The sequence below is a fragment of the Elgaria multicarinata genome, chromosome 8 (genome assembly GCF_023053635.1).
Source record: "Elgaria multicarinata webbii isolate HBS135686 ecotype San Diego chromosome 8, rElgMul1.1.pri, whole genome shotgun sequence".
NCBI lineage: Eukaryota > Metazoa > Chordata > Lepidosauria > Squamata > Anguidae > Elgaria > Elgaria multicarinata.
In genome coordinates, this window is record NC_086178.1 from 31,040,530 (window position 1) to 31,184,708 (window position 144,179).

At 41.2% G+C, this 144,179-nt stretch overlaps 3 protein-coding genes across 3 annotated transcripts in view; 2 read left to right on the plus strand and 1 right to left on the minus strand.

Annotated features, from left to right (window-relative positions):
• Positions 1 to 2,138: 2,138 nt before the first annotated feature.
• On the plus strand, positions 2,139 to 40,852 carry GPR149 (G protein-coupled receptor 149). Its single transcript, XM_063131473.1, has 4 exons — positions 2,139 to 3,207; positions 6,217 to 6,409; positions 13,311 to 13,765; positions 40,280 to 40,852. The coding sequence occupies exons 1-4, from the start codon at positions 2,245 to 2,247 to the stop codon at positions 40,850 to 40,852; spliced, it is 2,184 nt and encodes a 727-aa protein (XP_062987543.1). The 5' UTR covers positions 2,139 to 2,244.
• A 19,359-nt stretch (positions 40,853 to 60,211) lies between these two features.
• On the plus strand, positions 60,212 to 91,689 carry DHX36 (DEAH-box helicase 36). The gene is made up of 25 exons (XM_063132067.1): positions 60,212 to 60,474; positions 62,709 to 62,827; positions 64,022 to 64,244; positions 65,112 to 65,150; positions 66,728 to 66,898; positions 67,008 to 67,087; positions 69,764 to 69,838; positions 70,030 to 70,196; positions 71,305 to 71,386; positions 71,559 to 71,699; positions 71,959 to 72,061; positions 72,888 to 72,975; positions 74,604 to 74,659; positions 75,464 to 75,528; positions 77,204 to 77,347; positions 79,415 to 79,532; positions 81,558 to 81,656; positions 83,513 to 83,686; positions 83,910 to 83,996; positions 85,688 to 85,771; positions 85,867 to 85,966; positions 86,049 to 86,139; positions 88,330 to 88,450; positions 89,650 to 89,802; positions 91,016 to 91,689. Exons 1-25 carry the CDS (start codon positions 60,250 to 60,252, stop codon positions 91,199 to 91,201), a joined length of 2,991 nt encoding a protein of 996 aa, XP_062988137.1. The 5' UTR covers positions 60,212 to 60,249; the 3' UTR covers positions 91,202 to 91,689.
• Positions 91,690 to 100,758: 9,069 nt separating this feature from the next.
• The window catches only part of ARHGEF26 (Rho guanine nucleotide exchange factor 26), a 78,790-nt gene continuing 35,369 nt past the window's right edge, over positions 100,759 to 144,179 (minus strand). The window contains exons 7-15 of the mRNA XM_063132086.1: positions 131,837 to 131,989; positions 128,848 to 128,977; positions 126,519 to 126,593; positions 120,063 to 120,152; positions 117,636 to 117,790; positions 108,644 to 108,853; positions 102,606 to 102,673; positions 101,800 to 101,904; positions 100,759 to 101,253 (exon numbers count right to left, since the gene is read on the minus strand). Of these exons, the coding sequence (XP_062988156.1) occupies positions 101,111 to 101,253; positions 101,800 to 101,904; positions 102,606 to 102,673; positions 108,644 to 108,853; positions 117,636 to 117,790; positions 120,063 to 120,152; positions 126,519 to 126,593; positions 128,848 to 128,977; positions 131,837 to 131,989 (1,129 nt within the window). The 3' untranslated portion in view covers positions 100,759 to 101,110. The remainder of the gene's footprint in view (positions 101,254 to 101,799; positions 101,905 to 102,605; positions 102,674 to 108,643; positions 108,854 to 117,635; positions 117,791 to 120,062; positions 120,153 to 126,518; positions 126,594 to 128,847; positions 128,978 to 131,836; positions 131,990 to 144,179) is intronic.

Sequence of the window (144,179 nt, forward strand, 5' to 3'; positions counted from 1 at the left end):
CCTTTGTTCACTACTTTGAGTTCCATGATGGCCAAGAGTATTTCTTTTTAAAAATAATAATAATCAGGGTTGTCAAGCAGTTTTGGGCTTTTTTGCTCTAACGTATCGGAAATGTAGAAATGGTTGTAAAGGTGGTGGCAGAGAAATGTCTCTTGTGTGCTTCACAACTGAACATGTGGCTTTTCAAAAGAGAGGGTCCCATGAGAATGTTTGGTCCAGGTCCTCCCTGCATCACTGGGTATCTACGGAGCTCCTAGCTCAGCAGGGGAGCTCCCAGACCCTCTTGATTCTGTTCCTCCTCCTCTTTGTTTTTGCTGCCTGTTCACCTGCCCTCTCCAAGTGAATGAGCTCTCACAGGTGCAAAGGGAAAGACCAGCACCTCTACTTGCCTTGTCTTCCTTTTCCGGGCTGTGGTGCAGGTTAAGCCCCAGGGTGTGAAAATGGGATGAGAAGCAGTGATGAGAAAAAAGTGGGCACTAACTGACCAAAACACTACCCCTAGCCAGGAGCCAGCATTAAGAGGAAGGGCAGTACAGAAATATTTTAACCAAATTAATATTCTGGGGCTCATTGCTGAGTAAACATGTCTAGGGAGGAACGGACTGTAAGTATGCTGAGTGTTACAGCTTAAGGGAAAATGGAAGCAAACAGCTCAGATGTTGAGTAACAAGCTGAAGTGGGATTGTTTTATGGCAGGACTGGGGAATAGGCAACTCCCATCATCCCTTGCCATTGGCTATGTTGGTGGCTAGAGTTGTTGGGAGCTGCAGACCAAAAACATCTAGAAGGCCCTACATTGCCCTCCCCAAATACACAGGCCTTCGTATGTTGTTGGATTGCAACTTCCATCATGCCTTGCCATTGGCTAGGCTGACTAGGGCTGATGGGAGTTGTGGCCCATCAAGACCCACACATTCCCCACCCTACTTTATGGCCTGATTCTAGAAATTGTTACATGAACGTTATGGGCAATAGCATAAGAACAGCCACGCTGGATCAGACCATCTAGCCCAGCATTCTGTTTGCACTGACCAGCTGTTGCTGGGAAACTCACAAGCAGGGCATGAGTGCAGCAGCACCCTCCTGCCCATGTTCCCCAGCAATTGGTATACATAGGCATATACTGCTCCTGATACTGGGGTAGCGAAAAGGCGTCTGGACTAGTAGCCATTGATAGCCTTCTCCTTGAGGAATTTATCCAACCCCCTTTTAAAGTCATCCAAATTGCTGCTCGTCACTACATTTGAAGCCCCCATTTCCCAGCAATATACATAAAGCAACATGCCTATCTGGGCAGATCAATTTGGGAGTGTCAATTTGGGAATTTCGCTACCCCACATGTTCCCCAAACTAACGACTTTGGTGTTGTAAAGGCACATCAGAAGCTGCCCTGAGGGCGGTGGCAGGAACACTCTTCTTTTCCCTCTGTCCTGTTTGCCCAAAGGCCCATGTGGCTGCTCTCCTCTCTGTGGTCAGAGTTGCACTGATAGGAATGAGCATGCTTCAGCTGGCCATAGGCAGCCCCGGAGCAGCCCCGGGCTCAGAAGGGAGGACATTCGTGGCTTGCATCAGGTCTCCCTGTTTGCATTGGATGTAAGTGTCAGCATCAGAGGTGTGGTTTAGCAAGGACACTCGTTCTGTCTTCTGATCTGAGAGCAGCTCTGTCGAGAAAGACGCACACTCCCCCTCCCCTCCCTCCTTCTCTCTCTCTCTCTCTTCTGCTATCCTGCTTCCATCTGACTCCTCCCTCCTGCAGCTCTGATTAGAGCAGACCGAACCAAAGAGCTTCTGATTTCCTCCCCCACCCTTCTGCTATAGTTCCTCTTCAACCGCCAGCGTGAGCCCGGTATTCTGCTTTCTTTCCACTATGGCACACGTTTTCTGGCATCTGCTGAAAGCATCGGACTTTAAGAGCCAAACTTGATCACCTCAGCAGGATTATAAAAGATCAGGGTAAACAAAAACGAGACAAGAAAAGGAGAAATTACCCTGTTTTCTTGGTTGGCATCTTTTGCTCTCTGGGACTTGATGTTCATGCTTCTTTTTTCACGTGAGAGCTTCGGTGGGCAGACTCGAGGGCATCCTAAGCAGGTATCCAGGAAGGGAACATCTGATGCAGTCCAAGAATGAACTTGGTCAAGAAGATCAGGAATCTGCTGTGGAGTTAACAATTTTGTCATCAGATGAGAACTCACTGAAGCAGTGAGAAGGTAAAATAATACCCACCCTCCCATCCCAACGACGATGTCGGTCACTCATAGCAATGCATCATTAAATGGGACAAGCCACCCGAACCAGGGAATTATGGATATACCCAAAGATCAGAAGTCTTTGAACCTTTTTCTCTTTTGTTTGACTTTCGTCATTACGTTCACAGCCCTTCTGGGCGGCATTTATTCGCTGGTGTCTCTGCTGAGGATGCAGAGCAAAAGTACTATTTCCATGCTCGTGACTTCCTTGACGGTGGATGACCTGATCAGTGTGGTGCCAGTGACGGTCTTCATGCTCAAGCTCTGGACAAACGAGATGCTTCCCCCGACCTTGTGCACAGCTTCGGCATTGCTGTACTTATTTCAGGGTTTCTCGAGCAATCTAATGGGGTCTCTTATAGTTTCTTATAACTTCTACAGCCTCAGCAAAGCGGGTAGCAGCCAAGGGACCAACAAGAGGCCGGTCAGCATGATTTGGGCTGTTCTCACTGTTTGGATGGTCAGTTTGCTGACCTGCATTTTGCCTCTGTGTGGCTGGGGGACCTACACCTCCACCTCCTGGGGATGCCTTACGGACTGCAGCAGCTCTTACATCTTATTCCTCTTTATAATCTACTCGTTGTGTTTCTGCCTCCTCCTTGTGCTCTCCATTCCTCTAATTTATCAGTTATTGTGCTCGGACGAGCATCATCATCTGTATGATGACTACCATCAAATCACCCGAGGATATTTCTCTCCAGGGTCTCCACCCACTGGTCGTCACACACTGTCCCTTTCTCCAGAAGACACTGTGAATAAAACCTCGAAGCATTTCCATGACACTTGTCAGAACTCTGTCCCGATAAGCCGGCAAAGTCCAGTTGACCATGGTGGACCGGACCGCTACGGCACACAAAGCGAGCCGTGCAACAGCCGAAACTTCACCGTGGAATTTGCTCAGAAGCGTTTCTCGCTGATTCTGGCTCTGACAAAAGTCATTCTTTGGCTCCCGATGATGGTAAAAACAAACCCAATTTCTTTCTCTGTCTGTAAAAGTCCAGTTAGGAAGTGCCTGATGCGATTTAGCATTTTGGCCACCGAACACAGAGCAAACGAGGCAGTGTTTTCCATGTAACTTGAAAACTTGCATGCTGCATTTAAGATCCTGATTAGTCCACAGAAAAGTTACTGCCTCATTTGCGTTGTATGTTTTTTTATTCTGTTAGACCATCAACTTGACTACTAAGAGTTAAATGGATTCCTCACCAATGAATAATTGCAGATGTTATTGTAACGTCTGTATTTGGTATACTGGCAAATCCAGTGATCTGGAACTCCTAGTTATCCAAGCTCGCTGTGTTAACAAGACCCTAGATCAGTGTATTCTTACGGAAATTGCTAGGCTTTTAATTTTGCATTCAGATTATTCAGATCTGGGTGAGCTCACTTGTATTACTACATATGTTTTCGTGATCATTGAGTGACATCACCACACATAATCAAGGCTCTGGTTAATTACGTTGTGGCTCTGGTTTTATGCTGTTATAAGCATTCTACAGGTATGTATTGCCGATTCAAAGTATGAAACCAGCTGGAAGGGTGGGCCAAGGGCTTATGTTCCAAGGAACTGCACAGGCACCACATTGACTGTGTGAGATTATTCAGAGCATCTGCTAAAGGTTCCTTTTCCCAGCTGCAAGGTATGCCCTTTGTCAGTGAGTTGTCTGTGGCTGCAAAACTGAAATGTGTCGCAAAAGTGAACGGGCATGTTTGCTTATGAATTTGTAAAGAATGAGGATTACTGGGAACTGCCTTAATGCATTTCCAGGGGCAGAGGGCAGATCAGGCAAAGTTTGCTTGAGACCTTTGGACATGCACATGTCTTGCCATGCATGCAATACCCTACAGCACTTCTCAGTCCCACTCTTGCCTTGGTCTAAGGGTCCACTGGTTGGAGATCTCCCTTTTCTTCTTCAGATCCCTTCCTCAAACTCACCTTTTCTAGGAAGTCTTTGCATTGAACCTTAAACCTTATCCTCAGCTGTGATTATTGCTGCAATACACCCCATTTAATTCTGAGTAGATGCACACAGGATGGCAATTGCAGAGAGCTTCGAATATTGAGCGGTATATAAAAATGCAGTAAATGAATGAATGGATGAATAAAAGTACATATAACTGCACTTACCCACACACATTTCATGTTGCCGTCCACTCGCCAGTCCCTCCTTTTCTCTCCTCGTGATCTCCACATTGGTGAAATTTACATTGCAAGCTCCATGGGGGCAGGGAATTCATTCTTTATTTATGAAACTCTGTACATTGAGGGCACTGCAGAAACCATCAGTCCTCATTCTCAGCCTCTCAGGAGTGCGTCTCCATCTCCCAGCGTTACCTCAAATGGACTTTTATTAATAGCTGAGGGTCAAAGCTCCTTCTCTGCTTAGAGCTGAGGCATCGATGTTCGTTGTTTCACATGAATCAGCTGGCACTCTGAGAAACACAGATGGGAGTTGTATTAGTACACCTGCTTTTCGGCATCTGTCAGAATTCAAAGTCACAAAGCTCAGCTGAGACGGATTCCAGAAGAACAGGAATGTTCACAAAACACTTTAGAGAGTAAATGGCTTATTTGCTCATGCACTTCCATTGGCAGCCATCTAAATCTCTCTCTGTGTGTGTACATATGTACGCACACACAAACACACACACATTTCCATGCCCCATTTTTATGCCATGGATTATATTAATATGCTTATAAATATCCAGATATCTATATCATGTGTATGTGTGTAGAAAGTTACTATGAAATAAAGGCTATAGCAATGCTCAGGCATGTTCTATATACCCACGTATGAATGTAATACATAGTGAAATGAGCGATTATAAAAGGAAATCATGAAATAGTCCATCACATCTATATTAAAGCCCTGAAAGACATGAGCAAATGTGTTGATAAATTCCATTTTCAGGCCTCATAGTTCAATTGTCCTTTTAAATTTTAAAACATTTTAATACAGGGTGACTTGACATGTTCCATGTTTAGGTGTACACTTGTACAGTGCAGTTTATTTTAAAGTGTGCAGGCAACGTATGTACCGGCAAACTCACATCAGGAAGCTGTAATCTGATGCATCTCCCTGTTAAATGTACAGTTGGGGGCAAAGCTGGGTTTGCTTCTGTTTAACATGTGAAGTAAGTCAAAGTTGCCATGCGGTCAGAGAATAAATGGACATCAAAGGTCATTCAACGTAGAAACATGGAGAGCAAATGGGGAGCATTTGAGATTCCCCAAGACTCTGTAAATAGAATTCCTCTAATGAAAATGCCATAATAATAATAATAATAATAATAATAATAATAATAATAATAATACCACCTTTTTCCCCTCCAAGGTACCCAACGCATCTTACATGGTCCTCCTCTTCCTTTCCATTTTATCCTCACAACAACCTTGTGAGGTAGGTTAGGCTGAGAGTAAGTGACTGATCCAAAGTCACCCAGTGAGATTTATGGCCAAGTGGAAACTAGAACCTGGATTTCCTGAGTTCCAGTCCAACACCCTAACCAGTACACTACACTGGTTCTCACACCAGTGTGTGTGCACATTCTCTTACCACACCAGTTATAACAATTATGATTAGAGTGGACAATGTGATATATTAGATGAAAAACATAAACCAAATATCAAAAGTCCTGTTCAGATGATGTATTAGATTGTAGCCTATGCATGAGTAGACATGTCCTATACCTACTTAACTGGGAGACAGGCCCATTGACATCAATAGGATTTACTTCTGAGTAGACATGTGTAGGATTGTGTTGCATATTTAGCTGTTTCATGCCATTATTTGCTAAGGTATGTTAAAGTTTTGCCAAAGTTCAGAGTAGGAAAAGGCTATGGAAGTAGTTACAGGAGGGGGAATAACATTTCCGTTAGCCTCCTTTTGTGCAAGATTTATTGTGAATGCTTTATTCAAGGCAACTGACTACTACTCAATTCCTTTGCAATCCCTCTGTCTTTCAGATTCAAATGGTTGTCCAACACACTGTTGGGTTTCAAAGTCTTTCCTTTGAGATATTCAGCTTTCTGCTAACTTTGCTCGCAGTGACGGTCACCCCAGTATTTGTCTTGTCAGAACACTGGAGCCACTTGCCTTGTGGCTGTATCATCAACTGCAGAAGGAATGTCTACACTGTATCCTCAGAAGAAAGCAAGAGTAAGTACCGAAAAGCAGTGGGGAAAGAGGTCAAACACCCTGTACGGAATGGCCTTGAACAAGTCTCTTGTTCTCACTGGTCAGATTGTGTAGATCAGTGGTGAAAAACTTGGGGGGAGGTTTGCAGGGCCCATTTTCCAATCCCCTGGACCCCCCTAATGGGCCTTACTCTGTGGTGCCAGAATTGTCCCCTTCAAAACAATGGCCGTGTTAGCTCTCCATTTAGCTAAATGGGCCCAATTTAGTTTGGATTGAAGCTAAATTTGACCCATACAGCACTCTGTAGTGGCTTCAGAGGGCTATATATTTCTCTTTAAATCAAGTGAACTTGGGCCCATCTAGCACTCTGTAGTGCTAGCACAGCCATGTTTTTGTTAAAACATTTTTATTTTATTTTTGTCTGACGGGATGGTAGGAGCAGTGAGGTCTTCTGGCCACTTGTTTATCGCCTCTGGTGTTAGCCAACCTTCTCCAACCTGGTGTTGTCTAGATGTTTTGAACTTCAGTTGCAATAAGCCTCAGCAAGCATGGCCAAAGCTCAGGAATCCTGGGAGTTGCAGTCTAAACCATCTGGAGGAGTCCAGCCTGGGGAAGCCCAGTATAGCATATGCCCAAGCTTAAAATGCTGTGTGCTGTGGTGGTGTTTTGCAGTCTTTTTCAACAAAGTCTAAAGGTGCTTTTCTCCCCTTATGTGAGTGGTGTGTTCACAGGAGCACCACAATGTAGAAGCCAGGAATGTGCGAGTTTCACCCACGCCAACATCCTTGATCTCTCAGTTAGATTTTGGGCCTGTGGTGTTGTTGCCAGGACTGATACTTGTTTTCACCTTCCCTGAACTACTTCTGTGGACAACCAAATCAAACACAGCCTGTCAGCCATGTAGGATGGCTGACAGACTAGTCATAAATAGTGGTTCTACTGCCTGGCAAGTATATGGGAGGTGAACGAAAGAGGTCACTAACCAAAACAAAAGAATCAAAAGGTGCCAATGATAAATAAAATAACAATTGTGACAAATAACAAATATTTATGACGCAATGGTGTGAACATATAAATACAGTGATAAATGGTGTAGCTTTACCATTTGACATTCATCATTGCATTTTTATGTTCCCACTATTGTGTCATAAATATGTGTTACTTGTCACAATAGTTATTTTATATCATTGGCACCTTTTGATTATTTTGTTCTGGTTAGTGACCTCTTTCATTTTACAGTATTGAGTGGAACTCTTCTCTCTTTTTTCCCTCGGTTTTAAGTATATGGGAGGCTAAAATATATGGCATTCAGCTTGGTGAAACATGGGTTATGCAGGCCTGTTTTATACTGTTCACATGAACAGAAAACTCCCATTGGAGGCAGAAAAGAGGAAAGTAACTTGTAAAGCAGTGCAAGCCTTCTTCAACGTGATGAAGAGTAAGTTCTGATTTGAGTATAACCCTGCTCTTTCTTCAAGGAACTCTGGGAAGCATAGCTGCTTCCCCTGTTTCTTTTAACCGACAACAAAACTGTAAGGTAAGTTAGACTGAGAGATGGTGACTTGCCACCAAGGTCACGCAGTGAGCTTCATGACTGAATAGGGATTAAAACTTGGCCTTGTGGTCTGAGTGAGTCTATCACTTCATGCTTAGCAGCTAGCTGTTCCCAACCTCCCCTGCCCCCACTCCCCATGTGTTGGACTACAACTCCCATAATTCCCAGCTGGCACTGCCATAGGCAAGGTAGACTGAGAGTAATGGGAATTTTAGCCCAATGCATCTGGAGGGCACCAGGTTGGCAAAAACTGCTTTATGTGCTACACTGGCTTTCTCCCAAGAAATGCTTAGGCAAAGATGAGATTAATGACTGTGGTGCATTGTGAATAATAAGCAGAAATTTTCACAGCTCGGTGTGTGGTCTTCCTGCCTCCTGCCAAACACTGGGCTTCTCTTCCAGACATTTATGACTAGGTGCCTAGATTTATAGACCAGTTTCTGAAGCAAATTTCCACGTGCATTTTTTTCCAATCCCATATGCGTATTTCCTCAGAAACATGTCCCTCGGTGTTTAATGGGGCTAACATCTGTCTAAATATGCACCAGGTGACATTCTTTGGGTTTGGTCGCTGCTTATAGGGGCTTTTCTTTTGACATGATTTTTTTATATATAAACTTAGGATCAAGTCCTCATGTCTAATGTACATTGCCATTGATTTATTTGAAAAGTATTTTCATCCCACCATTCATCCTTCAATTTCCAAGGTGACATACAACATCATAGGAAAAAAACTTCAAAAACTCAGACAATTAGCAGCAAAATAATGAATAAATAGAATGAAAGCAACACCAGCAGCAGATGAAAAGCTAAAAAGCAGCAGCAGTGCTAAAAGCCAATAAAAATCATTAAAAGCCTGAGACAGTAAAATCATTTTTCCTTGGTGCCTAAAGACGGCTGAGTTTGGCACTAGGTGAATAGATAAGCTAAGGAACTCCCATAGTTGAGGCACTAACACTAAAATGGGCCGACGCTGAATAACCTTTCATCTCACTTCTGAAGAACAAGGCTATCGATAAAGATTTCAGCAGCTGGCCAAGCTCATATGGGAGCAAGCAGTCCTTCATTAATTCATTTTATTAAATTTACATTCCACCTATCCACCAAAAATGCCACTTAAGGCAGTGAGAGACTACAAAAAACCAGACTCAATTAAAATGTAAACATGGATCAATTGAAAACACAATTAAAAATACAGTGATCAAAATAATTAGACATCAGTCATATACACTGAGCCAAGGTGTTTAAAGTTAGCTCAAGATTAGTTCCAAACTGACCTTCAAATTGGGCTCAGAACAAGTAGTGGAGGCTAGTGACTCTGATGTCAGTGGGACGGTGAATCCACTCTAGGATTTGTTCCAAACCAGTCGGAACTCAAAAGGAACTATCTAAGGTGCTTTGTTATCCAAAATAACTCCTTTAGACCTTGTTCCGATGACACACTAAGCCACAGTGGTTAAGCACTTTGAGTTAAACATGATGGCTTAGCGTGTCATGTGAGCCATGACTTAGCATGTCATGTAAACCATTCTAACTATGGTGGCTCTATAACCATGGTTTAAATATGCTCAGTAACCACTTGCTACAAAAGGGTTAATGGCCTAACCATGGCTTAGTGGGTCATGTGAATAGGCCCGTAGTTTTGTTGCACGGTTATATAGCCACCATGGTTATGCACGCACCTTTCACATGACACACTAAGCCCTCAGGGTTAGCCCAAATTAGTTGACCAGCATGGTTTAGCGTGTCATCTGAACAATCTTTCATTTGCTAACGTTAGTGAACAGTTATTCAGTAAATAGCCCTGTTGCCTTATTCTAAACAAGCTGAAATTTCCAAACAGCCTACACAGGCAGCACTCTCCCACCCCAGCCAAAGAACAAGTTTTAGCCATCATGGTTGTTATGAAAAACCCTTCCAAATCAACCTGCTCTATACTCGGAGAGGCTTTTCTTTCTGAACCAATACTGCCTCTCGATCCTTTGGAACCTGTTATCCCAACTTGCGGTCTTTGCTGTGTGTCAAGAAACAAGTTGCTACAGACACTGCGTGGCTCCGGCTCTGATACAATATTTGCAGAGTGAAATGTATGACAGATGGCAAGGCAAATATGATGTAACCATTTCAACCTGAACTCTCTTTCTTTTGTTTTGTTTCTGCTCAAGGCTATTCTGCTTCTCCACCCCTCAAACCGGATATTTACTCTGAGTACACGGTTCCGTACAGAATTCAGTCACTTAAAATAGGGGTTGTGTGTCAGTACTAAGGTGGCATTAGAAATTCAGCCCCAACGTCAGCTTGAAAGCTTCTATTTCTTTGAGTGAACTTGTTGGAAGTAATAACTCCATCTTCTTACATTTCTAGCTGGCTCGATTCCAGAAGTTAGAAGGGGCGAGCGATGGTCCAAAGCAGGAGTGGAAGGCCTCAGGCCTAAAGTCCCAATCTGGACCTTTGAGGTCCCAATCCAGCCTTCTGGAAATCCCAAGGCCTTTCCCCAAACCACTGATCATTTGCTGGTTTCCAGCTTGTGTGCCATTTTCCCCCAGTTCTAAAGGTTGAAATGCTTGTTGGGCGTAGGGCCTTTGAGCTAAACTGGGCTACTATTTGGGGAATTTCTGCCCTCACCTGTTTTCCCTTGGGCTCGTCCCATTTTGCTTCCAGCCCAGCCCACCTCTGAAATGTGGTCTCCCAAGAGCGTTTCTGGAGTAGAATTTGGCACAGAGAAGTTCTGCATCCCTGGTTTAAAACCTGGACTCAGAGATCCTCTGCATTCAATATAGGGCTGCTCATGCACTCCTATATGTCTGGATTTTGTGAAATCCATCTCACATGCTTCATGGATTGCGCAGTGTTGTTCACTCTGGCATCTGTTCACAGACGGATTTGAATCCCCCCCCCCCATTATGTGAAAAAAATGCAAATAATTCCACAAGAAAGTTTACAGCAATTTACATAGTTTACGTTAGTGTGTAACATTTAGCATATTGTCCCCATTCCATTCGACTTTTCCACATGTATATTTTCCAGCATGGCACATGTCTCAGCAGGAAAGTTTGTTTTCCTGTGAATTAATTGGCATAAATTTCAGGAAAGTTTAAAAACAAACCCAAAAATCCACAGACTCCGTATGGCCTGGAGAGACCGGTCTGCAGCAGATTCAGCAGATCAGATTCTTAGAAATCCAAATTCAAACCACCTTGAATTTCTCCAGCATCCTTAACTACCAGCCTTTCAAAATGTGGATGGTGCTGTCGGCCTTGAGAGCACCACTTGGTTGGAAGGGCTAGGATCTAGTCCTTTCATTTCTCTTTTCCTCTAAGAGGGAGGTAAGGGAGAGGGTGAAGGACTAGCATTATCCAAAGTGATGTCACTAAGGCCTTAGCTAGACCTAAGGTTTATCCCAGGATCATCCCAGGGTCATCCATGTTCATGTAAATGACACACAGGATATCCCGGGAGCAGGCAGGGACGACTCCGGGATGATCCTGGGATAAACCTTAGGTCTAGCTAAGGCCAAAGTCATAATTGCACAGTTGCCAATCTCATACCAGAAGCTACTCATAGGAGAGTAGGATGCTAACAAGCTGGACCATGTTTGGAGGAGGGCAATGAGGATGATCTGGAAATCTGGAAACAAAGCCCTATGAGGAGAGCCTGAAAGAATGGGCATGTTTAGCCTGGAGAAGAGAAGACTGAGGAGAGACATGATAGCACTCTTCAAATACTTAAAAGGTTGTCACACAGAGGAGGGCCAGGATCTCTTCTCGATCCTCCCAGAGTGCAGGACACAGAATAACGGGCTCAAGTTAAAGGAAGCCAGATTCCAGCTGGACATCAGGAAAAACTTCCTGACTGTTAGAGCAGTACGACAATGGAACCAATTTACCTAGGGAGGCTCTCCCACACTAGATGCCTTCAAGAGGCAGCTGAACAACCATCTCTTAGGTATGCTTTGAGGTGGATTCCTGCATTGAGCAGGGGGCTGGACTCAATGGCCTTGTGGGCCCCTTCCGACTCTACTATTCTATGATTCTATGAGAGCTCTCGATCGAGCTCTGGGAACCAAGCAGATATGCTGCCACTCCATTTTGGTGCATGCTGTTCTTAATTCTGCAGGGATAGTGCCACATGCTCATTGCCCTTTCTAGATCGACCCGCAATGCAAAAATAAAGTACTCAATTAAAATTAGATTAAAACATTTCAAGCAGATGCTAACCCCCAAGCCATCTGCTGATTTAAGCCACACACAAAAGAACACCAACCAAAATAAGACACAAATTGGAAACATTAGGTTGGATCTAAACTAAGGCCAGATCTGCACCTTGTCTACTGAAATCAATGGGGCCTATTAGTTGATTTATCCTGCAAGCCTGTACACACTTACCTTGGAGTGAGCCTCATTGAACCCAGTGGGGCTTACTTCTGAGTAGACATACACAGAATTGCAAAGTTAGTTCCCATTGATTCCAATCAATGGGAGTTATGTTAAGCCATGATTAACTTTGTCCCATTGGGAGATAGGAACATTCATGCCATGGAAACCTATTGAAGGGTGAAGTATAAATAAAATAGATCAGAATAAAGTAAATAAAGGCATATGTAGGGGGACCTAAGAAAGGAACACTTCTATAGGAGTAATTCTATTTCAGAACATCATTTTTCTTATACCAAGTCATCAAGTTCAAGCCACTTTCTTCTGACACCTATCATGATGAGGTCAAAATATTTATTTGCCGTGTTGAATGCTTCAGACTTTCACATGCTGTACTCTCTAGAAAAGGCTGATCAACACTCTTCCGAATATCTGGAAAGTCGCTATGTTCTTTTCCTAAGAAAATACGTAGACTAATATTGGGTGATGCCACACATACAAAGTATGGTGGAAGTGGCATGAAAACCCATTCAACCCATTCCGAGTGCAGAAAAAGTGTGTACAGAACCACTTCAACCATGTTTAGGCTGCAATTCTAAATCTACTTCTCTGGGAGTGAGCAGCATTAAACTTAGTGGAACTTATTTCTGAGTAAACATGCTGAGAATTCACTCTTAGAATTTATATCTGTTTTCACTCTTCTGCCTTTATCTTGGTGTTTAATCAGCAATAGGTGTTTTATCTTTTGGGACATTGGTGTTTCATCTTTTCGTATTTCATCTTTCGGGACATTAGTTGCTTTTTTAAAAAAATATGTTGTGATAAAGTGCATTAAGAGAGCTTTGGCTATTGAGTGGAATAGAAATGTAATTAATTAATTAAGCTAAATCTGATTTTTATGTATTTTTAATTTAAAATGCTAGTATCTGTCATTTATGCTCTCCTTACTGCTTCTAGCTAATTTTTAATGCAAATATTGGTTTCCTCTCTTTAGCCAAAAGAAAAGGCTTTGAATTCAATCTGTCATTTCAACAAGGTTATGGAATCTATAAGATATCCCATGACAACCGCCATAGTGATGATGGCAACTCGATCTCATACCACAGTTTGCTCAACTACGATGGTGAGAATACAAAAGAGACTCGAAAGGAGAGCAGCAAAATTGAGTTCAGCACCATCTCCCTAGAGGACAGCTCCGTGCTTAAAGATCCAGCCAAGTGCAAAAAAACAGTGGGCACAGACACTAAACAAGACCTTGCCAAGGAGAAATTCATGGACTGCCTGCTTTCCAACAAAACAGGCACATATAAAAATGAAGAGGTCAGGAACATTGAGAAGTGCACTTATTTTGAAGGACAGGAAAGAAGGCTTTCTCATGAGGAAGGCCGAAAGCCGGAACTCTCAGACTGGGAGTGGTGCAGAAGTAAGTCGGAAAGGACCCCTCGACAGGTAGAGTGTTATTTATGAAATCTTCTGAAATGGTTTGTTTAGATCAGTGGTTCTCAACCTTCCTAATGCCGTGACCCTTTAATACAGTTCCTCATGTTGTGGTGACCCCCAACCATAAAATTATTTTCGTTCTTCTCTACACGATCCATTGTCATGGGATGGTTTGCTAATGAAAATAATACATAACAATAGCTTTAATAATACAAAAGATGATACATGACATAGTTCAGTCAATACAGTTTCCTAAAACCATCGGAAATATGTGTTTTCCGATGGTCTTAGGCGACCCCTGTGAAAGGGTCATTCGACCCCCAAAGGGGTCCCGACCCACAGGTTGAGAACCGCTGGTTTAGATGGTGTTGAATACCTTGCAGTCTTGCTGATTTGTACCTTAATTCTAAGGCCTCCATGTCAAATCTAGAACCAATCCAGTTCATCTCTATCGCTAAGATTTATACGAATTACAGTCATGGCAGGGAGGGGAGGAGACTGGGAAGGCCAGGATATGATCTATCCTGGGGTCTCTCCAACCTCCTTCCCTTCCCCTACAAAACACCCAGCTAGATGGGTTTGCACCTTTAACCGCTTTCTGTTCCTGATGCTTGTACACAGCATCATCTCTCTTGGTCACCGTCTAATGGTAATATTTCCTCCATGTTTGTCCTGCGTGTGCATTTTTGTTCGAGGAGATAAGGGTAGCATATATACTAATAGCGATCACAATGCTCTGAGTGCCTATCTTTGTGTAGCCCAAACTGTACCACCCATGCACAAGGGGAAGGTATCAACAGCTCAGGGGATCCCCACGCTTTGCAGAATTACAAGACACCTTGGGGGATGGGACCCTATTTAGGGGAAAACCCAAAAGAGTCCAGTTAAGTCTGAGCATGCCTAAAAGCCATGGAATGCTAACTGGGTGTTGAGGGAAGGGAAGAGAATGGAGGTGGGGTTGGAATGAAGTGTTCGGAGCAGCAGCATTCCATACTGCAACATTTTGTTGCATGTTACCCATTTCTTTAAAATGTATTGTGCAATGCTGAAGGATACAGCTGTGGGTGCTGCATAGCTTGCCCTGCACCCCCTCAGCTGCCCCCTGCCCTCAGGTGTGATGGGGGACAGTAACCTGTGACAGGATTAAAGTAAGATTCACATGCTGCTCTGGTTGGCTTCTGCACATGGAAACAGGAGGCGGGCACCATCTTGCCTGTGTATTGCCTTCAGGAAGCAAAACAACTTGGGGCTCAGTTTCTTCCGTTGTTCAGACTGACCTTTATTTGATTTACATGATGATATACTTAAATGCAGTTCTGAGTGAATGGCGAGGTATTTTGTTTCACCAGTGTAGCCGTTCATACACTGTGGCAGTCCTTTAAACATAGAAAGAAATGTATTAGGCAGCCATCTTTCAGGTTTCTGTCTATAGTGGGCTGACCCGGTAGTGCTCCAGATTCGGGCCAAGCCAGCCTGCCTCATCTCAAATCTGAGGATTCGGCCCGAGGCAGTGCACAGCCATAATTTAAAGTGATGTCCGTATTGGTCGTAAGGCTTAGTTACTGACAGTAAGAGCTTTAAGCTAAAGTAAGCTGGCATTTTGTCCCCACCACTTTTGTCTTTGGTCCCACTCAATGCTGGAATACAGCCCCGGAGAGCTTCTCCAAAATGGAATCCGGCCCCTGGGCTGACAGAGCTCCAACACCCCCACAATAGATGGGCCAATGGTCTGGCTCAGTATGGGGCAGTTTCCTTTGAATAAAGGGAAAGGTTGGCCTCAACTCTAATTTAGTTTGCTGTGTAAAATCTAGATGACAGGTCATGGTGTTGTGGTTTTAATATCTCACCCATACATGTATGGATTTTGTAAAATCCATTCCATCCACATTTCATAGTTTGTCAAGTACTTTTCATTCCATCATCAGCTCATTGACAGAAACAGATTTTTTTCCAGTTTTCCAAATTTGTGCAAATTTGCACTTGCAATAATGCACACATCCCCCCCCCCCCACACACACATTGTTATACTTTAGCATATGGGGGAAATGTGCATCTTGGACCAGTGGTGCTTTTTTAAAAAATGTATTTTTCTGCAACTAAATTTGTGTAGAATCCTGGAAAGTTTTTTAAAAAATGCTTCACAAATCCACAGAATCCGTGTGACTCAGGAAAAAACAGTCTGCTGTGGAATCTGCAAGTGAGATTCATAAATATCCAAACTCATTTGATTCCATTGCAGATTTCTCCCTACCAACACCATATGCAATGAGAATTCTCACCTTCACACCCTGAACTTGTCTTCTCAAAATGGCGGACCCTTGGCTTCCACAAGCAGCTCCCACCTGCTGAGCATGCAGGCAGCTGCTTTTCCCCTAGAGGCAGAAGTCATAATTTCCCAGTTAAACTTTTCCCTATCTAGCTGACAGTACTTGTATTTTTCCCTGACTTGCTTTCTATCATTTTATTTTGGTACGACTTTTTTTTTAACTTTGACATTTTCCAAATTGTAGCTCAGGGCACTGTTGTCATGCCCTCATGCTCTGCTGGATCTAAAGTTCAAGGCTTCTGTCCACAAGGTCCATTTGCTTCCTGAATCACATAGTAGCTGCCAGCCTGCCACAAATCTGACATTTGTTCTTTTGAACAAATGTTGAGGAGTGGGGAGGAGAAGCAAAAAAACAAAAAATCTTGCCATGTGCCAAAAGCAGAACTGACTGCTGTAGCCTAGGGCTATGGCAAGATGGATGAACTGAGTACTTTGGGATTGATTAAACACTGTTTTATTGCTCCAGTAAATTCCAAATTAGGTGGAGTTTCCCTTATTGCCAGTGCATAACAGTTCTCCGTTTTTAACTTTTCAGTAAGTGCTTATTAGTGACACCTGGAAAGGGAAATGAGAAACTCAACTTTTAGTTACAAATACTATTCTGTTGTCATTGTTGTTTTGCTGCTGCTGTTGCTGTTGTTCTTAAAACATCACTCAAATCAAAAGCACACTGATAGCAAGCTTTATGGAAAATTTATATAATTATCTTCCATTCAAGACAGAAATTAAGAACACACTACAGTGTCTAAAGAATATTTGCTTTTCTAATCTCCATTTTAAAAAAGGAGCAATTCACTAATTTCATCATGATCATCATCACCATCTGCTAAGTGTTTAAAGTGCATAACATGGTAATCCAGTGGAGGCTGGTGGCTCTGATGTCAGTGGGATACTGAATCCGCTCTGGGTTTCAGCCAGAACCAGTCACAACTCTAAAGGAGCTACTCAATGTGCAAAGCACGGTTACATGTGGCATTTTCCTCTGATGGGTGACTGACCTTTGTTGTCTGTTTCTTCGGAGTACCTGTCTTCCACTCTGATTCTCATTCTTCAGTTCATTAGTGTTATGGAAGCACAAAGGCTGGGTCAGAGTTGCTGCTATTCGTTGTTGGGGGGCAGGCAGTTAGCCTGCCTTTCACCATCTGTGAGATCTTTCATGTTCATTTTTATAACACTTAATCTTCTATATATTCCTATTTAATCGCAGGGCACTCTGATTAGCAGAACCATGCACAGCTACCTCTGATTTTCATATGGAGTTCACACACACACACACACACACACACAAAGCAATCATGGAGGGTACAACTATGCACACAATTTGATACATTTCATTTCTGCTTGTAATGTATCCAGTTTACTCCTAGCTTTGAAATGGTACACTTGCCTCTCTATGACATTTTGCTCAGTGTCATGGGTAACAAGGTTTTTTAAAAGCAAATTTTCCAACTGCACAAATGCCCTATCACACACACACACACCAGCCAAACACATTTTTCTTTTTCATGACTGAACAGATTATCACCAGCACTACTACCACCTTAAACTTAAAGACAGATTGACAGGGCCATACAGATTCCCAGGAAGGCCAACAGACCAAGAGAAGTACACCACTGGTTGTCACCGACAGCCCCCAATTGAAACCACCGCAACGGATCACCAGTGAACTCCAACCCATCATCAGCACAGACACTTCTCTCACACAAGCCTTGGGAAGCAGACCAGTCCTGGCCTACAGACAACCTCACAACCTGAAGCAGATGCGAACCAGCAATAGTACACAAGACAGAGACACAGACAGAGGGACCAGACCATGCAATAGATCCAAGTGCGAACTCTGCCCCCACATCTATTCAGGAAACACTGACACAGGACCCAATAACATCAGTCACAACATCCAGGGCTCTTTCACCTGCATCCTTATATAATTTGTGTTACATGCCATCCCTGGCTTTGTCTGTTGTTAAGTTCTTAATAAACACATACATATAATACGTGTCTTATTTTTGACCAGTTTTTTTCAACTGCACATTATCAGATTTCCAACTGCACATTCCCCCCCCCCACCTGCACATTTTGTGTCCAACTGCACACAAAAAACCCCAAATCTGATGGTAAGGGTAAGGAAAGTATGATCTTATTTATATATCTGTTTGCTTGTTTTACAGCACTTTGTAGCTTGTCCCAAGGGAATTCTAAGACAGTGAATCAAAAATTATTAAAAACAAAAATGGTTAAAACTAATAATACAATATAAATAATAATAATAATAATAATAATAATAATAATACAAACAAAGCAAATGACCTTTTTGCACTTTTATAGATTTAAAAAAAAACAATTTGTAAAAAATGTAAACACCATTTTCAAACCTCATTCACGTTTTGTCGGTTCCTGATTGGTTCTGGCTCAGCGTAGAAGTGGTATTGTAGCATACTCTTATTTGTAACTGCAGCTGGTGTTTTATACGAAAATGTTTCACATTTTAAAATCTGTATCTGTTTTTTAAAAAATAATGCTATACAAATTTCAAATTTCATTTTTTTTTTTAGAATTTTAAAGCTATAAAAAAAATTATAAACTGGATGATCTACTAGTGGTCATTTGTTTTGTTTGGAGTGCTGTACCGTGCACATCACAGCACCTGCATATCTGTTGCTGTTATAACAATAACTGTTGCTGTTATAACAATAACAGCAGCAGAAACAGAAAACACAATAGACGAGTATCATTGTAGCACAAAAATATTTTTAAAATAGGGTGACCATATGAAAAGAAGGAGAAGGGCTCCTGTATCTTTAACAGTTGTATTGAAAAGGGAATTTCTGCAGGTGTCATTTGTATATATGGAGAACCTGGTGAAATTTCCTCTTCATCACAACAGTTAAAGCTGCAGGTGCCCTGCCCTCTTTTTAAATGGTCACTCTAGTATAGCTCCTGCAGCTTTAACTGTGAGGGAATTTCACCAGGTTCTCATATATACAAATGACACCTGCTGAAATTCCCCTTTTTATGCTACTGTTAAAGATACAGGAGCCCTGTCCTCCTTTCATATGGTCACCCTAAATTTTAAAATATTAATACAGGAGACAAGATGAATCCTTGAAGTACCCCATAGTCCATAGTTGGAACAGCAATCTCACAGCACCATTTTCTGGGATCTCACATCTAGGAACAGCTGGAGCTACTTAAGTACAATGCCTCCAGCTCAACTTGGTGAGGTTTCAGACAAGAATACTAAGGCCAATGGTATCAAAAACTGCTGAGAGGTCCTGGAGAATTAACAGGGGCATTCTGGATAAAACACGCATTTCCACGAATGCAGGAGAATCCTTTGATTCACAGCTCTGGCATTGCTGATATAGGCTGCCCACAGCGTAAAGATTACAATAACAAAACACGGGTCTTAGAATTCCCTTTCACTCTAGGATGTCTTCTTAAAATGATACAGAGCTCTCCATCCTTGAATCCTGAAAATTAATGAGACTCCCTGTCTCAGTTTTCAAAGCCTTAATGACTTCACGGTGAGAACCAGTGATTTGTTCCACTTCTGCAAAACATACACAGAGATATACTGATGGAGATGCAAAGGAAAACAGAGGACAAATCTTAAGCACATGTAAGTTACAGAACTGATTTTCTCTGAAATGAAAATTCAGGTGTCTGAGCAGGATAGGAGGAAATGATCTCTGGTGAAAAGGGAGAGGGAATTTTCTCCACCAGGCTACAAATACAGGTCAGTTGTGGTTGGGAGTATTAAACAGGCCTCTCCATGGTGGGGATAGCTGTACCTATAAAATTTCACCACATGCAGACGATTTACATTTTGTTCAGCTTGTTTATTAATAAGAACCTACCTACATTCAGAAGTGTCTTCATAAACTAGATTGAAAGAACAAAAAATTGAATGTGGCATAAAGCAAAACTGACAGATGACATGCCTTGTTGAATAGGGTGACCATATGGAAAGGAAGACAGGGCTCCTGCATCTTTGACAGTTGCATAGAAAAGGGAATTTCAGTAGGTGTCATTTGTATGCATGCAGCACCTGGTGAAATTCAGTCTTCATCACAACAGTTAAAGCAGCAGGAGCCCTGCCCTCTTTTGTATCTGGTCACTCTAGCTATACTAGAGTATGAGGGAATTTCACCAGGTGCTGCATGCTGAAATTCCCTTTTCTATACAACTGTTAAAAATATAGGAGCCCTGACCTGCTTTTCATATGGTCACCTTAAAAGTTTACAGCTTACCTTCATGCACCAACACTTTTCCTTGGTTAGCAAAGATGGCCCACATCGTATCGCTTCCTGAGAAGCGATACTGTCAACAGTTTACATCAGCTGCAAGCAACCTTTTGGAGCCCATTGGTACACTTGACAATTTAAGAAACTGTCCTGGGCACCACCATATCAGTCTGCAGCCACCTGCCATCTTCATTTCCTAAGAATGTCTCTGATCCCCACCTGTGGCCCAGAGGCATTCATGGGAAAAGAAAATGGAAGCAGCTAGAGCTCCTTACTTTGCTTTGAAGTGTTGTTGTTGTTGTTGTTGTTGTTGTTGTTGTTAGGAGAGGTAAGTAGTGATGTACAGATTGCCAGGTCCCTTTTGTTTCATCATCCACTCATTGATGGCATCAGATTTTTTTAGAATTCCTTGAATTTGTGCAAATTTGCACCTGTGCAAAAATGCACAAATCCCCACCCATCTACCATGTGCATTTTCATGCTTCAGCCTATGGTCGAAATGCATTTTTTTCAGCTGCTGGTTAAATTTTATATATGTAAAAAACAAAAAACAGTCCACAAGTCTGTGGAATCTGTGCCACTCAGGAACAGCCAGTATGATGCAGAATCTGTGGGTTGGACTCAAAGAATTCTGAGCTCATTTGATTTCATTATGGATTTCTCTGACATCCCAAGAGGTGAGGCACCTCAGCAGGCACCAAGAAAGGTGCCCGATGGCTCCCTACAGTGCAATTCTAAACATGTCTACTCATAGTAAATCCTCTTGAATTCAATGGGACTAGTTCCAAAGTTTGTTGTATTGGCATGCAGCTCTGGAATCATTTCCTTCTCCAAGCCAGTTACAGAAAAAATCCAATTCCTTCTCCCCAATATTCACTTGCTATATGACAACCAGGTGCATTAGCCAGGCAGTTTTGCAGTGCCTGTTACCCATTTTCCTTTGTGGTGCAATTCATAACAAAGCACTCATCATAATCACCCTTTTGAATTTCTTATGTCATATAATTCTGAAGGCTAAAAGTAATGGCCTATTGTCTGTGCTTATCCTCAGTACAGAAAACACAAGTATTGTAAAAGCAAAACTGGGGTGGAGGGAGAAACTACTCATGAATATTGCTTAGGAACAATAACAGAAGAGCAATGTGTGCTCCAGACAGCCAAGGTAGTATTCCATTAACTCGGTAAGTATAGAATGAGGAGGCATTGAAGTTCTGAAGTTCATTGCGGCACATTAAATGATGGGGGCCTTAATGGTTCAAGCCAGGATTTCAAGGATAAAAAAATGGCTTTGCAGAGTAAACAGGTGAAAAAATGCACAATCCAGTAGAGGCTAGTGGCTCCAATTTCGGTGGGGCTGGGCATCCACTTTGGGTTTCAGACAGAAACAGTCAGAACCCTAAGGAGCTATCCAATGTGTTGAACCTGTTTTGGATAGCTCCTTTAGAGTTCTAGCTGGTTCTGAATGAAACCCAGAAGGGATTTCCTGCCCCACCAAAATCGGAGCCACCACCCTCCACTGATATTATTTATTTATTTATTTATTTATTACATTTCTATACTGCCCAATAGCTGAAGCTCTCTGGGTGGTTCACAAACATCAAAAACATTCAAAGTATAAAACAACAAAATAAAATGAGATAACCTCTCGTTTGGATTACTGCAATGCGTTATACGTGGGGCTGCCTTTGAAAATGGTCCGGAAGCTTCAGCTGGTACAAAACAGGGCAGCCTGTTTACTAACAGGGACTGGCTGGCGAGATCACATTACGCCAGTCCTTTTACAACTTCATTGGCTGCCAGTCCAGGTCCGGGCCCGATTCAAAGTGCTGGTATTGACATTTAAAGCCCTAAACGGTTTGGGGCCAGGTTATTTGAAGGAACGCCTCCTCCCGTATGTACCTGCCCGGACCTTAAGATAATCTACAGGGGCCCTTCTCCGTGAGCCCCTGCCAAAGGAAGTGAGGCAGGTGGCTACTAGAAGGAGGGCTTTCTCTGCTGTGGCACACCGGTTGTCGAATGAGCTCCCCAGAGAGGTCTGCCTGGCACCTACACTGTACTCCTTTCGTCGCCAGCTGAAGACCTTTTTATTCTCTCAGTATTTTAACACTTAATTTTAACTTAAATTTAAATTTTACTGTTCTAACTCTGTATTTTAATCTTATATCAATTTTGCTGCATGGTTTTATCCTGGTTGTGCTTTTTTATACTATATTTTGTAATTGTGCTTTTAACCTGTTGGTTGTTTTATTATGGTTTTAATTTTTGTGAACCGCCCAGAGAGCTTTGGCTATTGGGTGGTATAAAAATGTAATAAATAAAATAAATAAATAATAAAATAATAAAACCATAATATAAAATACAATATAAAAGCTCAACCAGATAAAAACAGCAGCACTGCAAAATTACAAATTTAAAACACCAAGTTAAAATTTATTTATAGACTGTTAAAATGCTGGGAGAATAAAAAGGTCTTCACCTGGCATCTAAAAGCATATAATGTAGGTGCCAAGCGAACCTCCTTAGGGAGCTCATTCCACAGCCGGGGTGCCACAGCAGAGAAGGCCCTCCTCCTGGTAGCCACCTGCCTCACTTCCTTTGGCAGGGGCTCACAGAGAAGGACTCCTGAGGATGACCTTAGGGTCTGGGCAGGTACATATGGGAGGACACGTTCCTTCAGGTAGCCTGGCCCCAAGCCGTTTAGGGCTTTAAATGTTAATACAAGCCATACCCAGAAGATATTCAGAGACAAAGCTCCATTTTAATTTTAAAAAATCTCTAAGAAAGCATTTAGCACAAAGATTTTACTGAGCTAAAATGGTAGCCAGCAGTGCCCAAATCTGTTTAATTTATCAAGAACTCATATGAGTCCAAATATTTTTCCAGATAGAAGATAACTCAACACAAAGGGAACTTGTGGCATTCTCACATGAAGTATTTGCTCATTTGCAGTGTGCTGGTGGTGAGCTCAATCTCTTGTTTTCCCACTCAGGGATTCCATGATACTTTGGCACACCTCCCTACTCACACCAGGAGAGTAATGCTTACATTAAGTTCACATGGGATGCGGCTTGGGAGAAAGTTGTTTGTCTCCCAGATCATTTGATACAGTGGCTACAATGGCCATTCTATAATCGACTTTCTATTCATTTTTCTCTGTGGTTGTCTGTCAAAGTACGGGTATGAAGGGAGAGAGTCATTAGGCAGAGGGTTCATATTGGTTAAGGGCATATACCATAGAAACAAAAGGCAAACCTTCAATTTCAACATCACTTATGTCTGATGTTTCCACAATGTAGTAAACACACACACACACACACCATTTTACTTGCTTGGGGGTTAGGATATGACAAGAATTATAAAAAACACAAACATTATACATCAGTGGAACATTGCACTTTGCTTCCAAAACCAACACCTAATGATATGGTAGCATTTAGATGTGGCTCACCTCTCATTGAACTGAGTAGAAACATTCCAAAGGTGTTGCTTAAAAGCATTCTCACATAGACTAGCTTAATCAAGTACAGCTATCTTATTTTTGCCTCTCCATGTGTCTACCACTGAGTATCTTCTCTTAATTTGGAGAGGAGCTATAGCCCAATATTTGAGCACCTGCTTTGAACCTACCAAGTTGGTAAATTCAATCCCAAGCATCTCCTGACAGGGCTGGAAAACTTCTTGTACGAAACGCATGCAATTCTGGAGAGACACTGGCAGTCACAGTAAATCTGTCTTCCCCTATCAGGTGCCATGCAGATGTGTTAGGCCCTTAGCTTAGGATGCTGGTAATTGTAGTCCAACACAACTGGAGTGCACACCAGGTTGGGGAAAGCTGCTGTAGACAGTACTGAGGTGGATGGACCAACAGTCTGAATTGATATAACTCTTCCTGTGCTCCTAATTTTGTAGGTGGTCCTTTTAGTTCTTTTTCTAACTATTTCAGTCTGCTAAAGTTACTGTGCTGACCATCACAGCATTTCCTTGCCTAATGGCATTTATATTGACCATTTACATATGCCATTTAAATTGACCAACCCTTTTCCAATCCCAGTTCTCAGAGACTTTGAACTGTTGTATTCTAAGGCTGTAAGTCCATGCCATTGTCCTTAGCTAGTGATCTCATGTGAAAGTGGCACCCCATTGAGCTTATGGGAGCCTCTAATGTGGACATTTCTATTTTCCACTTGTAGCCTGGATTGTGTTGGCTGGAGTGCTGGGCTCTGGCCCAAGGACTTACTCCTGGTTACCAGGAGGTTTTAAATGTTTAAAATCAAAAGCAAGCAACTCAAATGGGGTTCCTGCACCTAAATCACTCCTTTTTAGCATGCATGAGTTGAATACTGACCCAAAGACTGATTACCCTATTTCTATTCCCCCACTAGCCATTTCCTCGCAAAACCATACCCACCTTTTAGGTAGCCATATCTGAGCACGGTGGGAGGCCATATCTTCTAGTGAGAGGACCAAATATCACAAATGTCCTTTGAAGATGAGAAGAGCACTGATGGATCAGAACAAAGGCCTATCTAGTCCAGCATTCTGTTTGCACAGTCGCCAACCAGATGTCTGTGGGAAGTCCACAACAGGACATGGATGCAATAGCAAACCTCCTGCACATGTTCCCCAGCAACTGGCATTGAGAAATTTATTTATTTATTTATTACATTTTTATACCGCCCAATAGCCGAAGCTCTCTGGGCGGTTCACAAAAATTAAAACCATCATAAAACAACCAACGAGTTAAAAACACAAATACAAAATACAATATAAAAAGCAAAACCAGGATAAAACCACGCAGCAAAATTGATATAAGGTTAAAATACAGAGTTAAAACAGTATAATTTAAATTTAAGTTAAAATTAAGTGTTAAAATACTGAGTGAATAAAAAGGTCTTCAGCTGGCGATGAAAGGAGTACAGTGTAGGCGCCAGGCGGACCTCTCTGGGGAGCTCATTCCACAACCGGGGTGCCACAGCGGAGAAAGCCCTCCTCCTAGTAGCCACCTGCCTCACTTCCTTTGGCAAGGGCTCACGGAGAAGGGCCTCTGTAGATGATCTTAATACGCTGCCTTTGGAACTGGGGGTAATATATACTGTAGCTATCATGACTAGTAGCCATTGATAGTCTTGCCGGAGTTTCTTATTGCCCACAGAACCAATCACGCAGATGTCAAGGTTGGGAAACACCATGAATAGTTTTCACTTGAGGACTAAGAATTTGTCTCTTGAAGTAAAGGCCCAAGTCAAGAGAAAAACGTGCAGATAGATGTAAAAAGAAGCAGCAGCTCAACATCATGGATTTTGAAGAATTGTATTTCTTACTGAGTAACTTTTTCTCGCCTTTTATGTAAGAGAAATGTTTCCAGAATTCAAAGAAATGATAATTGCTTATCAACTAGGGCTTTTGCTGAACAGAACAGGTATTTGTGTGTATGTATTAGACTCCGTCTCAGCTCCCCTATTCTATTAGGACCACTAAGAATTCTACACATTGCTTTTGGAAGCTGTGCCCATTTTTCTCTTAACTTACAACCTCATCTTCTGACTGCTGCAGGTTGACTTATTTCGAGAGGTTCCGTTCTGCACATAGATCCCATTTAGGCCCACAACAAATGGAAGGAAACAAGATGGACGGAATGTTTTATCTCCTTCACTGAGTTTTCCTGCTGGTGCTGGAGAGTCATTGTGATAAATACAGATTGGGGTAAATAAGCTACGGCATCAGCACAACACACCAGATTGTCAATAAAGGTGTCAGAAAATGACACTTGCTCAACTGATGTATAGACCTGGAAGCTAAAGTAGCTCACTTCCCCCACTACATCTGCAGGCGATGTTCATTTGTTCAATCAATGCAGTATTTGCTGTGAATACGCTTCCAGTCTGGGCCTTGCCTCCTATAATAAGTTCCTACATTTCCCAGGAGGGCAGGACCCTGAGGCAACTGCTGCATTGAGAGGAAAATTCCATTACACACAGCTTCTCCCATAAGAAACCACTTCATTCCACTGTAAAACCATCTGCATTCATTTCCTAAAATGCTTGGAGGGTTTATCTTCCAGGATCACCCCCCCCACACACACACACACACACACAGACACGCACACACTTTTGAATGGGGAGTGGTATATAAATATTGTAAATAAAATAAATAAATAAATTCTTAGTAGTCCTTTAAAATTGGACACAGGATCAGAAGCATTTGAGGGGCAAGATAGGCTAGAAGTGGGTTTCAGTCAGCACTCTAAAGCAGGCGTCCAAGGTGTGAAGCAACTTGGATAGCTTCCTTAGAGTTCTGACTGGTTCTGATTGTAAAGTGGCTTTGAATAGCTCCTTTAGAGTTGACCGACACCCAAAGCAGTTCCACTGCCCCACTGACATCAGAGCCACCAGCCTCCACTGGCTAATAACTCTGAAAGCAAAGAATTCATTTGCACAGCAGACAAACCCATGGAAATGTCACAGGAGGTAAATTTAGCTTTTATGGCTTGTCTTTTGGAATGCCTCCAAATTTGTTTTCAGATGGACATGTGGACAGCTTGCCATTGTTCTGCTTGATCACAGCTTGCCATACCAGTTTGGGTGGCCTTTTATCTTCCTGTCGCTCCACAAGCAGCTCCAGATTTATTGCAGGCTTTTGAGAGAAGACAGGGCTTATGGTGTGTGTGCGCACATACACATACATACACACACTCACTTTTAGTCATTTGGAAGACTGACTTTATTGCGAGGGAGGCAGGAAACAGGAAACATTTGACAGGCATTCTAAAAATAAAGTTATACTTCCCAGTCGTTTGACATTATTGGAAGGTCAAAATCATGTAGCTCAGCCTTCCCCAACCTGGTGCCCTCTGGATGTGTTGGACTACAACTCCCATCTCTTCCAGCCAATGGCTATGCCAGCTGGGAATAATAGGAGTTTTAGTTCAGGACATCTAGAGGTTGGGGAAGACTGATTGCTGGATTTGTCTTATGTTTTCCAGTGTGGTCACGTTTGTGACTAGATCTCTTTATGAGCCCATTTTTATCCATCAATGGGTAAGCACCCCTTATATGCATAGATTTGTAACAATATTTATATCTTGTTAGTCCTCTTCAGTTGCTGCTTCTACTCCCATCTCAGCAGCCTCCGCTTCATTTATCATGTTGCCTTCCTCCATTCCTTCAAGACTTTTCTCAAGGGCCAATTTCAATTGCTTTAACTGGCCATTTCTGCTCCCAAGGCAGGTACCCAAGTCTATACCCCATTCTCCAAAAGAAAAGAAAAGAAAAGAAAAGAAAAGAAAAGAAAAATAGACTACAAAACATTCAGAAGGAGATAAATAAACTCAACGGATTCTCTTGTAGGAGATACTATTAATACTGGGGACAAGTGAATAATGTCCATGATCTTAACGGGTACCGCTGATAAAATCCAAAGTTCTCAATGGTCGTATAGGGCCTTCTACAAGAGGCTTTTAACTTGCCACTTCACCGAAGCTTCTGGGTCTGGATTCTTCGTGGCATAAAGATCTGATCTTGCCATGATTCCAAGCCCTCCTGCTGAGGTGTGAGACAATAAAGAGGTCAGCCATGTAATCCACAAAGCTTTACTCAGCCAATAGACATCTCTTCTCACCTGAAGGCTGTGAGAATTCCAGGAGCTTTCCTCTAAGCTTAATTAGGCTAACTAAGCTAGGCAGCTGCCCTTTCAACTAAAAGGGAGTTTGCTGTGCAGTCCAAGAGCCACTTTAGCTCAGGGAAGTTTTTTCTCAAGAAGTCTTTGGTGAGCGGCTAGCCTGGTAGACTGCCTCTGGGATCTGTCAAGTCCAAAGTCCCCTCCCCCTCTGACAGTGGCTGTTCCCAGGGACCAGGGGAGGATAGGCTCTGAGTCGTTGACATTCTTCCTGATAAGCTCCTGGGAAGACTCCCCCTTGCCTCCTGAGAAGTTTTGGAGGATCTCCTCCCTCACTTCCTTTCTTGGCTTGTAAATTTCTCCTCCTCTTCCTTATTCTTCAGTTTCTGAGTCCAATTGATCTCCTGAAACTCTTTTCCCCACACTAGGGGCAAGAGGCCTGATCCTGACAGATCCTCTACACATATTTATTCCTGGGTTTTTTTTCCTTCTCTGCCTTTCTATATGTTCCATTACATAACTTCTGGATGACACTGTGGTATAGCAGAATTACACAATTACACAAAGGTTTCATTCCATCTTTCCTAGATATACCACAATTTCCCCAATTTGTTTTTTTTAAAAAAAATTAAAAGGGAGGGAAAGAATGGGAGAGGCTCTGGAGGAGGAGGATGTCATGTAAAGCACCTGCAAACTTCTGTGAGTGAAGAATCACACACTCACAATAAATGCCTCATGTAGAAAATCTCATAGACTGTTCTGTAACACACATTCTCTCCCCTGGTGGCTGCTGTTGTACAGTCAGCAGTATCTGGCCAGTTCACATGCCTCCAATTTCCTCCTCCGCCTTCATCACTATGAGAGGCCATATGGAGTGGTCTGTGTTAGGCTGGAGCAGGAGAATGAAGAGGCAGAGCCTGGTGCGCATGAGGACAATGGGGGTGGGGCACGTGTGCATGGCCCCATTTCCACTTTCCGACCTCATGCATTTCAAATAACTTATGAATATGGTTTAGATATGCTTAAGAACTGAGGCAGATGCCATTCCACCTTCGTAGGTTTCCAGATCCGGGGTCTTAGTAACCACGGGCCAGCTAAAATGGCAATAATATTTTTTAAAAAAACAACTGACTTTCAGATTCTAGACCAGCATGACTAACATTAGATATAATAACTACAGCCAATTTATGCACCACGGATTATAATTCAAATTCTAACATTGGCAGATGAGACTGCTGTGATATATTAAACTAGACTGGCCAAACCTTGAAAAGGATGAGAAAGAGTGACTAAAAAGAGACCTTTCATTAGAAAAGAATTTCCCATTTAGAAAATCACTTCCTTTTCCCCTAAGAATCATTTTTCTGATGCATTTGAAGGCATACATATAATCCAAAGTATTTTGCTCTGATCAAGAGCTAAATAAGCAGGTTCTCCATTACTTTCTTTCCTCCTCCTTTTTTCTATTTCTTTTAAAGAATCTTTCCAATTGTGCTTTTAAAGAAATAAATGTGAGGTATAATGTGCGGAAGAAGAAATATGTGAGTAATTGATTTATGGGGACTTAATGCATCTTGAATTATTCTTACAAATATGTTTTGCAGTATAATGTACAAAGAGTAGAACACGCTAAAGGGAAAAGAATGACACTTCAGAGTATTTCAAATTAAGATGTGATGGGTGTGTATGTTCCATTTTCTATTTTTACCAAAAAGAAGAAAGAAGTTACTTTATCTCTTACCTTTGGGTATTTTCTTTTTGAATTATATCATATCCTCCTTAGAACCAAGATTTTTCTTCTACATTTATAGTAAAATAAAACCCTGTTCAGGTGGCTAGAAGCATTGGGTACTGCATATGGAAAGGGGCTTCCAATAACAGTCCATTTAACTGCTCTTTTAGATGCTGATGTACACACTGGCCATGCCTCTCTAGGAAACGCACAAACATTACCAAGCTGAAGGGGGTGTACATACATATGAACAAATATAGTGTCCCCTTCATGGGGAGATGAACTGTGGTTGATCAAGGTTCACGCCCTCATGGAGGAAGCCCTACATGTATATATTAGGAGTGTGCACCAACCACAAGATTCAGTTTGGGCTCCAATTTGGCAAGTCAGGAAAACAACCCAATTCAGCTCAGACTGCTTCAAAGACTTCCTACTTTGGCTCAGCTTCAAATCCGAATCTCAGTTCAGAAACCCAAATCCAAAGATAGTGAATGTGGAGCATACAGTGGCAGATACAGAAGGACTCGAACATCCAGAATTTTCCAAGCTAACACCCAAAGATATGCCCTCCCAGGTCCCAGAGATTCCACAAAAACTGTTCTTGGCAAAGCATGCCAAACGCTGGAAACTGCTGATATACAGATAAGCACTGTTTTGAAAACAATATTCAGCAAGTCTTCAGGGCTGGAAGAACTCCTTCTTCCTCTGTCAACACATAGCCTACATTGAAGGAACTAGGGGGAGCATCTGCTTTGCTGGCTTTTGGAGTCAGGAGGGACAGAAGAGGCAAAAAATAATCAAGAATAAAGCCACAGATACTCTCAAATGGTTCATCTGGACAATGGTGCCATGTGCATTTTTAACATCTTCATCAAATCAGTATAGTACCTCAGGCTTCAAACTGGAGAAGTCACTCAAATATCTGATAAAGTCTCTCTCTCTCTCTCTCTTCTCAGACATTTGATCTCAGATTGTTGTGGTGGTGGTTCTTCATTGGGAAGAACTCTGTATACCAGTTATGTAAATATGTGTGCCTCTTCCTGGTGACCCAATTTCTAGGCATGAGAGCAGGCTTTTCATTTCTAATCAAGTTGCTGAGTTTACTTAGACCCAGAGAGCTAGACTCAGAACATGGTAAGCTAATTTTATATATATATGGGCTGCCTCCAGCAGCACAACGTGGGACAAGGTGGGAGCACAAGGTGGGAGGTAGTATAGCTGTGAAGGAAGGCTCAGCAGCCCGGGGGGGGGGGGGGGAGAGAGAAAGCATGGCTGAGTCCTGCTACCCAGCTGCCCATGGAGGAAGAGATCCCTCCTTCTCTCCATAGTCAAGACTGCTGCATTTCTCTGCTGCATAACGAGAAAGGGCATCCTTGTAAAACTGCCTTAAACCGAGTGCCACAGTTCAGTAGATTACTTTGGGCCAGACAAGCCTGCATCTCGTTCTCAGACTAACCTGTTTCACAAGGTTGCTGTGAAGACAAAATGGAGTGGGGGGGGCATGTATGTTGTCCTGAGCACATAGTAGCGAGAGTAGGATATAAATGTAATAAATAAATAAATAAATAAAGTCAGATCACTGGTCTGTCTAACCCAGGGATGCAACTCCCATGAGCTTGAGTCAGCATAGCCAATGGTGAGGGTTGATGGGAATTGCAATCCAACATCTGGAGACTATGTTTCCCATCCCTGTTTTGGTCTTGCATGAATGATCTTAGTGCTTCATTACAAATGGTAGCAATGTGCAAGAAGCAACTGGATCCGTCGTGATGACAGATCTCCATTCTGTTCAGCAAGAATTCACTCTCATTGAAGAATCCCAAGAATTCTTACATGGCTGGTGAGATACACAGTTCTGTCTTCCAGAAATCTAATTAGACACGCCTGAAGCCATCATCGCACCATGGACTCCATCTCTGTTTGAGCAATCTGTCTTCATTTATCTCCTTTTTCTATGCACTTCAGATGTACTAAGTGGATTTTCAGGCTGAAGCTGCAGGCCGTATAAATTAACAGAAATGTAGACGTGCAGAGACTGAGGCTGTTCCAGACTGACGCTGTGCCATTGTTTCTCCTTAATGGATTGTTGTGGAAAGAAAAAAAAGGCAGAAGAAACAATGGGAAAACACAGGAACATTACATGCAGAAGACAATGATATCTGGACCCCATAAAATTCTATGAATAAGGCAGGAAGGGAACATGACAAAAACCTTGCCTGGAAGCAAGCCCTAAACAACCTGGGATCAGGATACCTGAGAGAATGCCTTCTCCCTTACCAACCTGCCCAGTCACTGAGGTCATCAGAGGACATGTTCCTGGTGATTCCACATGGACCTATGGTGCAAATGGAGTCCACCAGGAGAAGAGCCTTCAGAGTGGTGGCCCCCTTTCTGTGGAACTCCCTGCCCCTGGAGGTGAGGCAGGAGCCAACATTCCGTCGCCTCCTAAAAACAGTCTTATTCCGGGAAGCATTCCTTAATTGACAGCTACAGATGTTATTGACATTCTGTGTTTTTAGTATAATAATGGTCTTTTAATTTTGGTATCTTTTACTGTTTTAGTTTTTATGTTCACTGCTCCGGAATCTGTTTCAGATATGGAACAATATAGAAATTGTATAAATAAATAAGCACCTTAAGTACAGAGAAAGCCTCAATGTTTGCAGCTGGAGCACTGATAGCACTAGGTGGCGGCCTAGGGTACCATGGCTCTGCCTGGAGGTAACCTTAGTGGCTGCCCAGGGCCCTGCGGTGCACCCCAGTCTCATACATTGCATGTTGAAACGTCTTCCTGACGGGCTTGCGAGCCTCTATTGTGAGGCAAGACTCTCCTCTCTTCCTGCTAACGACAATGCAATGCTATTTTATTTATTAAAACATTTTGTATCCTGCTCTATATCACAAAGATCTCAGGACGGCATATGAAATTATACAAACAATATAAAACAATAAATATACACAGCAAAAAATAAATTAAACCATTAATAACCACGAATGACCATAATTTGAAAACCAAAAAGGAGGACAACATGGCCGCCCACAAGGAGGAGTGCCCACCAACATGTCCACCCCAAGGGGGCGTGCCCACCAACATGTCCACCCCAAGGGGGCGTGCCCACCAACATGCCCAGCCCCCAAAGGGGCATGCCCTCCAACATGCCCAGCCCCAAAGGGGGCGTGCCCACCCAAACATGGCCTTGGTCACAGGTCTGATTTCACACCACACAATTAAGACAAACCTGTTCTACATAACATCTTAATATTAAAATCACTGGAATAAAGAACAAATAAGACTTTCAATGTATCTGAAATTAACTTCACTCATTTCTACTTCTGTAGCTTTTACTGTACTTTGAAGCTTTTGCTATACTCTGTGTGATACAGTTTCCCCTTCCCTCAAATATCTTTTCTGACTGGAAATCCTTCATTATATGACCATAGTCTCACCTTTCCTAACATTTAACACTCTTTCCCCATCACCTTTCTCATATCCATACTCACATTCAGCATACTGCTATCACTGAACAAATGAAGCAGTTGACAAGTACAGAAAAAATTAGTACGACAACCAAGCAACCAAGCATTCAGAAAGAGTATAAACTACTATTACCCTGCAAACATTAGCCATGGAACAAAATGGACTAAAGGCTAGCACCTCTTAGCTTGTTTCAATTTAAACCAGACATAACAGTCAAAAACAACCAAGAAAAACACACTCACCTCATTGACATAGCAATATCTAATGACAAAAATGTTGCAGAAAAGGAAGAGGAAACACCACTGGCTATGTAAATTAAAGAACTATGACAACAGGAATAAGTTACAAGTATTAAGTTAGTAACATCAGTCACCCGCATCACATCATTTTTATTTTTTTTAGAGAAAACCTACACGCGCGCCAACATCCAGAAATCAGCCATACTTGAAACATGTTCAATAGTCAGCAAATTTCTGAATCAGTAAAAAACAGCCTGACTTGGCAAAGCCCATCATGTTTATCTAGAAAAAACACCAAGAGCAAGAAAAGAGAGATAAATAAGGATAATAATAATAATGGCAGCCAGGTTAATTTTTAAAAGGTTTTTAAGAATGATAGACAATTATCAGCCATTGTTACAAAATATACTAGGGGTGTGCACGGACCCCCTGCTCCGCTTCTCTTCCAGATCCGCGATTTGTGGATCAGGCCCCTCCGCACCCGCTCCACCTATGTCCGCTCCGCTCCGCTGCGGAGCTCCGGATCCGGATCGGAGCTCCGTTTCCCCCCCCCAGGCTTGCATTAAGCTAAAAAAGTATACATCTTTTTTTCTGTTAAAGTTAGAAACCTCAAGTTTGGCACCATGACACCTCATGGATGTATACACATGCACGCCAAGACACAAGGCAATCCCATCATCCCCTGATTTTTGGGGAATTTATGAAAATCGGGCACCCCATTCACACCCCTTTCCATAGCTCCGTCAATTTGCACGTTAAAAACCTCAAACTCGCCAACATGATAGCTTATCCAGGGATACCCAAGCACGCCCAGACTCTAGGCAGCCCCATCATCCCCTGATTTTTGGGGAATTTATGAAAATCGGGCACCCCATTCACACCCCTTTCGATAGCTCCGTCAATTTGCACGTTAGAAACCTCAAACTCACCACCATGATAGCTTATCCAGGGATACCCAAGCACGCCCAGACTCTAGGCAGCCCCATCATCCCCTGATTTTTGGGGAATTTATGAAAATCGGGCACCCCATTCACACCCCTTTCGATAGCTCCGTCAATTTGCACGTTAGAAACCTCAAACTCACCACCATGATAGCTTATCCAGGGATACACATGCACGCCAAGTCTCAAGGCAGTCCCATCATCCCCTGATTTTTGGGGAATTTATGAAAATCAGGCACCCCATTCACACCCCTTTCGATAGCTCTGTCAATTTGCACTTTAGAAACCTCAAACTCGGCACCATGATAGCTTATCCAGGGATACACATGCACGCCAAGGTACAAGCCGACGACGACGGCGGCAGAGCCCGGTAAGGGACCAAGGAGGAGGGGGGCCTTACCTGTGTCCGTCCACGGTCCGTCGGCTTCTTCAATTGAGCCCGCGGTTCAACCAGGAAGTCTGGGCCGCAAGCGGCCCAGACTTCCTGGTTGAACCGCGAGCTCAATTGAAGAAGCCGACGGACCGCGGATGGAGGCAGGTAAGGGAGAGGAGGGCGGGGGGGGGGGTTACCAGGCCCTGCCGCTGTCGCCGCATGGGCAGCAGCAACAGCAGCAGGGCCCGGTAAACCCCACTTACCTTTCTGGCGGAGCTCCGGATCGTGGCGAAGGATCCACCTTCACCTCGATCCTCTTCGCCATGCTCCGCCGGCCCCCCAATCCTCTTCTCCTCCGCCTTAAGGGCAGGCGAAGCCCCCCGCCCCACTTCTAATTCGCCGGTCTGATTAGAAGCGGAGCACATCCCTAAAATATACATCATGCCAATTATATCAAACAAATTGGAGGAAGGTCTATGGGTCAAAATGCATTATTTAATAGGAATATCACTTCCAAATCATCCCCTACAAATTTCAGCATACAGGCCCCCCTCCACACACACACACACACACTGCAAACATGCATCCATTCATAGTCAAACAACCAGGCATCCCATTCAGACATCATCACATCAATACACACACTGCCAGCACACACACACACAGGATCACCCATTCCAAAGCACACTCAAACAAACAGGCACCCTCACCCATACACCCACTCTCACACACAAACACACAGACCTTAGTCTTACCTCCTCCTCCTCCTTCTTCAGCGCTGGGGTGGGTGGGTGCTGGAGGCCACATTGCTGGAAGTTCCCACACGCAGCCCCCAGCCATTTGCCTCACATTGATCCGGATGTGTGATGCAAGGCGATGGGTGGGGCTGGAGGCTGCTTTCCCACTCTTCCAGGAACACAGCTTCTAGCCCCGCCCGTCGCCTTGTGTCGCCTCGATCCGAGGCTTTTCTTGGTCAGCGCCATTGTGCCAAGAAAAGTTCCAGATGTGCGCTGAGCGGGGCTGGAGGCCGCGTTCCCGCACTTTCGGGAATGCGGCTTCCAGCCCCGCCCGTCGCCTCATGTCGATCCAAAGCTTTTCTTGGCCGGTGCCATTGCGCAGTCCAAGAAAAAGTTCCGGATGTGCACCGACAGGTGATGGGCGAGGCTGGAGGCTGTGTTCCCACACTTCTGGGAATGCGGCCTCCAGCCCCACCCCTCATGTCAATCCGGGGCTTTTCTTTGTCAGCGCCAGCGTGCTGGTGAAGAAAACACCCGGATGTGTGATGAGAGGCAACAGGTGGGGCTGGAGGCCAGGCCTTTCCCCAGTTAATTGGTGCCAGCCTTGGTTGCCCTGGAGAACCCCCATATTTCTGGAGGTCTCCGGGGTTTTCCGGGTCATCTGGTCACCCTAGAAAAGCAGTATAGAATTTAAAAACAGTAGAACTATGTACAGGCTTGGTGAATTTAGCCATCAAAGGCTTTGTTCAAAAGCCATGTCTTAACTTGGCACCGAAATGAAACCAATTGGGCCTCCAAGGGGAGGGCATTCCATAGCTGGGGTGCCACAGCAGAGAAAACCCTCTCCGACATCCCACCATAGCATATGTCTTGCATTGGTGGGACGAGGAAGAGGGCTCCTCCAACAGATCTCAAATTTCGGGCAGGCATAAATGTTAGAAGGTATGCCATAAATGTACGGAGAGAATAAAAAGAGATTAGGCCCAGTCTCAGGATATGGGCTGGATTGATCAAAACACGTTGGGTAAAAGCCTTGACATTCATTTTCCTGCTGAAGAACCTATTAAAGCAACCTGCATGTTCTGCCAACTCTGTTCAGCAGGGAAGGCTGTCTCTTCACACGCCTACCTGTCATGCCTCCCTCAGTTTCTTCTGAGGATGAAGGGAGATAGCAGGTTGCAGACCCAGATGAAGGGACTAGCACAGAGGCAGCCCGAGATTCCTCACGACCTGGCAGTGATCAATGCCCTGCTGCAGTCCCCTCCGTTGGATTCAGAGGACAAAGTTCTGCTGATTCCTAGCAGAGCGAAGGAGGCTTCATGTGAAGGAACAACGGAGGCGAGTGTCTGTCTGTTTAAGAGGCTCCCAGAATACAAAGGACTAATTGCTAGCAGCTGCTCCAGGATGCTGAAGTTAAAAGCAGGAAGCAGCCTAAAAGACAACGCTAGAGAACAACATTGTACCTCCATGCTGGAGCTCATCAGCCTTGTCCTAGACCCTGAGCTCAACCTCACCTTACACCTGTGACTTCCATGGATTTTGATGCTGGATTGCTAACAGGACTTCTCTCTGCCTCGTTGAATTGACTTGGCTGAACCAGTAAAATTTATTTATATATTTATTTATTACATTTTTATACCGCCCAATAGCCGAAGCTCTCTGGGCGGTTCACAAAAAATACCTAGTTCTTCGTACAGCCTCACCTTGCCTTGCCCCCTCCTTCCCTGGCTTTAATGGGTTTATGAGCCAGCTTATCTGGAAGCAATTTATTGCAGCGATTGCATACCAGCTTCGGCAAAAGTCTGGTGCTACCTGGAAATCAAAAGGGTCCTTTTCAGATGGAGGGTTCTTAGGAGTCAACATTGGAAGGCATGGTGCAGCCGCTCTGTTCTTTTCACCTAAACAGATTTTCTCAGTTAAGGGAAAAGATGAAACAAGCTGTAAGAAAACGGACACACATCCCATATACTTCTGTGAATGAGGCAGGGCATTCTAAAGGCCTTGTCTGGAAGCACCCAGTTAGTGGTGTAGTGGCAATTTTGAAGCACAGGCGCTCATCTTGGCCATGTTCACTTATCTATGTGAATCCATATCAACAAACCAGCTTTAGCAGTTTTCATCTCCACCAGGAGCAGGCGTTTTGTAAAGCTAATAGGTCTTAAATGCCCATTCAAGACAACCCCAACCCCAAATACTTGGCATTACAACAAGGAACAATATATTGTTGCCGGGAAAATTCATTTGCTGTCCCCACCCCCACCTTCTGTGAGAATTCCAGCTAAGCTCAGAGGGAACAGGGGAGTCTGAGGTGGGTGACTGATGACATCACCATCCCTGCTATTATTTATTTATTTATTTATTTATTTATTTATTTATTTATTTATATAGCACCATCAATGTACATGGTGCTGTACAGATTACACAGTAAATAGCAAGACCCTGCCGCATAGGCGTACAATCTAATAACAAAGAGCCAGCACTGCATCGCTGGCAATATTGGCTCCACTATACCACTGCCCATAGTCCAGTAGTTGATCTAAAATGACGTTGCCTTAACTAGCAGGCTGTGAAACTTTCCTGTTTATCCATTTATAAGCTGGCTTTTCATACAATACTTTTTAATGGCTTTTTGTTACTTATATTGTACACTGCTTGGAATCTCTTGTGACAAAGAGCAGTACAGAAATGTTTTCAATCAATGGCTTGCCAGTGGATATACATACGTCCTTAGGCCGCAATCCTATGTATGTTCAGACTGAAAAATGTCCTAGAACTCCCAGCATTGGGTGTGCAGGCTGTTGTAAAGCAGACTGCCCACCCTCCCTTTGAAAGATCCAGCTTTGGAGCTTGAGGCCTAGCTGCCCTAGATGGGGAGGAATGCCTTTTGCCAGCTCGAAAGTTAAGTCTGACCATTGTGGCGCTCCATGCTCTAGTAACTTCTGGATTGGATTACTGCAACGAACGTATTGTACGTGGGGTTGCCATTAAAGACAATCTGGAAGATTCAGCTAGTGCAGAATGTGGCTACTAGATTGTTAATAGGTGCAGCTAGATGGGATCATGTTACATTGATCCTGAGGGAGCTACACTGAGTGCTTATTTGGTTTGGGGCCCAAATCAAGGTGCTGATTTTAACTTGTAAAGCCTGAAACAGTTTGGGACCTGAAGGAACACTATACCAGTCTGCCCAGGACTTAAGATCTGCTAGGAAGGCTCTCCTCAAAGTGCCTTTCACACATTAACATTATGGAACTCCGTCCCCATGAAACTGTGACCAGCGCTGACTTCATCATGCTTTTGGCACCAGGGCCGGATCTACACTACTGCTTTAAAGCACTTTATAACAGTTTTATAGCGCTTTAAAGCAGTTAAAGCGCCTTATAACTGTTATAAAGCGCTTTAAAGCAGTAGTGTAGATCCTGCCCTGGTTAAAGGATGGTTGCTTGGTAAGACATTTTAGCTGCTTGGTTCATCTTTTTGAATTTTATCGCCTTTTAGATTGTTTTAGGGATGTATTGTGTTTGGACTTGATTGCATTTTAGTATTATGTCCTTTTTTGGCTCTTGTTTTGTACACCACGCCACACACCGTGGTTTAAACAGCACAACCACACTCTCTCTATTCTAGAGAAAAGTCGGTGAGCCAGCAACTCACAGGGGAAACCATTCCTCATTCCACACTAACACTACTCCTGATTGGCTCCAGAAAATCTTACAAGGTCTGTACAGCACCATGAAAACTTGATGGCGCTATATAAATAAATATTATTATTATTAATAATAACAATATGTACATAGAAACAGGGAAATAAGTTTGCCTAAAATATTCTCAAGCATGATCTACATTTGGGTCCCATTTTCCCCTGTCACGGTGATGGGGTTGCAGTCTCAGCTTGACCTAGAGATATGAGAATTTTGTTTCAGTTTAAAAAATGCCATAACATGCCATTAGCAACCCTGAATCCAAACACAAATGCATTTTTTCAGGCGAACATTGCAATTGTGTTTGCAAAATGTGTCCTCTTTTTCTTGTGTTTTATTATTTTAAATTGCACTTTAAAATATGCATTTTTAAAAAAAGATGCATTTTCACTCTTTCAGTGGTTACTTTAAAAATGCACATTTTTCACAATAGTAAATGCAGGCTTTTCACTTTTGAACCCGCTTCCCCAATGTTCATGCTCAGGGAAGAAAATGATGCAAACGGAGCTAAAATCCAACTGAGAGGAGCTCAAAGATCACTAGTTCTTCCATTCCTACTTTGGGGGATGTGAAGTCGATAACCCCAAGGCATATTCACCTAATGCTAAACCACGTTTAAGTATTGTGTCCAAGCAAGGCCAATGAATTGGTGCATGGGAGTTTGCTTACTTGGAACAGTTGATGGAGAACATCAGCGGCTTCCCTTTTTCTTTTCTTATTTCCCCACCCCCACCCCGTTCCCCCACTTTGATTTTCTTCTGCTTCTCTCCTTTACTCCACTCACTTTTATTTATTAACTTTTATTAACTGTGTCATGTATGGTCTCTGCATCCTGGAGTTGGGATGCTATGAGTGTGGACTTATCTTAAAAGAGGGTGGATTGGGAAAGGGACAGGTTAAATGCCTTATACAAGATATTCCATAACAGTTTGTCTATTATACTTATTTAAAATTAAGAACTGTGAATAAAAAGATGTATTTTCATACTGATGATTAAAATCCAAGGCATCTAAGAGAGGGGAGAGTGTGCTCAGTTTACAGCAATGAAAACAATGAGTGAGGCATAATTGGCTTGTTGACAACAGATTCTTGGCTTGTGGAAACAACATGAAATAATAGCAATTTTCTTTCTTTCCAGCGGTCAGGTGGTGCCCTAGCTATTCCTTTGTGTGCGTTTCAAGGGACCGTATCTCTCCATGCGCCCACAGGAAAAACTCTTTCTTTATCTACATATGAAGTAAGCACTGAAGGACAGAAAATTACACCCACCTCGAAGAAAATTGAAGTCTATCGCTCCAAGAGTGTGGGTCATGAGCCAAACCCGGAGGATTCTCCAACCACATTTGCCGACACAAGCGTGAAGATTCATTTAGAGGTGCTTGAAATTTGTGACAACGAAGAAGCCATGGACACTGTGTCCATCATCAGTAATATCAGCCAGTCCTCCACCCAAGTCCGATCTCCATCTTTGCGTTATTCTCGAAAAGAAAATAGATTTGTCTCCTGTGATTTAGGGGAAACCGCTTCCTATTCACTCTTCATACCCTCAAACAATCCTGACAGCGATATTAACATATCAATTCCTGATACTGTGGAAGCTCACAGGCGGAATAGCAAAAAGCAACATATGGAGAAAGAAGGTTATCAAGAAGAGATTCAAATGTTAAACAAAGCATACAGAAAAAGAGAAGAAGACGGTGTGAGCAACTAAACAAACAAAACAAAAATAGTTTAATTGAGAACTCAGATTGGACCAATTTGGGTCTTCTAGGTGAAGATGGGTCATTTGGACATCGTATTTTGCTTGGACATTAAATCAGTATTAAGGATATTGACACAACAGTAGAAAACATTTACAATAGAATTTAAGATACAAAGTGACAAAGGTCACAATCCTGCCCGTTGCTAAGCAGTTGTTTAAAGGAGCAATCCTACGTTCCCTGGGAGGTGAGGCTGACCTCCATTCTCCACCTGCAGAGATGGAGATTCGCCGCTGGACATCTCCCTGGTATGGTGGCAGGAAGCTCCTGTTGTACTGACAGTTGTGGGGCCAGAAATGGGGCATTTCCGGGGTGTTAGGGAAGGGCAATAGAATCCTAAGCTCTATCTTTCCCGATATGTCCCCAAAATGGGCCCAATGTTTTGCCAGCCATGGAACCGGAATAGTAAGCTTCCTTCCATTGGAGTTAATGGTGGAGAAAGGTTAAAAGAAACCACCATTAAAACACCCCATGCCTCCCACCCTGGCTATAGTGAGTCAACAGGGTATTGAATGTGGTGGGATAATTAACTGTGGAAACATATAAAAGAAGAGTTGGTCAATCTGAGTGTTTCTTATTCTTAAAAACTTCTTTTCATTAGCATCTTTAAGAATAAAGATTTTTTTTATTCTAAATCATTCTTAGAGAAATGCAAAACCTGGCCCTTTATTTCAATGTATTTTTCTGCCCCAGGATCTCAGATATCCATAGATACTCACTCTCCGGGCTTTCAGATATCCTTGCTTTCAGGAACTAAGGATTAGCGATAGGGGTGGTAGAATGTGTTCAATTCAACGCTACCTAATTCACACTTCCCAAACCAATACACTAACTCAAACAGTTATTCTTTGGTATATACTCTTCTGAATTTTGTGATGCAGTTCTCTAATTCAAAAATGCATACAAAAATGCATGTATTAAAGGGAAATTTGCACAAAAATGCATATATTAGTGAAACTAATGTACAAAAATGCATTATATGTGGGGGAATTTGCTTGTAAAAATGCATACAATGCAAAAAGGCATACAGAATATGTCTATTAGGAGAAATCCACTCAAAAATGCATACTTGAAGCAGAGGAAAGATAGAATATACTTAAGAGTGAGAAACTAAAAGAAACCAAAATTGACATATTCATCCATCTTTATCAAGGATGTAAACTGGATGCATATTGGATTGGGAATCAAAACTCAGATAAGTGTGTATTCCTTTCAATGAAATTTTCAACTACAAATGCATTTGGTCCTTTACTTTCAAGGGGATGTGCTTCCCCATTCTTAAATTCTTACCTACTGTAGCTTGTGCAAGAGTTTACACATCAAGCCTCCATTCAGAAAGAAAGTGGGTTCAGATAATTGTCCATATTAGCAGAATTTAAATATCCATATCAGAATCTGCTGGATTACCGGTGCTGCCCTAATTATCCTGTGCTAGGTGTTCTGCTGCAGTTCTACAAAACCCAGACTACCCATTACACAACATGGAAGGAAATGAAATTATATATCCAGTTTAAGCAGTTCTAAAACAATAGAAAAAGTATGCTGATTTTCTGGTTTTAATGAGCGCCACACAGGTGCAATTTGACATCATACTGTCATTAAATTTGAGTAGTCAAAATTTAAGTATCTACATCTTGTAAATATGGCCACGTGCATTTTGACACACCTGCTTTGAATTGCATTATGCAAACTATAATAAAGGTTGAGCCTCATGTTGCAACTTTTAGCACTGACTATCTGATCCAATTACTGCAGTTTACTTGAGTTGCAGTTTGAGCTCTCCACACATTTCCGCATATCACAAATTCAGTGCAGTGTCCGTACAATGACAACAGAACTGGCTACATGATGCGCGATCAACAGAGCCAGACAATTGGATGTTGAGCTGCTGTTTGAAAGATCTTTGCAGTGCAAAACAAAACAAATTCATTCAACATACCTATATGTGCACTAGTGTGCACATGGGACATGTGTGTATGAACTAGGAGTGTGCACGGTTCTCTTCCAGATCCGCAATTTGCGGATCGGGCCGCTTTGCTCCGCCCCGCTCTGCCTATAGTCCGTTCCGCTCTGCTGCGGAGCTCCGGATCCGGATCGGAGCTCCACTTTTCCCCCCCTTACGCTTGCATTGAAATCCAAAAAAGTCTACAACTTTTTTTCTGTTAAAATTAGAAACCTCAAGTTTGGCACCATGACACCTCATGGACATATACACATGCATGCCAAGCCTCAAGCCAATCCAAGCATTCCCTGATTTTGGGGGAAATTTTGAAAATCGGACACCCCATTTTCAGACATGGACTGTTCTCCGACATTTTGACAGATAAATTTTTTTGAAGTGGGCACCCTCACAGATGCCATCTAGATCCACATTCATGCTAACTTTCAAGCAAATCCCATCATCCCCTGATTTTTGGTGGGGCTTTAACTTTTTAACTCACCCTAAATCAAGTCCCATGCTAGAACTATGTCAATTTTCACGTTAGAAACCTCAAACTCGGCACCATGACACCTCATGGACGTATACACATGCATGCCAAGACTCAAGCCAATCCAAGCATCCCCTGATTTTGGGGGAATTTTTGAAAATGGGACACCCCAGTATCTCAGGGATTTAAAGCTGCAGACAGCTCAATGGGGCCATTTCAAAGGAAATCCCAACATGCCATGAATTGGGGAGTAGAGATAAACCTATATGAATCTTCCTCCACACTTGAAAAATTGATTTGGAACTTCCAAAAGTCTAAGTGAGCGCAGGAAGGACTTATCCCCTGAGTCAAAGCAAGACACACACAAACCATCCCTGCAAGGCGGGCAGGGGAGGACGGAGGGAAGGCAGGCAGGCAGCAGACATTTCTGGGGGCATAAGGAAGTGAGCCAAGGATAGTTTCAAAGCCAGTAATGCAAACCATCCCTGTGAGGTGGGAGCAGCACAGAGAGATGTCTTTTCTTTTGCATCCCATAACTAGGAGACTAGGAGGATAAGAGTAAAACTTTGTGATCCTTGCTTCAGAGTTGATTGACTGCACTGTGATCACAGCCATTACTAAACAACAAAATAATAACGTTAATAGCAGTACTAATTAATATTAATAGCAACAACAACAACAAGGAGTTGAACCACAATGAAAGCCTGCCTGACTTCACTGAAGAGGAAAAGTCAGGAGAGCTTGGGCTATGGGGTGTAAATATAAAATGGAATAAATAAATAAATAAATAAACAAAGGAGGGGTAGAATTAAAAGCAGCAGTGTTGCTGAATAAACAACAGGAAGAATTTTTTTAAAAAGGCTATATCTGTCTTTTATCAGTAAGAGGGAAGTGGACATGCCCAGGGGGAGGGGGAATTATGCCAATTTTGACTGGCCCTGTCTAGGGACCAGTCTTTAAGAAGCAAACTAACACTTCAACTCATGATAGGCATTAGTCTCTCTCCACTGGATTACTCTTTGGAGGGCTCTGATGACCCTCCAGGGTGGGAGAGTGTGTGCACTGGGCACGTCCACATGCCCTAGGGGACTTTATCCCCTTGCACCACGTCTATTCAGTTGTTCACCAAGGTTAGGGTGGGTAGCAGTGCTGTGTTTCCTATCTGTTATTTATTTGCTTAGCATATGATTTCAGGTTGTGTTTGTGCATTTGGTGGGGCTACTGTTTTAAAAAACACTGGGAAAAGTCTGTTCAGATTAAGAAAGAGAAGTTTCCCAGTATTCCAAGTTACTAGTATCCCATTTTGCCTATCCCCTCCTCCAACTTTGGGATCATGTGCCTCTCAGCACTTCAAAAAGGTATCTCTCCCGCTTTTTTTACCCAATTTTTCCAAAAATTATAGCAAGCGAACCGCACCACGCAGAGAGCTGAGAGTAGGCTCAAAATGACCCCCAGCCACGACTCTCTAAGCACAAGGTTTCAGAAAGATAGCTTAAAAAACAACACAGTTATCCCCTATTCTTTTCCGCAATGCAATCCTATGGGCGAAATTTTCCAAAATGGTGATCGGAGAGCTCCGCGAAAAGAGAAGTGCTCCGCCTATGGCCGCTTCTCTTCGTCGTGCTTCTAAGGGTCCGCGGTCCGCTTCTACTCCACCTCTGGGCAAGGTGGAGCAGGCCAATTCGCTTCTGATTCTCCGATTCTAATCGGGGCGGAGCACACCTCTAGTACAAACACAGTAGCTATTCACTTCAATGAAGGGGATACCACTATATGTACATCCTATGTAGATACTGAGTTGTACTTTTCATTGAAATGAATGGGGAAACCATTGTGTGGAGAGGAGTCTTCAAACTCACAAGAGATACTGAAATTCAGACGTAGCAGAATCAGGTTACAAGTTATCAAAATTTATAAAGTTGGAAGGCAACATAGCTCCAGAACATTTTGTTGGCAGGGTCAGGAATGAATTCTTTCCATAGTTGGGGTCCACATTCTTTTAGACCTTGTATCAGGAAGTGAACTCTTCATCCTGCCCATTTTACCTTGCACCAGTCCAGCCTTCCTGAACCCAGTGCCCTTCAGATTTGTGAGACTACAGCTCCCATTACTCCTAGCCAGCATGTCAATTTGTCTGGGAAATTTGGAGTTGCAGTCCCAAAACATTTGGAGGGCACCAGGCTGCCCTAGTCCCAAACTGATGGGTACCTGAATTCACACCCACAATGGTTCCACAACCTAACAGTAGGTCCTGATTTATAATTTGGTAATAGCTAGTATAGTAAGTCTAGACATTTGCCAAATCCAGTGGTGCACATATTCTGAGTGACTTACTGAAAGTCACTTGCTTCAAGCAACCTATTTCCACAGAGATGCCACAGTGCAGTGACTGCAAAAGTGATCACCTACTGGGAAATATCTAGCTGCCTGAATCAACTAATCCTTAATCTGGTCATGCTCATATGATGGTCATAGAAGAGGTGCAGGTGGTTGCTTCTGATTCAGCAGTGCTCAATTTTCGATTTATGTTGAAGCCATATATCTGTTAATCATGGGCGATTCTGTGACTCTTGAGGCCCTCGCGAACAGTAAACATAAATTCTGCAATCCCAATCTCTATTTGCAGAAGCTGACTTGGAGCCCTTGCAGAACTTGCGATGGTCATACACAAGCTTGCTTATTGCAACTTCTCCAAGGAACAACTAAGTGGAGAAATTACAGATGGGATAGCTTTGACCACTACAGGGGGCATTGATGCAAAGTAGGAGTGTGTCTGTTGAAGTACAAAAGAAATAAAGAACATTTTTAGCTGAAATCAATAGGATGTGGAATATGATCTATGGTGGAGTACAGACCTCCACCAAGCAATTTTGCTAGGTTTAGTAGAACTCTTCCCCCCTTCAGTGTTTGTCTCAAGCAGGGACCCCCAAATTTGCCACAAAATGTTGCTTTAGGATAAACCTGGATGCAAATTAAGAGGGGTGTATCCATGGAGTCCATCTACCAGCAAAATGGACCCCTCTGGTGGAATGGATTCCCCCTCCCACATGCAGCTCCTGCGTGCCCCACAAATATGCTCCGAAGGGCTGGAGGTCCCTCCAGAGCAGATCCGGGAGACACAGGAGTGCAAGGAATAGGAAGCTCTGTTGCCTAAGTGGAAGTCCACTCTCATGATATTGGATGTAGCTCAGTGTCTGTGGACAATCCCCTTGGGATGGGTTGGGTGGGGGGAAATCACCAGTCTTATCAAAAGTGTTGGGTGTGTGTGTGTTTGCCCCTATTCTTCGAAACCATCCCTTTTAAACTCAGGTTGCAATATAAGTTTAGGCAAGTCTTAGTGGCAATCAGGGCTCTATCGACTCCCCAACCCCAACAAATTGGACCAGTTTTATTTCCCTCAACATTCCTCAGATGTTTCTCCCAAGCAGGAACCTCCAAATTAATCTCAAAATATAGCATCAGGCAAATTTCAGTGGCATCTCCAGTCCACATGAACATGGCAAATGGCTTGCCAATAAAGGCAATGATATGATGTAATTAAGTTTCCGTTAGCCTCTTGGACAAATTTATTCCTGAACAATGAAGTGGCAGTGAAGTCATGAAAGGGATATTTTGGGCCTAAGGCATCAGAAATACTTAAACCACCTCTGCTTTTAGAGTCCTGTTCAACTGTTTTGTTTTGTTTTGGGGTGTTTTTTTTAAAGGAAGTTCAATATTTTGTGTAGGAAACAATTTTACAGATGATATTTTAACACTGTTAGCTGTGGTTTATCTTGGGTTAGACTTTAGATGATGCATTACAATATAATATTAAAGTGGTCCTCAATTCAATCTAATTGTCAAGTACTGTACTACTGTTCTATAATTGAAAGTGAATAAATTTCCTTTTATTCCAAATCCATAAACTACCTTCTGTTCAGCGTCTAAACTGGTTTGTGTTTCATTTCCAAACTCTTGGTTGAAAAGAATCAGAGTGAGATTGACAAGATGTTATTTATTTGTCAATCAAGAACAAATCCCCCCCCCACACACACACAGTTCATGCATTAGTAATCACTGGTAATGGTGCACTGCTTATCATTTTTAGAAACCCAGTTGGATTTAAATTTTTAAAACCCCTTCTAAATATCTAATGGGAAATGATTTTGTCCTTTTCCCCTTTGAATTTTTCTCTCCTCTGTGACCTTTAATGTGCATCAGAAGAACACAGGCCTGACATTTGTGGGCAGAAGGATGGTTGTCAAAGTGACCTTTTTGAAGGTGACTTCAAAGAGATGAGATCCAGCCAGCCCTGTGCAGGGAAGAAAAATCGAGAAAATAGAAGCAGCAGCTGTATCTTGGACCTGAGCTTACTGGATGGTAGTCGTTTTTGACTACTGAATAATGCATTTCATATCACACTGAAAATTGAGAAGCTCAATAATCAGAACGTTCTCTATTAGTCAGATTCTTTCCCCATTCCAGGTTCAATTCCTATTTAGCTGGACTGCAGAGCTTCAAAGGCATCAGCCGTTGGTTGCCTGGAGCATTTGGAAACGTAATTCTACCTCTGGAAAGCTAAACTCTGTTGCCAGCAGGTGCTGGTGATCCTATTATTTATGTGTTTGTTTTTGCAACCTGTTTGATCACAAGGGCTTGGAAAGTTAACCTACTCACAACTATACTGTCTTAAAATTATTCTGTAACTGCTTAGCCCCTCTAATTAGGAACATATACTGACTCAGATCTTGGTCCATCTAACCCAGTATTGTCAGGGTACTGACTGACAGGGTTTCAGGCAAGAGTATTTCCTAACTCTACCTGGAGACGCTGGGGATTGAACATGGGACTGTTACATGCAAATCACGCACCCTACAGCTGAGCTATGACCTCTTCCCCCAAACGAGGAAGTATGGATGGTGGAAAATTCCATCTAACATAGTAGAACTTTCTTCCATATAAAGATGCTCAGGATCAGGTAGTAAATATGCCAATGTGCTGCTAGATTCCAGTTTGAGGACCAGTGCTATAAAACATGTAATAAAATATGTCTCCCATTTTGAAGAACATTTCAAGAAGCTGTATTTTCATCAGACTTCTAAAACATTCATTAATTCATAATGGTAAATTCCTCCCCATGTATCGCCTAATGGGTTTTGTGGTGGTGGTAATGGAAGATTTCCATGAACACCTTGTAGGGTTGCAGCATTTAGCAGAATAATGAATAAAAGATTACTGTGGAGTGGTAAGTGGTTGTGAGCTTTCTGTTTCTTTACCCTGCTGCAAAGACAATGCTCGCAGGCCAAAGAATAAATACATAAATCATATTTTAAAATTCTCTTTTCCAAAACCATAGGCAATGTTCCATCAATTAATTCCCAAAGCACATAACCAGTGTAGAAATTACACAATTCCTACCTGCTTTGCAAGACAGGTAACAATAGATATTGTTACACACACACACACACACCCAATTTATGACAATATCATAGGAATGGTTCACATGGACTGAAAACCATCAAGTGGCTATTGCCAGTTGTTAATAAGCTATCACAGATAGACATTTCCCAACACAATGTTAGTCCAACATAGAACAGACCCATTGAAATGAATGAGATTTAAGTTTGTCTTGACCAACTTTAATCCCATTCATTTCAATGGGTCTACTCTAAGACTAAGGTTGGATACTGCCCTTGATGTGATTTCTGATGCACATACTTGGCTGCAAGTAATCATGTGAAGAGCAATCAAGAGATCCATTTGTCTCCCTGAATCAAACCCAAGGTTAGTGATTTATGTCTTATCTTTTGACATGGCAAAACCCCATTGGGTAACCACTTTGCTGAAAGACGCTGAACACGAGAATGTGCCCCTGAATACCAAACACCAGCTCTTGCAACGTGATGGCATATTCAGTCAAAATATTCACGGTCAGCAGCCCAGCCCTTTGCCAGTCACTCACTCAGGTCTGCAGTGCACTGCTTCCCCCTCCTATACGACAGACACTAGATTTTCTTTCACTCCAGAAGCTGGATGGTGATTCTCTCCACAGCTGCTGCGCCCTTATGCAAGAACAAATACCAGCAAGGCAGAAAACAGTGGCTGTGATAAGGATCAGCTGGGAGGGTGGGGCAGCAGTGCAGGAGTTTCATATAAGGTCCCCTTCCTACTGCAGACTGGGATCAGTGTGGGAAGCACAGCAGTCGAGGCTGGTAGCTCCGATTTCAACTGGGTTTCCGTTCTTGGTTTCAGTCAGAACTCTAAAGGAGCTCTCCAAGGTACTTCTGACTGTTTCTGACTGAAACCCGGAATGGATGCCCTACCCTACTGACATCGGATCTCCTGAGTCCCAGTCCTAACCGGTACGCCACACCAGCTCTCCAGATCGAAACATTTTTATTTGCCTAGGCATTTTTAATTGACCATTGTTTTCAGCCAGTTGAATAGTTTTATTTACTCTCTCTCTCTCAAAACCTTTATTCAAGTTGCTTTGCTGTTCTCTCTCTCCAAAACGTTGGCATTTCTCTAAAAAGTTACAATTCAAGCAGGCCAAGACGATAAGCTCGTACAGCTTATACCTATTTCAAAGAGCAAATGTGTCTACCCCTCATCCCTGCTCTTCAGTCTTACCTATGAATGCCTGGCAGAGATTTCACATTTACAAATGAAAAAAACCAGATCAGCAGGACCAGATTGGAACCCAGGAATAATGTACTACAAGACAGACCCCAAAGTGAAAACAACAGAATACCATGTACAGTTCTCAGCTAAAACCCACTCAAATGCATCAAGAACCCATTCTGGACAATGACACTTTCCTGTCACAGGCCTAGGGTAGTAGGCCTCTACTTGCTTGCATCCCCAACCTAACACAGATATTCAATAGAAATGACAGTTTACCAAATATAGACACAGGAACCAGATCCTGGGCCAAACCCAGGTGCCAACTCTGTCCTCTCTGGTAATACTATTACAGGGCCACATAATGTCATCCACAGCATCAGGGATTCATATACAGCTAATGGAACATACACCATCGTTTGCCAGCAATGCCCTTCTGCATTCTGCACAGGACAAACAGGTCGGTCTCTACACAGAAGAATAAGTGGATACAAATCTGACACTTGAAATAGCAATATTTCAGAAAGTAATGATCTGTAACAACAACAACAACAACAACAGATGTTGAGTACCAGGGACCGCAACGCAAGTGTGTTATGTATCAGCCAAAGAGCTACAGGAATCAACGGTAAAGTCAATATTCATATCTGACTTTGAATTTGACAAATTTCAAAGTTATGTGTGTGTGGAATGAAGATGGATAATGTGTTAATTATCTTTAGCTGGCTTACTTACTCCCTAAAACCTTGGACATCACTATAAACTACCTGAAGTTAGGGTGGAATACAAATGTTAAATAATAATAATAATAATAATAATAATAATAATAATAATAATAAGTAGTAGTAGTAGTAGTAGTAATTTTTGTTACACTGTCCAAATGTTCAGTGCTTTTTAAAGAAGTACTGAATGCAAGGAACACAGAGAATACACATACAGAATATTTAAATTCAATTACGTTTCAAATTCAGTCACTAAATTTCATGGTTTGCTGCATTTAGTACTTGACAGCCAATCCTGCTAGATGTTTAATTACATCAATGGGTCCTTGTACTTTCAAAAGGAGATTTGTTAAGTGTAATACTTTCACTAACTGCCTCTTCTGAATAATCAGCAGCCACATTGCCGTTAATCAATTTAAGAGATTAAGAAAGAGCAACATTACCATGGAAATGTAATTATGTTCCTATAACCACGCACTGTGTGATCATGAACTGAATCCAGCATTTGAAACTAAGGCCAACCTTTAGTGACAGATCTTAGGGGAAAAAACAGAGAATGGGAGACATTTTGGCTCATGAAAATTGTCTCAAGAAAAGGACACCATAATTTTGATAGCTATTCATGAACACTTCCTGAGAATATCTTCAATTTATATAAGCAGAAGAGATGACATAAATAACTCTGAAGTTGGATAGATAAGATGTGATGGTTACCCAGACAGAAAAATAACAACTCAGTGATCTTTGTTAACTTAGGCTGTAGCTAGACCTAAGGTTTATCCAAGGATCATCCCGGGTTCATCCCTGCCTGAGCGCTGGATGCCCTGTGTGGCACTTAGATGAACAGATTTGACCCCAGGACAATGCTGGGATAAACCTTAGGTCTAGCTACGGCCTTAATATACATGGGGAACAGTCTTGGAAGAAACTGCCCAAGAAGAGACTAATTAACTGGGCAGAGCTATTTCCAGCATAACTAATTATGTGTCCCGCCCCAAAAAGCCAGTCCACGTGGGTCTATTCTGGTGATGGCCACATTGAATATCAAGGCACACTACACAGCACACAACATGTCTATAAGGGTGTTGTTACAGCACCAGCAAACTTCTTACTAGCACTTTGGGTATTAAATCAAGCTGGTTGCCAGCCTAATTGCTAGTGCAAGCCTTTTGGGCTTCCATTGCACAACAGAAACAGGAACCTCCTGACTCTACCCGGATACAAATAAATCTAGTGTCACTTAGTGACTAAACTATATAAATGACACTTTATCCATATTATATATCTGACTGTGTCGATAGCACACAATGGCCAATGGCAGCTTTGAGTTTAACACTGGAAGATCAGCCTTTTTCATTTGCACCAGCGGGAACAACTACTACCACAACAGGGATTTTGTGGTTCTAAAAATAAACCCGGAAATGCTCATTTCCAGAACTCCCTTCTGCAAGCTCCACTGACCTGCCCCATTCTAGAAATGAGTATTTTCACTCATTTCGGGTTGCCTGTAGAATCATAAAAGCCCTGTTACGCAAGCAGTCATTCCCACCGACACACAGGCACAACAGATTACGGCCCTTGGTCTTTTTCTGTCTCCATGCATGTCCCTTAAGGCCGTCTGTCTCCAGCAGGGATTAGTGGGTTCTAAGAGTAAGGAGAGAAATACATGGCCAACACAATCTATTGCAGATAATTAATTTCCCAGCATTCAGTACAGTTATAGAGAAAAGCAGGGCAAAACAAGGAAGAATTGGAAAAAAATATGTGCACTTTTGTAAGGCACAGAAATGGATTATTCACTCCCCTGGCTATTATTTGCAAGCTATTTGGTCACTTCACACTTTCCAAGAAGGGGCCGATGGATAATGTGTGAAGAACAAACCTGGGGGAGCAGCACCAAGAGGCCAAGTCTTAGTGAGTATAACTGTGTGTTTGTGTAGAGGTGCACAACCTTTTTGGCACCAAGGGCCACATGTGATGCAGGTTTCGGTGTAGCTGCACGCTCATGCACACATACTGTACTTATACATGCACACACATGCTAGTGATTCTGATTGCTCTTTTCTTGCCACTAGCAGCAATAGGGGAAAACATCTTTATAAGGATCACTGGGGGAGGAAATGGAGAGAAGGCATAGTACCATTAGTGGTGGAAATTTAAAAGTGGAAGGGCGTCAGGGCACCCATGGGTGTGGGTGTGTGCATGCAGCCCATGATCATCTGGTTGTGCATCCCTGCCGTACATACATTGGAGCAATTTGCAGGCTTAAAAGTGTCCACATAGGGGTGTTCCCTATCTGCGTGCATCAATATTATTTCTCAATTACTTTATCCACATTTACATCTGTTTGGATGGGCTGTAGGCTAGAAATGTAAGCACATTGAATTGAATAAATATGATTTCCTAAACGGAAGCTTCCTATATTGGCTATTTCACTTGAAGAAGATAGAGATAAAGGAGGCACAGGACTCTAGACAACAGGATATTACTGCAGAAATTGTCAATTTATTTCTAATGGCCCTGTGGCCACTACCCATCACCAATTTCTTATGAGGGCAGGGATGGGGATCAGGAACTGTTGGTGGCAGAGAGGCAGGGAAGTAAGTCATTAGGAAAATATATTCAGTGAAATGTGGGGTAGGTAAATAGTGCCGAAGAGAAAACAAGGAACCTTGTGCAGCAAATATGATTCAAGAGTCACTTACGAGCATAATAAAGCCCGACACAACTAAAGAAGCATTAACAGCCATTAAAGTCTACTAATTCCACTAACGACTTCAGAAAAACAAACGAGAGCTGGAACAAAAAAATCTGCATGAGACAACAACTCACACAGCACACTCAGAACTCATGTTTTAGTTATACAGCTGTTTATTTAAAAACAATAAAGGAAAATTCTTACCCACAACCAGGAACCTTAAAAATATTTGCAATTCAACAATATGCTGGTAATTAGATTCAATCCACTATTCATGAATTCAAATATGAAGGCTTAAGACAAAATTCATTACATGGAAATAAATAATCCTAGCCAAGCCAACTATGATTATGTTGATTCATTTTTACCTGGAGGAGCTGAAAAACCTCGTTATTTAAGATTAGCTTGAAGTGATGCCTGCATACACATGGCTTGACCATTGCCATTTTTATCTTTAAAATAGCAAAGACACAGTTATCTCTTAGCACACTTTAACCATCCTCTCATAGTCAGGCTGCTTTGCACATCACACAAGTCCTGTATAGAACTCCACAGCAGGGTCAGTTTGTTGAGTATACACTTACTAGAAAGTAGGGATGGATAAATCTCTCAGTTTTACTTACTCCCACATTCAAATTGGCTATCTTTTTTCAGTTCCTTTCCTAATAATCCATAGTCCTGAATATGCCTTTTTTGACATTAGTGTACTTTGATCGAGGGCCAAACTAGACATTATGTGGGGGTCCAGCTGTGGCACTGGAGGAATCCAACCCTTTCCCAATTCCACAACCCTGATCCAAAGAGCGTCCTACCTATGAGTTGCCATTAGTTATGGAGGGGAGAGCATAGCCACACACCCCTGTGCATGGCCTCAGTCCATATTGGAGCCCCTGAAAATGCTTCTAGGAGACAAAGTTTATGCTGAAAGAGCATAGACCCCTCATTAATATCTAATTTAGCCCTTAACATTTTAATTGAGCTACCCAACTCCCCTATGAGGAAAGGTTACAACAGCTGGGATTGTTTAGCTTGGAAGAAAGGCAAGGGGAGACATGGTAGAGGTGTACAAAATTATGCTTGATATGGAGAATGTAGACGTTTTTCTCCCTCTCTCATAATGCTAGAATCCATGGCCAGCCCATGAAGCTGATTAGTGGGAGATTCAGGACAGATAAAAGGACATGTTTCTTCAAACAGCACAATCAAACTATGGAATTTGCTCCCACCAGATATATGCATACCACCAATTTGCATGGCTTTAAAGAAGGGTTAGACAATATCCTGGAGAAGGCTGGCAATGACTGCTAGTCCTAATGTCTCTATGCTTCCTACAGTATCCGAGGCAGTAAGCCTATATATACGAGTTGCTGGGGAACATGGGCAGGAGGGTGCTATTGCACCCATGTTTCCTGTTGGCAGCTGGTCAGCCACTGTGTGAACAGAATTCTGGATTAGATCAGCCCTTGGTCTGAACCAGCATGGGTCTTCTCATGTTCTTATCCACTCCATCTCTCAAGATCTCTTTCCTGGTTAGTCACTGTCGATCAAGATTCCATCAGTGAATATGTGAAGTTGAAAAGACAAAGAATCCTGGGGGAGCTTAAAGGCATTTACTAACATTTACTATGGCATAAGCTTTTGTGGACTAGGTTTCATTTGGAATGTTATGTCTCAATGTGCATCACTTTATTTTAGGTTTTTTTTCTTTTTGCCTATACACGCGATTTGGAAAGATTTGTTGGGCTTTGACCATCTTGAAGATTGTGGTTACATTTGGAGATTTCACCTCCTCTTTACCTCTGGCTCCTTATAATCTATGAATGTAAACTTGCAGTAATCCCAATATAGATCTCCAGGGCATTCCACTACTTAATCCCCTCCATTGCAAGAACTATTTATTTCCATATTCTGTTTATTACTAATTTGTAAGAGGACTTGTCCTCTTATCCCATGGCTACTAGTTTACCCATAAGCCTTCCGGTGAAAGGCTTTGTCAAAAACTTTTGGAAATCCAATCCTTTGCACACTTACTGGGGTATGTCCTACCAAACTCTGTGAATTACTTCCAAGTAAAGATGGCTATGATCAGAGTGTTTGGCTACAATTCTTTTAAGAATAAGACCCACTGTCTTGTGAGAGACCCGTGTCTGAATATAGATGGATATGATGATTGGGCTGACCTTCACGCAAAAATGTACCTAGGGCAGGATCTACACTACGGCTTTAAAGCGCTTTAAAGCACTTTTAAAACATTTCAAAAACTGTATATGCAGTGTGTCCTGGGCCCCAACAGTTGTCAAAACTGTTATAAAGCGCTTTAAAGCAGTAGTGTAGATGCTGCCCTAAGTACATTTTTGCGTGAAGGTAAAATGCAGTGAAAACAACGTCACTTATTTCTGATTAAACTTGGTTATGACTGAGCTGAAAATAGAACCATTTCTTCTTCTTCTTCAAAATATCACAAAGAATCGGTTTCGGAGTGGGATTGTTGGTGCAATCCTATGTCCCTTCTTGGAGTAAGTCTCTTTAACATTCAAAACCTGCAAATGCAAGAAGGTCAAACTACATGGGTTATTAAATGCATCTTTCCAGTTAGCAGCTGGAAACCCCCTGCCACAAACCTTACCAAAAACACTCCTCCAAAGTTTCCATTTTCTTGAGAGGAAAGCTCCTAATTAATGGCTAATACAGCTTTCTTCCCAATACAAATAGCAACTTTGGACAAGCAACTTTTTTTAAGGCGCACAGCATGGGTTGAAACTCCCTCTCTTATGATCCTAACAATTTTCAGCCCTCTCTCCCAGCAGCAGCTAATAGCATTTTCTTTTTAATGATTGATGCAAAGGCAGATTACCTTGTCGTGGTGCTGGAGCTTGAGCACCTCAAGGATGCCATGAGCTAAACCGTGAAGGGACACCCAAGACGGGAAGGTCATGGCAAAGAGGTCAGACTAAATATGATCCCTGGGGAAGGTAATGGCAACCCACCCCAGTATTCTTGCCGTGAAAACTAAATGGATCAGTACAACCAGAGATATGTCGGTATACCATCGGAAGATAGGACCCCCAGGTCGGAAGATGGTCAAAATGCTACTGGGGAGGATAAGTTCAACTAGCCCCAGACGTGATGACACAGCTAGCTCAAAGCCGAAAGGACGGCTAGCGGCCGACAGTGCTGGTGGTGAACGACGAATCCGATGTTCTAAAGATCAACACACCATAGGAACCTGGAATGTAATATCTATGAGCCAGGGCAAATTGGATGTGGTTATTGGTGAGATGTCAAGATTAAATATAGATATATTAGGTGTCAGTGAACTGAAATGGACTGGAATGGGCCACTTCACATCAGATCACCACCAGATCTACTACTGTGGACAAGAGGATCACAGAAGAAACGGAGTAGCCTTCATAATTAATAATAAAATGGCTAAAGCAGTGCTTGGATACAATCCAAAAAACGATAGAATGATCTCAATTCGAATTCAGGGTAAGCCATTTAACATCACAGTGATCCAAATATATGCCCCAACCACAGATGCTGAAGAAGCAGAAGTAGATCAGTTCTATGAGGATCTGCAGCACCTACTGGATAATACACCAAAAAGAGATGTTATTTTCGTTACAGGAGACTGGAACGCTAAGGTGGGCAGTCAAATGACATCTGGAATTACAGGTAAGCATGGTCTAGGGGAACAAAATGAAGCGGGACATAGGCTGATAGAATTCTGCCAGGACAACTCACTGTGCATAACAAACGCTCTCTTCCAACAACCGAAAAGACGGCTTTATACATGGACTTCACCAGATGGCCGACACCGAAATCAGATTGACTACATCCTTTGCAGCCAAAGGTGGCGGACATCTATACAGACAGTAAAAACAAGACCTGGAGCTGACTGTAGTTCAGATCACGAACTTCTTATTGCACAATTTAGAATCAAACTAAAGAGAATAGGGAAGACCCACAGATCAGTTAGATATGAGCTCACTAATATTCCTAATGAATATGCAGTGGAAGTGAAGAACAGATTTAAGGGACTAGATTTAGTAGATAGTGTCCCGGAAGAACTATGGACAGAAGTTTGCAACATTGTCCAAGAGGTGGCAACAAAAAACATCCCAAAGAAAAAGAAAACCAAGAAGGCAAGATGGCTGTCTGCTGAGACACTGGAAGTAGCCCAAGAAAGAAGGAAAGCAAAAGGCAACAGTGATAGGGGGAGATATGCCCAATTAAATGCAAAATTCCAGAGGTTAGCCAGAAGAGATAAGGAATTATTTTTAAACAAGCAATGTGCGGAAGTGGAAGAAGACAATAGAATAGGAAGGACAAGAGACCTCTTCCAGAAAATTAGAAACATCGGAGGTAAATTCCAGGCAAAAATGGGTATGATCAAAAACAAAGATGGCAAGGACCTAACAGAAACAGAAGAGATCAAGAAAAGGTGGCAAGAATATACGGAAGATCTGTATAGGAAGGATAATAATATCGGGGATAGCTCAGACGGTGTGGTCAGTGAGTTAGAGCCAGACATCCTGAAGAGTGAGGTCGAATGGGCCTTAAGAAGCACTGCTAATAACAAGGCAGCAGGAGATGACGGTATCCCAGCTGAACTGTTTAAAATATTGCAAGATGATGCTGTCAAGGTGATGCATGCCATATGCCAGCAAATTTGGAAAACACAAGAATGGCCATCAGACTGGAAAAAAATCAACTTATATCCCCATACCAAAAAAGGGAAACACTAAAGAATGTTCCAACTATCGTACAGTGGCACTTATTTCACATGCCAGCAAGGTAATGCTCAAGATCCTGCAAGGTAGACTCCAGCAATTCATGGAGCGAGAATTGCCAGATGTACAAGCTGGGTTTAGAAAAAGCAGAGGAACTAGAGACCAAATTGGCAATATCCGCTGGATAATGGAGAAAGCCAGGGAGTTCCAGAAAAACATCTATTTCTGTTTTATCGACTATTCTAAACCCTTTGACTGTGTGGATCATAACAAACTGTGGCAAGTTCTTGGTGGTATGGGGATACCAAGTCATCTTGTCTGCCTCCTGAGGAATCTGTATAACGAACAAGTAGCAACGGTAAGAACAGACTACGGAACAACGGACTGGTTTAAGATTGGGAAAGGAGTACGGCAGGGTTGTATACTCTCACCTTATCTATTTAACTTGTATGCAGAACACATCATGCGACGTGCTGGGCTTGACGAATCCAAGGCTGGAGTTAAAATTGCAGGAAGAAATATTAACAACCTCAGATATGCAGATGACACCACTTTGATGGCTGAAAGCGAGGAGGAGCTGAGGAGCCTTATGACAAAGGTGAAAGAAGAAAGTGCAAAAGCCGGGTTGCAGTTAAACCTCAAAAAACCCAAGATTATGGCAACTAGCTTGATTGATAACTGGCAAATAGAGGGAGAAAACGTGGAGGCAGTGACAGACTTTGTATTTCTGGGTGCAAAGATTACTGCAGACGCTGACTGCAGCCAGGAAATCAGAAGACGTTTACTTCTTGGGAGGAGAGCAATGACAAATCTTGATAAAATAGTTAAGAGCAGAGACACCACACTGACAACAAAGGTCCGCATAGTTAAAGCAATGGTATTCCCTGTAGTAACCTATGGCTGCGAGAGCTGGACCATAAGGAAGGCTGAGCGAAGGAAGATAGATGCTTTTGAACTGTGGTGTTGTAGGAAAATTCTGAGAGTGCCTTGGACTGCAAGAAGATCAAACCAGTCCATACTCCAGGAAATAAAGCCAGACTGCTCACTTGAGGGAATGGTATTAAAGGCAAAACTGAAGTACTTTGGCCACATAATGAGAAGACAGGATACCCTGGAGAAGAGGCTGATGCTAGGGAAAGTGGAAGGCAAAAGGAAGAGGGGCCGACCAAGGGCAAGATGGATGGATGATATTCTGGAGGTGACAGACTTGACCTTGGGTGAGCTAGGGTTGGCGACAGCCGACAGAAAGCTCTGGCGTGGGCTGGTCCATGAAGTCACGAAGAGTCGGAAACGATTGAACGAATAAACAACAAAAAAAGTCACACTGCACCTTAAAGGCTAACCAAAGCTTTCATACACTAGAGACAACTTCCATCAGATGCAAGCAGTGTTATGATCACACAGGTGGGTGCAGAGCCGGGATGGGGAAAGTGTAGCCCTCCAGATGTTGTTGGGACTGCAACTCCTATTAGCCCCAGCCAGGATAGCCAATGGTGAAAGATGACGGGAGTTGTAGCCCAACATCTGGAGAGCCATTCGTGGTCCCTTGCATTTCATGGGTTGTAGATCCAGTTTAGATTCCCATCTCCTCCTACTCATGTGTGTAACTGAGGGCAATATGTTATGCACCAAATGAATCAGGCTATGGTTCATGAAAGCTTATTCCACAGTAAGCCTCTAATACCAATAGACTTTTTTTTTAACGTGTGCGTTTGTTCTAATCGTTTAGCAATAAGGCCAGCTCACTGGCATGTGTCGCCATGGTAAAGCTACAGGCGTCCGCCGCGAGCGGGACTAGAACCCGCAACTTTGTGCGCTCACGGCTGACTCACTAACCGTTCTAAACCGTCGGCGAGCAGCGCGCAACAGCCGCCACCGCCGCCAATACGGTTGCGACGGCTTCGAGCCCCCGCTTCTCCTCTGTAAAAGAGGCGGGCCAGTGGGGGGCGCCCCCCTTCCCCTCCCTCTTATGGGCGAGGGGAAGGGGGGGAGAAAGAGCGCCACCTCCGTCCATACCTGCACTTGCGCACCAGCCTTTTCCGCTTCCGAGCGGAAGTGACCGCCTTGGGCCGGCTTGAGTTTGTTGCTGGTTCCGCTTCCGGTGCTCTTCGAGTCCGCCGGCTCAGGAGGTTTCCTCAGCTCTCGGTTTCTGGAGCCGGTGACAGGATGAGTTACGAGCACCGTCGGGATTGGAGTCGCGGGGGTGGGCCCCGGGCTTCCCAGTCGTCTTCCTCCTCGTCGTCGTCTTCGTCTGGCGGTGGCAGAGGTGCGGGTGGCAGAGGGGGCGGCGGCGGCCGGGGCCGACCCCCGCCCCACCTGAAGGGCCGCGAAATAGGCCTGTGGTACGCGCGGAGACAGGGCGATAAGAGCAAGGAGACCGAGAGGCAGCAGGTGGGTGAGGAGGAGAGCGCCGCCTAACGTTCCTGCCCCCCTTATTGTTACACACACAGAGCCTGCACACAAATATGTTGTCTAAGGGCCTTTATGGGCATCCTGTGTCCTTGTCTCTGAGGTTGTGACAGAGGGTAAGTATCCAATGTTAGACCTGCTTAGAGTAGACCCAATTAAATGAATGCAACTTAAGTTAATAATGACTAACCTATGTGTCACTCATTTCAATAGGTCTACTCTAAGTAGGACTAGCATTGGATACCACCCAAAGTGTATGCTTGACAGGGAGCTGCATCCACTCCTGGCTCTCTGATGAGTTTACCTTTGGTGTAATACATGTCTGTGTTACTTGTACTTTACATTGTAAGGTAGTTATGCTGCCTCAGGCCTATAAAAGACAGCTTGTTTGATCATTAAATTCTTCATAAAATAGCTTTCTCTAGGCAGTTTAAAATACTAGTGATAAAAATACAACTAAAATCACAATAAAATCTACAATATAACACAAAAGTGCCAAAAAAGCATGAAATACAATTTGATATTGCAGGGACTAGGAAAATCCACCACATTGCAGGGGCTAATATCAGAAAACACAAAAATACTAAAATGTTTCAAATACTTCCAAAAATGTGAAAATGGGGAGCAGGAAAAACTTTGTTTGGCCCCCAAAATAGCAGGGTGTATGCCAGTTGAGCTTCCCTTGGGAAAGCATTCTAGAGTTTGGGCGCCACTTCCAAAACAGCGTCCTCTCTTGTCAGCATCCTCTGGACACTTGAAGAAGGGCTTCAATGCATTGTGAGAGTGTGAAGTCTCTCTCCCTCCCTAGTCTTTTCCTCAGAACAACCCTGTGAAAGAGGTGGTTAGGCAGAATGAAGTGACAGGGCAGCGGTGACTTAAATAAATTTAATTCACTTAAATGGGGAGATTTTCAATGTATGTCTAACTCTGAACCTACTGTATATCTCTTCTCACATTCCATTGGCATTTTATTTGAATGTATAGGAGAACCTTTCCCAACCTGGTGTGTTCCATATCTTTGGGCTACACTTTCCGTAATAGCTCTGCAATGACTGTGCTCAATGGGGCTGATGGGAGCTGAAGTTCAAAAGATTTGTAGGATGTCATGTTGGTTAATGCTAGCATAGGAACATGTTCTGCACTAGCTTGGCTAGGGGTGCCAGTTTCATGTACAGGCCGAAATGCATGCAGCACTGTGTATATAGTTTTTTTTCCTCCTGCTTAATCCGCAGCATTCAGGAGAAGAGGCAATGGATGCAATCTGCCCTCTGCATGTATTCTGTTATGTGAGTGGAACATGAGAAGAGGGCTTCAGTCAGTCACATTTGTTCTTATTTCACATCTTCAAGTTTGAATTTGAGTTTTTTCCATAGCGTTATTGTGAAAGCACTTGCTACTTGAGATTAAGTTCTCTCTTTCACTTTTAATGTGCACTTGTCAATGGCTGGTAGCGAATTGTGTAGATGCCTCTTTCATTAGAATGTTTAAGGGGTCCTACTTCAAGTATCCATATTTACTTTTGTTTTCTGCGGCTGTCTAATTCAAATTAGGTATAAAATTAAATATAGCCCTCAGTTCTCTTGCAGATATCTATTAAAAAATCTCTGAAAAAAGACCTAAGTGAAAAGTTAAGAGGTGTATTTTCAGCGCATGTTGGCAGGGAGCATATAGTTCCTCTTAATTTTTAAAGATGTGAAAGAGAAATCTAGTACCTGAAATCTGGAATGTCAGTTGTAGAGCAGGAGCACCCCTGTGCATTTCATTTGGGAGTAACTGAAGATTTTTCTCAGTTTTGTAGTGCAGTATTACTTAGAGTGGAAACAGAATTTTGTAGCACCTTAAAAATTAACAAATTTTGTTTTGGTAACATTTGTGGATTAGGTGTACTTATTCAAGTGCAAGGAATTCTATCTTCAGTTGTCAAGTATATATACACATGTATGTAAAAAATAACTTGTAAAGGTTAAAATTAAATGGTAAAGGGATGCAAAACATACAGTATGTGACAATTCAGTTAGAGCCTAAATGTATGTAACATTACTCTTTGCAGCAGTTGTAATTGGCACAACCCTGTAGTAATTAGAATAGTTAGTATTGGCCTTTTCATACTTTTAGATAGTATTGCTAATTGAGACGATCAAAACAAGAGTATAATTAGATCTTGCCCATGGAGATATTTTGAATTTGTTTAAATGTGGTTTTTTTCCTGCTCATAGAGAGCTGTCGTGCGTATGGATGAGCGCAGGGAAGAACAGATTGTACAGTTGCTGAACACTGTCCAGAACAAAAATGAAAAAGAACAAGAAGCCATGTCATGGTGGTCTGATGAAGAAGGGTAATAAAATTGTTACATCCTTGTCTCAGGTCAAGTTGTTTTTAGTAAATTAACAAAGAAGTATTTCATTAAGGGTAGTTGAGTTTGCCTTATGAAATGTTGAAGATGCTGTACTGTTTCTGTTCTGTTTTCATGGATTAGACAGTACTTTGCATAATGTTTCTTTTACCTGTTTGTTTGATATTCTTATGGAACAGCATATGTTCCATAACGGGCTCAAGTTAAAGGAAGCCAGATTCCAGCTGGACATCAGGAAAAACTTCCTGACTGTTAGAGCAGTACAACAATGGAATCAGTTGCCTGGTGAGGTTGTGGCCTCTCCCACACTAGAGGCCTTCAAGAGGCAGCTGGACAACCATCTGTCAGGGATGCTTTAGGGTGGGTTCCTGCATTGAGCAGGGGGTTGGACTCGATGGCCTTGTAGGCCCCTTCCAACTCTGCTATTCTATGATTCTATGTATTTCTTAATTTGAAAATATTGGCTGGTGGAAAGAATAATAGCTGAAGTGATTAGTAAAATTTATTGAGATAGTTCACTTTTATTTCTGGAACAAGAGTGAGTGAACCTGGTGCCGTCTTGTATGGTATTCTTACAAAATCCATATCATAATGTTATTTGAAATTGAGTTGTAGTTAAAAATAATGACTAGCTCTGTGCACACCTGGGCATGCTGAAATCTAGCTTTGTAGTTGGTAGGTTTTCTTGAATTATTAGCAGTTTTCCCCAAGTGTGCAGCTGCAGATTGCCAAACTGCACTGGCCCTGCCTTTCTGTTTGTTTGTGCTGTCATTGCAGTATTATTCCAGATGTGGCTGAATTGGTGGTGGTATTTCTGTATTTGAGTTTATTAGGTCAGTAGCGCACTGAGTTCTTAATAATTGCGAGTTCAGCAATCATGGTGCTATATCCATTGCCAGTTTCAGCTTTAAAGGGGCAAGGCATTCTTAAGATAGTACTGTACCATGGGCAGAAGGAGAATTACAGTGTAGTGTAGGAGGGAGGAAAACACAGGCAAGCAGAGTAGTGCGATGGCAACTGTCATCAGAGTTGTTTGCAGGATGCACTGAATTTAGTAGCATCTTAGTCATAGCTTGGCCTAGGGTTGTATGTCAGAACTATAAATAACAAATGTAGCTAATAAAATGTGTGTTTCTTAAGAGTTGGAAGAGTGATGATTAATCAAATATGTTCCAGGTATACAAAGGAGGCTCCTGCAAAACCAAAACCTAAACCTGTTTTGGAGAAACCTGTTGTGGAGAAGGCTCCTGAAAGAACTAAACCAATATTGGAAAAAGCATTCCTAGACCAAGATTCAGAGTATCTCTTACAAGAAAATAAGCCAGATATTGATTTAGATGAGCTGCTTAAAGAAGACTTGAAAAGGAAAAAATCTGATTCCAGATATATTGAGATGCAGGTACTGATTGCTTCTGAAGTGGAGGATACAGCTTTTATAAGCCTCCCAGATTCCTTTTTTTTAATTAAAGAACTGCTTCATAAGCCAGTTATATTTGCATTTGTACTCAATGGGACATCTTTCTGAATAAGCATGTATAGTATTGCACTGTAAGAGGACATCATTATCCTATAAAACCTTTCAGGTTTCCCCCCTTAATAATCATTGTATCAACTTCTCAACAGGGGTTTGTATTTGGCTAGAATTTATATTCTAAAAAGTAAACCTGAACTGAGTTTTTATTCTGCATTTCATTTAGTGGCTAAAACAACAGTACACTGCAATAATGTAAATTAAATTATTTTGTCCAGTGGACACCCCGGTCTTCTGGGCTGGCTGGTAGGTTAACTCTATACCTGCCTCACATTTGGGGTGTGAAGAAGAATTAAGTATTCTTCATCCATTTATTTTTCTTAGTGCAATGCAAGGAATGTTCACAGTGGAGGCAATGGGACATGTTAATAGCCCCTCTCTGTACAAGGAGCTTGCTTGGAGGGAAAAGCAACAGCCAAAGACTGATACAGTACTAGATCCTCTCCCTTCTATGTCTCCCTCCCTCCCTTTATGGAAGAGGCATTAGTGCTGTTACGTTGCAGCTGATCACATTGGTTCTCATAATGTATGGTTTTCTGTAAGGGGAAAAGGGAATGCTTCTCACAGGCTTTACTTATCTAGTAAAAACTAGATCTTTATTAGATCTCTCCTTAAGCTTATCAGATGTAATGCCAGTAAACTTTATGTGGAATTAAATGGAATTAAATTTATTGAACAAATTAATTATACATGCCATGAAATACTGTAATATGAATTTTTAAAAAACTTTTGCAGAGATTTCGTGAGAAGCTGCCTTCTTATGGAATGAGAAAGGTAAATATGCGGCTTGAAATTACGTGTTTTATTTTAATATTGAACACAGCTGGGATATATAAGTTTAATATGAACTAGTACTAACCCAGATGAACACTAAGATTTGGAGGGGGAAAAAACTCAATAATGAAGCATTAAAGCTATTTGATAGAAGACATTTTCTGCGAAGGAATGCGAGCATAGTTGTATAGCATTGGATTAAATCAATTCACTTTTTAAAATAAGAGTTGTCACCTGGTCTTCCTGCTCAGTCAGTTATGAGCCTGCATTTAAAATACTACTTTCTTTAATTGGCAGTTTAATTGAAAGATAAAGATTACAGTGCAAAACTTATGATCAAGTTAGATAGCTGATTAAAATGCTCAACGAAAGGGCTATGTATTGTATTGATGCTAGTCTTAATTTACAGAGCAATCGTGTGGGTTGGCTGGGGGAGAATTGATGGCAGAATCTATGATAGGCTCATGCCAGCCTGTGCATAGGATTGTGGGGGATTATCCCACTTTAATCCCTCCTATTTTCTTGTCTTTTTCCATTTTTTTCCTGTTGCTTCCAATGGGAGGGAAAATAACAATGCTACCTGTTGGGAGAATGGAACATGTGGATCCGCTACACCCCTTCCCCCTCTACTGTTGCAACACTGTCATTGGAGCATTACTTGCTGCAAAAGTTTCTGCCATCACAATAGGGATGCTTCAGTGGTGGACCACCTCATGTCTTTGTGGATCACTTTCTTTCTCTGTCTCTCTCTCCCTCTCCCTGTATGCAATATCCTAAGGCTCCTGGAATGCTGCCCCTTCAGGAACCATAGGATTACTTGCATAACTACTAATACAATGTTTGCCATCTCAAATCTACAATATACTCTTCTGCCTAGGTATCATTTTACCCATGCAGAACCAGAAGGCAAACAAGGTTTTATTATGTCAAGTTCACATGCTTACCTTTGGAAACAGGCATGTTTATGAAGTAGTTTGTTATATATTATTGCTTAGGTCAGCCTTCCCCAGCCAGACTCATCGGGGATGCAGTCCAACTTACCTTCCCGGCAGCAGATTGGGGAAGACATTTCAATGTATTGCTTTTAATAGTGAAGATGGGGGATTAAATGAATGCCTCTCATAAGAACTTCACAGCCATCCATGTTGGAGAGTTTGAAGATAATTTCTGTCAGGCTAACTGCATTTCTCATCAAGACAGAGGTTTTGGGTTATTGCAAGATTTGTAGTGGGAAGAGGGCCATGTTTGCTTCAGTTTCTATCATAATAATGGAATAACTAAAATCATGTGTGTCTTTCCTGGAGATGGAGGGAAGGACAGATGTAAATGGGCATTCTCAGGCATAGAACTTTAGTAAGAGTCAGAATGTGCAAATGTCTGTTGCTTCCGTATCACTGACAACATTGGGTGAAATGGTAAATTATAAACAAGATTCATAATATTAGACTTCTGTGTTCATTTAAATGAATTTTTTAAAATAGACTTCAAATGTTCAGTTCATAGAAGAATGAAAGCATGGAAACATATCTGCACACTAAAATACTTACTGTGTACTTCGCTTTTTCTTTTTAAAATAGGAGCTTGTAAACCTCATAAACAGAAGCCGGGTTACTGTTATAAGTGGTGAGACTGGTTGTGGAAAGACAACCCAAGTTACTCAGTTCATTTTGGATGACTATATTGAGAGAGGGAAGGGTTCTTCCTGCAGGGTTGTATGTACTCAGCCTAGGAGGATCAGCGCTATCTCTGTAAGTGCCATTTAAAACTAAGCTGTAATAAAGTAATTATGTTTTCAAACAAATATAAACATTTTAACAAGGTACTAATTTCTTCAACGTTAATTTCTTCAATGTTAAGGTGGCAGAGAGAGTTTCAGCAGAAAGGGCCGAAGCGTGCGGTAATGGAAAGAGCACTGGATATCAAATTCGTCTTGAAAGGTACATCATCATTGTTTTGATACCTTTTATACATTGAGGGAAACTTCAAAGACTGTAGAAGGTCTGCACCATTTTTTAATCAAGAGTGGAAATGTTTGTGTTAACTTTTGTGAACCGCCTTGAGAGTTTTGGCTTTTGGGATAGAAATATAATAAATAATGTTTGAATGCCTAGATCAAATATTGTTCGGCCTAGTAGTTCGCAATGGCCTCTGCTACTGCTGTTGCTAACCTGGGTAAAGTTGTACACAGTTGTTAACATATCCTCCTGAAATCTTTTAAATGGGACATGTAGTTCAATTTAACTTTTATTTGAATGCTCTTGGACAGGAAATAGTAGCTATCTTGTTAACTGTTTCAGTAGAAATGCTCTTGGAATAAGCCATTCTTACCGCCTATCCTCATGCACATGTATGCCAACTCCTAAGTGACCTGAGTGTCTGATGAACCTGGAAATTACAGGGATCTTTTACAGAAATGTGGTGCAAATACAGCAGACCATGCACTACGTTTCAGCAAAATGGAAGAAATAGCTTCTTCAGATGCAGGAAGTAACTCTGATAAAGATTGCAAATAAATGACACAACTTTTTTTCTGCAAGTGAATGTTTGGTACAATAAGAGGTTTGGCTAGTGTTTCAAGTCTTTAGCACCTGGTATGCTCACAATGCTAGAGAGAGGGGAAGATGGAAATGGGTAATTGTGGCTTGCCAAATAAAGAGGAGGAAGGGTGCTAGGGAAATTGTGAGGCAGGGCTTGGAAGGCTGCATGCAGCAGGGGACTTGGATTTGCAGTGGCACAGAGTGGGGGGGCATAAAGAGTGGAACAGAGGGATATCAGGAGAAAGAGTAACTGGTTAAAGATGGAGATGTAAAATTTCTGGAAATTTTGAAGCCATGAAAAAAATCAGAAATTTTCAGGAAAATTCAAAAAAAAATGCAACGTTAGCACTTTTTACAGATTGAAAGTCGCTTGAGTCATATGAGCTACCTGATGTGGTGGATGAGATTTCAGTGCTACAATGGGCACTTCACCAGGGGGTGGATTTCTGTCTGGATGTACAAGGTAAAGCTATCAGGCTGTTGTGTTCTATGTCCAGTTTATCTGGGCTTTTGGTGCAATAGATAGCACAAGCAAACAGGAAAGCTCTGAGTCTGGAAAGATGTGTTCAGCCTCAGAAGGGAAGGAAGGATATTGGTAGAATCAGAGTAATGAGGAATGTATGTCCAGCAATCTTCGGTGAATCTCAAAGTATGGATGCACTGAATTCAAATGCTGCACTGACTTTAGACCAGCAAGGTTAGGTATAGGGGTTTCTTCAAACAATATAAAAAGAATAAAAGGTTAGGGATTGCATTTAGGGTGTGGTTTCACAAAGTGAACAAAAATGTTGGTTCTTAGAATGAATAGAAACCTTCCTTAGCTCCTGCCTACTTGACTTGAGTCAAAGTGAGCTGATAAAGCATTATAAAACCATTTTATAGACCATTAGATAGAAGTACTTATTACAAAAGGGACATCATGAGGAGTGCCCAGGTGTCTGCTGGTCAATTTTGGGAGGAAGATACTCCAGGATTGGGCCATGTTTCTTTCCAAGACTATAGACTGGCCAATTTAAAAGGGTCGTCATTGGGTGTCTAGTTGGCATGGTGACTTGGTATTTAGGGAAGCATTTGCATTGTGTATAATAGTCCTAAAAATTTACACTGACCACTCTTTTCTTATGCTGCACCATTTATTCTGATAATGCCCTCTGCTTAAGCCTTGATTAAGTTGCACTGAATGTAATGTCTGCAAATAAAAGAGGTGACCAACCAAGACTTAATCAGGGACTTACATGTGCTTTTTGGATCAGCAAAATCTTGTAGAATGGATCAGCTAAGATGGAAGCATAATTCTATCATGCCATACCCTGGTCCAGTTCTCATGTAACAACTGCAAGTCATGGTTTAATTGTTTAACCCATGGTTAATCCACAGTGTCTGGGTTCATACTTTACAAATAACCTCCAATAGAGCTGATCGGAGGTTGCATATTTAAAATGGCAACAGCACATAACCCCATCAAATTGTAGGTTAATTAACCCACAATTTGCCACCATTATGTGTGAATGGGAATATTGTAAACAATATGCTGTGCTTGTAACCCACCATGCAGTCCAATCCTATGTAGGTTTACTCAGAAGTAAGTCTGATTGCGTTGAATTTGCCCCTCTATGAAAGGAAGAACTCCTTCCATTTTTTGAGGGAATTAGGCTCCAGCAAATTTCCAGGAAGGGGTGGAACAATGATTTTCTCGGATTCTCCCTTCAGCCCTACCTCCCACAGCATGGGGGCTGGGCCGTGGGGAGACAGTGGAATTGGAGAATCGTTGCCTGGCTACCTTCCTCCAGTGCAGAATTCCTTCCTCCAGCAGAATTCCGCTGAGTGCAAGTTTGGATCCAGACCGCTGACTTCAAGCGAGCTTGCTTCCAAGTAACTTTGAGTATAGTACTGCAGCTGTTGTTGTTTATTTTGTACAACCACACATTGGTTTGAATCTTAATGTGTGAGTGCTGCTGCTGAAGATGCATTGACTGTCATTATAGCACTTAAAACTATGTGTCCTCATGGCTTTTCAGTGGCTTTTCAAATGCAACAAAAAGAGGAACTGAAGTATTGTTAATGGATCTCTTTCAGCCGGTTGCCAAGGAGACAAGGTTCAATTTTGTACTGTACAACAGGAATTGTCCTGCAGTGGCTCCAGTCAGACAAGTATGTATTTTTTTCTGTTGCAAGAAAAAGTAATAAATGCATTTCTACAAGGATTTACTTGGTGAATCAGTTGCTGCTTCTAATGGTTGTATTTGTTATGCCCACTCATTCCCATTTATTTCTAATCTGTTCATTAATATTCTGATTCAGATCAACATGGGAGTTATCAGCTCTGCATTCTTTTGTTGTAGGCAATTGTCCAGTGTTAGTCATGTAATCCTTGATGAAATCCATGAACGAAATCTTCAGTCAGATGTTTTAATGACAGTCATTAAAGATCTCCTAAGTATACGACTAGATCTGAAAGTAATACTTATGAGCGCTACATTGAATGCCGAGAAGTTTTCAGAATATTTTGGTATGTGAAATTATCTACATATTTATATGTGAAAAAAATCCTTATTAACAGAGAAATTCAAATGTGTATTAAAACAAGTTATTTTATTTATTCTATTACATTTCTATACCATCCCAAAGCTGGAGCTCTTTGGATACTTTGCATTTTTATGTACAAGTTAGATTTTCTCTACAAAAATAATGAGTTACGTGGCACTTTAAAGGCTAGCAAACATTGTGGCATATGATTTTGTGGCCAGAGTCCAATTTCTCAGATGCCTTGCGGCATCCTATTCTGTGTGCAATGAACATTTTTCTGTGCAACTTCAGCTTTCAGTTTCTTAATGCCAGCACTTATTTGAGGGCAGCTCCCTTACACAGGCTTTTGGAGTATGCTTGAGCCCCTGAGCTGGTCGAAGCCGTATTCGCAGCTGTTGTGCTTTCAAAGCACTGCTGCCGTAGCCCCCAGATGGAAATGTTGCACATCCAAATAGACCGTCATATGAATGTACGCTCCCAAAATGCTCATGTGGGCTGCTACCAGTGTGAACTGGTCTTTCATTAGCCAACTTCATATTCTAATGCCTAGGGAAGTTTGCTGTATTCCTTTCATCTGTGCAGAAGGTAGTCTTCTGTGTGTTTTCCTTGAAAGTGGTTAAACTTCCATGGACATCTATTTTAAAATTATTATTATTATTATTATTATTATTATTATTTATTTATATAGCGCCATCAATGTACATGGTGCTGTACAGAGTAAAACAATAAAATGTACAGAGTAAAACAATAAAATAGCAAGACCCTGCCGCATAGGCTTACATTCTAATAAAATCATAATAAAACAATAAGAAGGGGAAGAGAATGCACCAAACAGGCACAGGGTAGAGTAAAACTAACAGTATAAAAGTCAGAACAAAATATATCTTTAGTATTGCTAATTAAAAAACACAAAAGCTAGCTTTCTTTTTACTAGATCAATAAAACCTTTCAAAAGGGTGCTTTATTCTGGATATGCTCCATATCCCCTTTTTAGTATGTTACCTTGTTGGTATCTTGATATTGTGTTTTGGGGACACTGCAGTTTGTTAATACAAGTGTTCTGATACCTTTTTTGATCTTTTTCATGACAGACAATTGTCCTATGATTCATATTCCGGGCTTCACCTATCCTGTCAAGGAGTACCTTTTAGAAGATGTAATTGAGAAGCTACGGTTAGTCTATAGACAATCCCTCTAATTCCATTTTGCATTCTGGTAGTAAAACTTATAATTTGTATATATAGTGATTCCTGTCTTCTCCCCCATATATTGAGAGGCTTTAAAGCATCTTGTTTCATGTTGGTCTTAGTATAATTATAAAATTTTATATATATTGTTTATGAAGGTACATTCCAGAAAATACAGATCGCAGATCACATTGGAAAAAGAGGTTTATGCAGGGGCGCACAAGCAGGCCAGAAAAGGAAGAAAAGGAAGAAATTTATCAGGAGCGATGGCCAGATTATTTAAAGCAACTAAGAGGACGGTAGGCTTGTTTTTGTCTCTCTCCCTCTTCCCCTCACTTTTAGACAACTTTCAATTTTTCATTACCTGTATGTTTGTCACTTTAAGGCTATAAAGTTACTACATTTACTGCTACTACAGTTACTGACACTACACAGTAATGTCATTACTTTTACCAGTCTTCTTTTTTTTTTGCATAAAATAGAAGCCATATATGTGCATTAAACCCAGCTATTGTGCTTTGGCTTAAATGATGCTTTTAATTTGTACATGCTTTCCAGATATTCAGAAAGTACAATTGATGCATTGGAAATGATGGATGATGATAAAGTTGACCTTGATTTGATTGCTGCATTGATCAGATATATTGCTCTTGAAGAAGAGGTGAGTTTCAACCTGGCTTGGAGACCTTGCTTTTAAAATTGTTTCCTCCTTTAGGGAAATTCCAGCTATAGTTAATTTATTTCTAAATCGGGGTGATTCCAAGTTGAGAGACTTGCATTGCAATGCTATACATGTCTATTCAGAAGCAAGTCCCATTGAATTTAAGGGGGCTTATTTCTAGGTAAGTGTATGTATGATTGCATCCTTAAACACTTGCTTAACTCAGGGAACTCAATGGGACTTTGACTGGATTAGGTCCATGATAATTCAAGGCTAGAAAATATATAGAAGTTGGCTCTGTGCAGTACTTATAGATGAAAATAATTTTGGATTAGAGCCCTATTTACAATATAATACAATATATACTAAGCCCTATTTAAGCTCCAGACCCATAAACATTAGTTTCAAAAGGAGCTCTATTTGTTTCAGAATACTTCAAAGGATGTGCTTTCAGATTTTGAAAAGCATTTCAACATTTTCCTCTTTAGCTGTATATTTTGACTTCTGCTTATAATGGGTTTCTGAGCTGTATTACTTTTTATGTCTGCTAATGGAGAGATTGATATTACAATCCATTCTCGAACTTCCACTGCAATCTAACTGGAAAGGTGTAGTGATTTGTGTGTAGTGAATGTTGAAGGACAGTGAAACATATTGAGATTTCTTAAATGGTCTGCACATGGGACTCTGGCTGCTTCATCAAACCATAGTTAAATCAAACTGAGGCTTAGCATTGTGACTGAATGCAGCCATAGTGATACTGTATTTGTGGGTTTAAATATGCATCCAAGTTTTTAATTTTTTCTGTATATCTGTGTTAATGCAGGAAGGTGCAATACTGGTATTTCTTCCTGGATGGGACAACATTAGCACACTACATGACCTTTTGATGTCTCAAGTTATGTTTAAGTCAGGTAAAATTTCATCAATAAAGATTTCTTGTGGGCTAGGGTTGTTCTTTAGAAACTCTTGCCTATTCCCTCCAAACACCTTCTGCAGCATCACAGCATCATGGATTGTGACATTGTGTTGGCATGGCAGTGTGTATCTCCCTTCCTAAGTAAACAAAGTCTATAGGACCTCACTTTAAGAACTTGGGAACTGTTTTCAAATGGATGTTGGTTTACATTAAGTATCTTAAGTAAGCAACAAAATCAACACTGCCAAACTACTCTTGTAGTTTTGGAGGGCCAGGTTCTCTGTACTTACCTTCTCTGTAAGCCTACCGTCGCTCTGAACTTCTGTTCCTCTCCATTTTGTCATTGCCCTGGACCATTTTTTTATCCTTTGGGGCAGCTGCCAGAGCCCTTGTCCCAGCTGATAAGGCAGACTGTGGTTGAACTGAGGTTCCAACAGCCACTGAGGTGGACAGTAAGTGGGACAAGTGATAGCATCTTGCTTGACAGGTCAGGATGATGACTGGCAAATCTCAATTTAATTGTGAGACTGCAGTCCTGTACACATACCTGGGCGTTAGTACCACTGAACTCAAAAGAGCTGAATCCTGAATAGATTTATCTTGGATTGCACTGTAAATTGACTACTGAAAAGCACAGAGCCTGACAGTCACCAGCCTTAACATGGCTTTATGTAATGCTATGAAAAAACAAGAAACTGAGTCACAAAAGTGTCTGTTTAATGTGTGCTCACTCGACATTTCAGAGAGCAAATCTCCAGTTTCAGGAACTGTTTAATAGTCAGTTGTTTAAGTGTATGTAGATATGGCATAAATCCCTGAAGTAGGAGACTTGCTCTCTGAAATCTTGAGCAAGCACATATTAAACAGGCACTTCTGTCACTCAGTCACTTCTTATCTCAGATTGGACTGCCTCTGTTTTTTTGTTTTGTTTTTTGCTTTTTACATAATGACACCGCAAACATGAGTCAATATAGAACAAATGCCTCAAGGATGTTGACCTCTATATTTGCCTTGCTGAGGGCATGACTACTTACCTATATATAATATTTGAGAACTATAGATTTGCCTATATATAAATAATAATATTTGGGAACTATAGGTTTGATTATGATAAGCACTGTAGAATCAGTATTGATTATTAACAATAGCAGATCAGAGTTTGTAGTACTGACCTGCTATTTTTCCTTCTTATGTTTACCCCCCCACCCCTCCCACCGCCACCATCTATCCCTCTCTATTAAAATATGGCAATCCTACTGTTGAGGAGAAATGTCTAGATGTAGATATTTCTCTAATGTAAATATTAAAATGGAGTCATAATTCTTGCAGTACATTATTGAAGGATTCTATTTAAATTATACCTAGGAGCTTAAAGAGTTCAAATCCCTTTTCAGTTTTAATACTACAAGGTGATACTAAAGAGAAAATGTAAATGGTTATGTGTTTTCTCTTTGTTCTTAGCAAAATTCTCTGTGGCTCTACTAAAAATAGTGTATGAATTGTATTTCTACCTAATTAGAAAGACTATTAATACAGCTATGCCTCCTTTTTAGTCTTCAACGCTCTCTAGTTTTTTCAACTGAATTTTACATGGTATACCATAATGGGTATTTTAATTTTCAGATAGGTTTGTCATCATACCTTTGCATTCGTTGATGCCTACTGTTAACCAAACCCAAGTAAGTACTACAATTGACAATGAACATAATTTTAATAATACCTTGTCTACAATAAAAAATACATTTTGCGCATAGTATCTCTGTTCAATATTTGAATTAAATTAGAACCAGTGCTAAAGCTAAGTTTTCACAGAACTACTTATCTGTACTTTATGCTCTGGTAAATTGAGTTTTTTAAGCAACGTGAAAAAACTGACTTGTTCCTTACTGCTAGCAAGGCAAAAGGCATACTGAGACAGTATTCACTCTGGAATCTCCACATATGGTGAAATGAGAAATAGTTTGTGGGTTCATATAAGCTCTTCTCCCTCTGATAAAGAATGCAGTGTCTGAACTGGGGGAAAAAGCCTACTGCTTTGATTATGGGATCTCCATGACCCTATAATCCACCTGCTTTTTAAGAGACTAAAGATTGTAGAGTGGATCCAGACTTAGTCATTTAAGAGTAGATCCACTGAAATAAATTATAATTACTAACATAAGTCCCAATGGGTTGCATCCAGCATTGGTCATCTGCTAGCACCTGCCCTAAATCTGCTGCAGAAGGTTAGAACCAACTCCATATCCCTTATTCTGAATAATTTTGTTGATACTTTTGCTGTTGTAATAAAACCCTAATAAAATGTTTTAAGTATCCATTAATGCATTAATTGCTGTGGTATTTTAATCTATAGGTGTGTGTGTGTGTGTGTGTGTGTGTGTGTGTGTTGAGTGAAAGAATGTAGGTTGGATGAGAAACGGTTTCCTAAAACAAAATCCTCTTCTGTTTCTGACTTGATTTTCATACTTATTTTTCTTCTTTAGGTGTTTAAACGGACCCCTCCTGGAGTCCGTAAAATTGTAATTGCTACCAACATTGCTGAGACTAGGTAAATCTTTCTTTATGTTTCTAGCAACACTTGAACATTTTTTGACAAAAGAAAGTAGAGTATCTTAATGTAAAAGTTTAAGGTGTTTAATTCCTTTGCCAAAAAAGGAAGGAACCCCAAGAAGGAAGCCAAAAAAGCTAGAAGCAAAGGGGTGAAAACAGATGTGGTTTATTAAAAACAATAATTACCAATACGTTTCGGACCCTAAAGTCCTTCCTCAGGGTAATTCAAACAAAAATGAGTTATCAATTATCTCATGGACCCACGGTCTTCTATGCTTCAGCATAAAGGATTGATACCTCATTTTTGTTTGAATTACCCTGACGAAGGACTTTAGGGTCCAAAATGCGTTGATAATTACTTTTAATAAACCACATCTCCATTTAATTCCCTTGCACAGTGGCTAATAAAAGAAAGTAAAATATATGCAATGGTTCTTCTTTCTGGGTTTTGCTTCATCAGATAATTTTATATATTTATGTATTGATTGATTGATTACATTTTCATACTGCCCAATAGCAGAGGGTCTCTGGGCAGTTCACAAAACCATAAAATACAACAAATCAGAATAAATTTAGAACTTTAAAAGTTAAAAATGCCATATAAACCAAAATAAATTGCAATCCAGGGAAAGCCTGTGTGAAAAGATATGTTTTCAGGAGGCTTTTAAAAGATGTTTTATTTTCCACCTCCTGAAGGTGGGTGCCACTACAGGCTACAAAGAAGGCCTGCCGTTGAGGTTCTTCTTGTCGACAATCCATTCATTCCGTTCCAGCAAGACCTTCTCTGAAGATCGTAAATGTCGTCTGGGTGTATATTTGGGGGTTTAATATAGAATAGCTGCGTAAAGGGAAATAGCACATTTCAGCATTTAGAAACTGAGCTGCAACTCTTAGTATAAAGTTGGGGTCAGCACCTGTAGAATAATTCCCTTTCTTCTCTAACCCTCAAAAGGCACATATGAAGCTAGAAAGAAAGGCACAGAACCCATGCCAAGCCAGGTGTAGTGTATCTCCTTTGCCAGTGTGCTTCAGACTCTTGCCTCCTCAGTCACTACACACTGCTAGGGAGGAGTGTTGCCTGGCCTGGATTTGCCTGCCGGGTAGAGTCTTAAAGTTATTATTATTATTATTATTTATTTATTTATTTATTTATATATTATTTATTTATATATTATTATATTATTTATTTAGTTATATATTTATTTATTTATTCCCATTGATATGTTTTACTTCTACATAGACATGCTTAAGACTCTGTATCCTAAGACTTCCACGCAACATATGAATTCCATTAATTTAAAATAGAACTTCTTTCCAAATAAGCATGCTTAATGCTGTATAATGTTTCTACTACTGTGTAAGTGTGTCTTCTGACGATCTTAGCTTTTTTGCATGTTCAGTAGGGGAGATCATATTACAGTCTGAGTAGATTAACCTTCTTGATTTTGTTGGACGACTGCTTGGTAGATACGTTGTTTGTTAAGTAGGAGGTACTAAAACTAATAGCAAGTAATACTTAGTTCCTTATTGATTGTGTGACCACCTAGTAGAGAAGGACAGTTTGTGTGTTTGTAACTGGGGTGGGGGGATGTCTTGCAGAGTTCTCCGTGTAAACAATGTGTCTATCTGATGGAAGAAAACTAACCATTTCTCTCTGCTTCCTAATTCTGCAGCATCACCATAGATGATGTGGTATATGTTATAGATGGGGGAAAGATAAAGGAAACTCACTTTGATACACAGAACAACATTAGCACAATGGCTGCAGAGTGGGTTAGCAAAGCGAATGGCAAGCAAAGAAAAGGCAGAGCAGGAAGGTAAGTGATGTTGACCATCATTATAAAATTGACATAAGCGTGAAAATCTTGGCTATCATTTTGTAGTTTACTTTAAAGACATTAAACTTTTCACCTCACTGTGGTGACTTTTGATTCTGAAGTTTTTCCTATTGTGACTTTATTTGCTGGCTTGGAACTGCTAGGTGTCCTTGGCATCTTTTTTATGGATGGAAAACACAAAATAATATAGCATAGCCCAATGTATTTTAAAGAGCAATAGATTGGGGTATGTGTTAGAACTAAGGCTGTGCACGGACCCCCGATCCGCTTCTCTTCCAGATTTGCAAATTGCGGCTCGGGCCCACTCTGCCCCGCTTCGATCCAACTAGGGTCCACTCCGCTCTGCTGTGAAACTGCAGCTTCGAATCGGAGCTCCGCAGCGGTGGGGGCCATCACCAGTTAAGGCCCCTCTCCCTCCTCCCCCTTACCTGCATCCATCCCGGCCCGTCGCCAGCTTCACTAGAGCCCGCGGCTCAGCCAGGAACTGTAGGACCCGCTTGCGGCCTACACTTCCGGGTTGAGTCACGGGCTCTAGTGAAGCCAGCGATGGACCGCGACGGACCAGGTAAGACCCCCCTGCCCCCTTACCTGGCTCTGCCGCCGCACGGGCGGCAGCGGCAGGGCCAAGTAAACCCCCCTTACCTTTTTTGCAGAGCTCCGGATTGAGGAGAAGGATCCGCCTTCACCTTGATCTGCTCCGCGACGCTCCGCTGCTCCCCCGATCTTCTTCACCTCCACCTTAAAGGGAGGCGAAGCACCCCGATCCGCTTCTGCTTCTCCAGTCCGAGGAGAAGCGGAGCACAGCCCTAGTTAGAACCTACTTTATCAGGAGCATCTTCTTTATCTTCAGGCATTTGACAAAGTAGCCTCTAACATTCATACCGGAATACGTTAGCCCTTAAGCTGCTACAAGACTTATTTGTTTGCTTTTTGCTACCAACAAGCAGGTCTCTAATTTTAGAAATTAATGACTCGATGGCTTGATTTCCTACACCCCAAAATGCTGACATACAGAAAAATAATAATCTTTAAGCTATTCTGATTGATAAAGCAGCAAAACAATTACGATTATTTATCGAACTCCGCAAATAAAATCTCAAGACATTATGATTCTAAGTTGATGGTGCTGCAAGACTTTTTCATGCCTTTGGATTTTTCAGTAACATTTTTATACTTTGTGTATTGCTTTGGGTATTATCCATCTACTAGAGATGTCCATTGAAAAAAGGCTAAGCATCAAGTTCCTGTGAATGTTTGTTTCTCTCCAAGATATTATTAGTACCTGAAAAATGCTCACACCTTCTAATGAGCTACTTCAGATCTTCCTACACAATTTAGTTAAGACATTGTTTTGACTGGTTCAATCCCTGGGAAATGAACTTGCCTTGAACTTTTGATATTCAAGTGCATTGCTGAAGAGGAAAACATCTTAAGTTGAATCTAATATAACATGAGGTTGCCCTAACAACCTGAAAAAAGCACATAGCTGTGATGCACAGAATTACTTGAGTCATCTTGAGTGAGACCAATTAGATATGTCCTGTCACTGCAATGATGGGAGTTGTAGCCAAGCACATCTGGTGGGTCCCAGATTGAGGAAGTCTATCCTAGATCATTGCATCTCTTTATAATTGCTGGCTGAATCGTACATTGGGCCAAAGGATAAGAATTTAAGCTTGTCTTTCTCCCATCATAACTGTTATAGTTCTTTATATTTTGAACTTTTCTTACAATAATATATCACTTTTCCTTAAAAAGGAATGCTACTGAACAGCTATAATTTCATAACGCATTCTAGTAAGGGAGGAGCCGTAGTCTAGTGGTAGATCACATACATTGAGTGGACTGGCTCCCAGGTTCAATCCCCGGCTTCTTCAGATTAGGCCAGGAAAAAATCCTGCCTGAAACCCTGGGGTGCCACTGCCAGTCAGTGTCAACAATATTGGGGCCAATGATCTGACTCAGTATAAGGAAGCTTCCTATGTTCCTATACACACATGTGTTGGACAAGGAAATACTTGATAGGAAATGCTTATTTTCTTGCAGAGTCCAGCCAGGTCACTGCTATCACTTGTACAATGGTCTTCGTGCCAGTCTGCTAGATGATTATCAGTTGCCGGAAATCCTGAGGACTCCTTTGGAGGAACTTTGTTTGCAAATCAAGGTAAAATATGCTATTGTATGAAGCATAAGGTCTGGCTCTGCAGGAGTAGCAAAACTTATATTCTGGTAAAGGATTTTTCATTGAGTGTAAGGATTCAGGAGTTCCAAGAGCAGTTTCAATCCAAAGTGTGTGTACATTGGGGGCTCCTGTTGTCATCTATGGCAGATGTAATATTGAGTTCACAAGATAATCTCCTGTTCTATAACTAGCAGTGGGAAAACCCTGCTTGCGCATGGATTTACATTGCAATATGAGCCCTGTTGATGTTCAGTTTTGCAGGTTGGGCATTGGTCTATTTGCCTATGTTGCATGAAGTGAGACCATTTGTGGCAAGGAGCAAAGCTCTTACTACAATTGCCCTGATATTGTGAAATGATCTTCTTAATGAGGTGTGACATCAGTCTCCTGTTTAGCCTTTCAGAGTGAGTCTAAAACTCAACTAATTTTGAAGGACGTTTTCCTGTTAACATTTTTGTGAGTGAGATTTTGTTCCTGTTGAAAAAAATACTCTGTTTTGAGACCTTGTATTTGTATGTTTGTTGCTCTGTGTTGTATTTTAATTTCTATTGCAAGCTGCCTTGAGCTTTATAGAGGAGGGATCTATTATTATTTTTAAAAATGCATCTTTTATGAGGTTATTTAAAGTGTGTTTAAAGTATGTTTAAAGTGTGTTATTTAAATCTGTGTTTCAACCAGATAATTGAGTAAGCTTGGTTAAAACCAAATACAATTGCAAGAATTTAAACTTAAATAGCTAACAGAAAATAATATATTTACAATAAACCTTGAGCTAGTCTGAGACAAGGATCCAAATAGCTGCTTGGGTCCACAGAAGATGTTTGCACTGTCTCACTGGCACAAACTGCTAACCTTCATGCCATATCACCCGCTGTCCTTGCAACTGTCCTCCATTTCAAATGAATGCAGCATGAAGGTGAACCAGTCCAAAGCCCTGTTTGGGTGTACAGAATTACTTCCACAGCTTTGGTTCATGGCTAGAATGGTTTGTCTCTAACTGCTAGAACACATTTATATTTTAGAACAATCTACCCCAAATGGTATCCTCAAAATATTTTGGACTTCAAATTCCATCAGCTTCAGCCAGCATGGAATTTGGGAGTTGTAGTCCAAAACATCTGGAGGGGACTAGGTTGGTGAAGGCTGGTTTAGAAAGACTTGCCATCGAAGGGTTGCTGCTTCTATGTATTGTTTTGAGAACAGGTAGCCTGATCACTAAGCTGTGGATAGAAACTATGGGAACAAGCCCCTGTTCTTTCTCCTCCCATCATACATTCCAGTTAAGTTACCTTCTTTAGTGGAAAACCTAGCTTGTGGGCAATTGCAAGCTATAGTTTTTTAGACTCTTATCAGAGGCAGTAAGTCTGTATGCGCTAGTTGCTGGGGAACATGGATGGGATGCATGGTGCTGTTGCACCATGTCTTGCTTGTGGGTCTCTGTTCGACAGCTGGTTGGCCACTGTGTGAACAGAGTGCTGGACTAGATGGGTCTTGGTCTGATCTAGCATGGCTCTTCTTAAGTTCTTAGACTGGATGTAGCTTAGTATGTTTGAGTAATGGGACTGATTCCTTGTTAACCTTTTTATTTTATTTTATTTATTTATTACATTTTTATACCGCCCAATAGCCGAAGCTCTCTGGGTGGTTCACAAATATTAAAACCATAATAAAACTACCAACAGGTTAAAAACACAAATACAAAATGCAGTATCAAAAGCACTTTTGATTTTCATCTAAGAAAGATGCTATTCTTGGAAATAGCAAATACCTTGAAATGTCTTGCCAGTTACAATAAAATTTAAAGTTTAATCATTTGTAGGTAGAAATCTGTTATCAGCTAACTAATGGTTTCTTTCTGAAGCATGCTATGAAAGTTCTGTTATTAATCTTTCAGGTTAGTCTAAAAATGAGTGTGGAAGAATAATGGTTCCATGTTAACAGTGTAAATAATAAAGAATGTTATGCAACACAGCTTGAATTTATGAAGTGAATTTCATTTTCTTTCAGATTTTAAAGCTTGGAGGAATTGCTCATTTTCTGAGCAAGTTATTGGATCCACCATCATGTGATGCTGTGTTGCTGTCCATAAAACACCTAAAGGAGCTGGTAATTTCTGTTTATCCTACAAACTAAGAAGTTTTTCCAGATTTGAGCCATATTCGGAGTTGAGCCATGTTCAGCCTTGTTACTTACAATTCAGTTGGGCAAACTGAACAGCTACCAAATGCTTGGGATGTATGCTTTAGAAATGCCGCCAAGGTATCAAACTCATAAAAAGTTTTAGCATCTAAAGCAAGCAATGCACGTACTGAAAGAGCTGGAGCCCTATATTTAATAAACTTCTTATAGTAAGAAGTGTATTTCTCTTAGGGCAGATCAAGGAAATGTCCTAGTTCTTCCTTTTGAAAATTCTACAAAAGCTTTTGTTTTTGTTCTCCCAACTAGATATATAACTACAGAAATGAGGAAGTTTTAAACAAAATAGGATAGTGAATTCTTTACATGGTTACTTACAAAACTCAATGGGAAATGTATATTGCTTTACAGGTTTACCAGCTATGCAACTTAAATTGTGTTATTTTATTCATTGCTAAACTGCTTTGGGAGCTGCATTTTGTGTGTGTTTGTGTGTACACACATGTAAATTCTACAAATAAAAATCACATGCTCAGGTTTGTGTGTATCCTGGTCATTTGTTTGTACCAGGTATGGTAATACTATTCTCCTTTTTTCCCCTTTCCCCCCAATTTTGATTTTGTAAGCAGCCCTGGTTATTCTAGTTCTAGTTTGAAAACATAAAGTGCAAAATTTGGGTTTCCTTATACAAATATATATCTTTCATTCCCACAAATAGTAGATAAGATAATAAATCTTTTTCTCAGCTATACCTGTCCTTGAGAATGGCATACCTGAGTGAAGGCTAGGCTAAAGAACACTTATTCCTGACACTCTTGCTTTCTTTGCGCAATGAAAATTTTTTTGTTTAGAGGAACATTCATTATGTGAAGTGGTATATAGTTGAAGAACAGTTTACTCACCTCATTTTACTATTTGTGACAGCTAGGCAGTTTAATCAGCTTAGTTAAGTTTCCTTAGGTATATGTTAAAACTTCGAGCATTTGCGTGTTTTAACGTTATTAACAGCTTTAACATTTAGTTGAAGGAAAGATGGTAAGTTAAAATTGTAGGAAGATGTATTTTTAGGAAAAAGACATGGGCTCAATTCACACAACACTTTTCTCTACTCAGTGGGATAACTCCAATCAACGGTGGAGTTTGTAGGGGGTATTCACCACGCAACATCTTCCAACTCCACCGTTGTGTGGGTGTGGCTTCCTATGGAGTTGAGTAAAAGTCAACACAGTGTTTGATTGACAGCCACTTCGCCCTCTCTCCTCCCCCAGTCCTCCCAATGGTATCCCATCAGCCATTGCTGCAAATAACCAATCCCAGCAGCACTCCCTCCTTTCACTGCTCTTGCCAGAGAACTTCATGGCCACTGGGAAACTCCACTCCACTCGACAGGAAACTCCATGGAGCCCTCCAGCCAACATGGAACACAACGGTTGTGCAGGAACTCTCCTCTGCACAGTGTGGAGATTTAGGGTAGAGTGTTGTTGTTGTTTTAAAAAACTCCACCGTGGTGCGGAGTTTTCCATCCAGACAACAAATTTCTAAGTGGTGGTGTAACAACTGCACAGTGGAGTTCTAAAACCACCGTTGAGAAAAGTGTCTTATGAACTGAGCCATGGTGTGAAGTAATACAGAAGAGTAGCAGATACTCAGGTGTAAGGCTATGATTCGAAAATGTCAGCTGGTATATTAAAGAATCTAATATACTACATTTCAAAGGCAATTTGATAAGATGCCTATTTTCATGATCCTAATCCTGTTCTCCTTGGCTTCACTTTTTGTTTGTTTATTGTCCCTGTTCTTCCCCATTTGTGTCCTATTTTTAACAGAATGCATTGGACAGACAAGAAGAATTGACACCTCTTGGAGTCCATTTGGCACGATTACCAGTGGAGCCACACATAGGAAAAATGATTCTCTTTGGAGCTTTGTTCTGTTGCTTAGATCCTGTTCTCACTATTGCAGCCAGCCTCAGCTTCAAGGACCCTTTTTTCATTCCCTTGGTAAAGTATCTGAAGAGAGTTAAAAATAAAATATAAAACATTTTAATTTTGTTCTGAAAATTTTAGTAAGTGACTGGCAGACGGCCAAGCTTTTAATTTCAGCAAGGTTTTTCCTTTCATGGAAACTTTGAGATGGTTTTAATTTGTAACTGCAGAGTATTACTATTTTATTTTTTGAAAGAAAGAAAAACCCTAGATTATCCCAAGTTTTCTTTCTCTTAAGGGCAAAGAAAAAGTAGCAGATGCAAGAAGAAAGGAATTATCAAAGAATTCTAAAAGTGACCACCTCACGGTTGTGAACGCTTTCAAGGTAGATATACTTTAGTTAACAAGCGATGGTTGATTCACGGTGGAAGCATAGTTAACTCTTTACAAATAACAGCATGAAAAGCACTCTGATATTATAGAGACCAGCTTGCATTGTACAATGATTAAATCTTCAGGATGCTTACTGGTTGAATCTGTACTTGATCTACTTAGTGATAGAAAATGTTTTCTATATTGCGAGTAGTTTAAGCCTTGTATTCCAAGTTTTTTATAACAGTTTTAGAGATGGAAAGGCCTGGCAAATAACCCTGAAAAATTCAGGTGGGGGACACCAGATTTTCTCCATTTCCCCCCCCCAAGGACCTTATTCTTTTACTTTTTTGAGAAACTGAACAGTTTTAGATTATGATTTCTTTTAGAGTTGAAGACAAGGTATTTAAATACTGTCACCAAGCCTTTACTCCCCCCACAAATGATTTCTGAAAACTATGTAATAAGATTTATAGAAAGACTAGAGATGTAAAATGTCTGGAAGTGATGAAGCCATGGGGGAAAATGTTTTTAACCTTCTCTGTAAAATTCTCAGCATAGTTGTTCCTTCCATTTCTTATTAAAATTATTGATCCAGTGTATCTTTTACTGATAGACATTTTGGGATGTTTCATGTCATGCATAGTTTCCCAGCATGTGAATAGAATCACCATATCATATGAAGAAAATGGGCATTCTTGACAGTTTGGGTTTTGTTCTAGATATATGCCCTGTGTTTCTGGACTTATCTTCCTCTTCCTCCAGTTCTTCCTGCTTTTTCTGACTTCTAGGATTTATTCAGATGTTTCAGGGACCACTTGCTGAAGTTCCCTCAGGTCAAACATAAACTAAAAAATCTAAAATATGTTATATATAACTTGTTTAGCTCATAAAATTAATTCATGTTTGGTATATTGCATTTTAAAAGTATAGTTTATTCAGAAAATTATCAATTTCCTGAGTTCATTTTTTTAAGTTTTCAGTTATAATGGTAATTTTATGAGCAAACCATGTTATACATAATATCACTTTAGGACTATAAAGGCTGCCTGAGACTGATAGAAGCTGAGGCCCAAAATATCTGGAGGGCACCAAGCTGGAGAAGGCTGCCCTAAAGCAACAAAGTGACTTTAGATCTATAAAGAGTGTTTAAAAAATAAGTATTGCTTATTTTTCAGTTTTTCCCACAATTTCTTTCTCTTTTTTTCCTCCTCCGAAAGAACAGGGGGAAAACTTTTTTCCCCATGGCTTCAATTTTTTTTGAAATGTTACATCTCTAATCAGTTTCTATTGTACTTCATTTTAACAATTATATGTGGCTTTAATTTTAGTCCAAGTTGTCTCCAACTTACAGTTCATGAAGTGTCTTTTTCTTCGTTTTGGAGACGAGGACTACTACAATTCTGGAGCTTATTCTTTTATACATGACACAAAAAGGAAATGACTTTTAACTTTGCTTTTCTCCTATCTCTGTTGCTGAGTTCATTCTGATCTGGATGTATCAGCATATATAAATATATAAATATGTACTCCAGTTTTTTTAATAGATCACTCTAACTGTAACATTTTCTATTTTACTTCTTTAATGTTTTGTACAATGTTTTCTAATTCCATCTGGTATTTTGTATTCAATTAAGTAAAAACAACACAGTTTTTCTTTGAGATATTTAACAGGACCTATATTAAACATTTCTCTGTTTTCAGGGTTGGGAAGAAGCTCAGCGGCGTGGCTTCAGGTGTGAGAAGGACTATTGTTGGGACTATTTTCTTTCTTCAAATACTCTACAGGTAACAATTGTTTGTCTCTGGCAGGAAAATGTACACGTTTGAAATATGTTTTAGGACAGATCTGTAAGCTTATGATGGATTCATTTGCTCTCTAGATGCTGCGTAACATGAAAGGGCAATTTGCTGAACATCTCCTTGCAGCTGGATTTGTGAACAGTAGAAGCCCCAGAGATCCCAAATCCAACATTAACTCAGGTAAATGCTGAAGCAGTGTGGCAGGTATACTTTCAATTCTCCCTTTGTGAATTATGCTTCACCTGACTGCCTTACCTTTCAGATAATGAGAAGTTACTCAAAGCTGTTATCTGTGCCGGTTTATATCCAAAGGTTGCAAAAATCCGAGCAAACTTCAGCAAAAAGAGAAAAATGTAAGGCTTTTGAAGGTTTGTTCTTGGACTCTTTATCACAAATGAGTGGAGGTTAATATGTTAAAGACACAGTCGCCCAGTTCACGTGTCATCAACACTTGATTAACAAACTGGCCCTGTTCAGAAGACACCTTAAACCATGGCTTTAACCACGGTGGTTAAGCCAAAAAGTCAGGCCGTGTTCAGAAGACACCTTAAACCACGGCTTTAAACATGGTGAATAAGGCCTTTTGCTTTATTCACCATGGTTAATGCCGTGGTTTAAGGTGTCTTCTGAATGGGTCCACTGTGGGTTGCTGAAAATACAGTGGGAATGTACATGCTGATTCTTGCCTGCCCAATCCCACTGTGATAACGCTGGGGCATTCACTCCCTGAATTCTATAATGTGATGTCTGCACATGGAACTCTGGGTTATTGGGGAAAACAACTCAGAATTTGAACCATGGTTAAACTATAATATATGACATGAGATCATGTTAATTTGGCATGTAATGCATAATGTTCCCCAACTGACTACAAGCTTCTATAATCCTTCCTATCTACAATAACCAGAGCACCTTCTTTATATGTTGTTATTGTCTTCTCTTAGTCTAAGGCTTTCAGAGGTGTCTCTCATTCCCTGTTAGGATTATGCCAAACACACACTTCATGCTTTTTCATTTCCCAGACTTCTTTAACCACTAAATAGTGAAAAACTTTAATTTAGGGATTATTATAGGGGTGGGGGGATTATACACTGATTTGGGATTTATTTACTTTAATCTTCATGTGGGTAACTCCCTTTATCTTTAAAGAAATTAGCTAGTTTAATACTCCTGAAACACTGTGACTCTACCACCATCCAAAAAGTGTGTCTTGTACAAATGAAATTGCTGTCCTATTAGGATTGAGCAAGGTGCAGTATTATAGTTTTGCCACCGGGTGGGGCTGCAAATAAAAACAGTCTGTAGGTGTGTTTATTCAGTACATGGCCAGCAAAAACAAATTAATTATATTTTTCTTTTGAGATGCTGGATAAGAGTAATGACCCAGAAGATGTATGTTTAACTCATTTGTACATTTGTGTTCTCTTCTGTTAAGAACATAAGAAGAGCCATACTGGATCAGACCTAGGTTCTATCTAGTTGAGCATTCTGTACGCACAGCGGCCAACAACCTGCACATGGAAAACCCAGAAACAGGACATAAGTGCAACAGCACCCTCCCACCGATGTTCCCCAGCAACTGGTGTATGTAGGCATACTGCATACTTGAGGCAGCATATAGACATCAGGACTAGTAGTCATTGATATACTAATTTTCTTCTATGAGTTTGACTAATCTTTAAAGCTATCCAAATTAGTGGCTATCACTATGTCTTATGGAAGCACATTCCATAGTTTAATCACACACTGTGTGAATAAATAAGTACTTCCTTTTATCTGTCCTGAATCTCCCACCAATCAACCCTGGGTTTTATTACTATGAGAAGGGGAGGAAAATGTCTCCCTATCTACTTTCTCCACACCGTGCATAGTTTTGTACACCTTTGTAGACTTTTGTACGTTTTTGTGTGTGTTCGATGAAAGATACTGCATGCATAAACTGCATTTTCAAATAAAAGAAGAAAACAGGTGCAAAACATATAACAAAAAACACACCTGTTCATGAAACTAATTCAGTGCTCTTGCTATTGAATGGGGAATTTTGAAAGACTAGATGCTGAAAATCTCCCATTTGCTTTCAGTTCTTACCCAAATATCTTATAATGTGTATTTACACATTTGTTTTTAGCATCATGATTTGCAGCAAAATATAATGGGTTGGATCCAGACTTGCCTATCTTTCTTTTCGTGGAGGGAGCTGGGATCTAACCGGGACTCCCCCCGGAGAAAGGGAGCAGGGCCATCAGTCTTCTTAGCACTGGGAGCAGCAGGGGGAAATCTCTCTCCCATGCTGTTCCAGAGCATCTCCCCAAAACTCCCCAAGCAGTATGAGGGTGAAGCTGCAGGCTGTACAGCGGCGAGAAGTTGCTGGAGAAAATGACTACCCCACACCGCTTCCTCCAACAGCAGCAGAACTTCAAGAACAAATCTGGGTCCAACCCAACATAAGCCTTTTCTCCAAGGACAGTCATCTTAAATATTTGAACATTTGTTCATCTTGTTCTCTTGCATCTGAATCATGACTGCTTTGTGTGTATTTTAAGGGTTAAAGTTTCCACTAAAACAGATGGAACAGTTTGCATTCATCCCAAATCTGTGAATGTTGAAGAGACAGAGTTCCATTACAACTGGCTTGTTTACCATTTGAAAATGAGGACGACCAGCGTAAGTGAACATCTCTTTAGTACCTATCATTATTATGTATTAATTGTGATAGGTGCATAAATCTAGGCTGACAGGTATCTCTGACCCATAGTATCCCTCATTGCTGTTTTTTAATGCTATCTATTCTTCCTCATTCCTCCAGTGAAGATTCTTAGATTCCCATAACCTCCACTTTTCTCCTTGATGCTTTGACTAGTCGTTTCACCTGAAAAATGGAGGAGAGGGGAATAAGAGCATACCTCAAGGAATGGGTGTAGTTTGTTTTTTAAAAGCCTGCCACTGCCTCTTATTTTACATCCTCTCTTGTACTGTTTTGCCTTAATTGAAAACATCTTCATTCACCACTTGTTCATTTGTAATGCTCTTAAAGGAGGAAGCTATTATGCAATTATAAGAAGATGGCTAGTCTTGGATTCAAAAAACGTTGTATTTAAAGTAGTTTTCAACAATGCCGTACTAGTACATTAATTGTTGTGAACTGCCCAGATGGCTTTGACTAATGGGCAGTATAGAAATTGAATTAATTCATAGGAGAAAGACAGACTGACAGGGATGGGTTACTTGTGGCCCACCAGATATTTTGGCCCACAGCTGTCACCATTCTTCACCATTGGCTATGCTGACTAGGGCTAATGGAAGTTATAGGAAAGAACAACTGGAGGATTATACATTGCTCACCTTTGACTTATGAGGTACCACTAGGCTGCTTTTGGACATAATGCTAAAACTATGGTTTATTGTGACAGGAGCCTGCCTCCCTTTTTTCTGGCTTGCAGGTGCTTTCCTCTCCATTCCAGCAGGGCTGCAAGGAAGAGATTTAAAGTTATTGCTTCTAATTTAGATCAACCAAATCTTTTGAAACGAGTCATAACTTCCATGTTTTGAAGATGGTTTATTTCAAAGAAGCCGTAGCTGGAATGAATCTGAGTTTGTGGTTCAGATGACTCAACAGAATGAAGCAAAAGCTGAGCTCCTCTTATTGGCCACACTGGAGAAGGCTGGGGTCAGGGGTGAGCCTGCAGGGAGACAAAGCCCACTCCCATCACAATAAGTGTATTGTAATGTCTGAATACAGCCGCAGGCATTTAAAATCAAATAATTTGAGGTCTAATGCTGAATGTGCAACTAAGAACATTTTGGTGGCATATGTTGAATATATCAGCATAGTTATACTGTGCTTAATGTTTTCCTTCTTACAGATATACCTATATGATTGCACAGAAGTTTCGCCATACTGTCTTTTGTTTTTTGGAGGAGAAATTTCTATCCAGAAGGACAAAGATCAGGATACAATTGCTGTGGATGAATGGATTGTCTTTCAATCACCAGCAAGGATAGCACAGCTAGTGAAGGTGAGTGTACTGCCTGTTTTCTTTTCAGACTGGAATTGAAAGAAATGAAGGCCAAGTTCTTGAAATAGTGTATGTAGCTTGCCTTTATAACATAGTTATCAATCCTTTTGTAAGCAAATGTCTACTTTGCTCAGGGTATGTCCTGAAATGCATAAATGTGAAAGAAATGTTCAAGCATAAGGCCTGTTGGGGCATCTCATTCTAAGGGAGAGCTGTTAGTCCAGAATGAATGTGAAGCCTCCTCTTATTCCTAACTAGCACTGTGAGCAAGAAGGTAATTAACAGGGATATTTTGTATTTATTTCTATATAAACCTTCCTGGTTCTCCTGATCCATTTCTAGAAAGAATTGGACTTTAAAATGGAGATAGAGCAAGATACAGTATCCAAATAAACGTAGTAGAGCCCAATTCACTCACCTTCTCCTTGCCTCACCCATAACAACCTGATGAAGAAGGACCCACAAGTACCAGAGAATATTGTCAGGTTGTGTTTTTTTTCCTGGAATGTTAGCAACTGAAAAGTCTATAATTTGGATGGGTGGGAAAGGATTTGAGAAGGATTTAAAAGCTATGAAACATCTCATATATTTATTATAGATATTAATGTTATTGTGGTTAAATTTATATTATCTTTATCTGATTGCTTTTCAAAAATTATTGGTTCACTTTTTCTGAAGTCTCACACATTTATGTGGTCTTTGTCTTTTTTCCCTTCAATTTTATTTAATGTTACAATTAAAGTGCTGTATAGAATGGAGTTGTGCATTTGAAGAAAGATACTTACCAAAGTATACTGTAGTAGACCAAAATACACCAAAATATAGTGTAGGAATTTCCTTTTTTACTAAAAATGCGAACTTCAAGGGTTAACTATTTTAGCTTGAAAAATAGGGTCCTTTTTAAACATTATTGACTGCTTGGGAAAAGGTTCGTTTTGATACCTGCCAGAAAAAAAAATTAGTTTCAAAGTGCAAAAGTACAGTTCTTCAATAACTTAAAATGGATAAAGCTGTTAAATTTACTTTGACAGATAAGGACATAGCTAGTTAAATTTCCAGGTTAGACACCTATTCTTAGTGGGACACAGAATAAGAATGAAAAAGTAGGGCACTCTTATTTCCAAGTGTTTTGTCACTGCTATAGAAAAGTAGAATAACTGTCAAAACTTGCTACTCTTAGTTTCTTTCCTAACCAACGGTCCTTTATTCACAGGATTTGAAACAAGAATTGGATGACCTTCTACAAGAGAAAATAGAAAACCCACAGCCTGTGGACTGGAACAATACTAAATCAAGGGACACCGCAGTGCTGACAGCCATTATAGACTTAATCACAACACAGGAGAATGAAACTGCCAGAAACTTTGCCCCTCGTTTCCAGAATGAACAATACAGTTAACACTGTTCCTTTGCTGCTGAAGAGATGACAGCTCAACCAGATTTGTGTTGTTGCTAGTATCGGCATCTTGAAATTCCATTTTTAGTATCAGTTCATAATGGCTTTGTGTATATGGCATGTGATGTATAAAGTAGCTGTTTACATAGTTGCCAGTGCTGCATAGTCTATTGTATCGTATGTGTCATACCTATATACTAATTATTGAATACTGAAGCTTTTTGTTGGGTAAAAGCTGGATGAAATTGAAAATGAACTGAACATGTTTTTTACATCATGCTGTTTACACTGTTTTGCTGCTGTCTGTGGTATTGTCACTTTGAAAAGTCAGCAACATCAGTAACTAAAATATTCTTTTGCGCTGTTCAAATTTCTAGATGAATTACAGTAGAACCAAAGTGCACACTGCTGGGAACTGAAGTGGTTTGTAAAATGTCAAAAGCAATGTTGTTTTTTTATTTTAAATAAACTCATAATAGGAAGGAGATTCATCAGATGGATCCATATTCACATGCTTTGAGTAAACATGTATGCCAAACCAACTCAGGGCCATTTACTGGCACAAGATGAAACAGCATGTTCTGATCCAGCAGCAGGCAGAACTGTACGTACATTGAGCCTCAGCTAGACACTCTAAATATCGCCATCCAGCTGTTTTGGATGGGGAATAGAATGTAGTCTCTCCCCTTATCAAAGCGTGTAGATTTGTATTGGGACTCTAGAATACAAATGAAGCCCTTGGAATCAAATATGCATTAACTGTACACAGGGTAAGCAGCTAGAGTTCGGTTTCTATAAAGTGAGTGCTATTTTTTATTAGGAACTCCTTTTTACAAATACTGAATTGATCCAGCACTGATGTGGGTTTCAGGGAAATTTTCCAAGGCAAATTAGATACATTTGCATAAAATCATTGTATAGGAAAATTTTCAGTTTGCATGCCCTAAAGTGATCTAATTTAGCAAGTTTATTTTACTTGTATTTCGTAAACAATAAAAGTAAAATACCTCATGTTAATTTTTGTCCCTATACACCACAAGTGTTTCATCTGAAATATTTGAGGGTAAAAGTAAAGTAAACTTAATGTGACTTAAATGTTACATAATGTAGAAGTTTTATTGGAAAACTTATAAAAATCTAAGGTTTTCCAGACTATATGTACTTCCCTTACGTTGTTAAAATGTTAAGGAAAAAAGATAGTGAAAACTTAACACAAATTAATTTTAGCAACCCAAAGAACTTGCAGAATATGCGGACAACTCAGCTATTTCAATGGAGTTCAAGTCTTTCACTAACGGCTGTTAGGGCACTTTCAGTTTCGCTGTCACTACCTTTAAGTTCCGTTTCAGTCTGAGACATATATGCATTCTCTCACGTACTTGCTAGTTGTAATCTAATGAGAAACATCAATTACAACTTTGCAACTGCCAAACTTGTCCAATATAGTATTTGCAGTTGGCATACATTCATACTTTACTAACGAACTTATGAAGTGGGAAATTTTCTACAGAAAAATAAAGCACTGGAATTTTTTTCACCCACATCATAGAGTTGAAAGGGGCCTATAAGGCCATCAAGTCCAACCCCCTGCTCAATGCAGGAATGCACCTTAAAGCATACCTGACAGGTGGTTGTCCAGCTGCCTCTTGAATGCCTCTAGCATGGGAGAGCCCATGACCTCCCTAGGCAATTGGTTCCATTGTCATACTGCTCTAACAGTAATCTAATCTAAAACTTTGTTGATAGCACCTGAAGTGGCCCTTTTGCTATGTACCAAGAACTGACTTAATTCTGAAATGTCTTTATTGGGTATTGACGTATACTTTGTAAATTACATAATGATGTATTAACTGAGTTATCGGTTGCCTATCCATACCTTTGTCTTAACAAGCCCGATGTTAACTTGAGAAGTCAAACTGCCAATGTCAACCAGTGTGTGTTCCATCTTTTGACCATGTTCTCTGTCAAACCAGCTACCAGCCAGAGAGGAGATGATAGAACCTACTCAACAGTAGGTTGAGATCTGATGATGTATTACTCACAAGGTCTAGTATAGCAAACTAGGGGTGTGCACGGACCCCCCGCTCCGCTTCACTTGCAGATCCGCCATTTTTCGGATCGGGCCGCTCCGCCCCGCCCCCGCTCCGCCCACTTCCGCTCCGCTCCGCCCGGAGCTCCGGATCCGGATCTGGAGCTCCGTTTCCCCCCCCCATAGGCTTGCATTGAAAGCTAAAAAATTATACAACTTTTTTTCTGTTCAAGTTAGAAACCTCATGTTTGGCACCATGACACCTCATGGGGATATACACACGCACGCCAAGTTTCAAAGCAATCCCATCATCCCGATTTTTGGCGAATTTTTGAAAATCGGGCACCCCACACACAACATCCCTGCGAGGTGTGTTAAAAACACGGGGAAAAGCCCGTTCAGATGAAGAAAGAGAAGTTTCCCAGAATCCCAAGTTACCTGTTTTGCCTATGCCCTCCTCCAACTTTGGGATCATCATGACCGGGAGCTGACTCTGCCCCTCAGCCCTTTGAAAAAGGTATTTTTCCCGCTGATTTTTTAAAAACTTCTAGCCCGCGACCCGTACGATGCAGAAAGTTGAGAGTGGTCTCAAAATGACCCCCATCCACGACTCTCTGTGCACAAGAATTTTCAGAATGATAGCTTAACCCCCCCCCAGTTATCCCCGATTCTTTCCCACAATGCAATCCTATGGGCGAAAAGCCGAAAACGCAGTTTGAGCCGCGCGGTTGACCCGATTTTCACAAAAATATAGCCCGCGACCCGTACGATGCAGAAAGTTGAGAGTGGTCTCAAAATGACCCCCATCCACGACTCTCTGTGCACAAGAATTTTCAGAATGATAGCTTAAACCCCCCCCCAGTTATCCCCGATTCTTTCCCTCAATGCAATCCTATGGGCGAAAAGCCGAAAACGCAGTTTGAGCCGCGCGGTTGACCCGATTTTCACAAAAATATAGCCCGCGACCCGTACGATGCAGAAAGTTGAGAGTGGTCTCAAAATGACCCCCATCCACGACTCTCTGTGCACAAGAATTTTCAGAATGATAGCTTAAACCCCCCCCAGTTATCCCCGATTCTTTCCCTCAATGCAATCCTATGGGCGAAAAGCCGAAAACGCAGTTTGAGCCGCGCGGTTGACCCGATTTTCACAAAAATATAGCCCGTGACCCGTACGATGCAGAGAGGTGAGAGTGGTCTCAAAATGACCCCCATCCACGACTCTCTGTGCACAAGAATTTTCAGAATGATAGCTTCAAAAACAACGTAGTTATGCGCGATTATTTGGCGCAATGCAATCCTATGGCGAAATGTTTTCAAGATGGCGACCGGAGCGCTCTGCCTGAACTCGGAGCTCCGAAAAATGGGCGCTTCTCTTCGCCTTGCTTCTAGGGGGTCCGCGGTCCGCTCCTACTCCGCCTCTAGGTAAGGCGGAGCAGGCCAATCCGCTACTGCTTCTACGCTCCTAATCGGAGCGGAGCACATCCCTATAGCAAACCTCTTATGACATAGACATCATCTGCTTAAAATATTTTTGCTGTGTTTTCCATGGTCCAGTTATGTTAAGGAGAGTCCAATGGATAGGCTCAAGTGTGAATTCTTCCAGCTTCTACCTATTCAAAACTATGGAAGGCCACTTAGAATATAATGGAAACTAGTAACATTCTTTCTGTTAAGTTTTCTGTTGTATAAATATTGAAAGAAACAAATCAGAAGCCAAAGACAGAAGTCATCAAATATTTTCCATCCTAGGGATGTGTCAATGAAATATATAGAAAAAAATTGAAATGTTCATGGTGACATGTTTTAATATTGTACTTAATGTGAAAAATCAAAGAGGGCTACATGTGGGTAGTTATATTTTGGATAAATCCTGCAGGACTCCATGAGATAAATGTTGAGCACAGCTAGCTACAAGGTACCATGTGGGGAAAGGATTAGTCTTACATGATCTATACACTCATATACCGCTTTGACACATGAAAAGTATTTTAGCTCCCTCTATTAGAATGAGCCTGTTTTACAGCACAAACCTGTACGTTTCCTCAGAAATGAATTCAATGGGGCTTACTTCTGGGTAAATAGTAAGTACTGCTGCCTTATTGTGGCTGCTCTAGAAAGGGGGTTGAAGGGTTTCTTCTGGAGTAAGAGTGCAGTTATTTGACAGGCTAGTGATAGTTCACTGCATCTCTTCTGTTGGTTAGAACAAATGAAGAATGCAAAAGTGGCTTTTCTAACATTTCAGAAGCAGACTTGGTGGTTATAGAATTGGTTAGTCAAGCATGTCACAGCTTGTCGTAAGACCATTTTCTTCAGTTCTTAAAAGTGAAAAATAAGCCAGCACTTTTAGATTTGATAGTGCTGAACATGATGTGTCTATATTTTATGGAGCCAGTGTCAAACTTCCACTTGATTTAAGGCAGGTGCAAACATTACAGTGGGTTAGCGAGTGCACCACAAATAGCCCCTCCCCCTAGAACCAGTATTAAATGCTGTGTGTGTGTGTAGTTTTTTGCATGTCCAATCCCCATGTGATCCTTGGTTAAACAAACCTTGCATAACCCAGTTGCATAACCCAACTCCTGAGCAGGGGGCTGGATATGCAAGTGGTGCCTGCAGGCACTGTGACTTGTCACTGGTTAATAATCCATGATGAGCAGCATTGTGTGAACCAGGTCAGTATGTTTGCTAAGAAACCATCTATTGCATCAATTTCAAGTTTTCTAAAGGATCTCTGGCTTGGCAAAAGCAGATAGCCATTAGCCTGCCACTTTCCCTGCTAGGAATATGAGGAGTATGCTTGTCTCACATTGCTGTGAACAAAATAGTAATGTAGCACAGGTGCCATTGGTGTGCATTATCTATGATATTCCTTCCTTAAAGGTGGGGGATGAAGGTAATGGTTGAGGGGAGATGTGCACATGGTCCTTAGACCAAACAGACTATCCAGGCTGTTGACTGTGAACATAATAATTTTGATGTGGCTGCTTGGTGTCTAGTAGTTTATTGTACATAAATTTTGGGTGATGTGTAAATAAAAACATAGGGAAAATAGAATGAACATGAAAGCACTTGGTGGTGGCGGCATATAAAATATATACAATATATAAAAATGCCCTAATTTTTTTAAAAAAACATTGCTTAAATTGTTAGTATAGATTCAAAGTATGAAATTGGGAATGCACTTGCCACAAGCTGGTCAGTGCTATCCTTTTGGTAAGGAATTTGAGCTGCTGCAAGAGGAGTCCAAGCATAAAAATTGCTCCTGTGTAGCATATTCCAGCAGTGCAGATTGGTAAACCAGGAAAGTAGGAGGCAAGGAGGGGGAATCCTTTCTTCTCTTTCAATGGGCACTATTCTTTGACCACAGTGATCCTATCTTTTGGGAAGGGGGGGAAGCTTCCACTAGCTGAGCAACAGGCTTCAGGTGTGCCAACGCTGGATCTACTGTTCATCGTTTCTGCATTATTACGAAACACAACTGCACAATCCGCTGTGTGGGTGTGGAAGCAGGTTTATTTACATGCAGGGCAATACAAGGACGGAAAGTACTGCTTACAGCACTGCACAGGCTGCCACCCACAGCAACTGCAAAATCCATGTAGAATAGTTTGGATTTCACAACTTTTCAAAAACTTACACTTTCTGTACAGTTGCCTTATGGAAGTAATCCTGCACTGCAACCCAATGTTATGGTTCGGTAGAGATAGGCTTCTATTGAAGTATTAAATGGGTTGGAGCCACATTTAGGTGTGCGTGATTGGCCTGGTAGACTATTTGCCCACCTGTCTTTGTGGCAGCCCCTCTACACCTCAGAAAAGGCTCCAAAGGGATGGGGGACTCAGCTGAATGGGTTTGGCCAAACTTCCCCAACCTGGTGCCCTCCAGATGTTTTGGACTTGCAACTTTCCTCAGCCATAGCAATATGTATGTGTGTATATATAGTTTAAAACAAAATAAAACCAAAGTTAAAAACTGGAATAAATACCAGCAGCAGGGTGAAAATCTAAACACACAATAACATGAAAAACTGAAGGAAAATAAAAAGGTCTTTACTTTGCACTGAAAAAAACACAGTATAACTGCCAGGTGAACCTTTCTGGGAAGGGTATTCCATAACTGGGGTGCCACCACTGAGAAAGCCCTCTCCTTAATAAGCCACTCATTTGTTGGGGACACAGGGCAGAAGGTAGGAACATGGCTTCTGGGAGTTCACTGGAGAGCACCATGATGAGGAAGGTTGGGATGGTAGGATGAACAGGGAGATTCCCCCCACAATTGTACAGAGGCATGTTCTGCGAGTGGAGCTCTGCTCATAGAAGATGTCTCTGCCTGATTTGGAGGATCCCTCCTTTTCCCCACCCTACAACTTACCCTATTCAGCAGAGTCCTCAAACCCAATGTGTAGCATTTTTGGAGGGGCTGCCATGGGGAGGAGAGGGCAGGCAAGTCAGCTTCAGCCAGTCCAGTTCTGTATGTCAAAATCTGGATTCGGCACATATGCTACCTTATTTATATATACACAAAACATACAGTACACAACTTTCCATCCACATGAAAAAAAGTAAAAACAAAATATGGCATTTTACTTTTGTATGTGATTCCTGTTAGATGATAAACAGTGCCTAGAAAGGGCAAGGTTGCTTATAATACACACGATGTAGAAAATGCCGTGCTTATTTACATAAAAAGGAAATGCATTGCAAATTAATTCCTATTTATAAATTAATCACATACGCAATTACAAATTAATTCCTATTTACATATTCGCTTGACAACACAAATTCCTGTCAAACTCCAAAATGGAGATTTATAATGAGACATTCAATAGGTGATGCAATCATAACGGGAAAGGGGAGGACAGTATGCTTGGGCTACATACAATCCAATAGCCTCAACTGATAGAAAGCTAGTTGTGCTTAAGACCATTAAAATCAATGGGGCAAGCTATGACTTCAGCACCAGTCAAACGCAAACAACTATCTCTGCACTGGGATAAATAATCTTAGTGCAGCTTCCTCCAATCTGCTGCCCTCCAGATGTGTTGGACTACTCCAATACATCTGGAAGGCACCAAATTGGAGTTAGCTGGCTTAGTGTGCTTCGTATTATGGCCCCTGTACTCTGAAGCCATTTGAAGTCAATTTTGGACTGCTCCAGCTTCTTTATAATCTTATTCAATATACATGGGCACATGTTGATTTCACAACACACTTCTGAGCTGTTAAATACAGGGATGGCAATTTATGTTACCTCCATAAACAACAATCATGCTGCAACATAGCCTTAAAGCATCCTTCCAATACTCTTTGCAGGGGCAGCGGATCTCAGCATCATGTTAAAACAAACACAGAAGAGGTCAGAACTCGTTCCCTGACTAATTTGGTATTGAAGTTCTTGTCCTAAACCCTTAACTTGGGAAGTGTTTGCAACTGTAATTAAGGTACTGTAAACGCGTTTAACGTGGACGGTCCACTGCTGCCACCTTGTAACATCTAAACGTTATGAGAGAAGCTACCGTACTGTCCACTGCTCCTTGCCCTGGCCAAAGTTATGAGGCGAGAGTGGTGCAGTGCATAGCGCAACAATGACCCAATGCATGTTTTGTTCAACTAGGTGAAATAAGGAAGATGGAGAAGGGGAAAATAAGCATGTTGCTTGTAATAACTACTTAAACCCTGGACTGGAAAAACAGGGTTGCATCCATACGCTACATCCAAGCCACTCATGAGAGCTATTCAAAGTAAATTGCCCAATGCATTCAGTGAAAGGACGAGGGTGTTGCTGTTTTTTGAGGGCGGGGGGAAGATAGCCAAGATGAGGTGCTGTGTTATGGTCTACTGCAATCTCAGATCTACTGATCTGAAAAGTGCCTTCACTTTTGACAAATCTACAGATAGCTAGTTTTACACGCCAACCCACCCTCTTTTGAACCATGGGTTGTTTGTTGACCTGCGGGTTAAATGTTGTCCGAACGCAGCCAGGATGGCTTGCCAGCCATGCAGTGTGGCTTATTTTCTTGAACAAGCCACCTTGTGAACCCATGGTTTGTGATTGGGTTGTTCAGGGTGGTTAACAAGCCACCCTGGCTGCGTTTGGACAACACAATAACCACCCTGCAGAAAACATGCTGCATTCAGGCAATACCCTAACCCCTATTCAACGAATAACCACGTTTCAAAACATCCCATACTCAATTACGGAGTGCGGTCTAGTGTGTTGTGTTAACAGCCCCACATTCTGCATATATATTGAGAAATAACAATTTTGTGGGTGATTGATTAGAAATATGAAGGGGAAATATTCTGCAGATTGCAAAGTGTGTGACTATGATCTGATAACTCAACTGCAAAATGTCCACTTACTAAACTCATATCTAACAAAGTTGCTTGCTTGCTCATTTTAGCAGTATTTTTAAAAAATGTATTTTTATCTACACATGCTTTTCTGTTAATTTTTCCAAAATAATTCTAAAATGAAAAAAATTCTCAAATGCACAAGCAAACAACCTTGTTAGATATGAGCTCAGTAAGTGGGCATGCTACAGTTGAGAAGCAAGAAAAACAAGGTGAAACCAGGCTACCTCCATCTGTTGCAGAACATAATTTTACCATCTTCCATAATTTGGTCAGAATGTTTCCGAAGAACCTACCATAGCAAAAAACAAAACGAGGAAAAAAACCCTGTATGCTGCAGACAAAAGCTTCAGCAGTTTCAAAACAGGTAAGTGGGAAAGCTGGTAGAGATGTTATTAAAAAAAAAAAGAATGCATCCATTTGAGTCAAAGTAACAATTGGCAATGCAAGGTTTTGTTGGGTGGTTGCATATATGCTTATATATTAAAAGGTCCTGAATTCTGCTGTCATTTTTCTTGCAGTTCTACTGAAATTTGAGCCACGTGAGCTAGGAACACTGGCTTGGGGTTGTGGTCTGGCTTCCCCTCACGGGTTTACTGAATGGAATGGGCAAGGCTTTACTTTTGAACAGTCCTGTAGTGGGTGGCAGCATGATTAAAACAAAACACTCCCTTCACCTGCCAAGATCTAAACCGGCAATACAGGAAGTTAAAGTGTTGTCAATCTCGACTATTCAGTTACCTTCCTGCCCTACACCCTGTATTCATAATGAGTACGTGCTTTGTTTTTCCCTTGCTTTGTCCTTGGCATATCCTAAGATGGAGGTGACGGAAGCATATCGTAGAAGGCCATGCAAAAGCCACACAGGTAAGTGTTGTGAGGCAGGTGTGAAAGCCACAGGTGCAACCCAGTAAATTCTAGTAAAATCGACAGTTCAAGCTTTTAATTGTGCATATTCTCACTGATTTAAACAGGAGTTACATTCTGCTCTGTGGCCATACCCCTAGTTGCACATCGGAAGATGAACGCATCCAGCTGGTTCAATCAAGATGTGGACCCACAACAGCTGCACGCATGGAAGCTTGATTTTGCACATTGGTGTCCCTGGCTGAGTTGAGGCAATTATATAAAAATGAAAAGGCTCTAGTAAACTACAGTGGAAGGTGAAATTAGTGGACCCTAGAACTGGTCTCAAAGGAGGCGCATCCCAATTAGGATTCATGAGTGGTGAGCTCACAGTGATAGTCCAAGTGATGATTCTATGAGGAACACACACAAAAAAGAAGTCGGCTTTTAATTAAAAGTTATTGATTTTTTTTTTTAAAAAAAGAGAGATTCTCGTACTGACTTGTACTGACAAGTCCATATTTGCCTGAAGTTTCTTTATGGTTGCTTCCATTCCTAATGATTATACATATCCGTAACCTTTACTTCACATGTTACAGCTGTAAAGTGACCACCTGGAGGAGACCAAGATGCCACAGACATCGCTTAGTGCAAATCCTAGAGTACATACATTGCAGAGAGTCTATACATTTGTTTCTAGGCCTAGCAAGCGTCCCATCCGTTCCATATTCTTCTCAATTGTGGCTTGACATGTGATCTCCTTGGCACATTCCATTGGGAACCAGCCTCGTTCTCCATCACGCAATCGCTCTCCTTCATACCAACCTGCAATTAATAATGAAGTACTAACTATGATACATATTAAAAATGTAAAAGCAAAAGAAGCGCCCTGCTGGATCAATTGAGAGACTATTTAGTCGCACATCCTGCTTCACAATGGCCAGCCAAATGCCTCTAGGTTGCCCAAAGAAGACCATGAAGGCAATGAGTTTTTTTGTTAACATATAAAGCCCTAAACAACTTGGGACCAGGTTACCTTAGGGATTGTCCCTTCCCTTATATCCCTGCCTGGTCACTGCCTTCCTAGGAAGGAGCACTTCTCAAGAGTGTCAGCAGAACACCAGTAAAGAAGAAGACAATCCAAGTTCTTGGGCAGGGAGTTCCACATACAGGGCACTGCCACAGAAAAGGCCCTTTCACGCATTGCCACCAACTCTACCGCATATAGTTATACTACGGGATTTGCTACCACAAGGGCATCCCCATGTAGAGTGCATTGCAGTAGTCTAATTGGGAAGTTACCAGCTCATGCACTACTGTGGCTATTTGACACCATTTGTGGCAACTAAGCAGTAAGAATATTCCACTCACCATCATTCACTTTTTGATAGACAAGAACTACATCAGCAGCTTGGAGGGATAGTTCATCTGACTGCTTGGCTGTGTATGATCTGATGACTTCTACCTGGGTCAGTGCTAAGAAGAAAGAGTATTTATTGATCCACATGGCAAATCCAAGGGAAAGCTCATGCATTCAGTTTAAGTGAAACAAACATATGACAAGAACATTGCTTTCCTGCAAACTTTCTCGTAATCTTAGACAACTTAATAAGAGGCAATGGCTACAATGGCTGTTTCACACAGTCAAGTTACCAAAAAAAGTGATATCTATTATTTCTTACAGAGAAAATAAATGTTAAACTTATGGATAAATTTTCGTTGACCCTTTGAGTTCAATGGGACTTTGCTGTACCTAGCTATCTCTGAATAAAGAGATTTACCAACAAAACTGCAGAGGGCATCCTTGAATTGTTCTTAAATCTTACATGAAATCAATAGAAGTAAAATGTTTCTCTCAATCTCTCAAGAAACCAATTTTTCCAAGGAGTTACTTTTGCTTATGCATAGTGTCAAAGGGAATTAAACGCTTATGTTCAGGTTTCTTCCTGTCCCCACACCCTCCAAATCTACACATATACAGAGAAAGGGAACAGATTCACTTAGGCAGCGATTTTATATCTATTTTCCTGGGAGTAAGCCCCACTGAATTCAATGGGACTTACTTCTGAGTGGATATGTATCGGATTGCACTGTTTGAGATTCAACGTTTGGTTTTTGACAAAAGGTCAGTGCAATTTACGTCAAAGCCCTGAAGAACTTTCTCATTTCTCACTTACCTGTCCTGTCCATAGTCCGTCTATCATTGCTCTGCCCAAGTGCAGTAATCCAGCGAGCACGATCACTCCTGTAGAAGGGGAAGAAAAAGAAGTGAATTTATGGCTCAGTGAACTGGTGCCTATGCCTTGATTGCGTTCCTGGAATTCCCCACTTTTATGGGAAAATACATTTATCTTCTCTCAGAAGGGCTCATTTTATCTATCAAGATATAGTGCCAGTAATTGGACCTCCATTGTTGGATCTGTGTAAACTACTAATCCAGACGAGGAACTACTTAAGTACATTTCATACTTTTGACACATTGATCAGGATGGGGAAATTAAGCAGCTAGCCAGTGACTTGTTGCACGCCACTCTGTAAACCTATGGCTGAGCGAAGATGAACACTGTCTTCTAAGCTTGAAAATTTAGTAAATTAATTGACCCTACATTATTAGAGCTGTTTTGGTAGCTGTAACTGAAAACATCAGCTATAATGCATCCAATACAAGTGTAGAGAACAGGAAGAAACAGGTGTATAGCAAATAAGGAATTCAATTGGCTGGCTTGGCTTATTTCCCGCCTTCTCTGCCCTAGCTCCACCCTCTTATCTGCATCATTTTAAACTGCTTTAGGGAGTTGCCATTTTGGAATGCTAGAACATCAAGGTGAAATGTGCTAGCTCAGCCCACTCCCTGCTGTACTATGTTTTCTGACTGCAGAGAGGTATTTTTTTAATGAAAGAACCATTAAAAATGCAGTTTTCCAATCTGCAATCTGATGTGGTACAGTCCATTCTATCAAGCTCATGCATGCAACTGTGAAGGAAGGCTGGGGTCCACCCAACCTCCCTGCAAGGTAGGTTCTGGGCCAATCGCCCGGTAACACAGATCCTCACCTCCCTAACCCTGTACCAAGACGGTATTAGCCAGCCCTTCGGAGAATAACCACACACACCACAGGATGAGGACTGAAGCAGTTTTATTTACACACACTAATTCTAACATGTAAGGCCACAGTCAGAAGCACAAGCAAAGGAATGTAAAGGGAAGGAGAGGAGGGGGAGGATGAGAGAAGAGAAATGAGGTAGGTTTTAACAGTAATTAAACACCAATCAACCACTTAAAACATTAGCTCACCATAAATCACACAACAAAGGCGACAAATCTTCCCTGGAGTGTCCAGGCACTTAAAACACAAAAAACTTTCTAAAACCCAAGCAGTAACCCAGCTTGCCAGGGATCTCCCATTCCCCATGCGGGAAGATGGCCGCCTGGTTGCCCACTCCTTTATCCCTTTTTGGGGCCCGTCGGTACCATGACTGACTCGTCCTAACCAATCCCAAACCTCACTCAGGCCTCCAGCTCCCCCTCCCTTGCGAATGGGGCCCCTCCCCACCGGGGCGTTTTTCCCACAGCTGAAGTGAGGCAGCACCCAATTAGCATGACCTTGAGTCAGGCTGATAACTTCCCAGGTGCTGTTGTTGGGGGGGGGGGGAGTGTGTTCAGCTTAATGAGCTGTTTCCTCAGAGATGGACCTTGAGAGCTGTTCTCATAGACTCCCCCTCCCTCCATTGGGAGGTCTGAACAAGTCTGAGTAAGACTGCAGCCATCTTGGCTGTTCTTCACAGCAAATACTTTTGCTCTTCAAAAAAAGTGGATAGCACTTGGAGGTCTAGGTCACTGAATGCACCCAAATAGGGAGGACATTTATCATGGCTTGCCAACTCTTGAAATAAAACAAAATTTTAGTACTTAGGTGGGTTCTAATGTTGGAGCCTAGAGTGAACCCAATGCTGGGGAATGCACCAAACTGTAATCACTTCATATATTAAACTTGGGAATACGTCTCTGAACTAGAGGTTGCAAATGTTGAAAGAGCATTTGCCACTACTGAATATGTTTAGACAGAGCTCCGTGAGTGTGGAGCTCTCTCTCTCTCTCTGTGTGTGTGTGTGTGTGTGTGTGTGTGTGTGTGTGTGTGTGTGTTGGGAGTCCTGCAGGGCTCTAGACACAGCCAAATTCATGGAAGGAACACATTGTTAAAAGGACAACAGGACTAGGAAATTCAGAGGTGAAATAATTTAATATGCTCTATTCTAGATGACATTTTGATAACTGATGAAATGACTATGAATAATATCCCTCTAAAACATTCATATAAATGGCTAAGCTATAACCATTTTAAAATGAACAGTTTTAAGTCTAGAGCATGTCATTGTGTCCTGGTACCATACAAAGCCTCTTTCAGTTAAACGTGATCTTTTAAATGACCTTTGTCAAAGGGATTCTCATTTATTCACATGGGTCATGTAACAGGAGAATACATTTCAGGAGAAGAGTTACAGTTGCTCTTTAAAGCCTGAAATCCAAATGATATATCAAAGGTGGTTTATGACACATGTAAGATAGCTGAAGCTTTATTTTCCAGATCAGAAGCTGAATCCAGCTCAAAAATATAACATCAAGTTATACAAAATGCCAGCAAATAAAAAATTGCTGAATTAAACCACTTTAAAAAGAGTACAGTTAAATCTTAAAACTATTAGGTTTTGAGAAATGCACCTTACCACATAGGAAGCAGGCAATATTGGCCACACTAATGGTACCTGCTACATCTTGTAGAGCCCTAGATACATACAATCACTTCTGGCTTAATAGCTCTGAACTTTCCTTCCTCCAATGAAATTCCTTTGGAGAACAGATAGACATTAAAACAGGGACGGGAACGTCTGGCTCTTGGGCCAAATTCATCCTGCCAAGCCAAATTCAGCCATCCAGCCCATGGGGGTCTCCAGGAAGGCCCCTCCCCTCCCCTTTGGGAAGGAACAGGGGACAGGGCAGCAGCTCTCAACTGAGCACAGTTTCAAGGACTGGTCCTTGACGCCACAGTTCAGTTGGATTTGCTTCCACTTTGTCCTTCCCTGATAGAGAAACATGAGAGTGTGTGTGGGGGGGGGGGGGCAGGGAGCAGAGCGAAGCCAGTTCCTGACTGAGTCAATGCCTTTAGGAGCGGCTTCCCAATTGGGAAGGTGAGGCATGGGTGAAGCCAGGCCATGCCTTCGTTCCCCTCTCTCCTCTCCACATAGCAAAAGGTGAATGGAGGATGAAGCTGGCTCCCAACAGAGCCTGTTCCAGGAATTGTTGTTCAAGGTGCCAGCTCAAGGCATTGCTTCCTTCTCCTTTCCCAAATGGGGAAGCCAAGTGGGGAGGGGTAGATCCAGCCCCAGACTGAGCCACACAGATCAGTGGAGGATTGGAAGGGGCCAGATTTTCACCCCCTAACGTGGTATACTGGGCACTGTGTGAATAAAAATGCCACCCTCCCCTGTAGATATGCATGGATAAACCAAAGGTCTCTCTCTCTCTCTCTCTCTCTCTCTCTCTCTCTCTCTCTCTCTCTCTCTCTCTGTGTGTGTGTGTGTGTGTGTGTGTGTGTGTGTGTGTGTGAAGATAGTGTGTGTATATATATATATTGTGTGTGTTTCTATCTGACCACTCCGGGCAGTGACCTCACCTACTGCTGACATATAACCCCTGACGTCCTGACCCAGGGTCAATTCTGCCCTTGGACTAAAAATGGCTCCCCAGTCAAGAATTAAATGGTTAAACATTTGTAGGAAAGGATTGGTGCACCCATTTGTCATGAATTTTGGAAATCAGTTTGTTTATCAGCTGTGTTATAAATGCTGTTAATTTAATATTTTCCCAATATTTCGCTGATTGGTTGTAATACTGTTTTGTAGGAAATATTTTTAAAAAAACACAGTTGCATGCATCATATGACTTTTCAGGGTCATTTTTTTAATTTTGGGAAATGGGAAAACACTAAAAATTTCTTGGGCAAGACTACATGCACACTGTATGAGCTATTGTGTGTATAACCTCCTTTAACCCTCCAGTTTCCACGGAGACAGATACAAATCTTTGAGTTTTGTAGAAAGCTACTTGAATGCTAATGGCATCCCAAGGAAAGGAATTTCCTCTTATTGGGATTTGCACCACTGAGAACAAGATGTTTCTTGTTGCTGCTGTCTAAAGTTGAACACTCCTTGAAACTGGTCCAGCAAAACAAGGCTGACCTTCTTCCTTCATAACTTCAGAGTTTCCCCCTAGGCTATATAGATTTTTACTAGACAGTTTCCATGGGTTCATCAAGTCCAGTATTGAATACATGTACTATAATGCTTAGTTAAGAAGAAATATATTGTGTACAACACAGCCTTAGAACAGCAGTAACCACAAAATCCTTACATGTTAGAAATTTTTATCAGTACAATAGTGAATATTACTACTTAAACTGAGCCTATGTGGTGCTGTGGGGAATCTCTACATCTTCTTTTCCCAACCTGGTGCCCTCCAACTCCCTTCAGGCCCAGCCAGCATGACCAAATGGCCAGGAATTGAGGAAGTTGTAGTCCAAAATGTCTGGAGGGAACCTATTTGGAGTCGCCTGCTCTACAAGGAGCAGGACAGAACCAGTTATTTAAACTATTACCAAGGTAGATGTCATATGGCTATTTCTGTCCAATAAACAGTGTACAAAACACAGCCAAGCAACATACAGTAGTGTGACAGCTTTTAAGGTATGCAGGACTTTTCATTAAGCAAAAATAACTGCAAAAGGCCAAGTATAAGGAAAGACACAACTTTTCATTCCTCCCCAAGGTCTGCATAGAGGAAAATAGGGGTGTTTTTTCCCCTGTGAACTGGGCTTTCGCAAGAAGACCTTAACAGCACCTTGTTGAAGCTGTTGCCTCCTAGAAAGCCCCAAAAGGGAAGGGAGAGAAACCAGCCTTCCTTACCCCCACATATTCCAAAGAGGAAAGAAGAGGCAGGTTTCTTTTCTGTGATCTGGACTTTTGCAGAAAGTGCAAAGAAGCACATGTGGGGTCAGACCTTACTATTTGTCTCTCCATCCCACTTCTCGTCATCTGTTCTTTGGGTTCTGTTACCTGAAGAGAAGGGACAAGCTTACTTCTCCAAAAGTATCCACCCACAGTCTTCTAGTTGGCCCTACTATTTCCATCAGCATAGCCTTTGGACATATAAGAGCTGACACCATGAGGTTACATTTTTACAAAGTATTCCTCTGGAGAATTGTTCTTCTGAATGTCAAAAGACGGCACTAATTTTTCAGACTTTGCCATATGAATTTGCCATGTAGCAAAACTCTATATGACGTAGGGAACTGGGGAGATCTACACTCAAATCTTTGCTCAGCCACACTAGTTATTGGATGATTTGGTGCCCTCACCATGAGGATAAAACATGCATGCTACCCTTGATGTACTTAGAATGATCTAATAAGCCTACATATTCCAACATGTATATCAGAACGAACATATAATACACACTGCTAGTTCCAGATTACAAAATACAATTCCCCATCAAAAGTTATATTTCCTACATTACTACTCTTGTGAAAGTGCTTCTTTCGGTCTCTCCCTTTCCTTTTTTATTGTTTTATTGGCAAAGTAATACTCACTATGACAAAACAAACCCACAGGGTAGACAACCTGGTGCCCTCCAGATGTTTTGGACTACAACTTTCATCACCCCAGCCAGCATGGCCAATGGTCAGGGATTGTGGTCAGTTACAGTCTAAAACATCTGGAGGGCACCAGGTTGCCTACCCATGCATTACACAAACCATGATAGTATCTTATATCTACTGTAAGCCAAGAAGGCTATTAATGTCCATAACTTGACTGGTTTATCATCAACACTGAATCATTTCAGAGAGTCACGTCTCAGGTTATTATGCAGGGACACGCATGGAGACCCTTTCTCTCCTCCCGTTGCATTAGCCCTGCTTAAACTAAGAAGCCTCTTAATCACAGTTTATTGTTTTGCCCAAACCAGGAAACTATATCACAATATTTGGTATTCTGATGAGAAATAGAGAATTTGTGCTAACTATGGAATTTATTTCTTTGGTCACTGGATAAAAGCCAACAGAATCTGGGAACTATATATTCATGTTCAATGGATAGACGAATAGTGCTTTAGAAACCCAGATGTGGAAGGCAGATTGAGAAAAATATGCTATTTACTTACTGAGTTTCAGTTCCCAGCAGTAATTCAATCTTCTCTCCTGCATGGTTACTTAGGACAGTTAATCTGAAGAGGTGATTTGCAGAACTCTGCCGAGAGTAAAGCATAGGTGTGCTGTTTTTCACAGGAGAGGAGTTCAGCTCTTCGCTGTCACACTGTTCAACTAACAGCTGATCCCTTAAGGAATAGTCTGTGACATTGTAGCTCTCTTCACTGAAAATACAAAAGCAGAGGAGAGAGGGAGAGACAATTGCTAGAGTCAAATCACTACTAAATGCATCAGGTGTCACGTTCTGCAGTAGAGCCAGTTTTCAAGAACAATCCATTGCACATAATTATTCAGACATTTTCAGCCTTTCAGCAAAGAAGGGGGAAAATTGGAATGTTTACAAAGCTTCTGCTTGTCAAGGAGACAAATGAAGTTAATAGTTGAGACCCTAAAAATTCCATCTAGTGATGTAGTTTACATGTCTTTGATATTGTTTAGGTGATGTAAGTGTTCCTAAGTTGGTTCCATTTACAGCAGCCTTCTTCAACCTGGGGCGCTCCAGATGTGTTGGACTACAACTCCCAGAATGGCCCAGCCAGCTCTGCTGGCTGGGGCATTCTGGGAGATGCAGTCCAACACATCTGGAGTGCCCCAGGTTGAGGAAGGCTGATTTACAGGAAAGGATGAGACTACCAAAGAGGGGTGGGGTGCGGATAGGCAACAGACTTTCCTAAGATATTCTTTTATTCACTTCTCCAAGGTGAGATGATCTTCAGCAAGGGAGATCTTTTTTTTTGGCAGTAGCATCCCAAGTTATGGAATGGCCTCACAAAAGGAGTTTACCTGCTGCTAACACTGCTATCATTCGGGCATGCGGTGAAAACATTTTTATTTACTCAGGCATTTTAACTGATTTCAATGGACTAAGAGTTATTATTAGTCTATTTTAAAGCTTTACCTAGTGCTTTTTACCTTTTGGGTTTTGTTGTGTTTTATTGTGTTGTTCTTTTATGCTTATACACTGACCGTAAATTTAATACGATGAAGTGTGGTATATAAATATTGTAAATAGATAAATACTCTTTCTTACATTCAAGCAGAATTTATAATTCAGAATACAATAGAAACAGCATTTCTTTCTTATTCTGCTTTCACAGTTGGTTAAATTCTCCAAGCCCTGTGCTTTAAAGGTGAAAAAAGAAGAAGGAAAGGACAGGGTTTTATCAGATAGCTGTGAATTCACCTCAAAACGCAGATCAGATTCCTTAGAAGCCTAGATTTGGAAATTGGACAATTCAGTAGCTCTCATAGATGAGGTGTTAAAATGGTGAAGGTAATCCTATACCAGCCTACTCAGAGGTCCTACTGAGTTTAAGGGAGTGTACTCCCTAATCAGTCTACTTAGGATTGTAGCCTAAACCCTGGCTGAGGAAGAAAAATGTGGGTGGGGAAGGGCTGTAGGTAAGACCTATCCATATAATTCGTTTATATATTTGATTAATTAATTAATTAAATTTTCCTATAATAAATCATTTATCCTCTGCACCATCAAGCCAACACAGCCCACTAGGCATTTGTATAAATACACTTCTGTTGCAGGCAGCAAATTCAGGCAACTCCTCAAGCCCCTGGTAGGGCCCTTTATGTGGTTGGCAGGCTGTGTTCAAGTTGGCGGTCCATAAATCGTGCAGTTCTGTTCACTATTTCGGCATTCCAAGTGGCAGAATCGTGTTGTTATTTTACTTGGAGGACTTTAGAGGACCCTGTAAAAGGCCACATTGGGGAAACAGGCTGTACTTTACCAAAACATAGATTTATAACAGATTGCGTAATGCATGAAGTTGCACTCAAAAAGTGAAAGAAATACTTTATGATAAAGCTGCTTTTTAACCAGCATAAACAAGAGCTGAATTATAATAGTCTACCTGCTGTCCAACAAGTAGTATCCTTTTTTTAATTTCTACTGGAAGAGAAACTTATGGATGAGGAAAAAAAGATGAAGAAACTTCAAAATAGGTAGTAAAATGTGAGAAGATAAAAATAATAATAATGACGTTTTTTAAGATTAAAGGATGCACAGAATTGCCAAGTTCATATACAGATTGGCAAATGCAATCGCTTGCTTGCAGACATTGCAATGCAATTTCCATGCTGAATTATCTCAGCCATTCACGTGATCTTTCATCTGTTACTTATACCAAACTTCCAGATACAGAGTAAGAGCTGTAGAACTGTAAATGTAGTTGATGTTATTTTCCTGTGGCTGAAGCCATGAGTGCAGAAAATACAGCCTACAAAGTCGTTTCTGGCAATTCGCCAGATCCTCTGCACCTGCCGCCACAGAGGCAAGGTGAACTTCTTTCTTACCTATGCTCTCTGAGGAGAGATCAGAGATAAGCAAGGGATCCCCTTGCTACTGCTAGCAACAGAAGAGAAACCCTTCCCTTATCTTTATCTCTAATGAGGGATTTTCAGGGATTAATTTGGGATGAGCCTCGCTGCCAAGGCTGTTCTATAATTAGGGTGCTACTACCAAAAATGTCCTCTCACTGGTTGTCACTTGCTTCACTTCTTTTGGCAGGGCCTCTGAGGAAGATCTCAAAGTTGGGTAGGAAGAAGGCAATGTTTCAGGCTTAAAGAAACATACCAATCTGCTGAGTAGTTTGCACTAGAAAAGATAAGAGGGATGTCTTGTGTGAGATAAGAGGGACAAATCTGGCCAGGAAGCTTTCCATTGTAATACCTTTATAAAGGACCTTTACCTCATATCAACTGCATTGTAAAATGACTGTAAGTCTGTGCCTAGAAAGGTCACGTCCAGTCCAGCCCTACCCTTTTCACCTATTTCTCAGGCACATAGCATATTGAGGTGAAGCCGCTATGCTGCACCTTCTGGAGCAGTAGGATACTAGAACAGACTATAAGAACATAAGAAGAGCCATGCTGGCTCAGACTAAGGGTCCAGCACTCTGTTCACACAGTGGCCAACCAGCCATTGGCCAGGGATGAACAAGCAGGACATGGTGCAACAGCATCCTCCCACCCATGTTCCCCAGCAACAGGTGTACACAGGCTTATTGACTCAAATACCGGAGATAGCACACAACCATCTGGGCTAGTAGCCATTAATAGCCTTCGCCTCCAGGAATTTATCCAACCCCTTTTTGAAGCCATCCAGATCAGTGGCCATCACTACATCCTGTGGTAGTGAGTTCCATGTGAAGAAGTACTTCCTCTTATTTGTCCTGGATCTCCCACCAATCAGTTTCATGGGATGACCCTGGGTTCTAGTATTTTGAGAGAGGGAGAAAAATGTCTCCTTATCCACATTCTCCTTATCATGCATAATTTTGTACACCTCTATCATGTCTCCCCTTAGTCTCCTTTTTTCCAAGCTAAACAATCCCAGTTGATGTAACCTTCCCTTGTAGGGGAGATGCTCCAGCCCCTTAATCATTTTAGTTGCCCTTTTCTGCACTTTTCCAGCTCTATAATATCCTTCTTTAGGTGTGTACCTAAAGAATATCCTCCTTCAGGTAGGGCAATCTCCTGGGCCAATGGAGGGATCATCCCTCCCTGCTCCCGTGATGCCCTGTGCATCATGTGGACGCACAGGGATGATCCCGGCGTGATCACCAGGATATCACCTTGTCTACCCATGGCCTTGGTTAGAATTATGTGGCACCCAAATCTCACATTATGACTTAAGTCAGTATTAGTTTCATTGATTTCAATGGGATCTTAGTTCAACTAACTCAGTCTGGATCCAACCCAGAGAGACCTATTATCCAATGAAGCAAAAGAGCATATGTACAACTCTCCTTGACTCTCACAACATATGAAAGCATTTATCATTTTCTCCATCTTAAGGCTATAATAGCTTTCAAATATTTATTGAGTGGAATGCCATCCCTTCCCCCCATCCTCAATCTAAGCGAACCTATTGAAAATCAAAATGTACCAGTTCAGATATAGTCTATGAGGCTCAGCTGTTTATTCATTCCAAGAAAAATGATACAGTTCTTACTTAAATAGTCAATTTCCTGGAGTTTGTAAAGCAATGAATTTTGGAATGCTTTGGAAGGAAAGTGCCTAACTTTTGGTGGTGGTGGGAGCTATATTTGTTTACAGTGCACACACAGTCCACATCACCAGTGCCAAGTCCCTGTCCCCACCCTCTCAATCACCACTCTTGTGGGTGTATCTCTAGAGTAGATGGCTTGCAGATGCTGTATGAAAATGGATATGCAATCGGACTGGACTTATACAGAACAATATCCCACCTCTCTCTAAGAGATTTGCTTTCTGGTGCATTCTTTATATTCCAGCTTTTATTTGTACATGTGCCAAAGAATAGAGTCATAGCTCCCCCCCTCTTTTTTAAAATGAAAATATGTTTCCTTTTTTCCTTTCATTTTCCAGATTGTTAGGAACTTCTTTTATCATTAAAATGCACTACAGACATTTTGTTTTAATACCCTGTATTGTGACTTTGTAAGATTTGCAGATCAACTGTTTAAGGAATTAATTAGGAAAGGCATTTAAATTCCTTCGAATCTCTTCCTGTTGAGTGCAGCACACCCTCATTTTTAACCAGCAACTGTGGACAGGTAACATTCCAAAGAATTACTTGACCTTTGGCTGCCTTCACATTTAAGAAGTCCAGCTGCATTCCACTGCAAGGATTATCTCAGGAGCTGACACACCATTAGACAGAGAGAGAATTTTAGTGGTATCCTCAGGGAATTGTAGACCATGAAGTAAGAATATTTAATCAACACAGCGTCAAAAAAATATAGGACTGCTTGAGATGTGTGTGAACCACTTTGACAAGTATCCATATTACTGATAAGGAGGCTTCAGGGACGACTGCCATTGTAAAAAGATAATAATGTTGTAACAACTTAACTGTTATAAAAGAAACAACACATAATTGAGTACACAAGGGGGAAATAAATATACAGCAGACCAGGTCAAAGCAAGTACATTAAACTTTAAGGCAAGAGTCCTAAGGCATATTTCTATACCTGTGAGAATTATTGTGCATATGTATAGGAGCACCTCTCTGTCTAACACTGCTCTCTTAAGGAATTACAGTTTCCCTTTTCGTTAGGCAAGGTTTTAGAATCCTTTTATGGGTGTTTGTCTAGCTTTCCTGTTTTCTTATGATAATGTATTGAAAAAAGGAGAAAGTGTGTGTGTGTGTGTGTGTGTGTGTGTGTGTGTGTGTAAAAATTGCAACGTTATTTTGACCCAAAACTCTATTAATAAACCACTTTGAAGAATCCTAACACTGTGTATATTAATTGCACTATCCGTACTTACCCATTCATTTTAACACCCATGTCCCAGGAAAGAGCATACAGGAGTTACTGGAAATGCCTCCCTGGGCCCTCCAAGGAAGAGAACGGTGGCTGTGTTAGCTTCACAGCAGCCTTTTTCTGGACTAGGAAAAAAAGATGTTGGCTATCCTTCTGACAGCAAACAAAGATTGTGTTATTCAAGGCCTTTGCCCTGAAAATGGTTTGTGTGTTGGGTGCTGTTTTTATTCTGTAATTGTTATGTTTCTACTCTATTTTAATGAGTGTTATTGTTTCAAACTATTTTAAATTTAAAGACCACACTTTGGTAGACAGGTGGGGGTGTAAATCAAATAAATGGAAGTCGCTATTGCAGTTGCTTCTCTTGCTGTTTAAAGGTGAGGACAGGTTGCCACAACAACGTCCTGGCACTCTTTCCTAGTTGGAAATCTGCACTCTAGAGCTGGAGCGAAGACTTAAATGCAGCATTGCTCTTGCAGGACTAGAGAAAGATTACTATTGTTGCTCAATTTCATGACATAGCCCAATTGCTGTTCGCCCAGGGCAACTAGTTAATTGCACATAATCATTACAAGTCTCAAAAAAATAAGAAATACCTCTATAGGCTGGATCCACAGAAGAGTGAGCAATCTTGACATACCTGTCAGGGCTTTCCTGGTTCTCCGCCCCCTTTGACCTCTATGAGGTCATTCCTGTTCTTTTCACAGACACCGTGAGGGGTAAAGGAATGGATCTATAGGAGTGTCTATGGCCTTTGGTGGGGAAATACAAAATATCTTATGATCCCTGGGACATTATTCCAGGGACCACAGGATTGTTATTTACTTAACTGAGGCGAATATACAATACTTCTGCAACAGGAAACTCACGCTTCCTGGAGATACCATGGAAATGAGTGGAAACATTAATTTCCAGAACAGTATTGGTCAGCACAGCTCCACTGACTTGCCCTATTCCAGAAATGAGAGTTTTCACGTGTTTGCTTCTGGCACTGCTAGCTTCCTGTTGCAATAGTAGGTTCCTCTAGTGCACAGACAGCATTGGATACTGCCCTGAATGTGTAGTCTACATATAAAATAAAAAATATCCTATTAAATTCAAATAAGATACAAAGCACAAATGTCAAAAGCACATATTCAACTGATGATCATAACAACTAAAGTAGAGCTCTTCAAACAATTTTAAGTGGGACCCACCTATAAACCTACTTCACCTTTCAGGACTTACTTGTGCTTTCTTCACAACAGAAAGCACAGGAATATCTCATCAGCTGCTAATACAGAAAATGTTACATATTTTTTTTCATTTTTAATGTTAATATAAAGGCAGTATGTATGAGAATATAATTTAAGTATGGCATGGAAGGAGTTGTTGTTGTTTATTCGTTCAGTCGTTTCTGACTCTTCGTGACTTCATGGACCAGCCCACGCCAGAGCTTTCTGTCGGCTGTCGCCACCCCTAGCTCCCCCAAGGTCAAGTCTGTCCCCTCCAGAATATCATCCATCCATCTTGCCCTTGGTCGGCCCCTCTTCCTTTTGCCTTCCACTTTCCCTAGCATCAGCCTCTTCTCCAGGGTATCCTGTCTTCTCATTATGTGGCCAAAGTACTTCAGTTTTGCCTTTAATACCATTCCCTCAAGTGAGCAGTCTGGCTTTATTTCCTGGAGTATGGACTGGTTTGATCTTCTTGCAGTCCAAGGCACTCTCAGAATTTTCCTCCAACACCACAGTTCAAAAGCATCTATCTTCCTTCGCTCAGCCTTCCTTATGGTCCAGCTCTCGCAGCCACAGGTTACTACGGGGAATACCACTGCTTTAACTATGCGGACCTTAAATGGGTTGCACAGTCATAATAGTATGCTGCCAGCCCAGCGAAAGAAAAAAGGTCCTCATTGTGCGACCCACCCGGGAACTCATCAAGACCCACTTGTGGGTCACAAGAGTTTGAGAAGCGCTGAACTTATGCATAAAGTTCCATTAGAGTATGCCTAATGCTAGGAGATTTATTCTACTTTATCTTTTTATGGCCTTTTATAACTAGACTTGACTTAAATCTCATTGCTCAGATGCCTTTCAGCTTGCTTGCTTAATATAAGAGTTACATGTAATTCTTTTAATAATATCTCTGGTATGAAAAGCATTTAAAAACACCTTCTTGAAAAGCACATACAACATTAAACCAATGCAAAAAGTTGTGCTTATCTACAAGACAATTTTGGCATGTACTAGCAATATCTGAGTGGATTAATTTTAAATATAATCACTGATCACTGGTGTGCAAGCTCACATCAGAATATCCAGATAAATGCTTGGTCTGATTAAATAGATAAAATATTTTATAAGAGAATAGGAGGGTCCCCAAGTTTGTATTGCTGGAATGTATAGCAGAATATATTTTCTAGAAATGCTGCAAAACCAAGCCTGTTTTTTAAAAAATAAAGTGAATCCTTAATAACTTCTAATTAACTTTAGCTGATCTTTGAAAGGGAAGGAGATACAGAGGTAGAGCATATGCTTTGCATCATAAGATTCCAGGTTCAGTTTCCCATATCAACACAGTTAAAAGTTCTCAGTTGAAATTTAGAAATAATTGTCTGAGTCCTTTGAGACAACTGCAGTATGGAGGCAATATTGAGTTGGTTGGATGGATCAATGGTCTGACTTAGCAAGAAAGCAGCTTAGTGACAATAATTCAAGCATGATCATTACGTTTGTTATCATATAATAGTACAACACATATAGGAGACCCATGACTTCAGATGTGGTAGCCAGCCTAATATTAAATATTGAGCATACAGTGTCAAGATTGAATATAGGAAACTCTAAAGCACTTTCCTCCTCAGCGATGAACTTCACTTGCTTGAGAAAATAACTGTCAGGTTTTGGATGAGGGGAGAGAGGGAGGTAGATAAGACATTATCTTAATCGGAATTTACCCTTGGGCCAGAGTAGGATAAGAAAGTCATCTTAATGCGTACCAGGTTTTTGTTTTTATCATCATCATCATCATCATCCTCATATCTATTCCGCCCTAGAGCCAAAGCTCTCTTTATGTAGCTACCAATGGGTAGTATCAAATAACTTAAGTCCCATTCGTTTCAGAGGGTCTACTGTTAGTAGGACTAACACTTGATACTACCAAATATAGACATATGTACCATAACTATAGAAACAGGCAAATGATTAAAGATGTTAATGAATGGCAATAAAAGTTTAAGTAAGATCATCCCAAACCATTCATTTCTGTATTATATGTCTTTTTTTGTTGTGATAAAAGCTACTAAAGGCAATATTGGCCCTTCAGTAGTAAACTGGGAAGATTTCAGTAAGTACTATTTGGTATGGGACAAACAGCACTTGCCTCACTACTGTCCCATTCTCCAAAATATTTACAATGACATCTGCATGAGTTGCCGTATGTCCTCAAGGTACTGCATATGCATGCGACCCTCCTCCCACAATGCAACATACAAATGTACAATTAATAAATATCTAGAGTGGGAACATATTGCTCTTTTGTCTATTGCAGTGTTCCTCAACCTGGCACCCTCCAAATGTTTTGGACCACAACTCTCATCATTCTCAGCTGATCACAGTCCAACACATCTGAAGTGTCCTAGGTTGGGGGAGGCTGATCCATTGTAACTCTCCAGTGCAATAAACTATGTATTCATTTCAGCTCTTACCTTTTCTTTTTTGTGATAATGAGGACATCATTAAAGAGGAAGAAGTACACTTGCTGCTTAGAGGTTCTTTTAGAGAAAAGCACTGTGTCTTCAACATACGCTGTCAATTCACCCCGTTTCACTAGCCACCGAGAAGAAGAAACCAATGGGAAAGGCTATAAAGTAAGAAAAATGCAATTTAACCCTTCCAAAAAGATTCTGTAAGATCTTTCTGTAGAGACACAGGCAAGTTAATAATAAGCTTTGGTTCCCTTCCAAACCTATGGTTCAGAATACAAAAGGAGAGAATAAGTGCTCTTTAAGAATTCCTGATATAATTTGGTACTTCAGTTTTTGAAATTCCGCAATTAGATCAAGTAATCTATAAATCGTACAGTCTGGTTTATATTAAGAATGAAACATAGCATCATAATGCCAACCAGCCCTGAGGGCTATGCAGAGCTTTGTGGCAGGGTACCAACTGCAAAAATAAATTAAAAAGAAAATTTTAAAAGTCTCATCACATACATAAAAATGTAAGAGTTTTCATTTGTCTGTGATTAGCATATGCCTCCAAGTTTTCTTCCATATGTGCTATGTGTTTTTGATTTTGAGCACAAATGGTTATGCCAAAGACCATATTTTCTACCTTTTGATTTTTTAAAAAAATGCTCTTGTTATAACCTTTCAACAGAAACTCTCCCTCGATAAAATGAGCTGAAAATTGAGCTGAGTATACTCATAATTTTAACAAACCATTTGGAAAGCACTCAGCCCATAGGTAAAATCAAGTTTCCTGGCAATATGTAAAATGAGACATTACAGAACAAAAAAAAAAAAAAGGAGAGATACAAGTGAAAGATGTATTATTACTGTAATGGCTGGAGGAAAATGCAAGCTTAAGTATGTAAAGAGTTAACAGAGAATGACTGAAAAAGGTAGGCACACCTGGGGCTATGTTACATGACATAAACACCTTTTTCTTTCATTCATTTTTGGAAATACATAGAATCATAGAATAGTACACTTGGAAGGGGCCTATAAGGCCATCGAGTCCAACCTGCTCAGTGCAGGAATCCACCTTAAAGCATCCCTGACAGATGGATGTCCAGCTGCCTCTTGAAGGCCTCTAGTGTGGGAGAGCCCACAACCTCCCTAGCTAATTGGTTCCACTGTCATACTGCTCTAACAGTCAGGAAGTTTTTCCTGATGACCATCCAGAATCTGGCTTCCTGTAACTTGAGCTCATTGTTCCATGTCCTGCGCTGTGCGATGATCGAGAAGAGATCCACGCCCTCCTCTGTGTGACAGCCTTTCAACTACTTGAAGAGTGCTATCATGTCTCCCTTCAGTCTTCTCTTCTTTTCACGTTAGTGAGTGACAGGTGCTTATTATGGACTGTATAATTTCAGTCTGTATCTGTGCTATGGGGAAGCAGAGGAGGAATACCAACACAACCTTTACAAAAAAAGGGTGGGGGGAATAACAAACATGACGGGAGATAAATATAGGGCTCATCTACACCAAGCAAGATATTCCACTATGAAAGAGGTATGAAACCGATATATAAAACCCAGGAGCCACACTACTGCTTTATAGAGGTATTGAAGTGCACTGACAACTGTTGGGGCCCTTGACACATCTACACCAAGCAGGATATAACACTATGAAAATAGTATGAAAGAAATATATGGTATGTGTCAATGGGCCCCAACAGTTCAGTGCATTTCAATGCCGCTATAAAGCAGTAGTGTGGATCCTACCTTTTATATACCACTTTCATAGTGGAATATCCTGCTTGGTGTAGATTATTATTATTATTATTATTATTATTTATTTATATAACACCATCAATGTACAGACTGTTGAGCCGACAGACTGTTGAATCCAAAGATGAGCAAGCGGAGTTCCACTCGCACAACAGAACTTTCCCATCCTCTCTGCTGCTCCCCATGTACTTCCCCAAATCTGTTCTGCAGAGTCTCCCAACCCTCTGGGGAGAGGGCAAATCTCTTGCACTAGCAGTTTGTTCCACTAGTGGATGGCCAGTGCTGGATTCAACTCATACAAAAAACAACAGAATTATTTTCCAGAACTTTGCTCATTAAATCAAACTGAAGAGGAAGTATGCTATGTGATTATCTAGGGTATATGTCTAGGTAATGTATATCAACTTGAGCTGTATTTGTTTATTTAAATCAAACCATTTTCTGCTTGGTTTGAATGACCAGAGCTCCATAAGCAGTTGTGTCAATTGTTCCATATGTTTCAAGGATCACATCTGCTTTCAGGATATGTACTTGTCTGTCGTCTCCTAAAACATTAGCTCAAGAACCCCTAATTCCTCAGGTAATAAAACCAAATTTACTCTTATCTGTGACAACTCTTCATTAAAACTAACCAAAGGTTAAAGTTTGGACAGTAAATATATGAAAGAAAATATCACACCTTGATTTTGAATTCCAGCTGGGAGTTGATAGTGTACATCATTTCTGTCCTTTCCATTTTCCGAGCACCTTCATTGCAAAGGCGAACCAACTGGGGAAGAATACATGGTGTTTATCTGATGTATTTATATACTGCAAAGTTCCTTACTTCTCTTTACAGTGCGGACTTTTTTCCGACATCCATGGCAATGAGAAAGCGGGTCAAAGAAACTTTTATTTTACAGGTAACATTTATTTATTTATTTATTTAAAATATCTTTAGGCTGAGCAGAACCCCTTCCATATCATGAATTAGCCCCTTAGAAATTGCTGCTTACATTAATTTTTGAAAACATAGGGGGGGTATACCAACAGTCTTGTTTGTTTTCAAACTTACGAAAATACAGCATTTGAAAGGTAAGACATATACATGCATTGTATATACATAACCATTCAGGTCCCAGGACAAACTGTTGTGGTGTAGAGTACTCCTGTTCAGCCAGGATACTCCATCTGGTCCCCTCCCACAATAGGCAGTATTTTGTGGCTATTGGGCATGCTTAGTCCTCATTTGGTGGTTTTCAGAGGTTCTTTGCCCTCTTAGTGGTTTTCCCCCTAAATATGTTTTATACTTCTGCAAACGTTGTGGTAGCCCTGCACATGTGAATACCTTTCTCTTGTTTCTCTTTAGTGCCAATTTAGTTACATAGACATCGCAATTCAAGAACCTTTTTCACTATGAGTATACATGATTTAATCAGACATGTTGCACAAATACTTCTAGTATTTGCATGCCTTCTCTCACATATGTTTACAGTACAGACTTATAAATTATACGATATAGCTATTTTGGATACTACTGTGCCTAAGATTTGCTTGCATCTTGTAAATCAGGGAGGGGAAGCTCTGGCCCATGGGCACATTTGGCCTGCCTGGCCAGTCCATGCAGCCTGCGGAGGCTTCAGGTGAGGCCTTGGTCCCTACCCAAAGCCCCACCTCTAGCTGGTGGCAGATTGGGGAAGAAGACAGGAGAGACACCCCTGCTGTGAGTAGGACGGACGAACGAGCGTTGTTTGAGATCAGGAGAGTTCTCTGAACATTGTCTCACTGCCCATCTCATGCCCGATTCCCATTTGAGATCACTGTTCGCTTCACGCAAATGGGAAACCTATGCAAATCCCTCAGAGTGTGCACAAATCCCCTGAAATTTCCTCCATGCACTAAAGTAGGGCTGATTCAGTCTACTGGGGATAATTATGGACATCAGCAAATTTGTACAAATCAAACCGGGAATCAGGAATGCGACAAACATGAGCACATGGTTTGACAATTTGCTAACATTTTCAGCAGACAAGTGCATGCACTCAGGGCTTAGAATGGTGCACGCCCACGTGCTTTACTAGCAACAATGAATTCTCATAGATCCTATGAAATTCTCATAGGTGTAAAGCAGGAGAGGAATCCAGCACATCAGGCTTCAGTGCAAAGCTACATTCTCAGATGGCCCTTGCATCAGATGGCACTCAATCCAGGGGGAGAGGCGGGTAACAAATAATAATAATAATAATAATAATAATAATAATAATAATAATAATAATAATAATAGGTGTCTGAGTTCCAAGCGTGCTATAGAAGGAAAAGCTGAACTGAAGCCAGACTTCCTGCTTCCCCACACAGGGAAGGCAAAAGATGAGCGAAGCCACCTCTCTGGCTGAAGTGGTAAATGGAAGAGCTTCAGTTGATGTTTTGGTCAGGGACCAATGACGTCAGGTGGCAGCCCCCTCAACCCTGACGTCATCTGGCCCATGGGAGTGGTATATAAGAGGTAGGAGCCACGCTACTGCTTTATTGCGGCATTGAAATGCACTGAACTGTTGGGGCCCATTGACACATACCATATATTTCTTTCATACTATGGCAGACTGGGGGGGGGGAAGAAGGACGGGGATGGGCATGGCGGACAGGGGGGAAGAAGGACAGGGACAGGCCTGGCAGACTGGGGGGGGAAGAAGGATGGGGACGGGCCTGGCGGACTGGGGGGGAAGGACAGGGACAGGGCCTAGTGGATGGGGGGAGGATGGGCGGGCAGGGGGCATCAGGCATTGTGGGGGAGGGAATCAGGGGCAGGGGGAGTGGGGGACCCTTTATTTTTTTAAAAAAAACAACCTAGCTTTTTCGGTGGTGCGCTCCTGCGCACATGGCCCTTTAACTGAAAAAAAAAAAATGCCGGACGCGACAGGGCTTTCCCTTGCCCCGTTGCGTGTTACATCTGGAAAAGGGCGATGGCGCGCGCTACCTGCAGCGCACCGTCGTCCCGACTCCTGACCGGATTATCCAGTAGGTCTAGCAAGGCCCTAAGATGTTGATTATGAACAATGTCACATTTGCGCATTCCTGCCAAAACGGGAACAGAAACCAAGTTACTATATATACCCTGTCTATATATGCCTTGGATAAAAAAGAAAACCATACCTTTCTGCCTATTTTCTCGAAGAAAAAACTCACCTGTAGTTACTAAGATAGAAGCAGTTATGTTAGCAATTTCTATTTCTAGCAATTTTGTGTGTAGGAGGCATATTAAGCTATTTTCTCCCATTGGTACCAATGAATTCAGTGCAAGTAATGAGTAATTTGGAGAAGATGAAGATAAAGACTTTTTAAAAAGACTTTAAAAAGGCCCTGGGGGTATCTTTTGCCTGGGAACCATTCAGCAAACTCTTAGCAAACCATCAGAAGCATTTTTATGAGCCAAGGATAAAAGTCTATGCTTATCAGTGACAATTTAGTGACATCCACATAGGGTAAAACAGTACTAGTCAGGGGAAATGCCATTTTCTCTTCTCTTTCCAGTCTGAATACTGTGTACATCACCCTATCATTCCCAAAGGGAACTCTGACAACGTTGGCTGCATAATATAACATTGCAACGTCAGCATAGAAAGCTTTTGCTTCAATAACCAAGTTTGAATTTCAAATAACAGATTTCAGATTTTTTTCACTCTCACTATTTTAAGAGAATATATATATATATATATATATATATATATATATATATATATTTATCCACATATAGTAGGGGTACTGAACTTCTTTCAGCCCAATTTGGGGGAAGCTCTTGGGGTCTGCATTCCAGTAGTTGATCAGGCTAAAGGAAATGGGCAGAGGTAAAATACCAGCACATTTCAGCTTAAAGTTCTTACTGCCAGTCATTAAGCCTTAGAAGAGGCAATTCAACTTTTCAGAATGGGAAAAAATATATACAAAAGCCTTGGAAACCACCAATCAGTGGTTGGGGGAGACGGCTGCAACCTTCTGGGGAACTCCAAACTTTTGAATTTGGCCCCCCGGACGGCTAAATTCAGCTCCTGACATTCCCCACCCTGGCCTATGGCATTAGGCAAAGTTTAACTTTAAAAATGTGAGATGCCCATTTCCAAAAGGATAACCAATCAAATGCACCTATATTAGGGTGACCATATGAAAAGGAGGGCAGGGCTCCTGTATCTTTAACAGTTGCATAGAAAAGGGAATTTCAGCAGGTGTCATTTGTATATATGGAGAACCTGGTGAAATCCCCTCTTCATCACAACAGTTAAAGGTGCAGGAGCTATACTAGAGTGACCAGATTTAAAAGAAGGCAGGGTACCTGCAGTTTTAATTGTTGTGATGAAGAGGGAATTTCACCAGGTTTTCCATATATACAAATGACACCTGCAGAAATTCCCTTTTCAATGCAACTGTTAAAGGTACAGGAGCCCTGTCCTCCTTTTCATATGGTCACCCTACCTATATTCACTTCTTTCTTGTTATTAAAGATGCATTGACCTTGGTTTTGTTCAATACATGTTAAGAACAATTAAGAGAGTAAAAAATCCCAAGTCCTCAATGATTCTCCCTACCACCCAACCCAAAACAAAGAGGGAAGGGGAAAGCTATAAGGCTACTGAAGATAAAGGCAGATATAGGGCCTGTTCAGACAACACACTAAGTTATGGCCCGCTAACCCTTTTGCAGCAAATGGCTAGTGAGCGTATTTAAACCGTGTCTATGTAGCCACCATGGTTAGGAATGGTACACACAACACACTAAGTCACGGATCACATGACGTGTTTAGCCATAATGTTTAGCTCAAAATGCTTAACCAGCATGGCTTAGTGTGTCATCTGAATAGGGTCAGAAAAAAAGATAAAGTAACAGCAGGATAAATGAGAAGATGGACTGGGGAAATCAAGACAACAGCAGACGCAAAGGCAAGTTATATCACTGTTTAAACAGATATAATAAGTCAGACCACATGAAATGAGGATCTGAAAGTGTTTTCTCCCCTTAAGGTCAAGCATATCAGTGACCCATTAATCCACTGAAGAAGAGATATTCAACTTCCAATAATCAGGCAGAGTAATCCTGAGGTTGCCTGATATGCTACCAAGCTACTGCTGGCTTGCTGGGTGGAAACACAAGGAAAGGAAGGGTGGTTTCTCACCCACATGGCTGAGTTTTGCAGTAAGGGAATGGGAGAGAAACGATTTCTCCTTACCTCCCCCAAATTCTCAGTTACCAATGAACTTCTACAGCAGAAAGGTCTGATCAGCAGCTGGTGATTTCTGTAAAGTTGAAACCAGCCCTTCTTTCCTTCAAGGAGAATCCAGGGGAGGAGAGGAGGAGAAAGAGGTTTACTTGGAACTGAAATCTACCTGAAATTCAGCCAGGCGCATCTGGATGATGCCCACAGATATATGCTCCTGAAGCGTCTGTTTCTACACCTGAGCCTGGCGTACATGGTATTTTGGGGGGATATTGGTGTGCTGGAAATTGGTGGGAGTGTGTATGGGGACAGTGTGTATGGGGGTTTACTCTGCCACCATTGGGAACTGCCTGTTGTGGGGTGGATATGAAAAGGAGGACAGGGCTCCTGTATCTTTAACAATTGCATAGAAAAGGGAATTTCAGCAGGTGTCATTTGTATATATGGAGAACCTGGTGAAATTCCCTCTTCATCCCAACAGTTAAAGCTGCAGGAGCTATACTAGAGTGACCAGGTTTAAAAGAGGGCAGGGCACCTGCAGCTTTAACTGTTGTGATGAAGAGGAAATTTCCCCAGGTTCTCCATATATACAAATGACACCTGCTGAAATTTCCTTTTCAATACAACTGTTAAAGATACAGGAGCCCTGTCCTCTTTTTCATATGGTCACCCAAGGGGTGGAGGAACAGCTGGGGGGGGCTGCAGGTTGGGGGGGGGCATGATTTAAAGCATGGGTGCTGCTGCTTGGCTTTTGGCTTTCCAAGGTGTCCCCAGGTGCTTGTGCCTGGGAACGCTGAGCACTCAGGTTCACTGTGCTGATAGCAGTGACATGGCATGGCAACATCTTTGTTTTCCCTGCACTTCTCCTATTGTGTCCTTTGGGCAGGGATGGAAATCAAGGCTCTCGGCTGCAGCATCATATGTTGCTAGTCAGATTTCAACCATGGAGATCTCAAGCTCTAGAAGGAGCGACAGCAAAGTTTTTGGGCGCTCTTGCTGTGGAGCTCTATAGCAGTACTCTGTAACCACAGGGGCTTGACAGATGACATGGGAAGCCAAAGTTGAGGCTGCTAACCCTACATGCTTAGGTAGCCACAATGGTTGGGAAAAACGCCCCTCACGCTAAACCATCATATTTAACTCAAAATGCCTAAAAAATCATGGCTTAGCATGATGTCTGAACAGGGTCAGAATCTTAATTAAAACTTCACATAAAAACAAATAGATTAATAGACAATAAAAACACAACAGTGAAGAAATTAAGCAGCACCAACCACTTTAAAGCCCCTTTATTATTCCCTGCGGTTTCCTATATACAATCCTGTCTTCGCCTAGGGTGACCATATGGAAAGGAGGACAGGGCTCCTGTATCTTTAGCAGTTGTATAGAAAAGGGAATTTCAGCAGGTGCCGTTTGTATGCATGTAGCATACGAATGGTGAAATTTCCTCTTCATTGCAACTGTTAAACTGTTAAAGCTGCAGGAGCCCTGCCCTCGTGACCAGATACAAAAATAAATTTCTTGAACAGAAAATAAATTGTAACAAAACAATTTCTGGAGGATACGCCATCAACCTTCTTCTTCAAACCTCACTTTATCTTGGGACATGCAAGAGTCTCAATTATCAGGTTAAGTAAATTCCAGAAGAACTCAGGACATTTCACATTACAACAATGGTATACTGATGGCAGTTCAAGCAATATTTTAATTCAAAATAAATCTATGTAATAACGCTTTACACAAACAATCTGTTGTTCTCCATTTTCTGCTTTGTATAAGTAATATATAAAAAATCAGTATAGAGTTGCCACATGCAATTTTGGTAGATATATATGTGGAGTTCGACCAATCTTAATTTCAAGTAAGTGTACAATATAGGGTTACAGACAAAGCTTCCAAAGTTACATAAAGATTTTTGCCAACCCCATTCTAAACAGAGCCATCTAAACATACCTTGCTTACTTCTTTTAAAGCTCGTTTGCAAATTTCGTATTTTGGTGAATCTTTAGGCGTTTTCTGGCAAATAGTCTGAAACAAAGAGTCAGCCTATTTAGAGATATTTAGAGATTTTTATTAGCTGATTGAATAGGACCATAAATACGGCCTTTAATATTTGCAAACCTGAAATACATCATGAATCTGCAACATCAAGAATCTGCAATTATGAGGAACTTTCAGAGCACCAAAAAGCATATCCTGAAATATGTTATTTCCTTACGAAAAGGACTACACATCTCAATGATAATCCTTATATATTTGGTGCCAGTTTAGATGGGAGGGAGGGATTATCATTTTGCCTCTAAGGAGGAGTCCCTGGGCAGAATCCAACAGCGTAATTCCGCAAACTCAGAAAATGCTAGCGGAGCTCCACTTAATCTTTGCAATGTGCAAGTAATTGCCCAATTATGACAGAATGCAAGCAGCTGCACAGTGGGTTGCACAAGAATATGCACTACCACTTGCACAACTGCACTTGTGCAAATGTATCTTTAGCTGGATTCTCGTCTTGCGCATAGGTTGGAACGTAGTTTCTGCTAGTGCAATGTCATTTATGCAAACGGAATGACACAGCTAGATACTGCTCACTGAAACTCATTTTCAGTTTTATCCTCTTTTCTATTTCCAGCTAGAAGTGCACCCTGCCCAGGTTCAGTTCTAACAAGAAACCGATCCTAAAGATTTCATTAGGTGTGAGAGCTTCTTTGATACTTATATCAAACAGAAGATGCAATTTAAAAAAATTATCTTTTAGACGAGCACCATAAAAATAAAGAGAGTCTGATCATTAAAACAACATTTTGTAGACTTATAAGAACAAAACTGCACCAAAACAAACATCCTGCACTGATATGTTTCTAATGACGATGGGAGCATAGTATGTTGTTTTTGTAAGAAAAGCCAAAACACTATAAAACTCTTCCATGGTAATATGTTGTTTTTACAGTCTGAATGTAATAAAGAGAATCATTATTCCTGAATTGCTGGCCCAGAGACATGATCAAAATTAATTACAACAAAAAGGTCTTAATGAATAACAGAGCTCTTTACAAAGCTATGGTGGCAAAAGATACAGTTCCATCTCCCAGGAAACTCACTAGCTGGTCCTGAGCAACTCAGACACTCTCAGTTTAGATTTGTTCTTGTTGTTTATTAATTTATTTTTTGTTAAATAATTTTGTTAAGCTGAAGCATTAATTATAATTGGGTTTTAACATAAAAAATAAACTTTGTGAAACACTGGGTCAGTTCAGACAACACGTTAGTCAACGCAGTGTGAAAACTCCATTCAACAGCTGAGTTTCTAGGGGGTACTCCCCACACAACCATTGTGTGACTGTGGGCTACCATGGAGTTGAGCAAAACCCATTGCGATGTTTGATTGACAGTTCCTCCACCCTATCTCCTCCCCTGCTCCTCCCGATGGTATCCCATCAGCCATTGCTGCAAAAAAAAAATCCTTTTGCTACTCTTGCCAGGGAACTCTGTAGCCAGTGGGAGAAGTCAACTCAATGCAATGGAAAACTCCATGGAGCCCAACACACAAGACAATGGTTGTGCAGGAACTCTCCTCTGCACAGCGTGGGTATTCAGCATGGAGTGTTTTCCCAAAAAAATTCCACTGTTGCGTTGAGTTTTCTCACCAGACAACACATTTCTCAACGGTGGTGTAAAAACTCCACTGTGGAGTTCTAAAACCACTGTTGGGAAACGTGTTGTCTGAACTGAGCCACTTTGACAGAAAACAGAAATGGAGAATCTTTTTTTCTGTCAAGAGACACATTGCCTTGGGGGGTCTTCTCTCACGGGTCACATGCTCACTCACTCTTTCTCTCTCTCTCTCTCCCACTGACACCCGTATTTTTCATTCTCTCTGACACCCCCTTCTGTTTCACTTCCTTCAGCAATAACAAACCTGAGCAAGCAGCCATGGGATACAACAGCTTTCCCCAACCTGGTGCCCTTCAGAAGTGTTGGAACTGCAACTCCCTTCATTCCCAGCCATATGGTACTGGTCACTGGGGAAGGCTGGGCTACAACAATTTAAACCTTTCCAAATTATAGCATGCACAGTGCAAAGTATACTAATGCCAAAATGCCATAATACTGTAGTAAGGAAACATTTTTTTTACAGCGAGGTAGTTCATATGGACCATGGCCAACCCAGAAGAAAAAGTCAGCTGAAGTGATGATTGCAACCAAAGGAAAAATTCTAAAACCATTCCTACATATTTAAACTCTCACATAAATATGAGACAAAGAGTTAAATATATGCTGTTCTTACATCCATCAGCAGTGGAAGCCGTGTAACCCTTTGCATTGGGAGAATGAGGAAAGAAATCATAGGTAGGTTTCTGCACTCTTCTTGGGATTCAATCCGTGACAGTACCTCCTTGAAGGTCGGATTGGTAGCTCTAATTAACAAACAAACAAACAAAACCCCAATAATAATAATTTTAATAATTGTAATAATAAATAATAATGATTTCATAAATTTAAAAACAGCATTAATGTAGACATTAATTATAGATTTAATAGAGTGCATTTTTGTTAGAAACATATTCGGTTCGCCAATCATATCTCAGCTTAATAAACTGAAATAAATAAATAAATTTATTTATAAATAAATAAATTTATATAAATAAATAATAATAATAATAATAATAATAACTGAGATATGAATGAGCCTTTTGCTTGCGCTCCTTCACACATGTAAGAAAACAAGCCAGGAAGTCTTCTATCAAGTTGGCTTAATATCCTGACTTATTCTGTAGCTGTTAACTATGATTTCCTACTTCAGGCAAAACCATAGTAAATGGAAGACTTTCTGGCTTCTTTGCTCCCGCCACAAAGGATTGAACATATCTTGTCTTTTTAAGACAATATATGATTGTCCTAACATGGTCATTGTGAAGTTACAGCCACTGCCTCTCTTGCCTCGTTTATCCATCAGTCTGCTCATCCACCACTCTTCTCTTGCCTACTATGGGGCAAATTAGAGTTCTAATGCCCACTAGATCCTAAGGAGGAGAGAGGGAAGGCAAGGACAAGTATGAACGTAAGAAGAGCCATGCTGGATCAGACCAAGGGTCTATTTAGTCCTGTACTCTCTTCACACAGGCCTCAGCTAGACCTACCTGTTATTGCGCGACGGAGGGGTGAAGATCTCGTGATGTTTTTATCGCAAGATCCCCCCTCTATTTACATGCAGCGTGCGACTGCCTCAGAAGGAGAGGAAGTCGTGCCCACCTTTTTGTTTTTTTTTAAGAAACAGAAGATGTTTCTTGTGTGCAAAAGGTAAGGTTTGTTTTTTCTTTAAAAAATAATATTCCCCGCTTCCCCCCCACCTCCGATGGGCGCAGAGCTCCTGAAGAGCTCTGCGCCCCGTGCACGGGGTCCGGCTCCTCATGAGAAACCGGAACAAACCACGACACCCATACACACATTCAGTGGTCTCGGGCTCACCCCGAGACTGTGGAAAAGGTGGGCCTAAAGTGTAGAGCGAGATGCCAGGGCAAGGGAGGGATCATCCCTCCTTGATCCCGGGAACCCCTGTGCATCATGTGAACGCACAGGGACGGTCCCAGGGATCGCCCCGGGATTTCGCCCTGTCTAGCTAAGGCCACAGTGGCCAACCAGCTCTCAACCAGGAACCCACAAGCAGGACACGGGTGCAACAGCATCCTCCCTGCCTGTGTTCCCCAGCAACTGGCATACATAAGCTTACTACCTCGGATACTTGAGGTAGCACATAGCCATCAGGACAAGTAACCACTGATAGCCTTCTCCTCCAGGTATTTATCCAACCCCCTTTTAAAGCCATCAAAATTGGTGGCCATCAATACATCCTGTGGTACTGAATTCCACAGTTTAACTATGCATCCTGTGAAGAAGTATTTCTTTTTCTCTGAGCTGAATCTCCCACCAATCAGCTTCATGGGAAGACAACAGGTTCTAGTATTATGAGAGAGGGAGAAAAATGTCTCCCTATACACATTCTCCACACCGTGCATGATTTTGTATACCTCTATCATGTCTCCCCTTGGCCTCCTTTTTTCCAAGCCAAACAATCCACCCACTTGATAATTTTAGTTGCTCTTTTCTGCACTTTTTCCAGCTCTGTAATATCTTTTTTTTTTTTTTTAGGTGTAGTGACCAGAATTGTACACAGTATTCTAAGTGCAGTCACACCATAGATTTGTATAAAGGCAGTATGATCCTGGCAGTTTTATTCTCAATTCCTTTTCTAATTAGGCCTAACATGGAGTTTGCCCTCTTTACAGTTACTGCACATGCATTTGACATTTTCATTGAGTTGTCCACCACAATGCCAAGGTCTATTTCTTGGTCAATCACTGCTAGCTCTGATCTCATCAAGTTATACTTGAAGTTGGGATTATTATTATTTTTTTGCCTCAATCTGCATCACTTTGCACTCGCTTACATTGAACTGTATTTGCCATTTGGATGCCCATTCTCACAGCCCCTTTTTGTATTAATCACCTTAAGTAATTTAGTGTCATCAGCAAACTTGGCCACTTCACTGCTCACTCCTAATTCCAGATCATTTATGAACAGTAAAAGAATGGGGTGGGAGATACAGCAGCTGCAATCTTACTCAATGCCTCAGAGCATTTAAAATAAACAGGTGCTATCTGCCAATGAGAAACTCATGACTGTATGTAACCATTCGCTCAAACATCCACTAATAGCTCTTCTCCAATTGTCTTCCTTAATGGAAGATATGTTCTGTATCTACACAGGAGAGGGCTTTTTCTGTGGTGACACCGCAACTTTGGAACACCTTCTCAAAAAAAAGTATGTCTGGCACCAAAAGTACCATCATTTCAGCACCACATTTAGATTTGATATTTGCCAAGGCATTTTAACTGGTAATTTTGCCTCTGCTTGCTTTGTAGTTTTATCTGCCTCTGTTTGTTTGTTTTTAAAATTGTTACTGATGTTTATTGTCCTATATTTATATTGGCATGATTCATTTTATTCATATGTAGTACCTCATCCTGAAATCCATTTGGATGAAGAGCAGTTTAGAGAAACATTAATTAAATAAAATGGGGGGGGGAACAATCCCAGAAGACATCAATTGAGCAGAATTAAGATCTAACTCCACATCTCTCAGTCAGTTTGGTTCAATTAAGCATGATTTTAATAATTAGTTGTATAAATAAGAACTCATCCATTTCTGTTGCTGGCACTTCCAATAGTGTTAAAATGGTTTTGTTAAATTATAAATAGTAGTTTCCATTACTTACAGTAGTTTCTGGAGTGTTCGCTGCTGGTAGACTTCGTTGGTACAATATTTCACATACGGGTCAAAGGTTGATGTAGTATGCTTTTCTACAATATCACTGATGTCTTCTATTAAGATGTTATTCTGATGCCTTGCTTCAAGCTCTTTAAAGAACCTGAAGTGGAAGAGAACAAATTAACAAAACATATTCATCACGGGCTGTTATCTGAAAGGCTAAGAGGTCTTCAATTGACTTTACAACCAAATAATTATAAGCCACTGTACAGCAAGTACTTGAAGAGTCTATGAACTTCTTGCCAAAGAAGAACCTTGACCTGCCTCTTTGTCTGAAAACTGTACCCATGCTTTTATTGACAGTAAAAATTGTGCTTCAGATTTATCTGTGTGGATAGAAGATGACTGATCGACCTACCACAAAACGAATTGCATTCAGGAGGTAAAGTAACATGTTTCACTGACTACCTAACAAAGAGCAGAAACAAATTGAATCTCAAAGTATGCCTTCATTTCTGAACAAATGAAAACCTCAACTGAATGGGGCCCATTTGTTCCATTTGGGGTAGGTGTTTAGCTGTCTTTGGTGGCAGCAGAAGTTAAATGCAGTGTCTGGTCCTAGCAGCTGCAATCTCCTAACTTCAGCTATGCCCTAGGAGTTAAGTTGTTTCCAGACATTCCAGCAAAACAATGCTTATTGCCACTAAAAAAAAAAAAGTGCCACAAAAAAACCTGTGGTGGTGGGCCGGCGGCACTGGGTTGGCTGATGGTGGCCACCAGGAGGAGCCACTAAAATCTGTTCTATCAGCGCCCCCACAAACAATAGCAAAAATGATGACTGAAGATGAACACAAGTAACAAAACTAATGCACTGTCAGCAAATGAATTCCAAGACTAATATGATTTTAATGAATTAGAATCAAACTAAGTTAGATTTTTTTAATGATGAAAATGAGTGGGAAATGGATATACTGAAACAGAAAAACTTGCACAACCTCACTTGAAACAACTCATGCCCAGATCATACATATTACCATTAAAAACTGAAGTGCTAATATATTAAAGATTTGTATGATAAACAAAACTACAAGAAGATACTGCTAGTTTTCTGCAAAATGGTGCACCCCTTGCCTGAAAATAAGTCTTCAGAAAAGGTAAACATCAGACAGAAACTTTAATAAAAGTGTTCCACTAAAATGTAGTTATTCTTAGTGCTTCTCTGAAGAACTGTGGCCTTAGCTAGACCTAAGGTTTATCCCGGGGTCATCCCAGGGTCGTCCCTCCCTGCTCCCGGGATCCCCTGTGTGTCATTTACATGAACAGGGATGACCCTGGGACGATCCCGGGATAAACCTTAGGTCTAGCTAAGGCCATAGCGGGCTGGTTCACAGGTAATGCTAAACCATGATTGGTTCACATGTAATGTTAAACCATAATGCTAAACTTACATGACCTGGAATGATGCTGAGTGAAGCCTTGGGCTTGTGCACTCCACATCCTCCTCCCTTGCACCTGGGAGAAGAACTCCTACAATATTGAGATTCACTAACTACAAATCCTGGTTTGTAGTTAAATACAATGCAGAAATCATGGTTTGAAATAAGTTCTCTGGTTAATTCAACAAGCCAGTATCATAAACCCTTGATTTCAAATTGGCTTGCTTATAAATTGACCAGAGTTTATTTTAAACCACAATCTGTTTTGTACGTAACATGCCAGGATTTATGGAAATTTAAAATATGGAAGTATATCTCCTGGTTACAAGTGTGCACATAACACTAAACCATGCTTGGCATTACATATGAATTAACCCACTGTGTTTAATTATTTTTCACTATTTCCTATTTCTGGAAAATATACTGCTAATGCAATGAAAGGCTCAATTTGCTGCATCACTCCACTGTAATATTTTAACCATTCAGTGATATCCCTTGTATTATTGAAATAAGGAGAAAGCAGCTAAATACAACTTGTGGTACACCAAAGGAATTTGTTACCTACCAGAGACTTGGTAACAATAACCTTGGTAACAATAACCTTGCTTTAGCCGTCCAGGACTGCAAACACAAATAGATTGTCAAGCATCCATAGGCTGGTGGATTACATTTCTTTTATTTATGTAATAATTTGATTTATATCCTGCTTTTTTACCAAGAAAGGCAGGATATAAATCAATGTGGCTTGGTGTTGTTGTTGTTTTCAGGTGAACCTTAAACATACCAAGGTATTAGAAATTCCAAAAGAAGACTGCTCTTTTCAGTTCTATAGTGATGTGTCATTTCCTCTGCCATGGTAGAATGGACTTATCTTTGCCAACGACACCAAATTATTTAAGGTTGTTATTTTATTTTATTTATTTATTTATTACATTTTTATACCGCCCAATAGCCGAAGCTCTCTGGGCGGTTCACAAAAATTAAAACTCAAAGGGATTGTGAAGAACTCCAGAGGGATCTCTGCAAGCTGGGAGGGTGGGCATCCAAATGGCAGATGCGGTTCAATGTAAGCAAATGTAAGGTGATGCACGTTGGGGCAAAAAACCCACCCAACTTCAAGTATAACCTAATGGGATCTGAGCTGGGGGTGACCGAACAAGAAAGAGGTCTTGGGATTGTGGTGGACAGCTCGATGAAAATGTCCACCCAGTGTGTGGCTGCTGTAAATTAGGCAAACTCTATGTTAGGCATTATAAGAAAAGGAACTGAGAATAAAACGGCCAGTATCATACTGCCCTTATACAAATCTATGGTGTGACCACACTTAGAATACTGTGTACAGTTCTGGTCACCACACCTAAAAAAAGATATAGAGCTGGAAAAAGTGCAGAAAAGGGCAACTAAAATGATTAAGGGGCTGGAGCATCTCCCCTATGAGGGAAGGTTACATCAACTGGGATTGTTTAGCATGGAAAAAAGGAGCTAAAAAGAGACATGATAGAGGTGTACAAAATTATGCATGGTATGGAGAATGTGGATAGGGAGACATTTTTCTCCCTCTCTCAAAATACTAGAACCTGGGGTCATCCCATGGAGCTGACTGGTGGGAGAACTGGGACATATAAAAGGAAGTACTTCTTCACACAGTGCATAGTTAAATAATGGAACTCACTGCCACAAGATGTAGTGATGGCCACCAATCTGGATGGCTTCAAAAGGGGGTTGGATAAATTCCTGGAGGCGGAGGCTATCAATGGCTACTAGCCCTGATAGTTGTGTGCTATCTCCAGTATTTGAGGCAGTAAGCCTGTTTGCACCAGTTGCTGGGGAACATGGGTGGGAGGGTGCTGTTGCACCATGTCCTGCCTTGTTGGTCCTTGGCTGATGGCTGGTTGGCCACTGTGTGAACAGAGTGCTGGACTAGATGGACCCTTGGTTTGATCCAGCATGACACTTCTTATGTTCTTAAGCTGCTTGAGTAACAAAGGTTCAAAGCTGTCGTTTAAAAGAGAGCAGTTGTGCAGCAGTTCTTGTTAACCCAACTCCTGCCCTCAGTCTTACAACCTGCCCAGAGTTCCTACACACACACCCTCCCAGAAAGCAAACTGTTCTACACCCAGTTTCTGGATGTAGGATGCATTTGCTGAATCGAAGCACGTTACTGGAAGTTTTCAGCTATCCTCTGGCAACTACCGTCTTGGCAAAAACTTGCTAACACTGAAAAATAAATTAGTTTTTTTTTCCTTCTGGAAAAGCCAGAACTATTGCACTACTTCTCTTTTTACACTGTAAATTATACAGTGTAATATACACTGTAAATCATTTTACACTGTAAATATCTGCTGGGTATTAAATTATGTGATGCCTTCAGGGAATTATGTAATGGTTTCTGGTCTGTATTTACATAATTTTATGGAGCTCTATTTTAGAAAATATTTGTCTGGTGCTATTACGGCAATGTTAATCCTGATATTTTACATTATTTTAATGTTATTTTAATAATTTGAAATTTTGTTTTGTTGTATTTTGTTATTGTATATGTAAGCTACCTTGTATGGGTATATACTCTGAAAATCTGCAGCAGTGGAGGGCGGGGAAACTATTACATTAAAAAATAGTAAGTCTGTAATATGTAGAGATTAGGAGAGAATTTTAACAATTTGCTGTTAAAATTGTTTTGTGCAGACAGACACTGGCAATATATATAAAGCCACACATTCAGAGTTTAACACTGAGGATTCATATAGTTCTTCCTAACAATATCAGCTGTTTGGTTGAGGATTAGATTTTGTAATAATCCTCACGGAATGCTGACTTTAAAACTGGTTCCAAAGCCCCTTTAATGAATTTATATATTAGTAATGTCTGTGTTTAATGGGGATCTAAATGCAAGTGCTAAATGCATTTCAGTGTTAGTAACCTCTGAACTAATCCTGGTGGGTTCCAGCAATCACTCTGACACATAGGTAGAAACAACAGGTGATTTACGGGATGGGTAAAACTGGGAAGGGTTTCAGGCACTTAGAGGGTGTAACAAACAAAAGAAATGGAACCACAGTATAGTAGGCCTATATAGCTTATTTATTTATTCATTTATTTATTTGACTTGTACCTTACCTTCTTACCAAGAAAAAAGAGATTCAAGACAGCTTATAATCACAAATAAAACTAGATTAAAACAATAAACCCATTACAACACAATTTAAAAATACAACAATTAAAGAATAAAAACAGCATCCAACCCAACAGACCTGCTTACATGGCAAAGGCATGCTTGAATAAAAAGGTATTTTGCCTGCTAGCAGGACCTAATCTACACCAACCAGGATATTGCACTATGAAAGCAGTATGAAAGTGGTATATAAAAGGCAGGAGCCACACTAAGCAGGATACAGCACTATGAAAGCAATATATAGTATGTGTCATGGGCCCCAACAGCTGTCAGTACCGCTATAAAGCAGTAGTGTGGCTCCTGCTTCTTATATACAGTTTTCATACCGTTTTCATAGTGCAATATCCTGGTTGGTGTAGATTAGGCCCAGGACAACAGAGAGGGAACAAATCTAGCCTCTCTTGGTAGGATGTTCCACAGTCTGGGAGCAGCCACCGAAAAGACCCTGTTTCACCAGCAAATGCGCTTCTGAGGGTGGAGAAGTCCTTAAGATCGTATGGGAAAAGGCAGTCTTTCAGGAGGCCTCGTCCCAAGCTGCATGGGGCTTTAGAAGTCAGAACCAGCACTTGGAATTCTGCCCATTAGGAATACTGAATTCTGGACACTAGACCTTTCTGTTTCAGGGCTTTCCCCCAACAGTCTAAAGTTCAGTTTTGTTCCAAACTGCCAAAGAGGATCTTCTTCTTTGCCCCTGACTTCCCACTGCTGCATCACTAGTCACAGACATGCTCACTGGCTGTAGTCTTTTCTCTTTGGCCCAATTCACACGTAACATTAATCTACAATTTGCTGCAGTGTGTGCCAAGAGTGTTCCAGTGGCTGGAGGTTTCTACATGATGTTTGAACCTAGACACAATAGGGTAATCACGGGTTAAACAACCCACAGTTAACCTACAATTAAACAACCCACAATTTGCCACCATTACATGTGAACAGGCCCTCTGTGTTAAAGATGGAACCATTTTAGTGGTGTTTGCTTTTTTGTTTCAGCCAGTTTTAAAATGTTGGGCTAAAAAAATGCCCCATAATACAGATGCACCAAATTAAGTGTACTTTTCTTTAACCACACATATGACTTTGTTCTGGGGACAGTTTACTACCGCAGACAACACCTGAAGGCAGCTTGGGGAAATAAAATTCCAAAAAAACATTTATGCCCATTCTTTGGTTTTATTCCATGAAGGTTTACTACCCACTAATATTTGGACATTGAAATGACTTTCAAATAAACAACATTATGTAATGTTATTATATTTCACTTAATCCAAGTGAGATTTTACTTGGTGTTATGCTCAATTTATGAGTGCTCAATGACCGCAAGGTGTTATTTTTAAAAAGGGGGGGAATAAAACATGAAAAAGATATCAAGTAGCTACTAACTTCTCCACCTTGAAGAAAGCAGGGCTTGAAATTCCCAACACTCAACTGTACACATTTTACACAGTATGAACATGAAAAAAGCAAGAGGTTTTCTGAACTTTGTTCCCAATAGTAGGCCACTGGAGGTGGAGCTGGTTTCCATAACAACCTTCTCTTTGCCACGTGACAAAAGCTTTTATTTTGTGTCACGTGCTCATATTCCAAACCTAATCCTTGCTGAAAGCACCTCAATACAACATAAAGACCTTTTTCAGTACACCTTTGTACACTCCTTGAATCATTTTCAAGGGAGGTTCAACATTGCAAGCCAGAAACATTAGTAAACAACTGAAATGGCAAGTTTTAAATTCTTTGCCCTCAGGAAGGCCAGATATTTTCTTTCACATGCTGTTAATTTCACATAAACGTACACACCAGCAAAATGTGATACATCTTAAGTATTGTCATGCCTTAAAATGAATAATGTATTCTAAAATGTATATTCAAAAGCACTGCTAATACTTACCATGTGGAATGAAGCATGAATAGATAACTTATTAAGTCTTTTCTGAAACTGCTGAAATATTTAACAGGGAAATAGTTACAAATCTGAACCGGACCCAAAGGAATGCCACCAGGGAAAAGATTACCTGAAGTCTGTGGCAATTTTAAATTGCCTCCACAAAGTGATTCTGTGTATGCATTTTCTCCCAACACACTTTGACTTGGGAACACATAGTACTTCAATAAAAGCTAGTGATTTAATAAAACTTCCCAGGCCAAACCTGTCATTTCTAACAGATGAAAAGAAAATATCAACTATTCTGAAAGGCACAAATACAGAATTCATGCACCAGAATTGGCTTGTCTATACATACTGTTAAATGTATTCCTACTTGTGCTTGAAACACAAACTTCATGATTTTCTACACATCTGTTGTTCTTTTTTTACAGGGATCTATGGTAGATCCAGGACTAAAGTAGACATCATGAACTATTTAAAACACAGTGCCACGCTGCCACAATCTAATAAACACTGGCAGATTGCCAGCTTTGGAGACTTCCCAAAGAAACTCATGTAACCCATTTCGTGCATTTAGAAATTTCTTTTTGCCACTACAAGGGCCCAGAATACACACACACAAACAATATTTCTGTGGGCAGAAAGATATAACGTTGTGACAAATACTGATGAATAGCAAAATAGCAACAGTCCCGCTAGCTGAGAGGGATCACTGCATGCTCTCTGAACCACAGAGTCACGACTCCAGCCCTGTATCTACAGACACAGCCTGGATTCAGACCCATACCTCACTGCACCTTTTTGCCAATTATGCTCGCGGCAGCATGCATACCTGTCATATCCTAGCTACAGCACTAAAGCTTGTTTTGTTTAAGGTATACAGTTAGAAAGAGCACACCGCTTTAATTCCAAAGTAAACTTCTGTCACCCTCCTGCCCACAAGGAGATATTGCTCACTGGGATTGACATTCCCAAAAAGTTTTGGCAATGTGTAGCAGTGCCAAGTTTAAAGCTAAAGTGCACCTAGCTAAAAGTTAATATATTACTAAGATGATTTTGCAAGAGAGTTTTTGACCCCAACACAAGCAGTATCTCAACACAGAGACAACTCACGTAAGAGAAAACATACAATAAGATAGAACATTTTTAGATAATCTACAAGGGTGCCTTGTCAATGACTCTATCGGTATAGTTTCACTGAAGTTAAAACTAGGACTGAGACAAAGGGGGTTAGATGATTTTGTGACTATTTTCATCAGAATCAAAAAATGACCCACCATTATGTGTGTGTGTGTGTGTGTGTGTTTTGAGATTACTACAAAAGGGGATTAAAAAGTTTACCTAACCAGGCAGCACTGCCCTCTGAATTGACTACAACTAGGTGGAAACAGGTAAACAGTATAACAAATCCAGTTCTACTAGATGTTAAAAAATGGAACTACACATGTTTACCATTGTAGTATACTTTTGTAACATTTAATCCTCCACTCAGCCTTAATCTGATGACACAGCTATTTGAATGCATGCACTTTGTAGCCAGAGAACCTTTTTAAATGTGTGTGTGTGTGTGTGTGTAGGTTTAGTTTGGCAGGTTTTCCCCATCACTCCTCCAATCAAAGAACAGTAGATTGAGATTTTCCAAGTTTGCCAAAGTTAACAACTGTCAGAAATAACAGCTGCTCTCGGACATCAGAATAGGCCATGATGGTTTAATAAGTTACACATAGTAGCTCGTTTTTGAAATAGTCCATGATCGCCCGCCACACGAATGGCTAATAAGCTGCAGCCCTCCCGCCTGAGCAGTGGTGCTGGTTTCCCCCTTGCAATCTCTATCTCCATGCTCCTACAGGGAGCTGGGAAAGCACCATATTTCTTCTGTGAAAGTGAGGGTGCCAGGCATAGGGTGAGGTGGGAAGGGGTGCCCGCACCCACTTCAACCACCATCCATGCCTGGCACCCTTGCTTTCTCAGAAGAAACAGGGTACAACTCAGAAGAAATGGGGTGGGAGTGTGGGGGTCTTAAAGACCCCCACACACACACCCTGATTTTCCAGAAGGGGCACCTTTACATCCCTAATGCAAGTCAGTGATCACCTCCACTTATTTGTATTTGCAAGACCTCCAAAATTACAGAGATAATAGAAAAGGTAAAATTACATTTCAGAAATATTTCCTCATTTTTGAGTGAACTACTGTCTTTTCACTATGCAGCATACAAGTACAGTTACAGACTTTTCAAGCTTGCAACCTAACCCTATCAAAGAATGCTTAGATCTGTCAGGGATGGGTATGTCAATCTCAGAGCCTTCTGGAAAGACCGACAACAAACCTTTTTCAAAGTCATCTTACCGTTTCCATTAATTGATATATCAATCAGAAGTTTGCACCCTAGAAATGTACACACATAAGTCCTAAACAACTAAAGTTGGCTGTGACTTAAGGCAGCTTGTTCTCAGAAATAGCAGGAGATAGTAAACCTATGTCAAACTAAATATCTTCAACGTGGTATCCATGGGTGAACATGCACCAACCCAGACCCACCCGCCCCCAAGTGTGCCTACCAGGCCCCTTGTGCTCTCCCTCCCTCATTACCACACTCACTGTTCTTGCCTCTTTATCTCTCAATCTGCCAAACTCAAGGGAAGCAAGCAGCAGAACTGCCTCCAGCTGAGAGATCTGCTTAGCTGAGGTGGGGGAGACAGCCAGAGAACGCTACTCTCTCATGCTTCCTGGATTTGTTCCTGCTTCAAGAGTGGAGGAAAGGAGGGCTCAGTTGGACTATTTCCTTCCACTACCATCGTTCCTTGACTTTGTACTGTCCCTTCAGCCAAGCAACTGAGGGCCAACTAAATGTTATTCAAATCATGCATAACAGAGCTGGGTGATTGGGATTATTTGTCTCAGTGTAAAATCACGCAGCCCGGATGCAGATCGAGACCATGGCGCTCTGAGAGAGGGGGGGATTTATGCTTTCTCCTGCTGTTTTCATCCTGAAATTCCATTACCCTTCCCCACACAAGGGGGTGAGGGGGTTAAAAAAAAGAAAGAAAAAAATCTCCATTGATTCCAAATGAGGTGGAATTATGGGATGAAAACGAAGGGGCAGGGAGGGGGAGGCTGAAATCTTCCTCTCCCAAAGCATCACAGTCCCAATCTGAAAAAGGGATGTGTGGCCCTTGTTTCTTGCTCAGAAGAGAGTTTTTGTGTTGTTGGGAGATTTCTGGCTCCAGTGAGGTTGAGAAAAGTCAGAATCTAGACAGGGGGTTCCTTTGCAGAGGGGGATTCTATCACCCGTAGCCTTATGTGGCACAGCCAAGACATGGATAAGTGTGAATAAGATTGCACTCTTAGTCATGACTAATGTTACCTGAGCCTGGGCCACAAAGATAGTATGTGCATCTGGCTGGCATGTGCATTGAACCAGTATCTCTCCCAGGAAAGGAAAGAAAAGGAACCTCTCGTGCAAGCACTTGAGTCATTGCTGACTCCTAGAGGGATGCCTGCTTTTGCTGGCGTTTTCTTGGCAGACTTTGTAGCGGGGTGGTTTGCCATTACCTTCCCCAGTCGCAGTTACCTTTCCCTCAGCTAGCTGGGTACTCATTTTACCGACCTCGGAAGGATGGAAGGCTGAGTCGACCTGAGCCGGCTGCCTGAGAACCAGCTTCCGCTGAGATCGAACTCAGGCCGTGGGGAGAGTTTTGGCTGCAGTAACCTCCGCTTGCCACTCTGCGCCACACGAGGCTTGCTGGAGGGGCTTTTAAAAGGCAAATATGAACCAAAAGTACCAAGCTGAAAGGGCACAGCAGGATCCTTCTGGATTGTAGCATTTGTTTGCGTTCAGACGTAATGCCAAACTATGGTTTGGTATGTGAAAAAGCCTCAGACTCTAACCTGCCCCCTCATCTCTCTGTTTCTGGAGTGGCTATAAGAAGGACATCAGACGCTTTCTTTTCCATTTTAAATTAACTATAACTCATTATGACAAACTAGAATAGTCTCAACTATGATTCACAGCAGGCATGGGGAATGTACAGCCCATGGGCCAAATACAGCATGCAGAGATATTTCATAACTTGCCAACTTCTTCCCCAGCCCACTCCTTCTATCTCCAGGCAGGGAAATGCCCTTATTTCTGATCAATAGCTGATCAGACATGAGAACCTTTTTCTTGCTCAGTGCTTAGAAATGCCCAGATAATGCACCCCCTCCTCTGCTAAGAAAGGAGACTGGGACCCAATTCCATAATTTAACTATGTGTTGGGTCAAAAAGTACTTCTTTTATCTGTCCTAAATCTGCCGCCATTCATTTTCATTGGTTCAACTATTACGAGAGAAAAGAAGAACTTTTAGTTATTCACTTTCTCCACACCATGCAGAATTGTACATCCCTTTATCATGCGCCTGCTTACTCACCACGTTTTTAAACTAAACAGACCCAAACACTGTAACCTTTCCTCATAAGGAAGCAGCTCGATCCCCTCGTTCATTTTGGTTGCCTGTTTTGCTTAGCATTATGTCCAAACCAAATAAACTTGGATAAACTACTCTGTGTAAAAATAAGAGGCAGAAAGGGGAGATTCTGTACATGTGCTTCAGAAAATTAAGCCAAACTTATTTCCACAGACTAGGTCAGATGGATCTGTTAAACACTGACATTTCAAAGCACTTTTAAAAACATTTTTTAAACGGAACAAAAACCTACCCTGGAAATAAAATGTTTTCATTTTAGTTCTAAGAAGGAGAATGCAGAGTTTAGTCTTTACTATAAGTTGTAGAAAAACAGTACTAAAGCCAGAAGACTTTTGTTAAAAAGTCAATATAAATTATAATTTTAGCCAGGTGTACTATTTCCCTGTGTTTCTCAGTTTCTTTTAAAGGAGTCAGAATTCCTTACAAAAATCTTTACCGACTTGTATTTCAGAAGTGAACATAATCAGCCTAGTTGATGTATTGAATATTCACAAAATAGGCTTTTGAAATGTAACATGGATAAACTCTAGCCCTATTCAGGCATTTCTTGTGTGTGTAACATAAACACATGAGGGAGGGAGAGAAATCCAGCCCTATCCCCCTCCTCATATATTTCTGTCATTCTCTACTCAAGAAGGGTGGATTTCTGAATAGAAAAACCACCTGTATTCATGGAGGCTTTTCTACACAATTCAGAATGCTGGAAAATCAGCTTTTAAAATCACACAGAGCGCCTCTACAGATGCAGGAGACTCTCCTCTTCAGAAAGATGCCCTCCACAAGTAGAGGAGGATGGAATCCTATGAAAGCATCACAATTTTAAAGACTTGAACAAATCCCTGTTCTTGCAAAGAAGCAGGTGTCTTATTTCCACAGCTGAGTGCCAGGATAGTTCAGAGATGGACTGATAAAGTACATGAGATAACTGTTCTGCTCAGCCAAGATACCAAATGAAATATAATCCTGCACAACAAGTTTCTACTAAGAGAAGGTAAACAGTAACTCAACTGATTAAGAGTTCTAGCATTAATCAATGCCCAAGGGCAAATATTATACCTGTTGCTGCAACAAGAGAACTTAATGTACTTATACACCATGTTATACCCTTTGTATGCCACCTCAGCAGTAAGACTAGAAGCTAGTTTCCGACAAGATAATTTCTATGTGAGTGGGTTTTCCCCTTTTTCTTTTGTAATGTTAAGTAATAGTCGGGCATCTGATTCCCCCAGATTTTGTCTGATATGGTAAAGCCAGTCTAGCAGTAGTGAGGGCCAGCACTCACATGAGGCAAAGTAAATCACCTGCTCAGGGAGCAGATCAGAAGAGGTGGATCACCCCTCCTGATCTGCAGAAAATGCCACAGTGGCCAGTAGGGCAGCCAGTAGGGCAG

What these genes read in the sequence shown, in the direction of transcription:
- GPR149 (XM_063131473.1), top strand. Translation starts at nt 2,245, where the DNA reads ATGTCGGTCACTCATAGCAATGCATCATTAAATGGGACAAGCCACCCG. An exon ending in ATCCTCAGAAGAAAGCAAGA is followed by an intron (nt 6,410 to 13,310) that starts GTAAGTACCGAA and finishes TCCTCTCTTTAG; the next exon opens with CCAAAAGAAAAGGCTTTGAA. An exon ending in CGGAAAGGACCCCTCGACAG is followed by an intron (nt 13,766 to 40,279) that starts GTAGAGTGTTAT and finishes CTTTCTTTCCAG; the next exon opens with CGGTCAGGTGGTGCCCTAGC.
- DHX36 (XM_063132067.1), top strand. Translation starts at nt 60,250, where the DNA reads ATGAGTTACGAGCACCGTCGGGATTGGAGTCGCGGGGGTGGGCCCCGG. An exon ending in CCAGATATATTGAGATGCAG is followed by an intron (nt 64,245 to 65,111) that starts GTACTGATTGCT and finishes AAACTTTTGCAG; the next exon opens with AGATTTCGTGAGAAGCTGCC. An exon ending in ACCCTTTTTTCATTCCCTTG is followed by an intron (nt 83,687 to 83,909) that starts GTAAAGTATCTG and finishes CTTTCTCTTAAG; the next exon opens with GGCAAAGAAAAAGTAGCAGA.